The following is a 121101-nucleotide window of genomic DNA, read 5'->3' as shown; positions in this document are numbered from 1 at the left end:
GTCCCTCTTTGTGACAGGTGCCAGGGCTCCTGGCCGATCAACAGTCCTTCCACTCTGTGGAGGGAAAAGTGCTAAATTATAGATTTTTTTTTTTCTATTTTCTTCAGCTCAAAATCCTTCAATGACTCCTCCTGGTGGAGGGCAAGCCCCTCCCCCGGGAAGCTGTACCAGATTCCCAAGGTGCAGGATGGAGGAGGGCAGGGCGGGACCCTTTTCAAACCCTACGAGCCCTTCAGAGATTCCGACCTTCTGACTCGATACACTAGTACTAGTTGGAACGGGTCCCATATACATTATAGATATACTCTACAGGGTAACACTCCCAAATTCCTAAGCGTCTTGCTCAAGAATGCGTAAGACTCATCTCGGGCCGGGATGTGGGCTACTCTGTGCACCCCTGCTACCCTGCTCACTGTAGCCTGACACAGGGGACCTTTCCAGCAAATTCTTGCTGACAACATGGAGTAGCTTTGGAAGGGAATCCTAGAAAGGCTGAGTCCTTGGATTCCATTTTTTGGGCACTCAGGGCAGGAGGCTGGGCTGGAGGAAACCAGGGAGCCTCTATCCTCAGAACAGGTTAGGATGGGGTCTGTTGCTTGGGCTAGGGTCTTTGGGGGCAGCTCAGGTGGGGGTGGGGTGGTGCTCAATAGCTAGACCCAGAGCAGCAGCGGCTCTGGGTTCTTGGGGTAGGGGTGGAGGCTGCTGTCTGCTCTGGCCCCCACTCTGATTCCCCCGCTCACAGGTTGCCTGGCAACCATTGTTCATTTCATCGCCATTGACTTTGGAAATAAAAATCAATTTCCTTCATGACGTGAGCCAGAGGGCCATATTAACCCACAAGTTCAAACAGTCCGATTTTATTGCCTGGAGATTTATGAATACAGAATGCACACAGAGCATCATTTATAATAAGAAAAGCGTTTGGGGGGGTTAGCCTCAACGTCTGTCAGAGGGTGTGATTCAATTAAGGCCCCTTCTCACCCCAGAATATTCCTCAGCTAATAAAAAACAGTGACGGGGCTCTTGGTGCACCAACAGGGAAACATTCTCACAATGGAAGGGAGAAACAGTGAGCTGGTTCCAGAATAGTGTGTGGTGCGTTGTCATTTTTATTGAATGAAAAAGTGCATGTGGGCACACACATGTGCCCATCCACGAAAGCATTCTGGAATGAGGCAGAGCAAAATGTACAGGATGATTTTCTCTGGGGAATGGGATTGTAAGTCATTTTAATTTTCTTTTTATCTTTCTATATTATTTGATTTAAAAAATAAAACCAGCGTGGGTTACTTTTTCAATTTGCAAAAACATGGAGATCATTTCCTTTTCCAAATGGAGAATTCCAAGTCTGGGATCTGGGGCCAGGCGGGGGCCCAGAAGGAGAGCAGGAGGAAGGAAGGAGACCTGCATTTCCCTAGGGGCCACGAGAGTCCTCCTGAGTAGTGAGCTCCCCTCTCTGATCTCTGGGGCTGTTCAGGCGGATGCTGGATGCTGAGGAGGGGACCCCTTGTGGGGGGGTGGCTGGACAAGGGGACTTCTAGGTTCTGGGAGGTGGGGAAGATTGTGTCAGCCCACTGTGAAGGAGGGAGAGGCAGAGCATGGAACATCAGGCTGGGACCAGCTGGACCAGGGGCAGGGGCAGCAGAAGGACCCACCTCCTGGGACCCCTCCTCTTTTTCACCCTCCCTCCAGGCTGGTGTCCTCTCAGGCTCTCTCTTAGCGTCACACTCTATACTCTTCTGGATGTTCTCATTTATGCCCATGATTCAGCACCTCCTGGACACAGACCATGCTCTCCTCTGCATACCTGAACCCCTCTTCCAGGCCACCCCTTCCTAAAAGCTATGCTTGATCATGTCACCCTCTTGCCAAAAGCTTTCCCTGGCTTTCTCCCATCTGCAAAGAAGGGATGCAGATCCTATAAACCTGGTTCCAGTCCAAGCTCTCCCCACTCCCATGCATCTTTGCCTTTGCCTGAGATTCCTCCCTCCCTTGCCATGTGCCACTCTTCCTTTGTCTACAAGGCAGACTCCTATTTTTCCTTTAAGACCCATCCCAGATACTGAAGTCCCCTAGGAAGTCTTCCTAGATTCTGTCGGCATTCCATATTGTTTGCTCCCATACTTGTTTGTACATTCCCAGTCACAGCACTCGTTCCACCCCATCATTACTGATATTGACTTGTCTGGGTCCTATTATTAGCTTGTGGGCACTTGAGATCAGATGGCTTTTCTGTTCCAGGTCTCAGCTCTGGGTCAGCTTATGGGGACCCTCAGGAAGTGTTGGTGGGGTAGACAAGTTGGTGCAAGGGTGAAGAGGAGGATGGATGGGTGGACGGACGGATGGATGGATGTATGGATGGATGAATGGATGGATGGATGGTTGGATGGATGGATGAATGGATGGATGGATGGTTGGATGGATGGATGGATGGTTGGATGGATGGATGAATGGATTTAAGGGTGGATGGATGGTTGGGTGGATGAATGGGTAGGTCAGTGGATGGACTGATGGATGAGTGGGTGGCTGGATGGTTGGTGGTGGATGGCTGGGTAATTTCTTCCATCTTGAAAATGAAACCTCAAAAAAAACCCAGACAAAACCCTCCTTAATCCCATTTCTGCCCATCCACCTTGACTTCTTTCTCTCCTCTTCTCTCACCTACATCCAACTTGCTGGAGCCCATTGGCTCTACCTTCAGAATGTATTTGGAATCCAGACACAATGTCTTACCTTCTCCACAGCCACTCTGACTCAAGCCATCCCCGGCCCTGGCCTTGTGACCGTTCCTCGCACTCTAGACCTTAACCCTTCCTGCCTATTCTCAACCCAACAGCCCAAGTGATTCTCTTAAAGCCTAAATCAGATCCTGTCATTTCTCTGTACAAAACCTTCCAGTGACCTCTTACCTCCTTCAAAACTGCGGTCCTCACAATGGCCCTCAAGGCCCCGTGTAATCTGTGCCTTTCCCACCCCATTACATTTCTGACCTCATCATTCTAGATTTTCCTTGCTGCCTCCATACAACTCCCGGGACATGCCAGGTTCACTTCTGATCACAGAATTTACACTTAAACTGTTCCTTCTGCCCGGAATGCCATGTTCCTAGATACCCACCATGCTCATTTCTTCACCTCTTTAGGTCTTGACTCAAATGTCACTTTCTTAGTGAGGTCTTTCCTGGTCACCCTTAAAACTGAAGCTCCAGCCCCACTGACAGCCCTCCCTGCCCCTTCCCTGCATCATTGTTCCCAATAGCACTGACCACAGCTGTCACACTTTATAACTTACTCGTCTGTTGATATATTGTTGTCTCCCTCCATTAGAATACTAACTTCACGATAATAAAAGTTTGGAGTTTTTGTTCCTTTCTGCATCTTCGGTGCCTAGAACTGGACTCCATGCACAGTAGGCTCCTTATAAATGTGATTGAATGAATAGTCTTTTGGATGAGGAAGCAGAAGTACCAAGAGCTCATCAGTGGTCACTCCAGTCCGGCGTGATCGTATGAAATAATGTTTGTGAGTGAATGTTCTCTAAACTATAAATGTTGATGATTGTCATTTTCCCCCTCTCTCTTAAGAATTAATATCCTGGGGCGCCTGGGTGGCTCAGTCATTTAAGTGTCTGACTCTCGATTTTGGCTCAAGTCATGATCTCAGGGTCATGAGATTGAGCCCTGTGTGGGGCTCTGGGTGTGGAGCCTGCTTAGGATTCTTTCTCCCTCTCGCTCTACCCTTCCACACCACCCGCCAGCCCTTTATGATTGCACATGCTCTCTCTTTCTTAAAAAAAAAAAAAAAAAAAAAAAAAAAAAAGAATTAATATCCCAAAGGGCAGGAACTAAAATGAAGATCACTGAGATCAGCTAGTCTAACTCATTGCTTTATAGGTAAAGATAAGAGATACTTATGTTTTAGAATCCCAAGTCACTTCTAGGCTCAAACTGGATGGGCTTGGACAAAACAGTTTGGACCAACCTTTCAGACACTGGCACCTCCCTGGAAGGAGCAGTCAGCAAGGCATCCAGCCGTCTTTCAGTCCCTGCATCCTTCCGCTCCTCCATTCATCCATCCACCCCCCGATCCTCATAACCATCACTCATCCTTCTGTGCATTTATCCTTCCTTCTATCCATCCATCCATTCTTCCTTCCACCCATTCTTCCTTCCAACCAACCTTCACTCATCTTTCTAACCATTATCCACCATCCTTTCATTTTGAATCCGTTTGTCCTTTCTTCTTTCCATCTGCCAGCTCTTCCCTCCTTCTCTGAATCTACTTATCCCCCGTCCTTTTATTCATCCACTTCCCAAATCATTTTTTCCAACTGTTGCCCAACCGTTCATCCTTCTAAACATCCATCATTCTGCACAGATCGTCTCCTGGGGGCCGCTATATTCCAGGCCCTGGGCTTGCAGCTGGGGTCCCAGAGATCAACAAGACATCTCTTCTCCTGGAGCTGCTGACAGCCTTGAGGAAGGGGGGGCGGGTAGGGAGAGTGTGGGAAAGCATGCAGCGCTTGGTGCACATCAGTACGTAGGATCTGGAGCTCTGTCGATGAATATCTCGCTAGAGCCCTCTCACTGGTAAATGGGGGAGCTGGCTGCAGGACCCAAGATTTGAGTGACTGTTCTTTTCACGACCCCAATGCTGTCTCTTTCCTGAGACTAGACGGACCATCGTCCACTGTAGAGAGAAAATGCCAAGGGGGAATGCCAGGGCCAGGACCTCATGCAGTGAGGACATCACGCTGGCCATCTTCATGGAGACCTGTGACCCCAGTGACCTCCGCCCAAGGAAGAGTCAGGGGGCAGGACAGCAGGCTGGGGGCCAGGAAGCAAGGGGCTCCACAGAGGGAGGAAACAGATAATTTATTAGTCATACAGACCAGCCAAGCTTTTCACATTAAGCCCCTTTATCTCCCTGCAATTGCATCCAATCAAGCAATAGAAAGCAATTTGCTTAAGTGGTGGATTTAATCACGCTGCAGCCATTCAGAAACCACTTAACGCCTTCGCCTGCAACCCGCTCTGCTTACTTGGAAAGCACACTTCTTCAGATGCATGGCTTTCCAGCTCTCCGCGCCCGGGTCTGTAGGGTGACATGAACTGCAGAATGTCCCTCGCGCTGAAAGGCAGCCCTGAAAATCTCCCTGGGTCGGCCCTTTCATCTTAAAGAGAAGAGAGAGTGGAAACTTGGGCAAGTCTTGTTCCTAATCTCTTCCTCCCAAGGGTCTCGTGGGTCCAGGCACACCTCATCCCACAGACGCTGAACTCACCCCCCAGACAGGTGGACTCCCTCACCGGGGTTCAAGTCCTAAACTTGAATCATTTCTTCATAATCGTTATCTTCGCAGATTGCTTTGGTGAATTAAAAATTTTTCCATTAGAGTACTCAGCCTCCTGAGTGTTTTTCTATTTTATCTTCTAATCTCTGCCGCTGGCTCCCCCCACCACCCCCGACCCCACAGCCACTAAGTTCAAGCCCGCATAAGTCCGTGCCCGGATCACTGCGGCCCTGTCCCACCCCTATGATCGCTCAGTCCCCAATCTTGATGTCCTCTATTTCACCGTCACATCACTGCCCGAGAAGTCTTTCTAGAGAACCCATCTGGCCAAATCTCTTCTCTGCTTGAAAAGCACAATGGCTCCCATCAGCCAGCGCAGTCCTGGAGCCCTTTCCCGGGGCTTCGGATGGTGGAGAAGCGTCAGGGACCAGGGAGGCACCAAATCTGTCTTTCTGCCAGATTTACTCTAGAACTCACCTCCTTGGTTCACAGCCTAGCGCACAGCCCTCACCCTGCCTCTCCTCTGCACAGTCTTTCCTCGCCACACTCTCTCCGCAGCATTGATAGAAGGACATTGATAGAACATTCAAAACCCTTTCCTGTTCCATCCTGCCTTGTTTTCCTTCCCATCTGAAAGACCCGCTCACCATTTCCCAAACAAAATATGCACTTTCAAACGTCTTTCTACCTCAGGGCCTTTGCCTATGCTCTTCTTCCCTCTTCCCCCAAACTGAGCCCCTTGCCCAGGCCCTCTCTCTAGCTCTTCTCATAACTGGCCACTTCTCCCATTTTAGGTGTCAGCTTCAGGATTATCCCCTCATAGAGGCTGTCCTAGGTCAGCTTCATGCAAAGCCAAACCCTGAGTGGGGAGACACGGGTGAGGGATTGATTAAGGAAGTGCTGGCCTGGGGAAACAAGGCTGAAGGGAGTCAGGAAAGCAGGCCAGGCCGAGGGGGCGGGCTCTGGTCTGATCCCCCTAACCTCTCAGCCGGGGGTCCTGGAGAGTAAATTGCAGCTTGGAGTTTACTTTGACTCCAAGCAAGGGGTCTGGCTTTTGTACCCCTGCACTTCAGTCAGTGGCCAGGATCCCCCAGCCCCTGGGTGGTGGGGGGGGGTCTAAAACCCAGACACTTCCTACTGCAGTGGCCCAAGGGAAGTTTCTCTAGAAACTTCTGGGAAGGGCTGTGTGCGTGAAGCCTGAGAAGGAGAGCAGAGTTGGAGGACCGACCACAGAACCACATAGTGGGAGCTGAGGGCATCTGGGCACAACGTCTGCCCCAGAAGCCACCCTCAACCAGCCATCGGAGGGAGTCTCTCCCCATCTCCACAGTCTCAGCTCTTCTGTCTTTCCTCCCTACAGAACACCGCCTGCGTCTCATTTTCTTGTTTCTTTGCTCGTTTGCAGTCTCTCTCCTCCTGGAGGATGGGAGGGCCTGGAAGACAGGGACTGTCTGATTTGCCCACCGTTTTATCTCCAGGGCTCAGCGCAGTGATTGGCATTAGTTCGTGGTAACAGGCAGTTTGGGAGTGGATGGATGAGTAATGGATGAATGAATGAACAGACACAGCCAGGAAGTGACAAAACCCAAGTTCAGGGCTCTAAGCCCAACACTTTCTTCCTTCCTTTCTTTCTTTCTTTCAATTTCTTCCTTTCTTCCTTTCCTTTTTTCTTTTGAATATTTTATTTATTTATTTGACAGACAGAGATCAAAGGGAGGCAGAGAGGCAGGCAGAGAGAGGGGGGGAGGCAGGCTCCCTGCTGAGTAGAGAACCCGATGTGGGGCCTGATACCAGGACCCTGGGATCATGACCTGAGCCGAAGGCAGAGGCTTCAACCCACTGAGCCACCCAGGCGCCCCAGCCCAACTCTTTCCACTCAAGAAATCAAAGACCGAGTGAACCGATGGCCAAGAAAGGAACTGGCAAAGATAACAGAAAGGTTTTCATCTCAGAGGTTTTTATGGATGAATTCTTTCAAGCTGTCAAAGGGCGAATAATCCCAAGAACATATATATTCTTCTGGGGGTCATAGAAAAATGTAGAAAGCTACCTAATTTATTTTACAAAGCCAACAAAATCCTGGATAACATCTGAGGTAGAGAAAAATCTATAGACAGCTCATGAATACAGAGAGCTGTACTCATGCATGGTCCCTCCCTTTGTAATAGAGACCTGATTTTGAGTTCCAGACATCCATGTCTGGAATAAATCTCTACCTTTCTCAGCAGTTAGGACTCAACTGAATATTAAGAGAGTAATCTGACATAACCAAGTGGGATTTATCCTAATGATGGAAGTGTTCCAATAAAGTTAGCAAGCATTATATAAATCATGTGAGCAAAAGCATACAATTGTCTCAGGAGATACTCCAAAAGCCTTCAGTGAAATTCAAACCTTTGTTTTAGGACGATAAGGAGATTGCCTTAACACGACAGGAGTAGGTGTCTCAGCTTCTATGCTCGTATCACATTTTATGATGGAACACGAAAGGAATTCCCATGAAAATCAAGATTAAAATGAAGTGATCTCGGGGCGCCTGGGTGGCTCAGTGGTTAAGCCGCTGCCTTCGGCTCAGGTCATGATCTCGGTGTCCTGGGATCGAGCCCCGCATCGGGCTCTCTGCTCAGCAGGGAGCCTGCTTCCTCCTCTCTCTCTCTCTGCCTCTCTGCCTACTTGTGATCTCTGTCTGTCAAATAAATAAATAAAATCTTAAAAAAAAAAAATGAAGTGATCTCTGTCGCTGTATCAAGTATGAAGCTTACGAATTAAAGTGGGTGGAAAAATAATGTCTTAAATGAGAGAGAAATTTCCCTCTCAGGCAATAAAAATCTGGACATAGGGAATTCAGAGGAACCCCCTTGTCATCAGGGCACAGAATTTCTTCTTTTTTCCCCTACCATCGCTGTGTTTCCCCTCCATCCTAGGTCTGTATTATTTTCCTCTTGCGGCTATAACAGATCGGCACAAGCTTCATGGCTCCAGTCAACGAGAAGGTATTATCGGACCAGCTGGGGGGTCAGGAGTACTCGGGAGTTTCACTGGGCTAAAATCAAGGCGTCTGCTGATCTGGGGCCGTGTTCTCGTGTTTCTCTCCTGCCCTTTCCTGCGTCCAGAAGCCGCCCGGGTTCCTTGGCTCTTGGCCGCATCATTCCCATCGGTGTGTTCACATCGCTTTTCTCACCCTGACTCCCTGGCCTTCTTCTTCCCCTTCTAAGGACATGGGGATTATACTGGGCCCATCCCAATAACCCCAGTTGATCTCCCCATCTCAGAATCTTCAGTTTCATCATATCCGCAAAATGCATTTTTCCATAAAACCAGTACTCTCAGGGCGCCTGGGTGGCTCAGTGGGTTAAAGCCTCTGCTTTCAGCTCAGTCATGATCTCAGGGTCCTGCATCGGGCTCTCTGCTCAGCGGGGAGCCTGCTTCTTCCTCTCTCTCTGCCTGCCTCTCTGCCTACTTGTGATCTCTCTCTCTCTGTCAAATAAAGGAATAAAATCTTTAAAAAAAAAACCCAAAACCAGTACTCTCCACAGTCATTTCCAAGGGTGAGTTATTTGTTTGCACGTGACCGTGTTTACCAATTTATCTGATGAAGGTTTCTTCTGCAACCTCTCAGCCCTGAGAGGAGATAGCGCAGGTTCCTGGGCCGAACTCTTATTGATAAATAATAATCCCATCGAGTGCTTACTATGCACTGGGCTCTGCGCTAAGCGCACTATCTTACTTAAGCCTGCAGGTAGGGACTGTCTGTGTAGTTCTGCTGGGGAGGGAAGCTCCCAGAGGGAGGGGAATTTGCTCCTTTCCCCAAAACTAAGAGCCAGGGTGGGGATTCAGGACCACGCGCAGAGAAGGAGCTAGGTCTGCAGCCGGTGGTGGCTGAGCAGAGCTCGAACCCAGACCTCTGGAGCCCCGGCTGTGTTTAAGGCTCTGCCATAACCCAGCCCTTCCCTAAGGGCCTGGTGGGGCGGCTCTCCCCGGTGCTGGCCGTCTGGCAGCTTCTGTTAAAGAGCAGCTCCCTCTAGTGCACTGAGATCGGGTATTGCGCTAGGCTGATTATTAAGGAGGAGGGGGCAAAGAACAAAGAGAGCCGGGAGGAGGCAGGCAGACAGAAGAAAGGAATAAAACCATTATCAGTCTAAGGAGGAGCCAGGAACGTGCAGGAGGAGATCCGCTGACATCGATCCGCTGGCATCATCTCTGAAGTCATCAAAGCAAGCAGCCAGCGTGCCCCGGGGGGGCCTTGGGAGCAAACGTTCCAGCTGAGGTCACCCCAAGGCAGGCGGATCTCATCACTGTTGGAAATCTGCAAACTGAACCGGCCAGCTGCCCGGCCCCCACCCCTGGGAGTCCCGTGCAGGGTCTGACAGCGCTGCTTGGGGAGCAGGGGTGTCCCAGTACCAGGGGAACCAGCTGCCTTCAGTTCCCAGGTCAGAGAAAGGGCCGAGCTCCTCACTGCCAACCAGAGATGCCCCCTCGAGGCCTGATTCCAGAAAGTCAGCACCACAGAGAAGGCCTGAGATCCTAGGTCGGGCTCCCCTACTGAAGCCCAGAGAGGTCCGGGTTCCACCCCAGACTGCTTACCTGGCGGCAGCCGGTCAGGCACAGAGTTGGGGCTGTATTGTCCCAATCCCTTTCATCATTTCTAACCCTTTCTAAACCCTCTTTAGGGCAATTCATAGGGACTGAGAGAGGCATCTTGGAAACAGCCTTTGATTGTCAAACACCTTTCTGTCTAACCACCAGGTTGCTGGAAACACAGAGGATGGAGGAACACAAGAAGACAGACCAAAAATGCCGTCAGATGCATAACGCAGAAGCTCTGCAGGACATGACCCAATTTCTTCCCCAAATGAATTGCAGGGGGAGAAAGACGGACACCTAATGCAGGGATTTAAAGACACAACAACCTGGGATGCCTGGGTGGCTCAGTAGTTAAGCGTCTGCCTTTGGCTCAGGTCATGATCTCAGGGTCCTGAGATCGAGCCCCGCACTGGGCTCCTTACTTGGCAGGAAGCCTGCTTCTCCCTCTCCCCCTCCCCCTGCTTGTGTTCCCTCTCTTGCTGTCTCTCTCTCTCTGTCAAATAAATAAAATCTTAAAAACAAAAAACCCACAAACACATTGACCAAAGTGTCCCCCACCACCTTTGGGTCCTGATGTGAACCAGCCAGCTATAGAAAAAAAGAGATCATTGTTATCTTTTAGGTGTGATATTAAGACGATGTGAAAAACAAAGGGACCTGTCTTCTGCAGACACAGACTGACGTGTTTACAGAAGAAACTGTAGGATGCCTGAAGTCTCTACTAATCCGGGAGGGGTGTGGGGAGCCCAGACACGACAATAACTACGCAGGGATTCATTATCCTATTTCCTCTAACTTTATGTATTTCAATTTTCCCTCATTAGGAAAAATTAAGACCCGAGAGAAGAAAAAAAAATGTGATTTAGAGGCAGACCTTGAATATTGAAGAAGAATATTTCTTTTTCCTACAGTTTCGTTTTTATGAGTGCACAGAAGAGTGAGGACTGATGGATAAAATCCACACACAAAATGACACGAGGGGTCAATGCCGCGGGGGCATTGGCTGTGGTTTCCTCGGTGGCTCTGAGACTCGTTAGTTGCTGGCTCTCCGGCGTGGAAACAGTCTTGGCTGTGGCCTGGGGGCTCGTCAGGTTAGCTGGGAGAAGCCCAGTGTGGGTCCGACCCAGCAGCATGCCCTGGGGGCTTTCCATTGTGGCCACCCCCACTCCCCGGGTTCTCTGGGGACAAAGACTGGCCTTGGATGGCAGGAACCCACCGCAGCAGGCACTGGTCAACAGCCCCCGTGGGGCCACTGACACTCAGCAGGTGGCCTCTCGGAAACAGAGCCGGAGCTGGCTGGGGGTCAGATCCCGCAGGAAATGTCAGACTGAAACTCAAACAGGAATCACGTTCGTTCTCCCCAGACTTTGAAAGGATGGATGGGTGTCCTCGCTCGGATCAGACAGCTGCACTATTTCAAAACCCTGGCCAAAAGGCTGATCGGAGGCACGGGGGAGACGGGGTCCGGGAGGAGCCAGGAGGCAGCGGGTCACCCCTTTTCCAGGCCAGGGTCTGCTTGTGAAAGATCAGGCCTCCCCTGTGGGGCAGGAGAGGGTGTGTGTGTGTGGTGTGTAGCACAGAGTGATGGGGTCAGCGCCCTTCCATGTCTGCTGTGGACCCTGGGGAGATGAAGATTATTGCCCCCTTGAAGATGCGGAGCCTGAGGTCCAGAAGCTTGAGTCCGAGGTGCAGGGGGGCTGGCTTTCATTGCACCTGCGCCTACCCCACGGTGCCTGACAGCCAGGAACGCTCCTGGGCCCTGCTCTCACCCTGCCTACTGGACCTGCCCTGGGGGGAAAGCAAGACTCTCTAGCGTTCCCTGTCCCCGAGCATCCCTAGAGAGAGCTGACCGCCCCCCGCAGAAGGATACACGTCTGCTCTGAACTGGCCGAGGCTTGTCACCTCTGCACCAAAGCATGAGTCAGAGCTGACCTCTCCCCCAGCGCGAGAGCCTGCCCAGATCTGCTGCGAAGACACACAGCCCGTGGACTTTGCAGCTCTCAAGATGATTGTTGATCAACCCCAGGCTCTGGTTTTCATGAAAAGCAAAGTGAGGCCTTTTTAAAAAATGAATTAACACTTCATTCTTTAGAGCCGTTTTAATTAGTAGAGAACTGAGCAGACCGAACAGGGGCTCCCACCCTCCCCCAGAGCCTCTCCTGGTAACATCTCACATCAGGGCGGCCCATTTGGTACGGTCCATGAGCCACTGTTGGGACCTTATTTGTACCCGAAGCCCACAGTTTATAGTTTCTTCTCTGGTCGTGGTGGTAAAACACACGTCACCTAGAATTTACCATTTTAACCATTTTCAAATGCACAGCGAAGGAGCGTAAAGGACTTCTCACGCTGCTGCCGTGCCCCTGACCACCACCATCATCTCCCAGGCTGAAACTCTGTGCCCACCGAGCAGTGGCCGCTCCCTCCATCCCCGGCCCCCAGAGGGCTTGAGTCTGCTGGTGAATGCTTCCTGGGGTTCACACGCATCCCGTGCGTTTGGACAAACGTGGAAAGACCTGTCTCCACCGTGACCCGTCACAGAGTAGAGTTTCCCCACCCTAAACCTCGCCTGGGCCTCACCTGGTCATCCCCCTAATCTCCCCTAATCCCTGGCAACGGAGGGTCTTTTTACCATCCCTAGAATTTTGCCTTTTCCAGAATAGCCTGTAGTCACCATCACACAGTGCGTCACTTTTCCAGGGTGACTTCCGGCACTCAGCTCACGCATTTAAGGGATCTGGTGGCTCGACAGCTCATTTGTCTTCAGCCTCGAATTCTATTCTGTTGTCTGGATGCGCCCCAGTCTGTTCATCCCCAAATGAGGACTTTTTCATGATTAAAAAAAAAAAAATTGTATGCTGACTTTTAGAAATGGGGACAAACCAAGAGAGGAGGAAGACCAACGATCCCCAGGTCATCCTGTGCCTGGAAACCACGCAGTTCGCATTCCTCTGTCCGTGCACGTGCGTGTGTGCGCGTGTGTGCGGACGTGCTTTGGGGTTTAAGATAGCGTGGTACGTAGCATTTTTCTTCTTTTCTCTCGTTACTTATAACTTAGCTCTCTTCATGTTGCAAGCTGTCTATAAGCGTCTTTTCTTGGGCATGGTTTGAAGTGACTCCAGTATTTTCCCTCGACTGGGGATGCCCCCGTTTCTTAATCATGCCTCTGTTTCTCAACCCTGGGAGAGTTTTCAACTGTAGGCTGATGTTAATAAGTATATCTTGAGCTGTTGGTGCTTAAATAATTGTATAGGTACCCCCGCCGCTTGCTAAGAAGTGGAGTTGCTAAGTCAGAGAGTTCAAATATCTTAAAGACATCCCAGAGATTTCCTTCTTTATTTTTTTAAAGATTTGATTTATTTATTTGACAGAGAAAGCGAGAGAGCACAAGGAGGCAGAGCAGCAGAGGGAGAGGAAGAAGCAGGCTCCCCACTGAGCAGGGAGCCCAAGGCTTAACTGAGCCACCCAGGCATCCTGATTTCCTTCTTTTTTTAAAATGTATTTTAATTGTGATTAAAAAACACATAAGGGACCCCTGGGTGGCTCAGTGGGTTAGAAAACACATAAAATTTGGGGCACCTGGGGCGCCTGGGTGACTCCGTTGGCTCAGGGCATGATCCCAGGGTCCTGGGATCAAGCCCTGCATAGGGCTCCCTGCTCGGCGCAAAGCCTGCTTCTCCCTCTCCCACTGCCCCTGCTTGTGTTCCCTCTCTCTCTATCTCTCTCTGTCAAATAAATAAAGAAAATCTTTTTAAAAAATTGGGGGACACCTGGTTGGCTCCATCCTGGAGTGTGTGATTCCTGAAATCGAGGTTGAAAGTTCAAGCCCCATGTTGGGTGTAGAGATTACTTAAAAATAAAATCTTAAAAAAAAATTATCATCTTGATTTTTAAGCATACGGCTTGATAATGTTAAGTATATGTTCAATGCTGTGAGATAATCTCCAGATTTTCCTCTTGCAGATCTTTTCCTCTTGGGGATCTAGAATTCTACCGCTGAAACCCGTTCCCCATTCCCCGTTCCTCCTACCCCCCAGCCCCCCGCAGCTGCCACGTGTCTGCGAGTTTGATTACCTTAGACGCCACATAGAAGTGGAATCACAGTATTTGTCATTTTGTGCCTGGCTCATTTCGCTAAGCCTCATGTCCTCAAGGTTCATTCATGTTGTTCCTTTTTTTTTTTTTTTTTTTTAAGATTTTATTTATTTATTTAACAGACAGAGATCACAAGCAGGCAGAGAGGCAGGCAGAGAGAGAGGAAGGGAAGCAGGCTCCGTGCTGAGCAGAGGGCCCGATGCGGGGCTCGAGCCCAGGACCCTGGGATCATGACCCGAATCGAAAGCAGAGCTACCACTGAGCTACCCAGGCGCCCCCATGTTGTTCCTTTTTAAGGCTGGATGATATTCCCTTGTACAGAGACACCGTGTTTCGTTTGTCCATTCATTTGACGATGTACATTTGGGTTGCCTCCACCTTTTAGCTGTTGTGAATAATGCTGCTAGGAATATAGAGCAATGAGTATGTGAACAATTTCTGTCTCAGTCCCTGCTTTGACTTCTTCTGGGACCATGCCTCGAGGAGGGGCTGCTGGATCATATTTTTAATTTCTGGCGGAAACTCCATCCCGTTTGCCATAGTTTTCACACCGGTGACATTTCTATGAACTGTGTTATTGATTGTCCTGATTTCTCCACATCCTCGTCAACACTTGCTTTTTTCTGTTTTCATCTTAAATTTCTTTTAAGAGCTCAGAGGGATCATCTGGTCAGTGGTTCCCAAAGGTCACAACTTTTTCTTTTTTTTTCAATTTTATTTATTTATTTATTTGTCAGAGAGAAAGAGAGAGCGCACAAGCACAAGCAGGGGGAGCAGCAGGCAGAGGGAGAAGCAGGCTCCCCGCTGAGCAAGGAGCCTAACACAGGACTCCATTCCAGGACCCTGGGATCATGACCTGAGCCGCAGGCAGCTGCCTAATCGACTGAGCCACCCATGCGTCCCAGGTCAGACCTTCATTTGAGCTCACGATTCAAGAAATGTTTGTCTCTCAAACACACTTTACCAAGAATTCACTCTTTTCTCATCTCTACCCAGGTCTGGAGGTTTCCCTGGGAACCGACTGCCGGCTGTCTTCCCAGTTCCGTGCCCTCTTCTTCCTGTGTACGCTTCCTGCTAGATACGTTTCCCGCAGCCAGCGGGCACCATGACTCCAATCCCAAATGAATAAATAAAAATTTAAAAAGAAAAAGTAAGAAAACAAAACAAACAAAACCACACCTGACTACTGGTAGCGTACTGTTAACCAGAATCTTACTGACGACGAATAGTCGATGAACACATATTTCGGATGACCCATGGGTCATCTACTGTATTCTTATAATGAAGTAAGCTAGAGGAAAAAATGTTTAGAAAATCATAAAACACATTCGCAGCGCTGTACTTACTGAAAAAATGCCACATATGAGTGGCCCCGCACCGTTTGAATCCATGTTGCTCAAAGGTCAACATGTATGTGTTAACGATTGTGTCATTTATTTATTTATTTATTTAAAGTGGGAGACAGAGTGTGTGTTTGGATTTGCTTGCATGTGCAGAACACAGCTTCTGGAAGGGACCCACAGAAGCCGGTATTAGCAGTTCCCTGGCTCACCCTTGGTGGGGGGGGCGGGGACAGGTCGGGGACTGGGCAGAAGGGAGTGAGGCAGGGGGAGGCAGGGGAAGGAAGACTTCCAGTTCGTCTTTTCATGCATTTTGCTGGTAGGACCACATGAATGTATTCCCTATTTAGAATTTAAATAAATACAACGTAAAAATTGTAATAGTCTGCTTTTCCATTTTATTGTAATTCGAAGTTCAAATATGCCCCATCCAGGCGTCAGATGTTGACTCTCTGAGCCGGAAGGTGCCGGCTGCAGGCGGAGCTGCTCAGGGCTCGAGTGGCCCAGTGGCCTCCACACTCCCAGGGCAGCTGGGCCACCCCCTCGCAGGACTCCTGTCCCTGTCTGGCCTACATCCGGCCCACGACGCCCGGGCAAGCTCCAGCCCTCCATCTGCTGCCCAAGCAGGCAAGCCGCTCACCCACTTCCTGCCAACTGAGCATCCTAATTACACGTTAATACTAATTGCCCATGACTAGAATCTTCCACAGTCATAGACATTAACCAAAGTCACGCCTAACGAGCCTCACCGTTAATTATCAGTGCTCGCTGCTCCAGGATTTAATTAAGCCTTGGCAGGGAACAGCAATCCACACAGGATGAGCAGGGAAAGGAGCTCGCAGAGATGCCCTCTTCCCCTCAGGTGGCCTGGCAACGCTGCTCCGAGTCTTCCTTCCACACCTCCGGGATTTTCCCAGTGAACAGTCAGAGACCGAGAAGGGGAGCTCACATTTACCCGGTGCTGGCTGCACGCCAGGCCGAACCAGACGCTGATGCGCGCCCATCGCATCTGATCCCTGCCGTCACCGTGGAAGCTGGGCTCCACTTGATGGATGAGGAGACAGAGGTTCAGAGAGGCCCAGGGACTTGCCGGGCAATTGGCAGAGCCAGGTCTGAGTTGCAGGCTCATCCATTTCCACGACTCGCTGGAGGAATGGTCTTGATCATATTTTATTCTAACCTTGAACTTGTCTCGTGTTTTTTCTTTCTCCGAAGTAATCCCAAGCATGATTTCATCTCAGTTCACATTTGAAAGAAAACAAAAGGTGGGGGGCGCCTGGGCAGCTCAGTGGGTTAAGAGTCTGCCTTTGGCTCAGGTCATGATCTCAGGGTCCTGGGGTCGAGCCCAGCTTAGGGCTCCCTGCTCCGTGGGAGGCCTGCTTCTGCCTCTCCCTCTCCCCTCCCTCTGTTCGTATGCTCTCCCTCACAGTCTCTCTCTTTCTCATATACTCAAAGATCTTTTTAAAAAATAAACAAAACATGGATGGAACTAGAGCGTATCATGCTTAGCGAAATAAGTCAAGCAGAGAAAGACAACTGTCCTATGATCTCCCTGATATGAGGAAGTGGTGATGCAACATGGGGGCTTAAGTGGGTACGAGAAGAATAAATGAAAGAAAATGGGATTGGGAGGGAGACAAACCATAAGTGACTCTTAATCTCACAAAACAAACTGAGGGTTGCTGGGGGGAGGGGGTTTGGGAGAAGGGGGTGGGATTATGGACATTGGGGAGGGTATGTGCTTTGGTAAGTGCTGTGAAGTATGTAAACCTGGTGATTCACAGACCTGTACCCCTGGGGATAAAAATATATGTTTACAAAAAATAAAAAAATTATATAAAAAAATAAACAAAACAAAAAGCCAAAGCACCTGAAACCCACAGAAAGTGTCACAGCAGGAAGGCAATGGAGTGGTGGGTGACAGGGTCGCCCTGGTTCTGGTCCCAGCTCCGTTACTAGCACTCTGAGACCTTGGTCAGGTTAACCGTTGGGTGGTTCTAAGGACCAAATGATACTCACATACATCCCTTAGCACAGAGCATGTTGCCTGGGAGCTGTCACTGTGTCCTCAGCCTTCTGTTAGAGCCACACTTCACTAGCTCGTCGCTTTTCCTTCAAAGCCACTTTGATTGTAAAAACTCGGCGCAGGGATTCGTGATTCCCTTCCCTGCCTTTTGCACTGTGACAGGAACATCCACAGTGATGCCTTAGTTCCTCTTGTGCAGAGTCTTCCTGCTAACATGACCTGATTTTAGAAAACACAAATAATAAATAAGAAAAGTGTTCTGACTATCCTCAAACTGACCAATAATCGAAGAAACGAATGCTCCACCAATGAGACACCATGCTCTCTGCTGGACTTCTAGAACTGTTCTCTCTTTTTTTAAAAGATTTGTTTTTATTTGGTGTTGGGGCAGGGGAAGAGCAGAGGGAGAGGGACAAGCAGACTCCGCACTGAGTGGAGAGAGCCTGACACGGGGCTTGATCCCAGGACCCTGAGATCATGACCTGAGCCAAAACCAAGAGTTGAATGCTTAGCCGACTGAACCATTCGGGTGACTCATCTGTCTTTTTAATTCTAACACTGCTGGTGAGAGTGCACCAGGAACTGAACTCACTTTTGGTGGGTGGGTAAGCTGGCACTGTCTGGAGGGCAATCAGCCAGTTTGCAGCGGGAGTCTGAAAAGTGTCTCTACCCTTTTACCTAGTAATATATCCTGAGGATATATTCTCAGGCATATATCTATATCTATATCTATATATATGCATATATATAGATATAGACTATATCTATATCTATATATATGCATATATATAGATATAGATATATCTATATCTATCTATATCTATGTCTATATCTATATCTATCCATTTGAGTTGGAACACACACACACACACACACACACACACCTTTCCATTGCTGCATTATTTTGAATGGTGAAAAGATTGTCTCCAAAATACCCAGAATGAACAGAATGGTTAAGTTGTAGTCCAACCACCCAGTGGACACATTATGAAGCAATTTAAGATGGTGGTTAGCAATTTTTTAAAATTGTTATGAGATATTCTAACGTGGAGATTGTTGTTTCTAAATACTATCTATTGAAAAGAGACCAAGGGGCTTTTTGTAGAAATGGCGGAGTCCAGATCCAGGGCAGGGAAAATGCCAGGTTAGACTGGCATATCGTGGTGTGCCAGAAAGCAAAGAAGTGCTCCAGAATTACAGGGGCTCCCACTAGCCAAATCTGGGACAATTTAAATATCAACAGGTATAGTGATGAGAATGAATTTTAGCACATTGAATGAAAAACAAAAAGAATTTAAGTACATAGTGATCAAGTTAAAAAAGAGGAGTGGAGAGGGGAAAATGGTAGAAAAAAGGATGATTGAGAAACGTCACTATTTTGCAATTATTGATATAAAAATTCAGGCAAGGATTGTCAGAGCATTTAAAAACCACTGTTGGGGAACAGGACATTTCCATGGTCTCAAGGTACCCCCCCACAGAACGTTTATTCACAAAAAAAGGGGGAAATATGCCTTTATGATGGAGAGAAACTGTTTTAACCAAGTGATAAAATAGAGCATTATTGACATTGCATGTCTCCTGAATGACCTAACACCACCTGCAGAGTATTCGTCCCCAAAATATTAAACTTGAATCCAATCATGAGGACAGACAAATGCATATTAAAGGTAGCTGGCCCATACTCTTCAAAATATCAGGGTGCGCACGCACACACACACACACACACACACACACACACACACATCAGTGCACAAAGGACAAATGAAGGGAAAGGGAGAGCTATTTTAGAATAAAGAGATTGAAGAGAGAGGTTAATCCAGTGCGATCTTGGATTAGATCCCGGATCAAAAAAAACTTACAAAATAGCATACAAAGAACATTTTTTGGACTCTGAGAAAAATGTGAACAGGAACTTGGGATACTAGGGAATGACCTTGCACAATGTTAAGTTTCTTGGATGTGTTAATGGTATTGTTAAATAGGACACTTTCTTCCCAGATCCCAGCTGAGATATCCCGGAATGAAGAGTCATGAGGTCTGCAATTTACTTTGTCATTCAGAACAAAAACAGAAAACAGGTGGGGCAAAATGTTAACAGTGAGGGGATCTCGTGACAGGCATGTGGCTTTCATTGTGTTATTTCTTCAACTTACCTATGAATTTAACATTTTTTGTGCTGATTTTTTATCAACATTGGCAAAAATTGCACAGGAGGCATTTATGACAATATTGGTAGATCCTGTTGTGTCATCTAAGTATTGCATAGACACGTGCGTATACAAATATGCAGGTACCCATGCTGGCTGGTTGTTACTTTTTTTTTAAATATTTTATTTATTTATTTGACAGAAAGATAAAGAGAGAGAGAGCGCAAGTAGGCAGAGCAGCCAGCAAAGGATGAGGGAGAAGCAGGCTCTCCTACCAAACAAGGAGCCTGATGCGGGGCTCAATCCCAAGACCCCGGGATTATGACCTGAGCCAAAGGCAGCCGACCAACTGACTGAGCCACCCAGGCACCCCTGGTCATTACTTCACTCATTCAGCTTCTATCCCACCTGCTTGGACCTCATTCACTTTTGGAGCCCACTCCTTGTCTTGGTTCATGAGGTCTGGATGTGGGTATATGAACCACATCCATCTGTCCCTGGGGATCAGTGGCCACATGTCTTCAGTTAGTCCAACCAGAACCATGGATATCAACCCCAGGGCTTTTGCTGGACCTACGGGGTAAAAGGAGTACTCTTTTTCATGGAGGCTGTCCAGCTGATGGGATATGAACTGAAGCAGTATAGTCATCTTTGGGGAATAGCTTCTTATGAATCAAGCTGACACTGAAGGAGAACTAAGAAGGAAGGAAAAAGATACCAGTATACAGTGTCTGAGTACCTGGATTTAAATGTGCCTGAAGTCAGGAGAACCTGCCAATTTCCTTGTTGCTTCTACCAGTTTGAGCTGGTGTTTGTTGCTTGTACCCAAGGCGCCCAACCACTACAGTATGGAAATGCGTAGAAAAGTGTACTAGCTTTCTATCACAATATAACCAATTACCACAAGTCTAGTGGCTCAAAACAACACACACTCATTATCTCACAATTTCTGTGGGTTAGGAGTCTGGGTACAGTTTAGTGGGGTGCTCTGTTCTGGGTCTTACAAAGTTACAGTGAAGATGTTGGCCAGGGCTGTGGTCTCATCTGGAGGCTTGCCTGGGGGAAGAATTTACTTGTTGTCAGAATTCATTTCCTTGTGGTTGTATGACTGAGGGCCCGGGGTTTCTGCTGGCTGTTAGCTGGACACTGCCCACAGTCCCTTGACATGGGGGCTTCCTCAACACGGCCACTCATTCCATCACCAACAAGGAGAATCCAGTCTGCTATGACAGCATCTTATATAATGTAAAGTAATCATAAGGCTGACACCCTACTGCCTTTGCCATGTAATGTAACCAAATCAAGAGAGTGACATCCCATCACCTTTGCCATATTCTCTTGGTCAGAAGCAAGTCATGGGTCCCACCTGCACTCGTGAGGAAGGGATTACCCAAAATCAGAGACGGCAGGAGGTGAGAAATCACCGGAGGTCAGCTTACAGTCTGTCTGCCCCAAAGGAGATGAGGAGAATTCACTTAACAAGTGCCATACACCACTAAACACTTATTTATTTTAGCACTAAAGCATCATGTGTATTAACCCATCTCTTCCTAATTCTATGGTGGTTGTCACTGGAAAGGGGCTGGATGAGGAGGTGCTGAAAGGACACTAGAATGTTCTGTATACATTGGTGTTTGGATTTTTTGCAATGAGCATGGATTCATTGAAAACTATGATTTCAACAATACCTGCTCTTTCTCCATTTCTAGATCTTTCTGCATATACACAAAGAGGGGAAAAAGACTGGTAGAAAACAGGCCAAAACGTGAAGATTCACTAATTTGGAGTGGTGGGCCGATGCATGAGGGATACTTTCTTCTTTATACTTCTCTATTTCTTACAATTAAAGGATATTATTCTAACAACCAGGGGAAAAAGCCCAAGTGATCTGGATGTTTTTTTAGGTCCAATTTTACAGTTAAAAATAATGCAAACCTTCTTTGTTTACCTTCTGCAGAAAGGCAATTTCCTGCTTGGGTGGCTGATGGAGTGTCTGCTCCTAGAGCTCGGAGAAATAAATCAGATGGCAGCAGGGAACACACACCTGCTTCCTCTCATGCTGATAAAAAACAATTAACTCTCATCAGAACATATCTGGCTTTGCCCCAGGACTAAGTGTTATTTGAAAAAATATAGCAGGTTTTCTCCAGCGACTAAAAGCTCCTGGAAGGTTCTGGTCAAGATGGGAAGTGGAAGACTCGGTACCAGACAGTTTTGGTAAGGGGACATGTTCAGCGACCAAGGAGTTTAAGCTCATGACTATAAGAAAACAAACAAGCAAAAGATCTATTTGAGCTCGTGTTTGTAACCAGTTGGAGGACCTTGATGGGTCTCTGAACTCATCTGCTTGCAGGCAGAATGAGGAAACTGACTATGGAGGACCTCCTGTCAGAGCCCACTGACCAGACCACCGCTGTGGTCAAAACCAATAAAACACAAACACCCAACGTCCGGGCTATGCTTGCTGCAGCAAGGGAGAATGTGGGTCCGGAGCACGTCCATAGTGGAGATGAGAGGGGCTTCTCAAGGGCCTGGGCTTGTGTGGGATGATGGTGAGGGCATGAAAGAATCGGAGAAGTTCTGGGTTGGGCGGTTTCAAGAAGCAGGGGCAATTCTGTGACTGAGTATCTCAGCAGTAAGTGTCTAGAAGGGGAGTTAAAATGGGGTTTTATCCTCCGAGGTACAGCAGCAATGGCTCAGAGAGCAGCAGTGCTTGTCAGAGGAGGGGAGGTGTAGTCATTTTTGAGCTGGCCTTGTCACCATCTTGCTCTAGGGAACATGGACAACTGGTTGTCTGTAAGGTTCTTTTCCACTTTCTTGGTCCACTCCAACGTTAAAATAAACACACTACCCAACAACAACAAAACCTAACATTTGAATACATCTTCAACTTAGAAAATGCTCTTTTTACCTATGGGGGAATTCTTTGTCATTCTTTCCCGTTTCTCCATTCTTCAAGATGAGGGAACAGAAGTAGAGATGTTTAGGGGCTTGGCCGTAGCTAGGGAAGCCAGCTGGAAAGTAGCAGCAGCCAGTTCTCAGCTTCATATCTCTTCGTTGTCACACACCACTATTCCTCCTTTGTCCTAGTTTCTGGAGTTGCACTCATTCTGGAAATCGGCCATGCGCCCTCCTCGGCTCCGAGGACAGCACGGAGACAGACGGGTGCGTCAAGCGTGGAGTCCAGCTGGACTGATGGAAAGAGAAGAGGCAGCTCCGTGATGCATAGGGCCTGTGGTGTGCGTCGGGAGCTCATAACCAGGGAGGGACACTATGGGTGTCTGCTGCCACTGTAACAAATTACCACACAGTGGCTTAAGACGATACAAATGACTTTTTACAGTTCTGGAGATCAGAAGTCTGAACTGGGTCTCACTGGGCTCGTATCAAGGCCTTGGCAGAGCCGTGTTGCTCTGCGGAGGCCGAGGGGACACTCGGTTTTCCTTGCTGTCTCCGGCTTGGAGGGGTCGCTTGCCTTCCTCAGCTCACAGCCCCTTCCCTATCTGCAAAGGCAGCAACTGAACCCCTCTGACTTCCGCTTCTGCCACCACATCTCCTTCTGGCTCTTCTGCCTTCTGCTTCCATCTTCTGAGGACCAATGTAGGACTACTGGATAATTTAGGATAACCTCCCTGCGTCACGATCCTTAACTTGTTTGCGTGTGCGGTGTCCCTTTTGCCACAACGTATTCACAGGTTCCGGAGACTAGCACATGGACATCTTTGGAGGGCCATTAGCCTGCCCACTATCGGCACCCAGCCTAGCATCTCTTCTCTTTTTTTGGAGCGGTGAGGAAGGAGGTGTTTTGACTTTGTAGAGAAAGTGGCATTTAAGCTGATGGCAGGCGGGGAGAGTTGTAAGCAGAGGGGAGGTCTGGAGGCGGAGAGGAAGTAATCAGGCACTGGGGGGCGCATTAGTCAGCCATCACTAGGTTACATTCCCCAACAACCAACCTCCCAAGTCTCAGAGTCCCACAGAAGCCAAGAGTTAACTGCTCATTTAAGCTACACGTCCACTGCGAACATGCCCCATGTTCTGACTGTGTCCCACGTCAGCCTTCCAGGACCGAGGCTGAAAGAGCAGCACCTCTCTGGGCCATGCTGGGCTCACGGCAGAGGAACAAGCTCCTGTTTGGGGATGACACATATCCCCTCCACTCGTATTTCACTAGCCAAAGAAGTCAGTTTATAAGGCCAAGGTGGACAGGATGTGAAATGCTTCCACAGGAAGAGGCCGTGAGTAATTGGGGAGGGTAGGACTGGAACGACCCAAGAGACCAGAGAGCAGACTGAGATGTGTGAGGGGGTTGGAAGCTCAGAGGCGGTGAGGACCAGACCATGCCTGGCTCCGATGTGCATCAGTTTCCCTTGTTGGGGTGCAGGTTCCATAAGGGCGGGAGCTGGGTCTCTGCCTTACAGTCTAGCCCAGTGTCGCCCAGCCTTTTCAGTCACTGCCACGAAATCTGTGCCAGGTTGCCTGGTACACATGGCACGCACACCTGGGCTTTATATAGACAAACAGTACTTCTGCCCTCCCGAAAACCAATTTTTACCCTCTTGCTGTGACATCAGCCCATTAGAAAGCATGTTCTAGACAGGATTCCATTTAAGGTTTTAATTGATTCTTGAATTCAATTGACTTACAGCGTATTTGTGAGTTCAAGCAAATTGCTAGTGGCTGAAAAGTGTGCACATGCAAATCTTACTACTTTATGTAAACTCCGCTTAAGCAGCCCTCCTATAGGGGGGAGGTCCAGCGGGGAAGAGAGGGAAATTTGGTATGAGGAAAGAACCTAATTATATGCAGGCGTTGCTTTGCAGAACTTCTAAAAATTGAACCTGAGTATCTTTCTGCTTTCAGGAATCTTCTCCACTGTCTTTTGGGAAAAGTCCATTAAGCACGACTGAACTTCCCCGATGAGTAAAGCTCTTGTTTGTGCGCAGCCAGGACCGGCAGGATCCTCGGGCCACCTTTTCGTTTTGTATTTTAGATACTTACGGCCTTTCTCTTTCTGGGGAGATTCTGGCAAGCAGCCCAGTCGGAGTCCTCAGCACTGTCAACGTACCTGGCCAGGTGGCTGCTCTTCTTTGGCCTGGTCTTAGGAACCAGACGTGCTGCACGAACGGACAGATGCTGAGCGACGGAATCAGAGCACAGAGGGACTGTGCCGCTTGGTACTCTGCCTGGTGCAGCCGGCGAAGTTCGGGGAGCAGCAGTGGAAGGCCCGTCGCGGGCCAGGCATTGGTCTGGGCACCGAGGATACAACAGTGGAAAAAGAAGGATGGTCCTCACCTCTGGGGATCAGAGATGTCCCAATATGTTGGGGTTTCTGAGGTCCCATGGCGTGCGACAGCGGTGGTGGTAGGCCGTGAGTCATGCCATGCTTGGACAAACACGGGACATGTTGGTCTTCAGCTGTCCTCTTGGATTTCATTTCATTTTTGTTTGCTCTTCACTTGAACAAACAGGAAGAGTTAACAGTGAATGTGGAGACCAAGAAGTTATGGCGGAACATGCAAGCGCATTGACGCGCTGCCCTGCAGCTACACAGGGAAACACAAGTCGCCGGCTGTGGGTTCGGCCTGTCTTCACGGCAACAACGAGAAATCGACACTATGCATCATTGGCATCTGGAGCCATTGTAGCCTGGGGTTTCTGAAGTACAGGTTTTTAAGTTTTAAAATTCAGAAAAGCAATTTAAAGGAATTGGTGGTTCAAGGTCGGAGGAGGTTACTAAGGAGAAAAGAAAAAGGATTTCACATTCCAAGTCCTCCCCTCGGGCTAGAGGTCGCTACCACGCTGCCCACCGCTCTGTCTTTCCTCACGGAGCCTGCTCCCATTCCAGACGCTTTGGCCTCCTGTCAGCTCCTGCCCAGGAAGCCGGCCGGGTTTTGCACGGCCTACCCCAGGGCTCAGGCCCCGTGCCAGGGTCATTTCTGCAGAGGACCCCCCCCCCCCCACTTCTCTCTTCCTTCACATTGATCTTCCCAGCATTTAATACCAAGCTCACGTTCTGCACGTTTCGTCTGCCCTCCCACTTAAACATTAAGCCCCACCAGCACAGAGACTTCCGCTCCCTGCTACTCCCAGTTCGTAGAAGGGACCAGCACGCAGGGCATTCACACATTGAATGACTTTGGAGCCTTATTAGAGCTTGAAATAAAACTTGACCACTCGCTTTTTTCTTTGAGGCATCTTCTAAGAATAAGGCTTTGAACTTGAGGTTCTAATGTTCCTTTAAAAGAGAAACTCTTATCTTGAGGTGTATGTTTGAGTCTTAGAAGCATGAACTTCTGTGTTCTTCTCACTCAGGAAAGGGTTCATAGGAACACTAGTTAAACATGTTCCGCATGACCACTAAGACTTTTTTTTTCTCAATCATTTCTTTCTTCTGACCAGTCTCAGCCGGAAGAGCTGCCTTAGGCTGTCAGTCCCTGACTATGCTCTTTAACAATTCTTTCCTTCTACTTCCATCCTACCAAGATGCCCATACGGCCTTTTCCAATACAGGGCCTTTTCCAATATGGCCTCTTGCCATAGAGAGTGAGCACCCAGTGAGGCATATCTGAGTAGTCGGGGTTTTTGCCCCCACAGGGGGAGTTGGATTCTTCAGGCTTCTCAAACTGAGGCTGGACAGCCCAGGCCCAGAGAGCCAATCCCTTCCTCCCCAAACAGACAGGCTGGTAAACATGTGTTTACAAACCCACGCTTTTCCTTCGATGGTTTTGTTCTGTAGCAACAGAAATGGTAGCCTCTGATATGCACAAAGTTTACATAAAGAGAAATAATCTTCTAATAGTAAAACAATCTTATTTTCCAATTGATAGCTATAAATAGAAAGCAGTACAGAGTTCTGAGATTATCTGTATACATACATATCTGTAACGTATATGTATTATACAGACTCTACGTATGTATAATGTCTTTAAATGAATACACTGGATAAAAAGGAAAACAACTGGCTCTCATGCAATCCTTTTAATTAGGTCAAGGTTTCGTGCTATCTGAGGATAAATGAAAGGGAACACTTTAAAAAAATTCCCCAGTTGTTAGTGGCTAAGAATATTGAAACTGAAACTCAATTAAAACTAAAAAAAAAAAAAAAAAAAAAAAAAATCTTGGAAACACTTTGTCAAACTATTTCCAAAGCCAAGAAAGTACAAAGACTGAAGGAAGATTTAGAGGCAGGAGGACGCATGGAGACGGGAAGTCTGGCAGGACACGACAGGGAAGCATGTGCTGTTTTCCATTTAAGTTATGTAACCTGATTTTAATCATTTTTCAGAAATTTTTCCAAATTAGAAGAGAGGAAAAACCACCTTTCGAAGAGAGCAGCAAGATTCACACTTGTCCTTTATCCCATGTGAGCTCAAAGCCGGCCTCCCAGCTCCACGCCGACAGCACCCCCACCCGCAGTCTCCACCCTGCATCTCTCATCTCCGCTTTCAGCTGATGCGGCGCTTCTGCCTTCTTCATTCACGCTAAGCTGAGAAAAAGCTCAAGCATGCATCAGATAACCTTCAAAACTTCATTTTCTCATGAAAAATAAGAAACATTTCCTAGGGTATCAAAACTTCGGGAGAATTAATAGCCAATTAAAATCATGGTACAGATGTCATTAACAGAAACCGGTCAGGTTTTCAGTTGGCACCAGCAGGCGTCTTCAACAACATTCCTGACAGGAAGAACTGCCCCCCATCCTGCCCCAGATCTACATGTATTAATCACACGTGAAGACAGACCACCAGGGACCAGAAGACTTAGGAATTCAGACATGTGGAGGGAAAGGAAAGCCAAGAGAGACAATGAACTTAAGGTAAAAGAAATGTCTCTTTTCAGAAACGCTGTAACATTTTTGCATTGGAGTGTTTTAAAAGTACAAAGGTTGATGAAACAGATTTCATTCCTAAAAGCTAAGAGCAGGGATTTCCTGAGCTAACCCAGGGCCCAGGCTCGAGAAAAGGGAGAGAGGAGGACAGTGACTGAGTGCGTGACAAGCAGAGGCGGCCGGCACGGTGGGGACAGGAGGGAGAGGTGCGCACGGCGGCGCGGGGGCAAAGCACCAGGAATCACCCACGGGGAGACGCTGCTGCTGCTTTCTGCTCTCCTCACGCCGGCTGGTTTGGGAAGGTCCTATTCAATGGGGATGAGAAACTATTATTTTAAAAAAGAAAAACGCACAGTAAATTTTATTTATGTGTTTATACAAAAACTTACACCAATCCAGTCTTTAGCATGTAAGAAGCAAATCCATATTTGCAAAGCTAAATATACGAAAATACAAAAGCAGACGGAATTATCAAAAAGAAAACATTTTATTTGTATCACTAAATACAATTAGTCTCCCTGATTATAACCCATAATGCGTGTCACCTAAAATAGGATGGTCCGTACGGAGGCGAACAAACCCAGCCGGTCTCTGTGTATATGATTATACAGTGAACCTCTGACTTCAGAAAAAGCAGAGCTGAGCTTATTAAATTACTGTCTGCCTGTTTTAGAAACTCTTACCATTTGAAGGAAATGAGAGGAAGATTTAGGTAGCAGAGCACTTGTATAATAACTTAACGAGTTAAAAGCCTGTAGTGATGAAATAACCTTGTGCACCTTTCTCAGCGGTTTTAGGCGACTGGTCCTTCTGCAGATCCCAAGTCCAAAAAAAGACAACCAATCACTGAGGTGACTGGGCTCAGTTCATTTGCCATGGGGTTGGTCATGGTGCATTTCTGGTGTGTAAGTCAACAGAACAATCATGACCCAGAGGTGAAGCAAAGCCTGAAGAAAGAGCAGACAATTTATAGATTAACCAATACATCAATCTTCACCAAAGGCTCGCTGTGTCTACCCTGAGGGCGGGAACCACGTCTTATCTTTGCAGTCCTGAGGCTAGCACTGGGTCTGCAACCTTGCAAGTGCCTGGCTACCTGTTTACTGAATAAGTAATGAAGAAATAAACATGCAAACAGACGGGTGAAGTGCAAGGGAGGGGAACGGTTTTGAAACCTACACAATCCTCGGTTGAGAATGATCAGAGTTGTTAGCGCTCTCATAACACACACGGGTACACATAAATAACCCATCAGGGGATTATAACTCGGAGTAGAGGCCAGGATTGAAACTGCTAGATGCACATGAAGTTGCTTGCAAAAGCTTTTTAGAACAGAGTCATGGTTGTATGGTTGGCGTTTTGCAAAAGGGGTGAGCCGTGATTTGGTGAAGAGGAGACGGGAAGACATTCCTGATGGGAATAATGTGTCAGGCTTCAGAGGCTGATTTAAGGTCTAACACAGGACCTACAGGGAGGACTTCCCCCAGCTCCCTCCTGGCAGCGCTGACAGCAGGACAGACACCTGGCGCAGGTGTTCCTTATCAGCCCCGACACCGGAATCCACCTGTGTGCTCCTATTCTAAATCCTTCTTGATGCTGTTCAATTTTTTTCTTTTTTTCTCTCCATCCCACAGTTTCTTAAAAACTTTTTATTCAAAGGAGTAATTCTTCCCTCTAGTGGATCACAGAGAAATTTCTACGTAAGCTTTTTCTTTTTCAGGAAGACTGCTTGTCTTAATTGAACTCAACTAGATGTCCTCACTCGGAACAGTTAGAGGGCTTTTTACGGTCAAAGGACACATGAAACAGTATTGCAAACCCTGGCGACCATTGTATTAGGGCTAAGAAACATGGAAGGATGAAAATCAACCTTGAGGTCCTTTCAGAATGCAAAGCTAAACACAGGAAAATAATCAAAGAAACTTTACATCAACATAAAAATGAAATCAACTGTTTTGCACCCCATTTTTGTCACTAGAGGGGCTCAGAAGTGGAGGTAACGAACTGCATTATAGGTCGTTTTACTGTAGGACAAGGCTTTGAGCAATTTATGTTTTAGACAAAGTGAACTGTAACTCTACTTGCATCCTTGAGAAAAAAAGTTTTCATGGCCAACAATGAGTTCTATTTTCTTTCAAAACTAATTGTTGGACTTTTACCCAAAATGATCAGCAACTAAAAAAAACTGCTAAAAATCAAGTGTAGCGTTATTTTTTCAAATAAGTTTTTCAAATATACTTACCATATATATAATTACAAACACTCGTGCTATGGGGTATCTTCGGAGAAAAATTCCCAGGCGGATGCTGTGCCAACGGGGGGAGGGAGAGGACACAGTTACACTCAAAGCACAAATTCCTGGGGCAACAGCTAATGATGCTTTTTAGGATTTCTTGGATAAATTATTAAGGTGACCACCGTAAAAGAAAAATCATTTTATGGTAGACTTAAGTGATTACTTGAAATAACCATACAGAATCATCACAGTAAACAAATACTTTCTCTATTCTTTGTGGCTTGATTTAAATACAGTCTAGTTTTCTTAAGTCTTTAGCTACAACTATAGGGGAAAACTCTCTAAATAATTCTTCTTTTAGAGACCAAAGAAGTTACATGGAAGAGACAAGGCGAGCATCAACACATGCACAGGAGAAAGAGTCCGGCCGGCGAACACCTGCACAGCTAACCCGAAGTTGGCCCACGGACACATGCTCCTTCCTTCCCTCCTTCCTCACTTCTTTCTTCCTTTCCTCTTTTCTCCTTTTTCTTTTTTTTTCCTTATTTATTTAAATTATTTTTATTAGCATATAATGCATTATTTGCCCCAGGGGTGCAGATCTGTGAATCATCAGGCTTACACATTGCACAGCACTCACCATAGCACATACCCTCCCCCAACACATGCTTCTAAAAGGCTTAGAACTACAGAAAGGCAACTAACCAATTAACTAAAGGAAATATGGGAAGAATATGAAGCCCAGATCTTACTACTCCCACCTCTTTGCAACATTTTTCCCTGTCAAGATGGATACACCTACAAGGCAAATACACCCTTCTTCTAGGCCTTTCTGCTTCTTTCACTGCCATCAGCATGGTGCCTCGTATCTAATTTGTCTAAAAATTATTACATATGTTGAATAAATAAAGAATTGAAATAAATGTGCTTAATAATCTGAATGTAACGACTATGGCATTGTTGGCCCCATGGCCTCGAGACCCTTAGCAAATCATTCTCTTGATTTTAAACACCACAGCTCTATTCTTACACAAAAATGTAAGAGATTGCTCTATTTTGCAATAAGTCATTATAATTGTGTTTAATTATAAACACCAAGAGGCCAAAGAGTTTAATGGATTATTTAAACATGACATTTATCAAGGCAAACATACACCGTTAAAACATTTTCTTTATAAGGTACATGTTTGCTAGTATAAAGAAGTTACAAATATACAAAAACATGTATACAGATGATATGTTGCTGATGTAATATATGTAAAGTATATGTTAACATGAATACTGTTCACTTAAACATAGTGGCATCTTTTATTCTCATCATATGATAAAGTAATGAAAAAAACATTTCAAAAGATGCATTTACATGACATGAACATTTTCTCAATGAACTTTAATATGAGTTTACTACAGAAAGAAGAGAAATGATCAGGGTTAATCATCTTCAGTAAAACACAGGCACTGGCCCACCACATGAAGCCATCTCATGAGATCAAAATACCGTGACAGGAAGCAGGGAAATACTGCTCTAAATTACCAGCTCTGCCTGAGGGGACTCACTGTGACTGAAGCCACCAGAAAAGGATACAAGAGCAGCTGACAATCCATCACTCAATCATTACTGCCCTTGCTTACCTAAACTGGTCAATTGAACTAGCAGCTTTTCGGACTTTTCCGTACATTCCTGCCAGATTTGTTTCTGTATCATTAAAAAGAACAGGAACATTTCGGAGCCGTGTGCCTGTTTAAGCAAGAAAATAGTGAATCAGTGTACAAATACCAAAAGCAATGTCCTAACAAAATTATAGTTGAATATATTACTGTATTAGAAATGAAAGAAATTCTCAAAGGCCAACTTTCTAAGCATTACACAAAGAAGGTGAAACCATAAAGACAGATAAATTTGGTCATATAAAATATTTAAATTTCTATATCCATAAAAATAAAAATGTAAAAACTAAAACAATTATTTCCTCATGAAATTAGTAAAAACTGAAGTTTACAAATACCAAATGTTGCCAGGAGTCAATATTAATGAGCACTTTCTTCCTACGCTAGCAAGAGTGAGGCCAGACACCCTTTCTACAATGCTGATGACTCCCAGATTGGTATCCTCAGCCTGGACCACCAACTCCAGACTCATCTACTCATCTGTTTTGTTTCCATCTGGATGTCGAACAGCATCTCAAGCTCAGCATGGCCAAAACCACGATTCTGACTTTCTGCCCTCCCTGCCAACCTACTCACCCTGCCATTTTCCCCATCTGAGTACATCACACCACTGTGCCATCATCTCAGGCCAAAACCCTGGACTCCCTTCTCTTGAACTCCACATCTCTTGAACTCCACATCCAACCTGCCCACGATAACCCCCTCAAGATCTCACTCTGGTTTGAACTGCCACCCTCCCTCACACAGATTAATGTGATGGTTCCTCTCTGGTCCCCCGCCTCCACTCAGCTCTCTGTAATCTACTCTGGACATAGCTGCCAGAGGCATCTTGCCAAAATGCAGTCAGTCACCCCTCTCAAGATTCTTCAAAGTTCTCTGAATTCCCCTTTGACTACTCTCCCCCCTCACTCAGTCTTCTCCAGCTGCACTGGCCTCCTTTCTGTTCCTACAACATGCCGGCACTGCTCCTACTTCTGGGCCTTTGCACCTGCTCTTCTCTTTGCCTGGAAACTCTTCCTGCAGACCTCCCTTGAGTCTACCATCACCTTACCTCCTTTGGGACTTCAATAAAGTGCTTTAATTTGCCTTCTTTGGTATGTGTAATTACTAGTGAGACTGAACACTTTTCTAACCAAAAATACCATAATTTTCTTCTAGTTTTTCCAGGTTTTAATACTTGATTCTTCACTCTAACAGGGATTAATTTTGTGTGCAAATGAAATGAAGATTTAACTTTAAACAAATTCCCCCCAGCTCACCAGCTAGTCCAGAACCACAATTCTGACAGATTATATTTAATTCTTATGTATTAATTAGGATCTTCTCCTGGGCTATTTTGTCACAGATTAGAATTTTTTTGTTTTTGTTTTTTAAAGTAAGCTCTAGGGGCCCCTGGGTGGCTCAGTCAGTTAAGTGTGTGACTCTTGATTTCAGCTCAGGTCATGATCTCATGGTTAGATCAAGCCGTGCATCGGGCTCCACGCTCAGCAGGGAGCCTGCTGGAAATTCCTTCTTTCCCTCCCTCCCTCTTTCTCTCTCCCTCTAATAAATAAGTAAATCTTAAAAATAAATTGATTTATATGAAAAAGTTAAAAACCAATAAAATAGATAATATAAACATATACAGCAAAAAAAATCTGGAAGGAGATATTCCAAAATGTTATCTGAGGGGAATGGATTATTTGGATGATTTTAATATCCTTTTTTTGGAGATTTCTTTTCATAGCAACCATGTTATTAAAAAACAAACATGTAAAACAAGTTCCATATACATTATGGAGTATTATGCCTCCATCAGAAAGGACGAATACCCAACTTTTGTAGCAACATGGACAGGACTGGAAGAGATTATGCTGAGTGAAATAAGTCAAGCAGAGACAGTCAATTATCATATGGTTTCACTTGTTTGTGGAGCATAACAAATAGCATGGAGGATAAGGGGTGTTAGAGAGGAGAAGGAAGTTGGGGGAAATTGGAGGGGGAGGTGAACCATGAGAGACTATGGACTCTGAAAAGCAATCTGAGGGTTTCGAAGAGGGGGTGGGTGGGAGGTTGGGGGAACCAGGTGGTGGGTATTATAGAGGGCAGATTGCATGGAGCACTGGGTGTGGTGCAAAAACAATGAATACTGTTACGCTGAAAAAAAAAAACTTAAAAAAACTTTTATTTACTTTTTAAAAGGATTTTATTTATCTGACACAGAGAGAGAGTGCACAAGTAGGGGGAATGGCAGAGGGAGAGGGAGAAGCAGGCTTCCTGCTAAGAAGGGAGCCCAATGTGGGGTTTGATCCCAGGACTCTGGATCATGACCTGAGCTAAAGGCAGATGCTTAGCTGACTGAGCCACCCAGGCGCCCCTTAAAAAAATTTTAGTTGAAAGCCTAAGAACTGAGAAATTTACTGAATGACTACTTTGTAGGCTTTATGAAGCTCTAAGATTAAAAACTAGATCTGCTGAAGCTCATACTGAAATCTTTAACATTCTTCTTGATTATTACTTTGGGAATCTACAGATTTCTCAATTGAAATTATAGAGCATGGATATACTTACAGGACTATTAACTTTAATATTCATAATTACAGACTGGAAGATTTTTACAGCAAATCTTCAAGTTTCCTGAAAACCCCTTACTGCCAAATTATCTACCTTGTCATCAATATCTTGTAGAATGTCCTATGTATTTCAACATGATCACCGTTCCTCAAGTCTCCCTTCTCCAAGTCTCATACTAAGGAGCGGCATATTCATAGCCCACTGTCCTGTTTGCTAAAGATCATGTCAAACAGTGCACGGCTCAGGCCTCACATCAGGAGAAAAGCAGTGCTTTGCTGGATGGACCTTCTTGTAAAAAAAAAAAAAAAAGGTCTTTCTGTAACTTCTCAAAGTCACGCCTCAATTAGCAAGGCTGGAAATAAAGGCAATGCAATGTTCTTTTGAAATTCCTTTTTTGTTACCTTCGCCATTGTCAACTCCAGACATATTAATAGAAGACCCACTGTTGCTACTTCCACTGGCGGAGTTCACCTGCTGCTCAAGGCGCTCCAGCTGGAAGACCAGAGAGTTCTTCTCTGTGCTAAGACTCTCCAGCATCGTCTGCTTCTGGATGAGAGTCTCTGTCAGCTGATGGAGTCGGTTTTCTAACTCAGACTGACTGCTGTTGCTCAAAGTTTTATTAGTAAGCTGAAAGGCAAAGTGTTCATAAAATTAGTACATAAAGTAAGTCTTACAACACAGAACCTACATTCCCACATGTAAAGTGTAGCATTATTCAATTTCTCAAAACTCACTATCTATGAAAGAGATTTTCAAATTGTATTAATGGGCTACAAAACCAATTTGGTGGGTCACAACCAGATTTTAAAATAGTAATGGCCAAGAATGGGACAGAGAGTACACAGCACATAGTATATGAGAGCATTGTTTTGTGAAACTTCTGTTTTAGTATTATACTTCTAAGTACATCTGAGTTATTGGGACACAAGGTATACTTTACTTCTCACTGTGGTGTCGTGATCAAAGACATCTGAAAGCATTGATCCAAAGGACAGTCTGAACTTCTTGGCCAGGATTCAAAACCCTCCATAACTCAGCAGTTGTGGTGCAGTGCAAAGACCGCAAACTGAGGTTTTAGGTTTTCACCTCTGCTCTGCAATTTTCTAGCTGTCTGACATTAGACAAATTGCTACATCTCTCTGTACATGATATTTAGGGATACTATATCATTCTAGCGAGTATCAGTGTAGTGGTACAGCCCACTACACTTTTAATGTGCACTCCCCTGATGACGGATGGTTTTGAGCACTTACTTATGTGCGTATTTGGTCACTCGTTTATGGGTTGTTGGTTTGTTTGTTTGGACAATATATGAAGATGCTGATCTCTTTTTAAAATTGTAAAAATCAACTTCCTGTTATGAGACAAAGAATTTCCTCTGTTCTACTTAGATCAAAAAAAAACTTTACGAGCTAACCCCCTAAGATTAATTCTTAATTAACAAAAACAGGACAGAATCTTAGGCTTAGGAAGCACTCAAAAAACATTTAATAAATACAGGAATGTTTAAGGATTAAACCAATTGGTGGTTTATGGTCCTTTCTTTTGACTTTCTGCTAACAAGTCATGTTACCACTTGTAAGCACTTCACAAAAGTAGGTGAGGGAAGTATGGAACACTGAAATCAGATGCTCCTCTTAGAAAAACTAGAATATTTTAAAATAGTTTAAATCATGGACTGTTACAAAGTCTGACAACTTAAAAACTGAAATTATTTGCCTTTTTAATGTTCAAACTACATCATCAGCTAACTAAAAAGAGAAGAATCAATCTTTATGTAAATTATTTAAATGATCAATGACCTCATTATTTATTAAGTCAATAAATATAAGGGATAAAAAACAAAATGAACATAAGGGAGAAAAGGAAACAGCAGAGTTACAGGATAAGTGGATGCATGATTTTGTCACAGTTAATGATAAGTGCTGGTAAATGTGGGCGGTGGGCACATGTTATTTCCTAAATTTTACATTTTCAGAGTTTAAAAGAAGTCTTGGTGACTTTACAAAAGACCTATCAGTTGTTAACAGGAAGGTATCACTGGATTTTTCGCAGGAAAGAGAAACAGTAATTATTAAACTGGCAGTCAGCACAACCACCACTGAAGTTACAAGATACGAAATTTGGGGGTAAGTCCCGTGTCCTCGGATGGCTGTGGCTACAAGACACTTCCAGATGAAGAAGTCACAGAATACAGCAAACACAGATTAAAATGGCTTTAGATGAAAATTCTGTATCAGACTGAAAAAAACACCTCATTGTTCCAACAGCAGAACGCTGCTGAAAATATGAAAAAAGAAGGTCTCTCTATATCCCTTGAAAAAAAAAATTAGTTTTGCGATGTTATCTTTTCCCAAGAAGTGAACACTCATTCATACCTGATTCCTAAGTTTTTGAATTTCTTCTTCTCGATCTTTAATCCTGCTTTGCAAGGTGTTCTTTGTTCGATACAGATCTTCTTCTATGTAGTGGAATTCCTACAAAGTGAGACATGAATACACAGAAGCGAAATCAGTGCTCCCGATGTCATCCCCAGTATCTGAAACATTCCTGACACACAGGAGGCACTCAGCCAACGTGTGCCACGTCTATGCAGAATGAACAAATGAGGGCCGTTGGAAGGGTCTGATGAACACGACTCCAGCAGGATGTATCAAGTCTTTCCATGGTCAGGTCTCCACTTTTCTTGGGTAGATATGTAGGGACAGCCCCGCTGGATCACATAAGTGTTATGTCTAACTTACAGGGAAAGAACTCACCCAACTGTTTTCTGAACTGGTTTCAAAATCCATGCGGCATTTTGCAGCCCCACGGCAATATGGGAGAGGCCCAGTTCTTCCACATCCTTCCCAACATTTGGTATTGTCAGTCTTGGTTAAGTGTAACTATTCACTAGGGACAACCTAGTATTGTGCTGTGGTTCCAGTGTGCATTTCTCTAACACTTAACGGTGCTGAGCAGCTCTTCATGTGCTTATTTCTATCACGCAGTGTTAGAACCTGTTTTGTTCTATCATGGATAAACAAGGAAAAAATAAAGACCTCTGATTCACTAACAACTACACAAATGCGCTGCTGGTTTGTACAATGGATATGATGAATCGGTGTCAGTTGGAATTTAAGAGCACAGTGCATGTCAGGGAAGAAAGAACAATTAGCTAAGAATCTTCAAAAGCATTATGCTTAACTGCAGACGAAGTAAGTAAAGGGAGCCGTATGAAGAAGTAGAGACAAGACAGGATCAAACTGCTAGACTCCTTGAGAACATCTAGTTCAACCTGCTCACTTCCCAGATGAAAGAAACTGAGATAAGTGAGAGCAGAGAAGATGAGGCAGTGATTAGGAAATGAGAACTGCAATTTATAGGAAGGTCTGCATGATTTCATTTAAAGCTCTAGGCTAGCACAAAATTTAAGGTTGAAATTACTTAAAATTAATAAAGAGCGCTAGAGGACTATCTAATCCCAAGATTAAGCACTTGCACCTAGAACATCTGATGATTAAATAAATAGCCTAGAGCTACATTCAGCTGCACTCGCTTCTGCTGGACTCTATCATTTTAAAAACAGGCCCCGGCAGTACATGTGGGAAGACCATCTGCCATAATAAAATGAAAATTATCTCACTAACCATCAAGAACATCAAATTTTTGCCTTTCAATATATAATAGCTCCTTGAATAAATTAAAATGCAATTTCTGAAAGGACAATTTTATAACTAAATTATCTAGGGCAGCCTATGATGTACTCTGCAGGTGGCTACTCGGTCATTTTTCTTACCACTCAGGAAACAGATACAAGTGGGACCTTTGTAATAAAAACAAACATTTCTCATAATAGAACCCGTTTCAGAAATGATAAATCCTAATAAAAAAGATCTAAAGAATATAAACACACAAAGCTGAAAATGTTGTTTAAGGGAGGCACTGATCATTTTAACAATAGTTTTCTGCAAAATGAAGAGAAAACAGATTTTATTGTGAGGGTAAAATAAGATCATGTATACTAAGTGTCTTACAGTGTGGTTATTCAGTAAGTTATAAATGTTACTAACATTAGATATAACATCTTGATCTGAAAATGTGGATGTAAGCATATTTAACTGTTTTAATAAGGAAACTATTATGTAAGTATACTAAGAAAAATAAGTTGGGGAGCAGACAACTGCTAACTGAACAAAGAAATGGAATTTTAAACATGATTTGTGAGAACAGTCTATACATATTTCTTCTCAATAGAAAGATCAAATTACCACACTAATGTTGTATTTATATTTCTATTAGATAATATTACTGTTGTTCTTAGAAAGTACAAATGTAGTAAAATGTGAAAATCAACAGATGTTTTTAAGTCTTCCATACATATACACTGTGACAAGGAGATATAATAAAACACAGACAAGGTAGCAGCAAGAAGTCTGGGACAGGCCTTCCGGGTTCTAGTCTATTCTCTGGTTTACTGTGTGAGATTAGGCAAGTCCCATAACCATTCTGTGGGTCTTTTTCTTCCCTGTGAATTAAACAGTGAGGGAGTGGGTGGTAACAAGACAGTAGAGGTCTAGAAGGTCCCCTTTACCATCGCCACTCCATACCCGTTCTGCAAGAACTTCAGTAAGTTGCTTCACCGGAGTCTCCTCAGAGAACCCCCAGCAAAGCATCTTCCTTGGTAACTGTCCAACTAAAATCCTTACCTGCAGGGCGCCTGGGTGGCTCAGTCGGTTAAGCATCTGATCATGGTCCCCGCGTCCTGAGATGGAACCCCACGCTGGGCTCCCTGCTCAGTGGGGAGTCTGCTTCTCCCTCGGCCCCTCTCCCCACTCACGCTCTCTCACTGGGGTGCATGCTCGCTCTCTCGCAAGTAAATAAATAAAACCTTTAAAAACAAACAAACAAACAGACAAACAGGATCGCTACCTGCTTCTGTCGCTCTAGTTCGGCCTCCAGCTCCTGTTTCGAGGCTTTCTGCCCAGCTATTTGGTCTTGCAGCTCCTGTAACTGTTCTCTTGCTGATTCTGCTTCGCTAACCTGCTGTGCCTCCACATCCTGAAACGACGAGCCGCACATGTGAGAGCAGTAATCAACTGTTCATTTCGACATCTTTCAAGTACTCCCGCTGTGCCATGAACTGGGCTCAGGAGGCACTAGAGGGATGGGGACAAGTGAGACATGGTCTCCGCCCGAAGGGGGTACACAGGCAGACACATCACTGTATGCCACAGCCCACAGTGAGAGCAACGGACGGACCCTAGAGCCGCCACAGCGCGGGAAGCCCAGGGCTGGATGAGGAGGTCAGCAGCCGCTGGACAGTACAGCTCTCACCAAAAGCTAACAATTTCCAAAGGAACAGAAACATAACATCCGTAAGATGCCCCTGGACTTGCAGGTTATAGTTTGTACACGTGGGCGTCCAGTAGCAATGGAACTTCTCTCTCATCTCGCCTGAGGTTAGCCTCTTTTTTCATTGTTTAGCTTTATTACCATTATCTGTTCTTTCATCTTTCTCTATTTCTTACTTCTTCACTTAGCGTCATTATTCTCTCTTCTTCAAACTCAAAAACCACCTTCTAGATTTCCTGTGGAATCTACTAGTGGCAAAGAACATGACTCTAGGTTTCTATAGTTACCCCCTGTACAGGTTAACCAAGCGTCTGTCCATACAGTGCTATAAGAGATTAAAATCAGCATCTTAATTTGCTTGTTATCTTTTGGCACAGTCTTTTTATATTCATCTATGCAAACTCTGGCACTTCAGGTACTGTTTGAAAGAACAGGGGATTAATGACACACCCAGATAAGAACACCAGCGTGCCTCGTGGATTTAGAGGAAAGCAGCAAGAAGTACAATTATTTCCCCCTCTCCTTGAGTTTTTGGGGTTAGTAGCAGGTACTCTAATCTTTGTCATCAAGTTGACTTAAACAGATGAACTCTGAGAGGCAGATAGTATGAGCAGTGGGTAGTAACACATATTCTGGAAAATACAAAACAAAACACGTGTTCTGGAATCAGACAGACTATGGTTCTAATCCTGTTACTTTACTAGTTATAGGAAGCGACTTTCCTTCTCTGTGACTGAATTTCTTCAAACTGTAAAATGAAAATATACCATCTCCCTTGGGGGATTACAGGAGGGAATCAATGGACAGCAGACGCTGAGAGGTTAGTGCAATGCCTGTCCAGAAAGTTCTTAGCTATTACAGGCAATAACAATTCTCCCATTTTGCTAGATATACCATAATCCTTACTGTAGATTTTATCAACTTCTTGAGAAATGCTCAATGTCCTCAACGACGCTGGGGTAAGGATATTAAATAAAACGAGTCATATTTATAATCTCACCCAAATACGAATATAATAAATAAGACAAGATACAAACAGGATTAGCATGTACTCAGTTTCTAGGTTCACAGGACTGAAGTCTTTGGAATTCAAAATTAATTAAGGGAAAAAAAAATCCAGCCATACAGACTATAAGGATAAGCCTTGATCAGCTCTTGTACTCTGCCAATAAGAAGTCCAGAAGGGACACTAGCTGCTATTTGTTGAGGGCCTGATGCGTGTCAGGAACAATGCTTGGCCCTCTGACACGTACCTTTATCCACAGGAGAACCTGTGTTTATCTCCACTTTATGGATGAGAAAACTAAGGCTCGTCTCGTGCACGTAACAGATCTACTAAGTGCCAAAGACGGGACACCTCTATCCAAATCTGGTATTCAAGCCCACACTCTAGGTAAGAAACCCTGGCCTTACAACGTCCACACTTTCCTCTTGTAGGTCCCGCCCATCTTATGAACCAATAATTTGTTGAGTTAATGCGTGGATGAATATTCTTCGCAAAATGTTTTTCTTTTGAAGAAGGCTTATCAGCCTACACCTTGTCCTCCCTCCTCAGAGGCTCCTCCTATAATATTTATGTCAGAGGCTCCATGTTTAATCTAAACAAAAGGTCCAACTTACTTTTGGATTAAAAACAGCAATTATCCATAAACTACAAATCATAAAATTTCTCGTGAAACTATAATTAAGGGACTGTCCCTGTGTCCATTCCAGTATCAGAAAATGTCCCAGTTTTATAGACAAGCCCAGATCTCAATTGTTTTTTAACCACTAGATTGTCAGATCGATAAATCTGAAGACTCTGTCTGGATCCTTGTTGTAACCCCGAGCCCACAAGATGCCTGGCATACGGTGCACATAAGGTTAGAATCTAACGATCTCATCTCGTTACCTCTGTGTGTTATTCCCAGACCTCACTGTCCCTCGATGGACAGGAAACCGATCGCCTTAGATGCATTACTACGCGGCGACCACTATTCCCACACCAGTTCCACACACCCTCTCACTAACACACTTCTCCCAAAACACAGACCACCGCCGCTCACCTGCAGATCGCTGGGGTCAGCGGCTGTCCGTGCCGCGGAGCCGTACTCGATCTTACCTGCAATTCGGCTCTCAGCTGATGTATCTGGCCCATCAGCTTCTGTATTTCCTCCTTCTGCATCTCCTTTTCGTGCCGAAGTTCTTCCAGCTCCATGCTGTTAGCAGTACTGCTGTCGAGGCCTTCAAATCCAGATCCTTCCTTTAAGCTGTTAATCAATTTTTCTTTAGACTATTATAAAAAAAGAAGTATCTTTAAGCAAAACAGACATTAGCTTGTATACGGAATACCACCAATATTACACCAACTAAGCCAGTACGGAAATAGTCCAATTACCTTCTCCATCAAAGAAAGCCCACATTGAGATAAGAACTCAGCAGGGCCTTCCTGTACACTGTCCTTGGCCAGGACCATGCTACTGTTGAAAACTTGTCATTAACAAGATTTCCCTCGTACTTTCTTCTCATCCCTTCTTGTGCTTTTTATCTCCATCACATGCTACTCAGCAAATATTTACAGAGCACCTACAATGGGTCTGGCACTCTGCTCAGAGTCCCATGCAATGCAGAGGTATCTCATTTGGGATGGTACCCTCTGCCTTACAAACTAAAAGGAAGTTACAAGTGTCCAGTAGAAGGCAATAAAAAGTTGAGAGGTGTATCTGTTAAGAGTACTTGCAGGGTTCCAAGGAGAAACCACTTACTGGGGAAGAGAAGGCTTTACTTGAAAACAGCAGTTACGCTGATCCTGAAAAATGGCTAGGATTTTATTTTTTTATTACCTTTTTTAAAAAAGATTTTATTTATTTATTTGACAGAGAGAGATCACAAATAGGCACAGAGGCAGGTACAGAGAGAGGGGGAAGCAGGCTCCCCGCCGAGCAGAGAGCCCGGTGCGGGGCTCGATGCCAGGACCCTGGAATCATGACCCGAGCTGAAGGCAGAGGCCTTAACCCACTGAGCCACCCAGGCACCCCAATGGCTAGGATTTTAACAGGTGTGGAGAGAACAGGACAAAGCATAATAATGCAAAAGCATTAGGGCGTACAAGAAAGTATTGTTGAGATGCGCTCGGATAGAACGTTAGGGTCAACCTGGGGGGCTCCAGATGCCAGGCTGAAATGTTTGCCTTTTATCTGGTGGGCTAAAACAAACAACTAAAAAGTAGACAGGGAAGTGACATGACCAGAGATCATTTTAGGAGGGTTACTTTGGCAGTGGTATTAAGCAGGGGTTCACAAACTATGGCTGATGGGCTAGATCTGGCCTGTGGCCTGTGTACAGCCCACCAGCTAAGCATGATTTTTACATGTTTAGAGGAGGATTAAAAAAAAAAAAAAAGACAAAGAGTATACAATGAAGACCACATAGAACCTGCAAAGCCTATAACATATACTATTTGGCCCTTTACAGAAAAAGTTTGCTGAGCACTGGTAGAAAGGATGAGTTAGAAGAAAAGATTCGATGTGGAGGACCAGTTTAAGAAGCGCTGTAATTACAATTCTAGGCCAGCAGGAAGGGCCATCAGCTCTTCCGCCTTCAACATGACGACCTGAGGCGCTCTCCTCCATCAAAAATAGTTTTTCTTTTCATGTGGTATAATTGTGGGTGACTTCTTCAAAATTCTCTGTATTTTTCATATTTTCTATAACACACATAATTTTCTCTCTCTGCCCCCTAATATAGTAAAGGCCCAGACCCCTGTGATGAGCTTCAGGCCTTTACTTCTGATTGCCTTCCTGAAACTTCCACCTCGGTGTTACATCCTGCAAAGTGCACAGTCCTGCAAACTCATTGTCACTTGTCCTAACGCTCATCGGCACGAGCCTGTTCATCTTCCTGGTCTCTGCTGCACCACGTGGGGCGTATCGCTCCTGTGCTTGGGAACTGAGTCCTCCTAAGGTCTCCTTTCCCTTCCTCCACTTGCAGTTCCCCTTCCTCCAGGTGAATCCCGAAGTCGCACACACCCCTCCTCCGACCTATCCCATCTGCCACCCTCACGACCACAAACTAGACCCTGTCCTTGTCACTTCTCACCATTAATTCCGATAGGCTCCTCTGTACCATGCCCCTCTCACCACTCCATCCCCACCCGACAATGTCCATAGAGACTTACCAGCACCTCCCGAGGGCCCCGCCCAGTGCCAACTCTCCCCCTGCTCAGTCTCTCTCCTCTCCCCTCTACCGCTGCCTAGGAGATAAAAATCTCCTCTGCACAGGATGTGAGGCCCTCCATGGTCTGGCTTCTGCCCCTCACTGCGTTTTCTACCACCACCGCCCCCCTCCCCCCGGCCCCCACTTGATCCCTAAGCCTGCACGCTCCAGCAGAGGAGCCAGCTGGCGTCCAGTAAAGAAGTCATGCTCCCTCAGACACCCCTTGCTCTGGGACAGCCGTTCTGTCTGAAGTCTCTTCCCTACCACGAGCCTTCTCACCCATGCTTCAAGTTCCTTTTGACACCGCGTCATCCGGTCATCTCTGACGTCCCCTCGCAGATTTTAAGGGCTTACTGCATCAAGAACTTTGTCACATCGAGTACCTCAGTGTCCCTCTGCTAACTGAACGCTCCTTACAGAAAGAAAACACACCCCCAGCATCTATCATAATGCCTCGTGGATAGTTAGGTGCTCGATGATAAATCAGAGTGACACGGCAGAAGCAATCGGAAAGAACAGTCTGGAGGAATGGACGTGCTGGCTCATGGATGTGGAATCGAAACGGTATCACGGCTCGAGCTCTACTGCCTGGGAAGAAGGAGTCATATTTACGGAAACTGGAGAATGAACGAGAAGCTGGGGGGAGAGGGGCGCATCCCACACAGAGAAGCCTGGTAGGCATTCAGAAACCAGGGTCAGGAAGTGAGGCTGGGAGACACACTTAAGTGACATCGAGGTGACAGACAGAAACAGAGTGAGTACAGGATAACATCACCTAAGAAGCAGTGAGGGGGGTGGGGCCTGATTTTGAAAGGACTCTTTGGTCTCTGGAGACTCGGGAGCAGGGAGAGAAGGCAGCTCGAGTGGGACCAGAGGCAGGAGTTTAAGAAGGCAGGACTAACGGTGTCCAGTGCTCTATCCCAATCAAAGTGGATGGAAATTAAGAAAAGAAAGAAAATATGTATTCAGGTCATTGAAGATATCTGGGAAGACAGTTTCAGAAATGTATCAGGGACAGAAATTACACGAAGGAGTTAGAGTTAACAGCTCTAAAATAAAGACGGCATATTTACAGAAATTCTAGTAAATCTGATACTGAAGAAAACAACAGGGAAATGGATCCAAGCAGTCAAAAAAGACAAAGGGTTGTTTTCTCCTTAAGCAGGAGTTCCAGGACCTAGTCTTTGATCTTCTACCAAGCAACCGTATGCTCTTGAGTAAGCTGAGCCAGAAAATGGTGGCAGAAAAGAAGAAACGGAGACAGGACAGACTTAGGAGGAGAGCTTCCATACAGCAGAATAGGAACCAGCGCACAGGCTAGAAAACCCTCCTAGAGAAAGATGAATGGATACCTTCCCCTCAGGAGGCAAAGGACGGAGAAGCCAAGGACTACAGGAGGTGACACGGGGGAAGCTGCGTGAGGCCAAGACCACTAGCTCTGAAAAACTCAATGGGGGATCCGCCAGGAAGAGTAAAATGGCTGCCTAATGACAAACATCGATATTGCCATGTTTAAGGTGACAGGTGAAGACCTGCGCCAGGCCGTGGCAGAATGAATTGTCAATAAAAAGAAAGAAAGGCAGTAGGAACAAGGGCCATTTTGGTGCAGGAAGTCAGCTGAAGTGAGCCAACCCGGGCAAACACGAATGAATCCTCTCACAGATCTAGATGGAGTCCGAAAGCGTCACCAACTTGGCAGATCTTAACATCCAAGACATTTCCTGCCTACCTGGAGGATTCTAGTAGCTTTTTGCTTGTAGTCAGTCAGCTCCTGCTTGGAGGACTCCAAGCCGGCCTTGCACACTTTGACTTGCTGCTGCAGCTCCTCAACCCTCTTCTTCTCCTCCGCGCATTTTCTTTCTGCCAGAGTGACTGCTTCGGCCAAATTCTGACGTTCCACTTCCATCTTATTTAGGCGCGCTGCAAACTCACTCTGTGACAAATTTTTATATCATCTTTAGATCATGTCCTCTGAAATATATCTTACCAACCATCCAATCAGATGTCTTATAGGATTTTTTTTTTCTTTTTTTTTTTAGTTCAGCCCAACAACATAACAGGGAGGTTAAAAAATAAAACAAAACACCTCATTTTTTAGGAACTGAAGACTAGGGACTCGAAGGCTGTTGGCTCCCAAACACGGCAATGCATCAGAATCGATTAGAAATTTATTTTTTTCTTTTTTTAAAAGATTTTATTTATTTATTTTGAGTGACAGCACAGAGGGAGATGGAGAAGGAAAAGCAGACTCCCTGCTGAGCAGGGAGCCTAATGTAGGGCTTGATCCCAGGACCCTGGGAGCATGACCTGAGCCAAAGGCAGACAATTCACTGACTGAGCCAGGTAGATGCCCCAATTAAGGAGTTTTAAACAAATAACCACCACCCAAAGCCTTCCCTAGGCTTACTGACTTGGAATTTCCAAGATGATGCTTAGAAATGGAAATCTGTTTAAGATATTTCCAAGGTGAATCTGGTGAGCCTGATACAAGCTGATCAATCAATAAAATAGAAAGTCTATCAGAAAGCAAATGAAGGGGCACCTGGATGGCTCAGTCAGTTAAGCATCTGATTCGTGGTTTCAGCTCAGGTCACAATCTCAGGGTCAAGAGTTCAAGCCCCATATCAGGCACTGCGCTCAGCTCGCAGTCTGCTTAAGTCTCTCACGCTCAAATAAATAGAATAAATCTTAAAAAAAAAAAAACAAACCGAAGAGTTAAGTAAACAGCTACATCTTTTTAAATAGCATGTTAACATTTTCCTTCTATTTCAAATTTTCTAATTAACTATTAAATATAATTATTTTAGCTTAAGAAACTTCCAAAGCACATTCTAGAAAAACACATGCCTATCACTTACTAGCCTATCTAGTTCTGAGATTTTATTTTACTTTTGTTCTCCAAAGTTCTCATCACCAGAACACTCAGGTGAGGCAGAAGTCTGAAAGCATTTACAGTTCACACAACATTAGCTAAAGCCACAAACCTTTGATCCAATATTAACTCCTGTTTTAAATAAATACAGCAAGAGGACTACGCTAATCTCTACTAAACACGTGAAATGTGCTTAATGCAACTAAGAATGGAATTTTTGTTTATTAACTTTAATTTTTGTTAATTCACTTTAATTAAACATAAAAAAACTTAGTTCAATTAATAATACGTTCATTGGGATATAATTCACACCCCATAGAATTCACCCTTCTACAGTGTACAGTTCAGTGGTTTGCTTGTATTCAGAGTTAATTGTACACCCATTACCACTACCTAATATCAGTACATTTTCACCCCAAAGGGAGATCCTCTAACCACTTCTCCGTTCCTTCTAGCCCCTGGCAATGATGAATCTATTTTCTCTGTAGATCTATTACGGACACTTCATATAAGTGAAATCATCTAATACGTGGCCTTCGGTGTCTGCCTTCTTTCACTTAACGTCTTACAGGTTCGTCCATGTTGTAGCATGAATCAGGACTTCTTTCCTTTTTATGGCTGAATGGTATCTCCTTGTATGCATATAGTACACTTTGTTTACCCATTCAGCAACTGAAGGATATGTGTAATATTTCCAGTCTGGGGCTATTGTGAATAATGCTGCTGTGAATATCTGTGTACAATTTTCTGTGTGGACAGATATTTTCAATTCTCTTGGGTACACACTTAGAACAGAACTGCTACACCATATGGTGTACTCTATGCCTAAATTCTGAGGCACTGTTAGTGGAAAACACTTCTGTTTAGAACAATTGGGCATGGGAATTACTTTTTTACCTATCAAATTTATGAAATCTAAATATAGACCAAGTATTATGTAAGAAAATTTATGACTGGGCGCCTGGGTGGCTCAGTTGTTAAGTGGCTGCCTTCGGCACAGGTCATGATCCCAGAGTTGAGGCTCATATTGGGCTCCCTGCTTGACAGGAAGCCTGCTTCTCCCTCTCCTCCTGCTCCCCCTGTGTTCCCTCTCATCGCTGCTTTGCCTACTTGTGATCTCTGTCTCTGTCAAATAAATAAATAAAATCTTGAAAAAAAAAAAAAAGAGGGCCCAAATCAGCTTTTTTTTTTTTTTAAAGATTTTATTTCTTTATCTGACAGCAAGAGAGCGATCACAAATAGTCAGAGAGGCAGACAGAGAGAGAGGAGGAAGCAGGCTCCCTGCTGGGCAGAGAGCCCGATGAGGGGCTCCATCCCAGGACCCTGAGATCATGACCTGAGCCAAAGGCAGAGGCTTAACCCACTGAGCCACCCAGGTGCCCCCCAAATCAGCTTCTCATCAAATAATGGTAATGTTGGCTGCACAACAAAATGAAGTGAAAAAAATCTATCTCTACTGAATATAAACTATTTTAAGTGTATTCCTTTCTTAAAGGGGTGCTGAGGGGCTGCTCTAGGACCACTGCCCAACCTGTGCACCACCCCGTCAAAAACTGTCTCAGAAGAAAAGTGCCCACGCTTCCTGTCAATGCCTTGTTGATGGATCATAGAGGATGTTGAAATTTATTTTCACTGTAATCTAATACATAAGGTTAAGTAAATTTAGCAAATTACTAGGCTAACTTTTCAAATACTTAGTTGTTGTCACAGAAACAGATTTTTCTGAGAACGCGCCGCAGGATTTTATCACAGCCTGTGTCCTAAGACAGCAGAAAGGCATCGCTCCTTTCTAACCTGCATCTGTTTGCAGCTCTCCTGCTCTCTCTTCCGGGCAGCGTCCGCCTCGTGCAGTCTCTCCTGAAGGGTCTGCAGGGCTTGGTTCTGCAGGCTGCTGCCTTCGCTGTGATCCTGCATTATTCTACAAGAAAAGGCATCACTTGAAAGGATTTATTGCCACCGTGCCCAAGTGAGAAGATGCAATAACTTTCAAGGCATCAGCTTGATGGCACAAACGAGATGATTTGACTGGGGCGACGAGGTGGCGTGGTGGGCTGGGCATCTGACTCCTGGTTTCGGCTCAGGTCACGATCTCAGGGTCATGATACTGAGCCTCGTGTTGGGCTCCATGTTCAGCATGGAGTCTGCTTGAGATTCTCTCTCCCCATCTCCCTCTGCTGCCCCTTCCCCCACCCCTCTCTCCCTAAAATTAAAAAAAAAAAAAAAATTAAAAAAAAAGATGATTTGACTAAAATATTCTTAAAGAAATCTTTTTGCCTTTTAATGGAATGTAACCTATATTTTTAGGCATCCAAATAGAAGTACAGACCACATATCATTATATGCCAAAAAAAGTTAAGGACACTATATTCTTCAAATATTTTTAAATTCAGAATTTGCTAACAATGCATCTCAATTGCAAGTAATAAAGTAATAAATCAACTTGTAATCACGCACATTTACAACATTACCAAAAGCTAAATTATCCCTCCCTAAATTTCGAAAGCTAAGTTTTCATAAAACAATCTACACTACAGTGTTCATCATTACTTGCATGGGGAAAAATCTTTCTATTCCCTTTGTCACTATCACCAGGATGAGCTACCGTGATTTCTCCATCTGTAAGGCTTCCAGGGCTTCGGAGCGCGTGGCCAGGAGCTGGTCGGCCTCCTGCAGCCTCACTTTCAGCACGGCCAGCTGCGAGTCCTTGGCAGCCACGGCTTCAGTCAGGTCATCGACCTGGGCGCGGAGCTCTCGGGTTATTCGATCACTCTTTGAATGGTCATCATTCCACTTCTCAACTCTTGCTCTTGCTTTGGTTAATTCTTTAAAAAAAAAAAAAATAGTAATAATAATGAAAGAGATTTCTCTCTTCAAGCAGACACACTTTTCTCAGAGCACACAGATTCTCCTCTGTGTCCCTGTAGTGCTTACTACCAAAATCAAGAGCTTACAAGTGTCTTCAAATTATTTGCTTCAAATGGGATACCCACTTCTCAAGGCCAATGTTCCCACCTGTATCACAGTTAATAGGTTGGAAAGGGCACAACAGTAGCTGCTTTTCTACAAAACCAATCTTTCTGAGACATATCCTAAAGCATTTGGGAATCCAAACCAGTATACGGCAGCATTCAGAAGAGCAGCCCAGTCGGTGAATTTGCTGAGTTCTGCTAGTGACAGGAAGAATGCAAATACAAATCAAGGGCACAGTAAGACCAAAACAAACAAAATCAAAACCTGAAGATAAAAGACAGGAGAGAATGTTTTTCTCTTGATTACTGTAGCAAAAAGACGGTATTTTAAAAAAAATATCTAGGACACTGGTGCCAGAAGAGCAATGTGGTGCAGATTTCCACACTCACACATTTATAATACCAGTTTGCAAGCAAAAAAAAATATTTTTTATATTGAAGCAAACTCTACAGGGTCTCAGGAAAAGCTCTATTTCTAGGTCTTTACTAGTCTGGTAAAGTGAAGCTTTTTCTGAAGTCAGTCCAACAAGCCCTAAACTTTCTGGGCCTCCATCCATGTCTTGGCAAAACTTTTCCTACTGTCCCCACACTCCTTTCTAATTGCTGCCAGGAACAAAGGCAGAGACCTCTTCGCTTCTCCCTTTTGTTTTCCCTCAGCCACACTTGTATTAAGACTAACACAGTCCACCCCCGTCACCTCATTCATGAGATTATTTACTTTTAAATTACCCATTTCTGAGGAATCCAAGAGTTTTCTACTCTAGGGCCACTTCACTGCGTATTTCCAGAGGGTATCATTCAAACTGAATTCCATGCCCACTTTATATCCCCCAGAGCAGTACAATACTGTGACCTTGTCTACTGGTATCCACTCCTGTGTTTAATCCCACCTCTGGTTCATCAACGGCTCCCCTGAAGGTTCAGAAGAGATCAAATGAACCAGATAATTATTAACCGCCCCAGTTCTTAAATTTCATGACTCCCAAGGAATGGCCACACAAAGGCAACATTCTGTTTCAGATTAGTAGGAGGATGACTGGTTCTATTTCTAAATCTGGGCCCTATATTTCTATGAAAACTGGGTTTTGTAAGTCTAATGTGAAATATTGCTGAGTTTCGATGTAATCAGGTTTTCAGTTTATTTTTGAAATGTTAAATTCCTAACCCTCCACAATTTAAATAAGGCTCTACCTTCTTGAGTTTCCTTGGATCTTTGAAGTAATGAGGCCATTTCTTGATTTAAAGACTGAACTTCATTCCTCAACAGCTGATTCTCCAATCGAAGATTAGAGAGTTCATGTGATTTGCCATCGTGACTAGGTGCTGGGCTGTGGTCAGCAGGGACAGCACCTGATGATACATTTTCCTTTGAAGAATCCTCTTGAACTTCATGGCCAGACTCTGAATTATTAGAGGTTACTGAAAAAAAAAAAGAAAAAAAGAATCCACTTTTATTATATTGGAACACTCACCACATACACATTAGTAGCTTACTTTGGTAGAATGCCTTTTGGCTCAAGCTGACTGCTGTAGCTAAAATTAAAAAAAAAAAAAAAAAAGAAAAAAGAAAAAATATTCTTTTTTTTTTCAAACTTATATTCTCAAAAGATTTCCTTCTGATGAAATTTCATTCACCTCCATGGAGGCTATAGATCTCTAAGGATCTCAAATTTTGGATATACTGAATAAATGGTGATAAACAACAGACACAAGAATATAGTTCTGGAAAGAAGAAAATCAAGAGATCATCTAAACGGTTGGGATTAGGAAAAAAGGGTTTCAGTCTCCCTCCATCTCTAAAGCATTTTCTAAAACAAGAGGAAGGTCTCAATAATGAAAATACTAGAAAAGCACAAAAGAAGAGCTGTGGGTTTCAAGGCAAAAGACAGTAATCATAGGTCAGAGCCAATTTGTTACATACCAAACTGGAATCTAAAGGGCCTTATACAAAGAGACAGAGACTCATAAATTCAGATTCATCTTGTTTTGGACTAAACGTGATCCAAATGCATTTTTAAGATGATTTTATTTATTCACTTGGCAGAGAGCGAGCACCCGAGAGCGCACAAGCAGGGGGAGCAGCAGGCAGAGGGAAGGGGGAAAAGCAGGCTCCTGCTGAGCAGAGAGCCCGACCTGATGACCTGATGAGCTGAAGGCAGACACTTAACCAACTGAGCCACCCAGGTGTCTGTCCAAATGCATTTTTACGCACTCTAAAAAAAATTATATTTGTGCTAAAAAGTGAACTGTATCTCGATAAAATGGACTAAATAACTATGGACAAAAGAGGTGACACTTCACAAAAGAAGATAAACAAATGATCAATAATCTTATGAAAAAGCTCTCAACACCTTCAGTGATCAAGGAAATGCAAATTAAAACCACAGTGAGAACCAGTACACACCTGCTAGAAGGGCTAAAATTAAAAAGACAACACCAAACGTTGACAAAGACGTGGAGCAGCCAGAACTCAGATTATTGGTGGGAGTACGAAATGGTATAAACCACTGTGGGAAAAGGTTTTGCAGTTTCTTATGAAATTAAATACTCCGGGTGACATTTTGCCCAGTGACTCCCCTGCCAGGCTTGAAAATGAAAACATTTTCCCACAAATAGACAAATACAAAAATGTTCATAGCAGTTTTATTCACAATAACCCCAAACTGGAAACAATCCATTGTACATAAAAGAGAAGAGATAAACTATGGTATATCTCCAGCAGAATACTACAAAATAAAAAAGAACAAACTATTGATATACCCAATAACACGGATGAATCTTACTAACATGATGAGCAAAAGAAGTCAGAGAAGAGGGTGTATATCCTACATGATTCCATTTATATGAAACTTTAGGACAAAAACTAAGGTTAAAAAAATCAGATCAGTGGTAGTTGGGGAAGTGGGATGAAAAGATTAACTGAAAGGAACATGAGGGAAGGGGGCAAAGAAGCGTTATCACAAAAGTGTGGGTTACATAGGTATAGCCGTTTCTCTGGATAGATAAGATCTGTGCATTTCAACATAGAGAAAAAATTATGAGGAATGGAAATTTAAATAATGACTAGGCACTAGATCATATCAAGGAATTATTACATTTTGAGGGTGATGATGGTGTGGATGTTTGTTTCTAAAGTTTGCATTCTGGGTCACCTGGGTGGCTTAGTGGGTTAAGCATCTGACTTTGGCTCAGGTCATGATCTCAGGCTCCTGGGATCAAGCTTGGACTCCCTGCTTAGCGGGGGGTCTGCTAGTCCCTCTCCCTCTACTCCTTCCCTTGCTTGTACGCTCCCTGTCTTTCAAATAAATAAAATCTTAAAAAAAAAATAAAGTTAGCATTTTTTAGGGTAATAAAACGAATTATTTCTAGATGAAATGATATGAGATCTGTAATTTGCTGCAAAATAATTCTGTGGACAGTAGAGGTAAAAAGCGATGGAAAGTGGGAGGTATAAATAGAACAAGAAGGGCCATGTTGATTAATATAGCCAGACAATACGTAATATTGGAGGGAGTCATCAAAATCTACTTTGGTATGTTTGAAATTTCCAAAATAAAAATTTTTCGAAAGAAATAAAGTTGTATATCCGAACTTATGGGATACATCCAAAGTAGTATTTAAAAGGACATCTAGGGGCGCCTGGGTGGCTCAGTGGGTTTAAAGCCTCTGCCTTCGGCTCAGGTCATGATCCTAGTGTCCTGGGATCGAGCTCCACATCGGGCTGTCTGCTCTGCAGAGAGCCTGCTTCCTCCTCTCTCTCTCTCTGCCTGCCTCTCTGCCTACTTGTGATCTCTGTCTGTCAAATAAATAAATAAAATCTTAAAAAAAAAATAAAAAAAAATAAAAGGACATCTATAGTTTTTAATATTTACATTAAAAATGAAAAGAAAGAAAATCAATGAGTTTTCTATCCACCTTAAAGGCTATAATAACAGCAGAATAAACCTCAAAGCAGAAATTAACAATAAAGACCAGAAACTAATAAAATAGAAAAGAAACTTGCTAGAGAGAATTAAAATGGTCTTCTGAGGGATATATCATAAACAATATGCCAATAAATTTTTAAATGTATACTATGTTGAAACCTACCAAATTATATAAATTATAAATTATACACTATAAATTATAAATTATATACTTAAGTATGTATAATTTATTATCTGTCAGTTACACTTCATTAACACTATTTGAAAAAAAGGCATTTAGCACAGTGCCAGCTATTATTTTTCTGTGAGTATCTGTGATCAAGCTTTGGTTTCTGCAGGGTTAATATGAATAATTAATGTACAAATGGGTTTTTTTTGGCTGTGATACTTTCATTATTTTCCTGAAATTAAAATAAATATAATCCCCCTAAATGTATATAAAATAGACAAATTCTTAGGAAAAGATGTAACTCACCAAAAACAGAGGAAATGGAAAGCCAATGCAATCAGTAGTTAAAATCTTCCATTAAAAATACCCCAGGGGCCCTGGGGTGGCTCGGTCAGTCGGGCATTTGCCTTCAGCTCAGCTCATGATCCCAGAGTCCTGGCATCTAGCCCCACTTTGGACTCCCTGCTCAGCGGGGATTCTGCCTGTCCCTTTCCCTCTGCCTCTCCCCTTCTCCCCACCCTCTTCCCCGTTGGTGCTCTCTCTTGCTCATGCTCTCTCAAATAAATAAATAAAATCTTAAAAAAAAAAAAAAAAAAAAGAATAGCCCAGGCCCTGATGGTTTTACCACTGAGTTCTAGCAAACAATCAGGGAATAAATAATCTTACATCAAATAATTAGGACAACAGAAAAGGAGAGAGCACTTTGCAAATCATTTTATAAGGCTAACATAAGCAGAATACCAAAACCTAACAATACTACCAGTCAATTTTGCTTATGAAATAAATGCAGAAATCCTAACCACAGTATTAGCAAACTGAAAGTTAAGTTTGGTTTTAAGTTATAAAAAATCAATTGATTTGTATACCATATCAATATTAAAGAACAAAAGTTTTTAAAAAATCATAGTTACCTCATTATATCCAGGAAAAAAAAGTTACTAAAATTTAACAGAAAAACTCAAACTAGATATATAGAAACATTCTTCACTGATAAAAAGTACCTATGGAAAAAAAAAAAAAAAGTACCTATGAAAAACCTTACACAAACATTATATTTGGTGAAACAGCCAAAGCCTTGTGTTGACGACAAAGATAAAAAACTGGTTTTCATAAGCCAATGCAGTGAGGCAAGGAAAAGATTTTTAAGATAAACAGGTTAAGAAACCAAACTGTCATTATTCAGATACTGTACTGCTGAAAATCTAAATGAATGTACAGAAAAATATGAAGATTAAGAGCTGTGTAGGTTACTGTGTGTCAAAGGCACACAAAAAGCAAAAATTTTAAAAAGATATCACCTAAAAGTTTCAAAGACTAAATTCGACAAAAAGTATGCAAGACCCTCACGGAGAAAACAATAAAATCTTAGTGAAAGACACTTAAGAACAGAATTGAGATTATATCACGTTATAATGGGTGAAAAACCTCAGTACTGTAAAGACACTGATTCTTCCTCAACTAACCGTCCACATAGAAGCAATGGACTCCCAATAAAAAGACCAACAGAAGTTTTGTGAAACTTGGCAAATTCAAAAATGAATATGGATGTACAAAAAAAATCCAAGAATAGCCAAAACATTCTTGAAGGACCCGGTGGGAGAAATTCCTCTAGGAGGTATCAAAACACTATAAAACTGCATTAAGTAAGATAGTGTGGCATGGGTCGGGGCGCCTCGGTGGCTCAGTTGATGTCTGGCTGCCTTCGGCTCAGGTCATGATCCCAGGGTCCTGGGACTGAGCCCTAGATCGGGCTCCCTGCTTAGCAGGAAGCCTGCTTCTTCCTCTTCCACTCCGCCCGCTTATGGCCCGCTTGTGTTCTCTCTCTCGCTGTCTCTTTCTCTGTGTCAAATAAATAAATAAACTCTTAAAAAAAAAAAAAAAAAAAGATAGCGTGGCATTGGCACAAAAACAGACAACCCAATGAAACAGAATTAAGTGCCCAGAAACAGAGTGATGTATAGATGGATGCTTGATAATATGCCTGGGGTGATATTGCAGATTGAAAGGGAAAGGAAATATTTTCAATGAATGATGCTAGATGCCGAGATAACAGATTTCCAACCCCTCTTCTTTTCAGCTGAAAAATTTCTACTCATTCTTCAAGACCCAGCTCAAATTATAGGCCTCTGTGAATCCTTCCCTAAATACCTCGGACGATTAGCTACTTTCCTTAGTGCCTCCACAATACTCTACCGTATCACAGCCGCTATCCTTACTATCCTAGACACTAATATATATGTAAATTATCTGTTTGCATGTCTGTCCAACCCATCAGACCCTGCTGGGAGAAATTTAGCCGTGTGGGTGCACATAATTAGTCAACAGCTACTGCCTGATCTGGTCTTGAATGCCTTGAACACTTGCCTCTTCACCACTTTAACCTCAAAGATACAAGACCTATTTTTATTCACCAGCAGCCTAGACTGTGGGAGACATTGTAACATTTAAGAAAATAGCAAGCTTCCATTCATCACTTTATACAAAGAATCTCTGCAAAAACTGGTCATGTACATGGCTATTTTTAAATGGGAAGGGGATGCCTAGGTGGCTCAGTTGGTTAAGTGTCTGCCTTCAGCCCAGGTCACGATCCTAGGGTCCTGGGATCAAGTCCTGCATCAGGCTCCTTACTCAGCAGGGAGCCTGCTTCTTCATCTGCCTGCGGCTCCCCCTGCTCATGCTCTCTCTCTCTCTCTGACCAACAAATAAATAAAACCTTTAAAATGGTTAGTAGGTACTTGAATTAGCCACATTACCATGTTAACCCCATTTCTGCAGGTGAGAAGATACACGCATAGAGTAATTTCACAGCAACTTAAACAACTGAATACCAGAAGTCTAAACTGTTACTTCACTACCAGGTCAATGCCTTCACCCCTTCAACTTGAAGTTCAGCCTCTCAGCTTTACGCTCAGGGATGCAAGGGGGAAAGAAAAACACACAAAAAAAATTCTCACAATCCAGAATATATGTGAAGTACAGCCTCCTCTTTTATAATCCCAGAAAGAAATGATATGAGACCGTCCCAAATCCAAAATGATGTTTTCTTTCATATTTTAAAACTGTTCTTTCTGTGTTTCAAAATATCTTGGAAAATCATTCTGGACAGAAATTCTTGTAAAGTTACCCAACAGCATTTAAAGGTCCCTATTATACAGGTCGTGACCTGACCTGTGCTGACTAGTAGCACGCCAAGTGGTCTCCCTAGTTTATAGCATGCTTCAGAGACTGCCTTTACACCAGTAGGGAAAGGTAACAAAACAGCGGATGAGAAACACTACCAAAACGTCTTAGACTAGGGTGACACATCCAATTTGCTTAACTCTAAAAGAAACAGAGGGCCAATTAACTACCATCGCTTTGGCTCCCAGAAGGATTTTCCTCCGTGGCTTTAACGGCGGTTATGCTGGTGGTCACAGAGCTGGCGCTCGCTGTCCGAGAACTCGGAGGAACAGGTGTCCGGCTCCTTTCTTTTTTGATTTCCACCCTCCCAGCAGGCTCCTTCTGTGAACTATTAAGAAAGTCAAACAGCAGCTCATCATCGGGTTCTGACTTTTTTCTTCGAACGAACTGGGATGAAGGCCTAGGAAGAGATGCGTTTTCAACAGGATGGGAAGCCTCCGTGGATGTCCTCGATCCGACTTTTACATTCGCAGTGCCAGCTAAAAGAGTGGCTTTCTGATTTCTAATGTTATCAGCTGCTGAGGAAATATATGCAGCTTTGGGTCCAGTCTGGTAAGTCAAATCCGTATTCTGCGGAAGTTCAGGATAGTCAGCATTTTTGTTGTAGGTGCTGTTGCCACTGTTCTCTTTTCTGCTGAGAGCTGTGGCGGCCCCCTGGTCAACCCGATTTAAAAGATCTTCTGCCTTTCCAGCAAGATCCGCAAACCAAGACATGATGGGAGCAGAAAAATCCTACTGGTGAACCTATAAAGAGGACATAATGGCATCAGTGTGGCCTAAGAGCAGAGCACAGCAGTTAAGAAGACCAGACTCTCGAGTCACACAGTCGTGTGGACGGAAAGGCGAACCCTGCCTCTTACTATGTAACCTTGAGCAAATGACTTCACTGAAAGTGAGCTGCTTTATATAGAAAACGAGGAAACTAAATGTACTTACATTATAGGACAGTTTTAAGATGAAATTATGTAAAAAAACAAACAAAAACAACTTTGCAAAACGCCTGACACATGGCAGACATCATTTTAGAAGTTGCTCTTCTATCATAATCATTACACCTATCACTACCATTACAACTCCTATTTCAACAAAAGGCAAATGTTAATATAGCAAAAAGCATTCAAATAGAAAATCATGAATATGGCAAAATGGCAGTACAGCCAAATAAAAACAATTCCCTTTAGTTTGCTTTAAGGTGCTAAAACCTAAAGAAACTCCTGATACTAAATCCATCTTCATGTTAAAATGCAGCACTATTACGGATAATTTAGGTGTACATAACCTGTGTAAACTGCACCTACAATAATTTAAATACTCAGTACTCACTATGTGCACACTGGCTAAGTTCAGAAGTTAAAAAAAAAAAAAAAAAAAGGCTGCATAGCCATTTATTTGATAAATAGACCTGAGAGCTTATGGTGTGCCAGAATGAATCAGAACGATAAAGTAATTAGTCCTTGTAGACACAGAAGTGTACTATATAAAAAAATCAACATCCATTTCTTGAATGTGCACATTGTTTCTTTTGCCTGGAATGCTTTTTCATTGTTAACTCTTTCTTGTTCTTAGTCTCCCCTTGAAAGTCTTCGGCTCCAAAACACAGCTCTTTTCTTTCCTTCCATCTAGATTAGGTCGTATCATTCTCTGTTCATATGCTACGCTTTTCCCTTCATGGTTTATTGATATTCTCTTGTCACATTATCTTCATCACACATCATTTTCACAACCACATTATGTGGTCGGTAACAACATCCTTTTTTCCACAAATGGGGAGTAGATGGCAGCTGGGGAACTCAAATCTAAGTCAGCCAAAGCCACTTTTTTTGAACTCCTGCCTCTCAGGATCTGAATAACCTCAAGAAGAAATTAACTTTCTAAACCTGCTATGTACAAAAGGGGACGATTACATGCCTGCGTATTTCCGTTTATGTGTCATCAAATGGAGGTATGTAAAACTCCCTACAGATGTAAAGTATTACTCTCAAGTAGACAGTGGTGGTGACTGGGCAACAAGCGGTCCTTACTAATGAGGCAATTAAACACTCTTATTATTAATTCTTATTAATATCTCGCCTCCCATTTTAAAGTTAATAGGGCTTTAAAACAAAAACCCGTGGCTTAATATTGATTACCCAACTTAAATACAAACATGGGCCCCAGGCGCTTGCCCCAGTGACAAACAAACCACAGCGGACTTTAGAGGTGCAGTGCCCTCAAGTAATTTCTCAACACTGCCCCCAAGAAATGGCCCACACGGAGGCGAAGAGCGGGTGACCGTGGTGGCATGGGGAGGGGTCCACGGACAGCAGTGGCAGGACTTGCTTCGAAGACCAGATGTCAACACAGAGGAAGGGAGGTTGGGGTCAGCCGGTGCGTCCTAGGGATTTGTCATCAGTGGACCCTAACTAGAGGAGTTACAGACCTCCACTTCGCTCCCCACCCCGCTCGCAGAGCCCCTGGAGCGGGAGCAGCGGTCCAACCAGGCTGGGGCGGGGGAGGAAGAAGAGGGGAGGGCACTAAACCACCCGAGCTGGGGCCCCAGGGGGTTCTCCTGTCCCCTCTCTTAACCCCCCTCAAAGCGGGGAGACCAGAGTCTCCGCTGAGGGGAGGCCAGCCCCGCGCCTAAGGCCGTTAACGCCTCAGGCGGACCCGTCCGGCCAGCAGGGCTCACGCTGCCGCCTCACCTGAGTACCGCGGAGGGGGTGCACGCTGCCTCGTCGCCCTCCCGGGCCGCCCCCCAACTCAGGAGCGGGCGGCAAGAGGGCCCGGCAGAGTAAACCTGGTCCCGGCCAAGCGGCGGCCCGGCTACTCTTCCGGGAGACGTGGAAGGGCGGCGAGGACCCCAAAACAGAGTGACTTCCGAGCTGCCTGAGCGGCCCCGGCCGACAGCAGCCACCTGAAAGCGACTCAGGCGGCGGCGCCGGCGGCTGCGGGGTCCTCGCTCCTGGCCACGCCCTTCTTCCGCCTGGAGCGTGTGACGTAGCTCTCTTCCCGTGGAGACGGCCCGCACGCGGCTGGCAAAACATTGTCGGCCACGCCCACCATGGGGGCGGGACCGCTGCCGCGCGCGGGGGTGACCCACGCGGTGCCCCGCCCGCAAAGAATTTGAGGCCTGAGTTGGGCGGGCGGGGAGACCCAGGTGGGCGAGACAGCCTTCTCCTTTGCCTGCGGGTTTTACGGAGGAGGATGCTGAGGACCCAGGGGAGGAGATGAGAATACAGAAGTTTCCCTGGTTTCACGGAGCTTCCTTTTTAGTGGCAGAGACAGATATTAAATAAACCAATGATGGAACGAGACGATTTTAAGCGGTCGGGAAACACTTTAAATGGTGTGATCAGAGCAAGTCTCTCCGAAGAGGTGACATTTGAGCCGAGACCCAAAAGATGGAAAAGACCTGCAAAGGGTCTTTCTGTCTAGCCATGTTGTAGTTATGTTATGCATACAGTTGATTGAGCATTTGAAATTAGCCTAAAAATCCACATTCAGTAATTAAATACTCAGCTCCCACTATAGTGCTCAGGCTTAGGCTAATTTGCCCCTAATGACAAGCCCACAATATAGTCCCAGGGATCCCCATGTTCAGATTGATGAAATTAAGGCTCGGGGAGAGTAAAGTAACTTGTCTAAGATCATGAGGAGTCCACATTACTCCAAAGCCTGTGCCTTTAGACTCAGTGTTTTATTTTCTCCAATTGAATATTGGGAGTGATTACAACTCTCTTTTCTCTTCTCAAGTCGGCTTAGCCCCGTCTAGTGAATGGGAAAACTTAGCAGCAGCAGGAATAATAATACTATATAGCAGTTCTTGAGCTCTTATTAAGTGCAGAACACTGTCCCACAATGGACGTGCTTCAGCTCATTTCATTCTCACAACCACTATAAAGGAGATGCTGTTATTATCCTGTGATAGGTGGCCTTTCCCCCCAACTATTGAATAGCTCTTCCTATTAAGGATTATACATCACTACTTGTTGCCAGAGGATCGCAATGCCTCCTATTAGAGTGACCTCACCAGCCTCACTGATGTCAAGCTTGATCATGTGACTTGCTTTGGCCAGTGGAATGGGAACAGAAGGCCTTCTGCCACATCTGAGCCAAAGTATTAAGAGCCATTCTGTATTTCCATCAGCTCTATTGATTTTCTTTCTCTCTCATGAGAATGGCTAGTTCAGATAGAGCTGCTACCACCCACTGGGTCCTGGAAGGAAAAAGACACGCTAAAGCAGCCCACTTCTAACAGGTCATAGGAGTGAAAAATAAACCTTTGCTTTTTAGATGCCACTGGAATTTGGGGCTGTATCCTACACAGACTTACCGAATGAAATATGATTAATACATAGTCCCATTTCACAGATGAAGACGCTAAGATTCAGAGAGGTTTAGTTCCTTTCCCATGGTCACTGTATGGTACATGTGGGATAGCTAGGTGGTGCAAACATACTCTGAATGTCCATGTTAATCACTATCTTGAAAATGTGGAGATCTTGTCCTCTGTCTATATTCCTGTCAAGGAGAATGTGCAGCAGAATGTCAAGGTCGGGGCTCTGGGGTGGCCAACCCAGAGTGTCTCCCTTGCAACGAAGAGTGTCCAGCTGGCAGGCCTTGATCACCTCAGAAACGCTGGCCATGCAAAGAAGGGAAGGCCCCTGATAATTGCTAAGTTAAGTTGCTTTAATATAAAACTTGCTGCATGTAGATCCCAGCAGCGGATAGTTTGTCCAGTTGGCTGCTCCTGGACTCCCCGTGAGTTACCCCAGTAAACCTACGTCTCAATCACTGTCTCTGGCTCTTTGACCTCACCAGACTATCAGCCACCCTCGCTGACTCTAAGCTAGGGTGCAGCTGCTCAGGCATGCAGCATGTGAGTCATGCATCTGGGATTCAAACCAGCTTAGTGTGGCTGCAGACGATGCTCTTATCCATTGAAAGGGTGAGGATGAAAGAAGTTGAAGCAGAGTCAAATCTCCACGTCAAATGTATTAGCAGTGGTAAATATATCAGCAGTCATATATAATATAATTGGCAGGAATTAGCATATTCCACCATTCTGGAAAACTCCGAAAGAATGTTTCCAGAATTTTTACATGTACTTCCTAAGACAGTCAGCATATAGAAATCTGCCACTCTGAAGTCATTGGGGCCAGACTGGCTTAGCCACAGGAACAGCACAACTAAGAGAAAGAGGTTACAACTTTTTCCAGTAGGTAAGAAAATTGGCTTTTTTCTTTTCCCGCCCTCCCTGTCCTCATGGACCAGAGGAGCTAACTCCTTGAAAAAGAGAGGTGACAAGGTATGTGAAGACCAGATGGAGACCCCAGCTTCTGCTTTAAATCTCTAGTGCAGTCAAGCTGGTCTGCTCCAGGGACCAGGGAGGATAAATTTGAATAGAGCTTAAGAATAAAATTTTAGGGATGCCTGGGTGACTCAGTCAGTTAAGCATCTGCTTCCGGCTCAGGTAATGAACCCAGGGAGCCTGCTTCTTCCCTCTGCTTGCCACTCCCCATGCTTGTGTGCTCTCTCTCTCTCAATCTGACAAATAAATAAAATCTTTTTTAAAAAAAGAATAAAATTATAAACAAATTATATTGTGACTTTTGGAATGGCGGAGTGAAGAACTCACCAAATTCTCTCTCCAAATAGCAATGATGGGACTGGACAAAACTGCGATTAAAAAAAAAAAAATTTCAACTCCCTGAAAATCAATCCCAGGCATAGCACAAATTAAGGAACATTTATTCAAGTAAAGCTACTAAACTTTGGGTAGGAAGAGTGAGAGTGTATGACATTTTAGCCCAGAGCAATTCCCAGTCTTGCCCTCCAGTTCGATGGAGATTGTCCTTCAAAGGCTGGGAAACTAGGGAAACGAGCAGCTTTGCAGCCGAAGAAGGCAGCTTGATTTGGAGTGGAGCCAGAAAAGCCTCATGACAAAGGGGAAGCCTCTGTTTGGAATGCCAGCATTGCAACTGCCTGCCGTTGCCATATTGTTTGGTCCAACAACCAACAAGAAGGCTTCCTAGAAGTTTAGCAGTTTAGTATAACCAGAGATGGTTATAATGGACTTTATAAGCTCCCACATGCACTGGCAGTCTGGGAGGCTGTGTGCAAGGCTGTGTAAGCTCAGAAGACTCTTGAGATGGCCCTAGTTTTCTACTCACCCTTCCTCAGCATGAAGCCTTACATAGATATGGAGGAGACACTAGAAAACCCAGCAGAATAAAAGGCAGGGCAGTCTTGTAAACAGCCTGACTTTCAAATGACTCATCACATACACAGCACAAGAATAAAAGCTGATGTCATATCAGGAGCAATGGAGAAGTCAGTGGAAGAGAGAAGGCAGTGGAATGGCATGTTGAAAGCGCTGAGGGAGAAAAAAGCTGTCAGACAAGAATTCTCTAATAGAATGATCCTTCAAAAACAAAGTCAAGATGGGGCACCTGGGTGGCTCAGTGGGTTAAGCCGCTGCCTTCAGCTCAGGTCATGATATCAGGGTCCTGGGATCGAGTCCCGCATCGGGCTCTCTGCTCAGCGGGGAGCCTGCTTCCTCCTCTCTCTCTCTGCCTGCCTCTCTGCCTACTTGTGATCTCTCTGTCAAATAAATAAATTTAAAAAAAATAAATTAAAAAAAAAAAAACAAAGTCAAGATAAAGACACTCCCACACAAACAAACACTGAGAGAATTTGTGGCTAAAAGATCTGCCTTATGAGAAATAAATAGTAATAGTAATATAATCATATGAATAATATATAATAAGTAAATAATATATAATAAAAAAACGGTAATGTATAATAAATACTAAAGGAAATCTTGCAACCCGAAGGGAATGACCTGGCAATTGCACTACTGGGTATTTACCCCAAAGATACAGATGCAGTGAAAAGAAGGGCTATATGGACCCCAATGTTCATAGCAGCAATGTCCACAATAGCCAAACAGCAGAAAGAGCTGAGATGCCCTTCAACAGACGAATGGATAAAGATGTGGTCCATATATACAATGGACTATTATTACTCAGCCATCAGAAAGGATGAACACCCAATTTTTGCATCAACGTGGATGAGACTGGAAGAGATTATGCTGAGTGAAATAAGCCAAGGAAAGGAAGTCAATTTTCATATGGTTTCACTAACTTGCAGAACGTAAGGAATAACATGGAGGACATTAGGAGAAGGAAAGGAAGAGTGAATTGGGGGATTTCAGCGAGGGGGAGATGAACCATGAGAGACTGTGGACTCTGAGAAACAAACTGAGGGTTCTGGAAGGGAGAGGGTGCAGGGATGGGTGAACCTGGTGGTGAGTATTAAGGAGGGCACAGATTGCATGGAGCACTGGGTGTTGTACATAAACAATGAATCTTGGAACACTGCATCAAAAACTAATGATGTGGGGAGCCTGGGTGGCTCACTGGGTTAAAGCCTCTACCTTCAGCCCAGGTCATGATCCCAGGGCCCTGGGGCTGAGCCCCGCATCGGGCTCTCTGCTCAGCAGGGAGCCTGCTTCCCTTCCTCTCTCTCTGTCTGCCTCTCTGTCTACTAGTGAGCTCTGTCTAATACAAACAAACAAACAAAAAACCAACAAAAAATTAATGATGTATTTTATGGTGACTAACATAACACAATAAAAATCTTTTAAAAATAAATTGGGGGGAGAGGGTGGGATTATGGACATTGGGGAGGGTATGTGCTTTGGTGAGTGCTGTGAAGTGTGTAAACCTGGTGATTCACAGACCTGTACCCCTGGGGATAAAAATATATGTTTATGAAACATAAAAAATAAAAAAAAATTAAAAAAAAATAAATTGAAATTAAAAAAGAAAGAAAAATCCGGGTATAGTCAACCAATGGAATGTTATACAGTTGTTTAAAAACACCACAGAAGCGCTAACGTAGAGATAGGAAATGAGCTCCAAGATCTGAACAATGTATGTTAAGCTAAAAAATTAAATAAATAAATAAAAAGGGGAAAAAACTGTGTTCATATATGCTATCATATGTGTAAAACATCTTTTATGGGTGGGGTTTATCTCTCGAGGAGCACTTTCTTTGTCTCTTGGGAGGAAAGTTGATTGGGTGTCAGGGATGAGAAGAAGGTTTATTCTTCAATGAATTGTGCCCTTTGCCCTCTGTACCATGAGAATCGATTCCATTTTGAAAATAAATAACATTCATTATTTTTTAACTTTGAATACCCAAGGAAGCTAAATGTATTCCCCATGTCCTGTGGTCTTGCCTCTTGGGATCAAATGATATTCCTCATTTCCATTACCTGTCCCGCGGGTGCAGGCATCCCTTAGGGATTTTGTGACCCTCATTTGAAGATTCCATGTTCCTTCAGCTCCTGGGTTCTGTGGTTATACTTCCTGGTTAAACAGATCTGAAGAATGAAACTTGTGCATTTTTATCTTCCAGCATTAGGAGGCACTGAGTACTTACAATATACATATGTATGTTTGTCTGTGTGTATATTCTATCTGGCTTGACAGGCAAAAGGGGTGCTGCTGTATCCTTTCATTTATAGAGCACAGCATGTAATCTTTCCATGAGCTGACCCTGAATGATGAACAGAAACTTCATAATCCCGTACTTGTCTGGAAGTTCCTCCAGATGGGGCAGGCCAATTCTGTGTTTTCCATGTCATCCGAATGCTTAGCTGCCCTGAGCCCCTGATGAAACCTCCTAGGCCCCCATCTATGCCACTTCTTAGACTGCCTTTGTTCCTGCTGAGAGGTCCCCAACCCCCATAATGTCCTATATTAGCAGCAAGGCTGGGTGGAGAAGAGGCTATGTGTTGTCCTGGAAACAGCCCATGCCTGGGCATCAACAAGCAGTGTTTTGTGCCGTGCTTTGGCATTGTGGACAGCTCCCTTGAACTCTCAGGACTTCCTCAGTTTCCTCATCTGCAGTGATCGTTATGCATAAAACTCTTTAAAGGAAATCCTAGGTCTATGCCCCATATATAAAATGTGTCACAGTGGAGCAGTCCTGATTGAGGAGTGTGAAGAGGGTAAGCAGAGCCTCACCCGGTCATCCCCCATGCCCCATCAAGAGAGAGCTCAGAGGAATCCCGAAGGAATTAGATGTGTTAAATGTGTCCTTGGTCCCTTCCAGCTCTGAGACGCTGGGATTCGGTGCGCTCAGGAGAAACTTTCTTCCCTCCCTTAGTTAAATAGAAGAATCTAAATTAAAGGCCTTTGCAAGAATAAGGGTGATTGCCAGAGATATATGTTCTTGGGGTGACCTATGGTAGGGCAAACATCTAGTTACCTAACATCTGCTTTTTTACTGCCTCGTGAGGTGCGTTCCTTCCCTTGAAGCCCCAGACCCCTGCCTCTTCTCCCTCCTTCAGGCTGGACGTAGGTACCTCATTTTGCCTGACCATCTTTGGAATTCCCATGTCTGTGTGGCTTTCCCCATACATATGAAATTAAATTTGGTTTCTCTGGTCCATTTCTCATGTCCAGTGGATTCTTAGCCTAGTTAGAAGGACCCTGTAGGAGGCAAGAATTCTTGCTCCCCGACAGGACGGAATCATGTGCCCCCCATGAGTTCATATATTGCAGCCCCGACCTCCGATGTGACCGTATTTGGAGACCAACAGAGCCTGGAGGAAGGTAGTTAAGTGAAGTCATAAGAGTGGGGCCCTGTTAAATAGGATTAGTCCCCTTTTAGGAAAAGTTTCCAGAGAGCTCTCCCCTTCCCGCCGGGTGGGAACACAATGAGAAGCCCGCCATCCCTCTTTCTCTTCCAAGGTTCACCCTCTGAATTTAGCATCCATTGATGTTTTGTGCCCGAATCAATGACTGCCAAATGATGGTTTTACAGTCCCACCACTCCTCCCACACTTATTAGGTAACACTCCACTGCAGGAAGTGCTTCTCTTCTCTTCTCTCTTTTTTTTTTTTTTTTTAATTTTATTTGTTTATTGGACAGAGAGAGAGAGAGATCACAAGTAGGCAGAGAGGCAGGCAGAGAGAGAGGGGGGAAGCAGGCTCCCCGTTGAGCAGAGAGCCCGATGCGGGACTCGATCCCAGGACCCTGAGATCATGACCTGAGCCGAAGACAGAGGTTTTAACCCACTGAGCCACCCAGGCGCCCTAGGAAGTGCTTTTTCTTCTCTTCACTCATCCGTTCATTTGCGGACATCAGTGTATAGATTCATGGATTCCTGTGTCATTCAACGGAGCACCACCTGTCTCTCCCGCTGTGGTGATGTTCAAAGTGTCCTAGAATCTGGCTTCTTTGTCCTGTTGGCAGGTCGCTTTCATGAGAGCACCTCCTTGCTTTCTGATACCAGCATGTTTCAGGTTTATTGTATACTTCCTGTGCCCCACTCCCAGAATCAGTAACTTCTCTAAGTGTCCCTTGTTCATTTGGCTAGGGGAAAAAAATGGCATTTAGAATCCAAGATCTGAGTGCTGTCATTGTTCCTTGCCGTCTATTTCCATAGCTATCTTTTATTTTGAGGAACTGATTTCAGCAATACCTCCAACGCCAATCCAACACCAAAGGTTTGTTCTAGATTTCTCCTTTATAAGATCTGGAGCTCTCAGGTACCTGGGTGGCTCTGCTGGTTAAGTGTCTGCTTTCTGCTCGGGTCACGATCCCCGCTCCTCAGGGAGCTTGCTTTTCCCTCTCCCTCTGCCCACTGCTCCCCCTGCTTGTGCTCAATCTCTCTCTCTCTCTCTCTCTGTCTAATAAATAAATAAAATCTTAAAAAATAAAAGATTTGGAACTCTCCCTCCTGACATTGAGAAACCTGCCTCCCATTACCCATTATCCTCAAAATAGTTTTGTATTTGCTCAATCCGCCTTCATGTAACTAACCTCCCAGCTCGGCTGTGTCACTGGCCAACTTGGCCACCTACCTTTCTGAGGCCCCAACTGCCAGGTCGCTGACCTGCTGAGTACCTCCAGACCGGTTTGTCTTTCTTGTCTGGACCTGCCCAATCACTTTTCAGCTGGATTATTAGGGAATGGAGCAGAGAAGGAACACGGGGAGCCCGTACAAATATCTCACATAAACATAAGACAAATTAAATTTAAAAAAGAAATCCTTTAAGTCAAAATAAAAAATAAAATAACATCTGTGTATTGAGCTGTGGCATGACCACAGAAACAGAAACTATTTCAAGTGACTTTAAGACAAGATAATTTGACTGCACCTTCTCATAGATATGTATCCTAAGAACAAAAAGAGCTGCAAGAAAACTTAAACAGATTTAAGTAATGACCCAGAAATTCTACTCCTTAGTGCGTACACAAGAATTCTGATAAAATATGTCCACACAAGAATTTGTACACAACTGTTTACGGCAGCACTTCATAAAAAACAAGGAGAAACAACCAGAATATCCATCGACTTTTGAATGGATTAAAAATGTGGCATATCGGGGCACCTGGGTGGCTTGGTTGGTTAAGTATCTGCCTTTGGCTCAGGTCATGATCCCAGGGTCCTGGGATTGAGTCCCGGGTTGGGCTCTTGGCTCATTGGGGAGCCTGCGCTCCCTCTCCTGCTCCTCCTGCTTGTGCTCTCTCCCCCTGTTTCTCTGTGCCAAATAAATAAATAAATAAATAAATAAACAGACACTTAAAATGTGGCCTACCCATACAATGGAATATTATTCAGCGATAACAAGGAAAGAAGTATTGATACCAGCTACAATGCAGATGAACCTTGAAAACATTCCGCTAAGTACTTAAAAAATCCAGACACAAGGGGCACCTGGTGGCTTAGTTGGTTGGGCATCTGACTCTTGGTTTCAGCGCAGATCGTGATCTTGGGGTTGTGGGATTGAGCCCTGTATTGGGCTCCACGCTCAGCATGAAGTCTGCTTCTCCCTCTCTCTCTGCTCCTCCTCCTGCTGTCACTCTCTCTCTCTCAAATAAATCAGTAATTTTTTAAAAAATCCAGACACAAAGGAACACATACTACATGATTCCCTTAGAGCTGAGCCTTGATCCCCACAGGTTTGACTGGCGAAGGTCCACTGATACAGATAGATATATATATATATATATATATATATATATATATATATATATTCCTATAAATATATTTTCTCTGCCGTGTATTTTCTTCATAACATTTTCCTTTTTTCTAGCTTTATTATAAGAATATAACACATAATACATGTAACATACAAAATATTGATTTGACTCTGTTATCAGTGAGGAATTCCAGTCCATAGAAGGCTATTAGTAGTTATGTTTGGGGGGAGTTACAACTTATACACGGAGTTTCTACTGCATGGGGGGGTCAGCACTGCTAACCTCTGCATTATTCAAGGGTCACCCATATTTGAAACACACAGAGTAGGCAAACATAGTGACAGGAAGTAGTAGATTAGTGTTAGCAGGGGTGGAGGCGGAGGGATGGGGAGTGACTGCCAAGGGGTCTGGGATTTCTTTCTGGGGTGGTGGAATTTTATCTAATTCCAGAATTAAATAGTGGAGTGTTGGCCACACAACTCTGTGAATATGAATTGTTACATTTCAAAGAGTGAATTTATTGTATGTGAATTGTATTTCAGTAAAGCTGTTACTTAAAAAAGAGAGAGAGAGAGGTAACTAGGCACGGGGTGCTTCCTGAAGAAACATTCTCATCAAAAACTGAGAATCTGAATGTTATTAAGCCTTCAGGGAGGAACATGTCAACACCATGAAGATATTATCAGAAAATCCAAAATGAGAGAAACTCTACAGGGCAAATTGCTTTCCTCAAAGAACACATTTGAAAATAAAAGCCAGAAGCTAGAGAAAGAGAAAAGAGACAGAGAGACCTATAGATTCATATGGGTCTATGTATGGATCTTACTTGGATATTTCTTTTTTAAGATTTTATTTATTTATTTGACAGAGAGAGAGAGCGCGCAAGCACAAACAGGCAAAGCAGGCAAAGCAGCAGGCAGAAGGAGAGGAAGACACAGGATCCCCACTAGTGGAGAGCCTGATGCAGGGCTTAACCCCAGGACCCGGGGTTTGTGACCTGAGCCCAAGGCAGACGCTTAACCGTCTGAGCCATCCAGGTACCCACTGGATATTGTTTCAAACAAATGTAAACAAAAAGAAATAATTGGAAATTTGAACAATGGCTGGATTTGGTGATAGTGAGGAATGATTTATTTAGGGTGAGAATAGTACTCAGATTATGCTTTCAATTTTTTCTTTAGAGAGAGAGAGTGTGTGAGTGGGGGTCGGGGAGGGGCAGCTAAGGAAAGGAGAAGAGAGAGCCAACCTTCAGCAGGCTGCACACTCAGCCCTCTGTGTGGAGCCTGACGTGGGGCTGGATCCCACAGCCCTGAGATCAGGACCTGAGCCAAAACCAAGAATTAATACTCAACCGACTAAGCCACCTTGGCGCCTGAAGATTAAGTTTTCAAAAGAGTTTTTTTGTGTTGATGAGATAGTTCTGTATCTTGACATCTATTTTTTTTTTTTTTTTTTTTTAGATTTTATTTATTAGAGAGAGAGAGAACATAGAGGGAAAATGAGAGGGAGAAGCAGATTCCCTGCTGAGCAGAGAGCCTGATGCGGGGCTCGAACCCTGTGTTAGGGTTCTGGCCTAGGGGCATGGCAGGCCCCACCTGCCCCGGCCTGGGCACAGGAGACTCCCCTGAAGGCCTCTGCTGCCGGAAGCGAGTTCATCTGGGCTTTCTGGCCAGTTCTCACGAGCTTTCTGCCCAAATCGACATCAATTCCAGATGAGTCTGATTCAGCCCTCAGCAATGTTATGCAGCACCTGGCTCCCTGGACCCTGTGTGGCACTGGCATGGGCCTGGCCTAGGCCACTTGTGCCGTCATGATGGAGAAGCCTAGCTTTTTCCATCTTCCTCTACCTTCTGTCAGCATTTGGGTTTCCCACCAACCATGACTTTGCAGACAAACTCTGAGACGGCCCATGGCTTGGGACTCCACTGACATCCCAGAGTCTCATTATAACCAGTGTCAGAGGTTTCTGGGGCCCTGCCGTGACCTTTTGTTCCCAGAATATGCCCCAGGTAGTGTCTCAGGAGAGTCTGGGAGCCCAGGAAAAATACATGGGTGGTTTCGGCTCTAGATAAAGCCACTCTGGGATATCCTGCTGGAGGCCATCTCCCATCTCTGTCTGGCTCTTCCGCTGATTTCTAAGATGACCTAGGAGAGTCCCTTCATTGGAGCTTAAGACTCATGCTTTCTAAGGGGAGGAAATGGTTTCAGCTGAATTGATTCTTGCAAGACGGTGGAATGAAGTCCTGGAAAGTTCCGGGCAGTCTCCGGGATGGATTCTATCTCAGGAGTTCAGACTCCCATTGACCGGCTCCTATGGGGTCCCCTATAGGACACAAAGGCTCTTCCACGGAGATTCCCCAGGGCAACAGTGGACTAGCCCGTGACTTCAGGGTGTGCCCCCAGACCACCTGATGTGGCTGAGGGGCACATGAGCCATCCTGAACCCAAACCAAGGTTTTGGCTGTGCTGCCTGACTTGCACAAAAATAGCAGTGCCTGGGGCAGGTCTTCACTGCAACTGCTGAGCTGGCTTAGTGAGGACCTTGCCCAGGACTCTAGCCCCATGACACTGTGAGGGCACAGAGAAGTCAAGCAATGCGACAAGGGATTCTACATCAGGGTAGATGATGCAAGATATCGTTTCAGAGCAAACATGACAAAAAACATGTAAATGACAGAACAGTAAGTAGTTCAACGTACTCTGTATGATGGCAGGGATGGGAAAAGGGAACAATGGGGTCCGAAAGGGATTGGGAGTTCCAAGAAGCAGGCTGGAGTCGTGAGGGGGTAGGGGCTGTCTCGTGGAGGAAGAGGCTGGTCACAGGCTCCAACAGGGCAGCCTCAGGGTGTGAGCTCTGCCTGACCCATGCCCCCCGGGGGCACTGGGGGCCTTCTAGCTCCAGAGCATCTCCAGAAATGCAAATTGGCCTGAGCAGACCCTTCGTGGTAGGTCTTTTTGTTCCTGGGGGTGGCTCTTTCTCTGCTTCTGGAGGCTGTTGATTCTCCTTTTATTTCTTCTAAGCTGCACCATTTTGCACTGTTTTATTGGTGTGGATTCAGTGCTGTTAGTTGACACGGATTCTTCCCGGAAGGGAGTGGAATAGAAGCCTTCCTTGTTTCCCAAGTAGACCTGAACAGATTCCATGGTCATAGCCCTTTTCCAGGGTCCTGGGCCTTCACGTGCTCTCCAGCTCCAAGATTTTAGAAAACATCTTCTATGCTTAACAGGTTGAAAGAATTAGTTTGGTTTTTTAAAAATTCAACAGCGTCACATTTCTCATCATCTGTACAATAACCTGTAAACATTGAATGAACTAGGCTTGACAGATGAAAGAAGAATGGGCTTTGCAGTGGTCTTTGGGGCACATTGACTCACTGTTGCCCCCGTGTGGTCACTCTCCAGATAGCACGTAGCTGAATGTGTTCCCATTTACCGGATTTAAGGGAGAAGAAGACCGAAGAAGGTTGGTCCCTGGATTCCTTAGCTCCTAAAAACCATCCTCTAATTACAAGCAATATTCTAAATCGAGTATATCTTAACTATATATGAGGGTTAGGGTCAGGCTCAAGTTACATATATTAACTATGGACAGCTTTGTGTATGTCAGTTTTCCCTGCCTAAGGTGTTTTTAAAAAATGCAAAGGGAGGGGATAGAGTCACCAAAGCACTGAGCACATGCCCTGCCCCCAGAAATAGGTCACTACACAGACTGATTGTTTTATCTTAGCTGAGGACCGAGAGCTGGTCCTATAGGTACTTGACAGGTAGCATCTGTGGCCAGCTGGCCACCTCCCCCGATGCTCAAGGGCAGCAAATGGACAGACCCGGTGCAGGTGGGACTCTCTCCTGTCAGGCATGGCTCACTTCCGACAGGTAGAGAAGTGGGCCAGCTCACATGCACATGACGTGTGCCTTTGGTTCCTTGCTATTGGCCTCCCCTTCCTGTCACCCTGGTCCTGAACCTTTAGCTCCTGTGAGAATTTGGGCTTGCAGATTTCTGTGGACATACTGATTTGGGCAGAAAGCTCATGAGAATTGGTCTGTGTTGGGCAGTGATTCGGGCTGCGCCCAGCCCCGTGCTGAGAGCGCTTTCTTGCTAGGTGCATGCTGTGGCCATAGGAGACCACAGGCCAGGCTACAGGGCTCCCGGAGGCCTCCCATGGAGGCGAGCTTCTGGGGGCAGAGTTGAGTTAGGGTGTGAGCCTGAACCTCAGGCTCCAGCTTCTTTTGGCAGAAGGGGGCACCGAAGGTGAAGGCGGCCTGAGGGGGGTGTGCAAGTTTCTCCTGCTCTGTTTCCCACAGCTCCCAACAGCACGGTTTCCTCCTGGGTGGCAGGCAGAGGTCTACAGTATGGCTCATGGGTCCCCAATCTGTAGGGGTTGAGGGCCAGGCCTCTGTGGATGGAAGCCTGAGAACCCAACCCAGGGTTAGGGTTCGGGCCTAGGGGCATGGAAGACCCCAGCTGCCAGTGCAGAGGCGGGTTGGGGGGGTGGCTGACTAGAGGGCAGGTTGTCCGGCATTCGGAGGAGATCAGTGCTGCACATGAACCCACCCTTTAAGCACTTTCCCATAGACTTCAGACTACCACACTGGACTCTGGGCCGAGCCCAGGAGGCTCCCTCGAAGGCTCCCAACTTTGTCTGTCTCGCCGTCCAACTCTCTCTGTCTCTCTCTCTCAAATAAATATATAAAATCTTTAAGAAAAATGTTCCCTTTATTTGAGATAGTCGACACACTGGGTTACATTACTTTAAGGTGTACAATACGGTGATTCAACTTCTCTGCATGTCCTGCTGTGCTCACCACAAGCGAAGCTGTCATCTGTCACCATACAGTGCTATTTCAACATCATTGACAAGATTCCCTACGCTGTGCCTTTTATTTCCATGATTTATTCATCGGTGGGTAGTAGATATGGGTGCTGAGTGTAGATGCAGGAATACACGTTTGATAAGGGCATAGTGAACAGGGGCTCAGATCTGTCTTGGATGGAGATCCAGACCACTCCACCACGTATGCCCCTTGGACAAGAAGGTAAGAGAGCTCTAGAAAAGGTGGACAGGTTTCGATGGCACAGAATAGCACCCCTGTTGAGTCTGTCTTGCTGGATACTTCCCCGACCCTTCGGCGCTATTCTCACCCGGATTGTGTATTTTCTGAAAGAATCTGGATCTGAGGCCTGAGGCATTTACATAGCACAAAGATAACACATGCCCCTTATGAGACCCTCGTCTTCTCTTGCATGATCTCTGAAGCGACTGCTTCCTGTTTCCTTTTGTGTGAGTTTGTTCTCTGTACATGTGTCAGACAGCCAGTTCTACCCTGTGCTTTACACACAGGCTGTGCTCAGGCAATTCCCAAGAATTTAAATGTGAGTTGCTATGACTTTAATGACCAGAGGCCTTAAGCAGTGATCTCTCAGTCAGTGATCAATGGCTCCTCCTGTGGGTTTTATTTCTAATAAAGATGCCAAGCCAAACCCATAATCCTGGAATACCTCAGGTTGAGCATAGCCCAAGAGTAAGAATGAGAGTAATGGCACATAGTCACTGCTTCCCATGTTCCAGGCCCTTCTTGGGTGCTTTCTTTTGATCATTACAAAATCCTGGCCCAGTGCATTTCAACTCTCAATGTAACATGGACCTTGAAACTCCCATGGCCTAAGACTTCATCCAAGAGCTCATGCTTGGTGGGTGGTAGATCTTTTGGCAACCCTGTGCCTTGAGGAAAAAGGTCTTACCGTCCTACTGTATTTTCCAACTGTCACTCTGAATGTTATTTGTTTAACAGAAGCCATAAAATGAACAAAGAACAGAAATCTAGTATATAACCGATTGGGAAATGGTCCCCTTGTCAAAACCAAGTGCGTCCCAGTGCAAACAAGATTTGCTCCACGAGCATCTGTGAAACACCAGAATCCACATCTTAATGTATTTAAGAGTCTCTACTGTCTTAAAGCAATCAGAAGACTAGGACTAGACAGGAGATGGTACTAAATTTAACTGTGTAGACCTCATGTTAAGTTGGCAAGTCATTTTATTTTAAGATGACAACCTCCGAGTAGCTATAGGATTCTGTAATCATCAGAGTGATTCTCGTCATTTCTCTTAGTCCCTGCCAAGATGATTTTCTCCACCTGGCGCATTCCGGTCACTATTGACTTCTGTGTAGGCAATTCTGCTTCTTATCCTCTTCTTACGTCATCTCTTCTAAATGATGAAAGGCACCAATGATGCCTGAAATCAGTAAAATAATCAAGCGAATTATCAGTAGAAGTAATTTCTGGTTTACATTAAAAATGATATTGGCTCGAAGACTAAATTCTCTGTCAGGTGGAGGGCCGCTGTCTATACTACCACCTACTCCCCTCTCTTCACAAGTTGGGGGTTTCCAACCTCTCATACAGTGACAATGCTTCATGTTATTGCACACCCCTCGGAAATTGCATGTCTTGACATCACAGTCAAACCCCAAGTCTTGAATAAAAGTGCAGTTCTGTTGGAAACAGTACCTTCCTGGGCCACACATTGCCCCATCCACGACAAGCCCCATTTCTGGCAGATTCATCCCATGGTGTGCATCGTATCCAAAGCATAACTCTTCCTTGACATCACGTACTATTATGTGACGAAATACAGTGTGCTCACCTCCACCAGGAATTTCTTTGACATCACGACAGTGCAGTAGTCCACAAAAAACATTACGCTCTTCACACTTCACTGGTTTTCCTCCTCCTCGTATCCTCTTCACCCCACAGTTCCCAAATCGGTCACCTAAGACATTTAATTTTTGATAGCATGCTGGTGCACCGTCTTTTATTTGGTGGCCGAAGAGGGACTGGCATTGCAGGTCACGATCGCTGCAGTTTCCTCTCACACAGACAGCCAATGGTGAACATGGAGTTCCATCTTGGGTGTAAAAGTCATTAGGACAATTATGCGACCTCCCATCACAGTATTCTGGGAGATCACAAATACCAAGCCTATCTCTACAAAGCCATCCAGGTAGAGCATATTTGCAGTCGACACAGCAGGTTCCTCCATTGCAATCACTGCCAGGGGTGAGGATACAATCGCTCTTGCAACACTTATTAGTAGAACACTGTTTTAAGGAGCCACAGTCACATTCTTCCCCCTGATCCACGAACAGGTCACCACAACGAGCAGCTATGTAAGGAAAATTGGTGTACCGTACATTTGGTCTGCTCAAACAAGGATCCCATATAGTGACCTTGTGATGTATTTTTTCGTAAGTACAGTTGCTCATCATATCCAACAAACCAGGCTCAGGAGCCATGACGCAGTGCTTTCTTCGAAAGCATTGACAACCTGGTGTATCATGATCAACGCCCAAATTATGACCTAGGGTATGTGCTGCAACAGCCGCAGCCAAAAATACATGGTATCTTGTCATATATACATATGCCACGCCCCACTTAGGGTTGCACACTCCATTGGGTTGGCCATAGTATGAGGCCCCACCAATTCTATCCCCTGTAAGAAGCATTGAAGTATCATGAGGAATATCGTTATACCAACCCCAGTATTTCCACAAAGCAAAATCAGTCATGATATTTTGAATATCTTGCTCTTCATATAAATCTACCTTATCCCTTTTATCCCATATGCACAAAACACGTATGTAGACATCTAGGAGAGTTGGTTTGTAGATGGTATGTAATATGTTGTTCAAAATCATCACACTCTCTATTACATGTGTGAGATTAGTGTCCAATTCAATTAATGACTTAGAAGTTGTGTAGTGGATTTTAAAGTATTTCTTATGTGGCCACCACAAATACACGGGGGTGGCTCTAGGAGTTCCAGCAAGAATTGTCTCTTCGTATTCTTGATCTGTATTGTGCTCTTCAATCTTACACCTTTCAAGCCCCGATAATCTTCTTTGTGACACGAGCAGAGAAACCACATGCTCAAATTTGGAAGAAGTTTCCAGCGGTTTTATTTCATAAGTGAAATCATCCACCTGCAGCATGCCATGCAGACCCCCGTAGCAGGTGTCCAGTGTGCCCATGGAGCCAGGAACCCCTTCCAGGTAGCAGTAGTAGTAGCAGTCTCGGGGGACAAAGGGGTAGTCCTCCTGCATGGCGCCCTGATCGTTATCGGTGATAACAGGAAACTGCCTGGGCAGCAAGTTCTTCTTGATTTTCATGTGAACCACATGTCTTTGGCCCCTGAAGTAAATCTTGTAGGAGAGTTGGCCTTGTCTCTCAGTTCCACCCACCCTGTGGGACACCTTCCTGGGGATCACAACTTCAGAGAAAGTGAAGCGCCATCCTGGGAGGGCATGAGAACAGCAGACTGCAGACAGGAGTAGCCAGAGGAGAGGCAGCCAGAGGACACCTGTTGAGTGGGCCCGGGCCCAGGCAGGCCCCATGGTTGAAGGAGCCTGTGACCACAGAAGATTCAGTCGGGTGGGAGGTAGGCAAGATGATCACCCATACAGCAACTTTTCTAGTAGGGGAGTCTGGAGGAGAGCAGAGAGGGACTGGGGGCACGGGCTCCCCAAGAAGGAGGTGGGGAGCTATTATGTAATAATGGTGTGCTCATCAGGGGAGGCTGTGCTCAGTGAGCTGGGCATCCTAGCCCAGGGGACTTAGAGAAGAGAAGAAAATAGGAGGAGCTGGGAACAGTAGTTCCCATGGGCTGAAAGGTCCCATGGTCTCTTGGAGAAGTCGCAGGGGAAAAATAAGCGCATTTGGTAGCATTTTCAGTGAGGGAAGGGCTTTTCTTTCTCAAACCTAAATGGCATAAGGGATCAACAAGTAATTAAAACAGAGGATGGAGAGGAGATTGGAAGTTTCTTCAAAGGATTCTTTGAAGAATTCAAAGAATGAGGAGAATTAGGTCTCATACTTTACAACAATTGAGTGCACTTGGGATGATTGGTGTAAAGAAAGAGTAAATAGAGTTCATGTGTAGAACAATTAGAATCTGTAACAACCATTTCTTATAAAATCAAACTTGTATCTACCCTACGTCCCAGTGATCCTGGCCTGAGGAGATTACCCACAAAGACTAGAATATGAATGTCCACATCAGCTGGATTCATGAACTTACTCTACAAACTGGGAAAAAACAACCAGCACTTAACAGATGAATGAATAAACAAACTGGCATATTCGTCTATTGGAATAATCCCTATTAAATCAGAACTAAATTCTGATCCATGTAAGAACATGGATTTCTCTTACAGTATGATGATAACAGAAGGAATCAGACCAAAGGAACTTAATATAGGATTTAATTTGAATCAATTCTGGAATAGTCTAGAATAGGCTTAATTTATGAGACTAGAATTTTTTAAAAAGATTTTTAAATTTATTTTTTGAAAGACAGAGCAGAGCATGCTGGAGAGAAACACGAGTGGGGAGGAGGGGCAGAGGGAGAGGAAGAAGGTTTGATCCCTTGACCCTGAGATCATGACCTGAGCCAAAGGCAGATGCTTAATAGACTGAGCCACCCAGGCGCCCCTGAGACTAGAATTTAAATCAGTAGTTTCCCGCTGTGGCAATGGAAGAATGGAGGAAACTTTCCTGAGTGACAGGAAACTTGTGTATCTTGATGGGGATGTGCTGTGGATTGAATGTTTGTGTCCCTGCAAAATTCATGGGTTGAAATCCTAGACTCCAGCATGATGGTGGTAGGAGGTGGGGCCTGTGGAAGGTGATTAGGTCATGAGGGTAGAATCATCAGAAATGGGATTAGATCTTTATAAAAAAGAGGCTCCAGAGAGATCTCTCACCTCTTCTACGCATGGCTTTACAGCAAGAGGAACCATCTTTGAAGCAAGAAGCGCCCTCACAAGACAATGAATCTGCTGGTGACTTGATTTTGGATTTCCTCTCTTCACAACTGTGAACAAGAAGCCATCCAGTCATTACTATTTTGTTATACTGGCCAAAAGAAGCTAAAATGTGTTTACAAATCAAACAAATCAAAACTCCCCAAGGTCCACCTTAAAATCTACTTATTTTATTGTATGCTAAGTATACCTCAAAAAAATTACATTTTCTATTGCGGAATAATGGACATACAATATTACATTAGTTTCAGGTGTACAACACAGTGACTTGACAATTATATACATTGCATAATTGTCACCACAACAAGCCTAGTTACCATCTGTCACTTTTCAAAATTAATTCAATATTATTGACAATATTTCTTGTTCTCTATATTACATCTCTATGATTTACTTTATAATGGATGTTTGTACTTCTTAATCCTCTTCACTCATTCTTCCTTGCCCCCGTTTTGCAACAACTAATCTGTTCTCTGTATCTAGGAGTCTGGGTTTTGTTTTCTTTTGTTTGTTTGTTTTTGAGATTCCACATATAACTAATCATGTAATCATGCAGAATTTGTCTCTGTCTGACTTATTTCACTTAGCCTCATGTCTATCCATGCTGTTGCAAAATTTCATTTTTTTTAATGGCTGAGTAGCTTTCCACTTTATATACATGTCACATCTTCTTTATCCATTCACCTATGGATGGACTTTAAAATTGTTTTCATATCTTGGCTATTGTAAATAATGCTGCAACAAACATAAGGGTGCACATATCTTTTCAAAGTGTGACTTTGTTTGCTTTGGATGAACACCAAGAAGAGGGATTGCTGATCATATGATAGCCCTATTTTTAAGTTTTTTAAAAGATTTTATTTATTTATTTATTCATTTGAGAGAAAGAGTGCTCAAGTGGGTGGAGGGAGAGGGAGGGAATCTCCAGCAGACTCCAGGTGACTGTAGAACCTGATGTGTGGCTTGATCCCATGACCCTCAGAATGGGATCTGAGCCCATACTAAGAGTCAGTTATTCCAAGTGAGTCACCTAGGCACCCCAGTATTTTTATTTTTTGAGGATCCTCCACACTGTTTCCCATAATGATAGTATCAATTTATATACCCACCTACAGTGTGCAAGAGTTCCCTTCTCTGCACATACTTGTCAAGACCTGTTATTTGCTGTCTTTTTCATAATAACCAGTATGACACGGGTAAGGTGTTATCCCACTGTGGTTTTGATTTGCATTTTCCTGATGTTTAGTGATATTGAGCATTTTTCCAGTGCCTGTAGGCTATCTGAATGTCTTCTTTAAAAAAAAATGTCTATTCACATCCTTTGCCTATTTTTAATGACTGTTTATTTTGTTTGTTATTAGATTGTATGAGTTCTGTGTATATTTTGGATTTTAACTCCTTATTGAATGTATGATTTGCAAATATCTTCTTCCATTCTGTAGTTTGTTGTTTCATTTTTTGATGGTCTTCTTTCCTGTACAGAAGCTGTTTAATTGGAAATATTCCCATATGTTTAATTTTGCTTTTGTTTCCCTTGTCTTTGGAGTCACAGAAAAAAAATTTGCTAAGACCAATGTCGGGCGCCTGGGTGGCTCAGTGGGTTAAGCCGCTGCCTTCGGCTCAGGTCATGATCTCAGGGTCCTGGGATCGAGTCCCGCATCGGGCTCTCTGCTCAGCAGGGAGCCTGCTTCCTTCTCTCTCTCTCTGCCTGCCTCTCAATGTACTTGTAATTTCTCTCTGTCAGATAAATAAATAAAATCTTTAAAAAAAAAAAAAAAAGACCAATGTCAAGAAGCTTACCACCTATGTTTTTTCCTAGCATTTTATGATTTCAAGTATTAAATTCAAGTCTTTAATCTATTTTGAGTTGATTGTTTTAAAGATTTATTTATTTATTTATTTGACAGAGATAGAGAGTGAAAGCAGGTGGAGCACCAGGCAGAGCGAGAGGGAGAAGCAGGCTTCCTGCTGAGGAAGGAGCCCAACACAAGTCTCAATCCCAGAACCCTGGGATCATGACCTGAGCTAAAAGTGGGTGCTCAACAAACTGAGACACTCAGGTGCCCCTGATTTTTTTTTTTTGAGAGAGAGAGAGAGAATGTGAATGGGTGAGGGGAGAGGTCGAAGGAGAGAAGGAATGTTTCTCTTTTAAGATTTTATTCATTTATTTATTTAAAGAGAGAGCACACACATGTGAGGCAGAGGCGGGGCAAAGGAGAGGAAGGGAATATCAAGCAGACTCCCCACTGATCAGGGAGCCTGATACAGTGCTTGATCTCTTAGTCATGACCCTGAGGATCATGACCAGAGCTGAATTCATGAGTGAGACAATTAACTAATGGAGCCACACTGGCACCCCTATTTTGAGTTGAATTTTACATACAGTGTAAGATAGTGGTCCAGTTTCATGGTTTTGAATGCAGCTATCCAGTTTTCTCAACATCATGTACTGAAGACATTGTTCTTTCTCTATTGTACATTCTTGCCTCCTTGTGCAAGTAAACTCCATATGCATGGGTTTACTTCTGGGCTCTATTCTGATCTTTAGATTTATGTGTCTATTTTTATGCCATTACCACACTATTTTATTACTATAAACTTGTAATATAGTTTGAAATCAGGGGATATGATACCTCTGGCTTTGTCTCTCTCAAGATTGTTTTGGCTATTTGGGGTCTTTTGTGATTCCATAGAAATTAGATATTATTTTTTTCAAGTTATGTGAAAAATGTCCTTAAATTTTGATAGGGATTGCATTGAAACTGTAGATTGCTTTGGGTAGTATGGACTTTTTAATATTGATTCTTCCAATCCATGGGCACAGAATAGAATATCTTTCCAATTATTGGTGTCATCAATTTTTTTCACAAGTGTTTTATACTATTTAGAATACAGACCTTTCATTTCCCTGGTTAAATTATTCCTAGGTATTCTATTCTTTTTAAAAAATTTATCTCCTATTATATTCAGTTGGCCAACATATTAGTTTTTTATGTAGTGTTCAATGATTTAACAGTTGCGTATAACACCTAGTGCTCATCACAACATGTGCCCTCCTTAATACCCATCACCTGGCTACCCCATCCAGTCACCCCCTCCCTTCTGAAACTCTCAGTTTGTTTTCCTAGAGTTGAGAGTCTCTCCTGGTTTGTTTCCCTCTCTGATTCCACCCCTTCAGTTTTCCCTCCCTTCCTCTGTGGTCTTCTCGCTATTCCTTATGTTCTTAGCATAACCCCTCCAGTTCCATCCCTGTCGATATAACTGGTGGGCGTTCATCCATTCTGATGGCTAATTAATATTCCATTGTATATATCACCCCATCTTCTTTATCCATGCATCTGTTTAAGTGGACCTCAGCTCCTTCCTCAGTTTGGCTATTGTGGACATTGGTGCTATGAACATTGGGGTGCATGTGCCCATATATTTGGGGTAAATATCCAGTAGTGCAATTGCTGGGTCATAGGGTAGCTCTACTTCTAACATCTTGAGGAACCATCATAATGTTTTCCAAAGTGGCTGTACCAACTTGCATTCCCACTAACAATGCAAGAGGGTTCCCCTTTCTCCACAGCCTTGCCAACATTTATTGTTTCCTGCCTTGTTAATTTTTGCCATTCGAACTGGTGTAAGGTGGTATCTCATTGTGGTTTTGACTTGAATTTCTCTGATGGCTAGTGTTGTTGAACATTTTTTCATGTGTCTGTTAGCCATTTGTATGTCTTCTTTGGAGAAGTACCTGTTCATGTCTTCTGCCCATTGTCTGACGGGATTATTTGTTTTTTGAGTGTTGAGTTTGAGAAGTTCTTTATAGATCTTAGATACTGGCCTTTTATCTGTAATGTCATTTGCAAACATCTTCTCCCATTCTGTAGGTTGCCTCTTAGTTTTGTGGGCTGTTTCCTTTGCTGTGCAGGAGGTTTTTATCTTGAGGAAGTGCCAAAAGTTAATTTTTGCTTTTGTTTCCCTTGCCTTTGGAGATGTGTCTTGAAAGAAATTGCTGTGGCCGATGTTGAAGAGGTTACTGCCCATATTTCCCTCTGAGATTTTGATGGATTTCTGTCTCACATTGAGCTCTTTCATCCATTTGGACTTCACCTTTGTGTATGGTATAAGAGAATGGTCCAGGTTCATTCTTCTGCATGTGGCTGTCCAATTTTCCCAACACCATTTATTGAAGAGACTTTTTTCCGTTGGATATTGTTTTCCTGATTTATCACAGATTAGTTGGCTGTAGAGTTGAGGATCCATTTCTGGAGTCTCTATTCTGTTCCTTTGACCTATGTGTCTTTTTTTTATTATTTATTTTTTATTTATTTTCAGCATAACAGTATTCATTATTATGTGTCTGTTTTTGTGCCAATACCATGATGTCCTGATGATCATAGTTTTGTAACATAGCTTGAAATCAGGCAATGTGATGGCTCCAGCTTTGTTCTTATTTTTCAACATTCCTTTGGTGATGCAAGGTCTTTTCTGGTTCCAGACAAATTTTAGGATTGTTTGTTCCAGCTCTGTGAAAAATGTCAAAGGTATTTTTATAGAGATGGCATTGAAAGTATAGATTGGTGTGGGCAGGACAGACATTTTAACAATGTTTATTCTTCCAATCCATGAGCATGGAATGCTTTTCCATCTCTTTGTGTCTTCCTCAATTTCTTTCATAAGTGTTCTGTAGTTTCTAGGTATAGATACTCTACCCTTTTAGTTAGATTTATTCCTAAGTATCTTATGGTTTTGGGTGCTACTGTAAATGGATTCAATTCCCTAATTTCTTGTTTTATAATTACATTGTTTGTGTATAGAAAAGCAACTGATTTCTGTGCATTGATTTTGTACCCTACCACATCACTGAATTGCTTAATGAGTTCTAGTAAGGGGTGGAGTCTTTTGGGTTTTCTTTTGGGTTTTCCACATAAAATATCATGTCATCTGTGAAGAGAGAGTTTGACTTCTTTCTTGCCAATTTGAATAACTTTTATTTCTTTTTGTTGTCTGATTATTGATGCTAGGACTTCTAGTATCATGTTGAATAATAGTGGTGAGAGTGGGAATCTTTATCATGTTCCTGATCTTAAAGGAAAGGTTCTCAACTTTTCCCCATTGAGAATGATATTCACTGTGGGCTCTTCATAGATGGTTTTTATGAAATTGAGGAATGTTCCCTCTATCCCTATACTCTGGAGAGTTTTAATCAGGACAGGATGTTGTATTTTGTCACGTGCTTTTTCTGCATCAATTGAGAGGACCATGTGGTTCTTCTCTCTTCTTTTATTGATTTGTTCTATTGCACTGATTAATTTGCAAATGTTGAGCCATGCTTGCCTTCCAGGAATAAATCCCACCTGGTCGTGATGGATAATCCTTTTAATGTGCTTTTGGATCCTATTGGCTAGGATCTTTTTAAAAATTTTATTTATTTATTTATTTATTTGTCAGAGAGATCACAAGTACACGGGGGGGGGGGCGCGGGGGGAGGCTCCCTGCTAAGCAGAGAGCCTGATGTGCGGCTTGATCCTGAGATCCAGGGCCCTGAGATCATGACCTGAACTGAAAGCAGAGACTTAACCCACTGAGTCACCCAAGCACCCCGGCTAAGATCTTGTTGAGAATTTTGGCATCCATATTCCTCAGGGACATTGGTCTGTAATTCTCCTTTTTGATGGGTCTTTGTCTGGTTTTGGGATCAAGGTAATGCTGGCCTCATAAAAGGAGTTTGGAAGTTTTCCTTCTTTTTGTTTGTTTGTTTGTATTGTTTTTATTTTTGTTTTTAAAACAGCTTCAGCAGAATAGGTATTATTTCTTCTTTAAATGTTTGGTAGAATTCCCCTGGGAATCCATCAGGTCCTTGACTCCTGTTTTTTGGGAATTTATCATTATTGCTTCAATTTTGTTACAGGTTTTTGGTTTATTCAGATTGTCAATTTCTTCCTGTTTCAGTGTTGGTAGTTTATAGGTTTCCCAGGAAGGCATCTGTTTCTTCCAGTTTGTTGAATTTATTGGTATATAGTTGTGGGTAATACTTTCTAATAACTATTTCTATATCCTTGGTATTAGTCATGATCTGTCCCCCTTTCAGTTATAATTTTATTAATTTGGGTCTTTTCTCTTTTCTTTAGGATAAGTCTGGCCAGTGGTTTATTGATCTTATTAATTCTTTCAAAGAATCAGCTTCTAGTTTTGTTGATCTGTTCTACTGTTTTTCCAGCTCCTAATTCACTGTTCTCTGCTCTAATCCTTATTATTTCTCTTCTCCTTCTTGGTTTAGGTTTTATTTGTTTTTCTTTCTCCAGTCCCTTTAGGTGTAAGTTTAGCTTGTGTATTCAGGATTTTACTACTTTTTTGGTGACAGGGGCTTGGATGGCTATGTATTTCCCCCTTTGGACCACATCTGCACTATCCCATAGCTTTTGGACTGATGTGTTTTCATTCTCATTGGTTTCAGTGAATTGTTTTAAGTTCTTCTTAACTTCCTGATTGACCCAATCATTCTTTAGCAGGATTCTCTTTACCCTGCAAGTGTTTGAGTTCCTCCCAAATTTCTCCTTGTGATTGAGTTTCAGTTTCAAAGCATTGTGGTCTGAAAATATGCAGGGAATAATCTCAATCTTTGGATATCAGTTGAAACCTGATTTGTGACCCAATATGTGGTCTATTCAGGTCTTCCTGTGTGTGCACAGAGGAAGAATGAGTATTCTGGTGTTTTAGGGTGGAATGTTCTGTATTTATCTATGACATCCATCTGGTCAAGTGTGTCATCCAAAGCTCTTGTTTCTTTGATCTTATGCTTAGATGATCTGTCCATTGCTGAGAGTGGAGTGTTGAGGTCTCCTACCTTTAAAGTGTTATTATCAAAAAGTTTATTTATTTTGGTTAACAGCTGGCTTATGTAGTTGGCGGCTCCCATGTTGAGGGCATAGATATTTATAATTGTTAGATCTTCTTGTTGAAAAGATCCTTTAAGAATAATATAGTGTCTGTCTGTGTCTCTTACTACAGTCTTTAGCTTAAAATCTAATTTGTCTGATATGAGAATTGCTACCCCAGCTTTCTTTTGTGGTCCAATAGTGTGGTGAATGGTTCTCCATCCATTGACTTTCAGCCTGGATGTATAGGTTCAAAATGAGTCCCTTGTAGACAGCATATGGATAGGTCATGTATTTATGTCTTTTTATCCAATCTGCAACCCTGTGCCATTTCATGGAAGCATTCAGGCCATTCATGTTGAGAGCGATTATTAAAAGATGTGATTTTATTGCCATCATTTTGCCTGTGAAGTCCTTGTTTCTATAGATTGTCTCTGTAAATTTCTGTTCTATATCACTCTTGGGGTCTTTCTCCTTTTATAACCCCCCCCCTCCTTAATATTTCTTGCAGGCCCAGCTTGGTGGTCACATGTTCTTTCAGTTTCTGCCAGTCTTGGGAGCATCTTGTTTCTCCATTCATTCTGAATGACAGTCTTGCTGGATAAAGTATCCTTGGCTGCATGTTCTTTTCATTTAGTATCTTGAGCATGTCTTGTCATCCCTTTCTGGCTTGCCAGGTCTCTGTGGACAGGTCAGATGTTATTCTGATGTTTCTCCCTCTGTAAACATAAGAAATCTCTTCCCCCTAGCTGCTTTCAGGTTTGTTTCCTTGGACTTAAGATTTGCTAGTTTTAGGGCACCTGGGTGGCTCAGTGGTTAAGCCTCTGCCTTCAGCTCAGGTCATGATCCCAGGGTCCTGGGATCAAGCCCCGCATCAGGCTTTCTGCTCAATGGGGAGCCTGCTTCCCTCTCTCTCTGCCTGCCTCTCTGCCTACTTGTGATCTCTGTCAAATAAATAAATAAAATCTTTAAAAAAAAAAGATTTGCTAGTTTTACTACTATATGTCAAAGCATTGATCTGTTCTCTTTGATCTTGGGAGGGGTCCTCTCTGTCTCTTGGACATGAATGCTTGTTTCCTTCTCCAGATTAGGGAAGTTCTCAGCCACAATTTGCTCAAATATATCTTCTAGACCTCTCTCTCTCTCTCTCTCTCCACCCCCTCAGAGATCCCCATATTTCACATTGGAACATTTCATGTCACCATTAATCTCTCTCAGTCTGATCTCTTGGGCTTTAATCTGTTTTTCCCAGGCCTCCTTGGTTTCCTTCTTTTCTATCATCTTATCTTCTAGCTCACAATTTGTTCTTCTGCCTTGTTAACCCTGGAAGTCAGAGTATCCAGTTTAGACTGCCTTTCATTCATAGCATTTTTACGTTTGGCCTGATTAGATCTCATTTCTGCCCTTGGAGATTCTATATTGTTGCTAACATTTTTCTCAAGCCTAGATCTCAACTTTGTAATTGTTACTCTGAAGTCTTTCTGATATCTTGCTTATATCCATATCCATTAAGTCTGTGGCAGAGGCCACAGTCTCTGATTTTTTTTCTTTGTTAGGGTTTCCTCCACTTAGTCATTCTGTTGTGGGGGGAGAGGGTTGACTGAATGTACTGAGTCCAAAGTATTAACCATGACCCAAGCAAGGTGCACCTGTTTTTATAGGGACTCTAGGTTTGTTGTCCTCTTGTTTTCCAGCCTATCTTCTGGGGAGGAGCCTGCTGTACTGTTACTCAGGCAACCCTGCTTGGGCAGATTTGCCCTGTCTCCTCTCAAGGGCATGGAGTTGGGCTCATTGAGAACCAGTTTTTTGGTCTTTTGTTCTCTTATGGCTTTCCCCGATGGCTCTCTGCATCCCTTCTGAGAGTCAGAGCAGAAATGACCACATTCAAACCTCTGTCTCAGAACAGAAAAATCAAAGTCTGCTCTTCACTGAGCTCTCCAGGAAATACAGTCTCCGTTTCTGTCTATGCTGTTGAAAGCCACAGCTTCCCCAGTCTCAGGCCCCACAGCAAGACTCCTAAAAGTTGACCCCAGGGTTGGCTCATCTCTATTATTTGTGCTTTTAAAACCAGGAGCCGCCCCTGGTTCATGCACACACAACACAACTCCTGAATCCTGTCTGGGGGCTGGACTAAAGTCCTTTCCCCAGTGCTTCTTTAAGTAAGCCTATATTGCTGTGAACTTTCCTCTTAGAAACACTTTTGCTGCATCCCATAGATTTTGGGATGCTGTATTTCTGTTTTCTTTTGCCTTTATTTTTTTTAAATTTCTCCTTTGCTTTCTTCTATAAGCCAGCCCTTTCTTAGTAATATGTTATTTAATCTCCACATATTTATAACTTGTCGTGTTTTCTTTTTAAAATTGATTTCTTGTTTAATACCATTGTTGCCAGAAAAAAAATGCTTTGTATGATTGCAATCCTCTTGAATTCATTGAGACTTGTTTTTTGGCTTAACATGTATTCTATCATGAAAAATGTTCCACTGCACTGGAGAAGAATGTGTATCCTGTTACTTTTGGATGTAATTTCTGTATCTAGCTGGCCTAATGCATCATTGAAGGTGAGTGTTTCTATACTGATTTTGTGTCTGGATGATCTCCCCACTGATATCATTGGAGTGCTAAAATTCTCCACTATTATTGCATTACTCTCAATTTCTCTGTTTAGGTCTGTTAATATTTTCTTTATATATTTTGGTGCTCTTATATGTGGTGTATATATATATATATATATTTATAAATGTTATATTCTCTTGCTAGATTGACCATTTTATCTTTATTTGGTACCCCTCTTTGTCTTTTATTACAGTCTCTACTTTAAAGTGTATTTTGTTTGAGTATAGCTACAGCTTTCTTTTCTTTTCCATTTTAATGGAATATATTTTTCCATCCCTACATTTTCAGTCTGTGAATGTCTTACTTCTGAAGTGAGCCTCTTAAAGGCAGTGTATAGATGTCCTTGTTTTTTTTAGTCTTACAGCCACTCTGTGAATCTTAATTTAGGAATTTTGTCCCCCTACATTTTTTTTTGGTATTACTTACTCATTTATTTATTCAGAATAGTTGTGTTAATCCAGAGTTTCCTCTGAGGGAGAATTTGAAATTATAGATGTTTCTCTCATAATTATAGAAATATAAGATTTCAAATTTTCTTTTTTTTAAATTTTTATTAATTTTTAAATTTCTTTTCAGTGTTCCAGAATTCATTGTTTATGCACCACACCCAGTGCTCCATGCAACATGTATGTTAATGTATGTTAATGTATGCAGGTGTTGGAAAGTGGAGGAAGGATAGTAAAAAAAAATCCTCTAGGAAAAAAAAAAAACTGAGGCTTGCTGGAGGAGAGATGGGTAGGGCGATGGGGTAACTGGGTGATAAGCATTAAGAAGGGCACTTGATATAATGAACACTTGGTGTTATATGCAAATGAGGGATCACTAAATTCTACTCCTGACACTAATAATACACTGTATGTTACCCAAATTTAATTTTAATAAAGAATTAAAACAAAAACAAAAACGGTGAACGATCCTGACATTGTGCAGCCACTCTCCACAAAGTCAGGACCTTAACCCACAGATTTTATAGAGAAAAGGGCAGTTATCTAAAATGGCACCATCTGTGCACCAGAAGAAAGATCAGAAGGCTTCCCATTTTCTGGTCAGGGCATACATTAACCTACACAAGACCTGGAACAAGGGTGGTCATTGCAGGGACATGAACAAGATAAGGGCCAAAGGTGGAGTCAGTATTGTCAGCACTCCTGCAGCAGATTTCTGAGAAATCCAACATGAATAGAAGAAATTTTTCTGAGAGGAAATAGAAAAGGACTGTCATTAAAAATGCTTCTACTTGATAATTATAGAGCTCTGAATCTATTAGTTAAATTAGCAGGTAGCAAGAGTCATTGGCCAAGAATCCATTTAAAATAGAATCTACTCAAGAGTTAGCAGTAATATTATTATTCTATGTAATATTTATATAATTGGAATCATCTTATAGATTATATATTTTGCCAAATACTGTGTTATAAATTCTCTAGCAAATGATTTTGAGCATATTTTTCTCAAAAACATAACAGGAGATACAATTTTTAAGACTTAAGATTATAAAAAAAAAAAGACTTAAGATTATAAACTATAATAAAAATTATTGAATATGGCAATTATAAAGGGAATTATAGTATATCAATGTTGTCTAGATTATTTAGAAAATATTTGATACTAAATGTAGAATTTGATCTTGACCTACAAAGTGACCATATAATTTAGTTCTGTTGTGAAAAGTGATTTACACAGTCTAGGCCAACACAGTAGCATGAGCAAAATTATGAAGCAGAAATGAAGCTACACTGTAGGAGGACACAGAATGGAGCTGAGGAGGCTATCCAATTCCAATTATATTGAAGTTGTATAGAAATAGTGGAGCCAGAGCAAAATATCTTTGACAGCCAGTTGTTTCTGAAGTGAAAGATCCTTGTTGCCAAGCAACTAAATCTAGAACTTTGTCACCTCAGAGATGAAAGGCGGAGGTTTCCCTTTGTTTTCCTTTGTTATGTGAGGTCAGCTACAAATCTTTGCTCATTCGTAGGTGTGGAGCCAACCATCAAGAAAGAAAAAGCCATGAAAACAATTGTTTCTTCTGTCGGTAAGTCATCTGTCAAATTTGGGTCTCTGCACAAGTTGATAACCAGAGTAGTACCTTGGATAATGTGAAGTTTCTTAATTTTTGCATTGTCTTCCTTTTTGAGCATGGGTCAGGGGTAAGGTGCTGTAGATAAAGTGACCAATTGTTTCGGTTTGCCTTGGAGTGAGGGAATTGCTGGGATGTGGGGCTTTCCATTTTAAGACCAGGGATGTGGGACTTTCCGTTTTAAGACCAGGACAGTCCTGGGTAAACTAGAACAAGTTGGTTACTCTGACTGCCAATAACGGACAGATGAAATAGAGTTGAAAGTAGGGAACATTAATAGAATCAGTCCACATGTAGTTAAAAGATGTGCTATGGAACTGAATCTGGAGAAGGATTCTTCTGGGACTGGGACATGGAGTGGGTTAGGAGAGAGGTAGAAATGGTTGTGGGTTCAGATAGGTGGGTAATGAGAAAGCATTTGTCTTTAGATTTGCCACCACTACAGATATATATTTTTTTATTGTGTTGAAGAATAAGAAATCCATTTTATATTGTGATCCAGTGACCACACATACAAAAACACCTCCAAATTTTGGCACCATATGTATGAGTTGCTAAGGAATTTCTAAGAATGTCCTCTGATGTTTTTATTCAATTTTGTTAAAGAAAAAGCTGCAGGTCAGGGCCCATTAAATTGATTTCATGACTCTCTAACACGCCAGCCATTGACAGACAGATGGGAAAACAGTGCATATAACATGGTGGGGTAAGAGGGGAGATGCATAGGTAGAGGTCTTTAGGAACCTGAAATAGCTGTAGGGAAAGGAAGAGTTGATAAACCATATAGAGGAAGGCTGTTGTCTATTTTGGGATTCCAATAATGTTAGAGAATATGGATTTTTAAGGACATTACTTCACAGTATTAATGGAGGGTGATGTTCCTTTAGGAGTTTGGGTCTTTGAGGTCCTGGGAATAATATAATGGGAACAGTGAATATGGATCAAAGATTCTTTGAAGAATTCTTCTGTTGTTGTCTGTTCTCAAGATGAAGTCTAAGGTGTTTAAACCTGGCGATTCAGACCTCTACCTCTGGAACTAATAATACATTATATGTTAATAAAAAATAAAAAAGCTAATAATAAAAAAAATTACCAGCATACTACTGAAGGTATTTTTTGTAAGACATTGAGTTTGCTCACTTTAGTAAAAAAAAATGAGGTCCGAGAAAAAAAATTAATTATAGAACACGGTTTATAGAGCTTAGCAGCCTTCGCTATAACACTCTTGTTTCTATTGGCTTGTCTCATTCTCCAGCCTCCCATGCACAACAATTTCCACTCTGTAATAAATAACAAACACATAAAGGAAGATACAAAGAGAAAATTTTAAGTTAAGATCTCACCCAACTCAGAAATCTTTGTCCTTGTAAGTTTTCATATAGTTGAATTTGTCTATGAACTTTGCTGTTCCCTTAGGAGCTACTTGCACCTTGGAATAAAGTGCCTGTCCATTCACCTGATTCAAGGCAGGTTAATGCTAAGGATATTGTTCAGGTCAATAGGTCCTCCCTATCTACCAGCATAGCAAATCTAGAGTAAATAATAAACTTACATAATGTCTATTAAAAAGGAAAAGAGGAAGCCTACTTAGTTAACTATTTAAATCTGTGATTGAAAGGCAATCAGAAGGAAAAATCAGAGAGGGAGAGAAACCACGAAAGACTATGGACTCCAGGAAGCAAACTGAGGGTTTCAGAAGAGGGGAAAATGGGTCAGCCTGGTGATGGGTATTGAGAAGGACACATGTTGTGATGAGCACTGGGTGTTATACACAACTAACGAGTCACTGAACACTGCATCAAAGACTAATGATGAACTACACAGTGGCTAACTGAATATAATTAAAAAATGTGCTCCTTTAGGAGAAAAAAAATAAAAACAAATAAAAAGTGAAAAAATAGAAAGGCAATCAGAATGTATTTTCAGCTGACACTAAACATAAATGAGGAAACTCAGAATATTAGGGATGTGTAAATGCAGCATTGGGGAGAATGAAGAAAAGAACAATAAAGCCTAGGAGGGTCTGAAATATCAGCTGACTTCTGGTCTCCATTTCTTAGAGTGGGGAGCCAAGACAAACCATTCCAGTTCTGATTGTTCATTTTTAAGATTTTCACTCACATTGTTTTGAGATTTTTTTATCCCCCTGCAGTAGTAGTGTATGGTAATTTTGATATAGAATTGGAAAAAGTATGTGACAGAGTTAATCCAGGTTTTGTTCTGTTTGAAAAAATTCAACCTCACAACTTGTTATTGGTAATAAAATAATTACATAAGTAATTAAATTTCAGAAAACCTTTATCAAGCCTTTTATATAGGAGGTATAGTATTTCAGGGCATTCCAAATTTTCCTGTGTAGTGGCTAATTTGAACACTCTTACCTTGATGACTTTCATAAATTGCATTGCTAAAACCTCCCAGGAGTTTATGGAGGCCTATATACTAAGAGTCCTTAAATCATAACCGTTACTAGCCTTAGATTAATCTGGTTCAGATCATATTATAATGGTCTGATTGAGTGTCTGTTTTTCTACAAACTCAGTGCTTCTTAGCCCCATTTTTGTCACTCAGTTGAGACTAGATGGAGTCTACAGATACTCTCCTCAGCAAAAGGATACAAAACATTTAAAAATAGTAAGTAAAACTTACAGGCCCTTTAAGCTCATTCTTGCTTATGCCACAAGTTTCTGAATTTTTTTCAACCAAAAATTAAACTGATAATTTATTTAATGCTCTCTATTTTTATTTTAGATCCCTAGTATCTAGCCCAATATCCTGTATGCTTGAAACACCCAAATACTTGTTTAATACATATAGAAATGGGTGAGTGTTGCTAGACATAGTGAATGCCAGGTACAGAAAATACCCACTGTCAAAAGTTGTTGGTAAATCTGAGCCAACATCAGGGATTTTCCCTGGCAATCCTAAAATTCCAGACACTCTGTGACTCTGTCCCAAGAAGACAGAGTTCTTCTTCCCAAGCCTTTAAACTGTATGGATTCTCATCTTCTCTTCATAAGGTATTTTCTTTTGTCCGATATTCTTTTACAGATAAGTGTTGTTCTCCCCATTCTTTTAAAAGATGTCTGCTTTCTGTGAATCTTTTTCCTCTTCTAAAAATAATAATTAAATGAAGTACATTTTAAGTATCATTCATCTATAATCCAAGTACTCCAGTACTTTCCACATTTTTTTTTCATTTTTCATTGTATAAAGAACTATACTATGCATGATAGGGGGTACTAAAATGAGTTAAAATCATAAACTCTGCACTCAGTGACCTTGTAGTCCAGTAGAGTTATGAAGGCAAATACAATCAGGAGACAAGAAAACAACTTGTGGTAAAGAAAGATTAAAGCAAATAATAAGACCAATGCAAACTGACATAACCGTGATTGTTTTTGATCTCTACAGTTTTGATAGTCTAAAGGGGCAAGAGTCAATAGTTATGTGGGGCAATAGGCATAAACCAACATGGTCTTGGACAAATTGAGATAGAGAGGCCCCCTACTCTGAAGCCTACTTAGTTTTGCTTTAACTTTTTTTTTTTTTTTTAAGATTTTATCTATTCATTCGACAGACAGAGATCACAAGTAGACAGAGAGACAGGAAGAGAGAGAGGAGGAAGCAGGCTCCCCACTGAGCAGAGAGCCCGATGCGGGGCTTGATCCCAGGACCCCAGGACCATGACCCGAGCCGAAGGCAGAGGCCTCAAACCACTAAGCCACCCAGGCGCCCCTGCTTTAACTTTTTTGGTGGAGATTTTCATACCCCACCCCCACATGGATTGAGATAATTGTATAATGAAAACCCAAGTACCTATCATCTGACTTTCACAATTATCAACATATGGCCAATATTGTCTTATTTGTACCCCTCTAAATTCCTATCTCCACTTATTGAAAGAAAATCCAAAGCATTTTCTTTTTTTTCCCCTTAATTCATTAATTGCTTTTTTTTTTTTTTTTTGCCATTTGATTCTTTCCCACTTTGCTTAACCAATTCCCACCCTTTTATTTTCACTTCCAGCACTGCAGCTCTGATGGTCAACTCCACCAGGACACACATACTTAAAGGTCAGCTCTATGCAATGACCAGTTTGGAGCAACCAGACCAGCAGTGCCTCATGCTTTTTCTCTGGACAGATGGCTCTGTAATGGCAGCTCCATAATGGTGGTTGGTGAGGCTGAGGTGCTCCTGAGAGTTGTTCTCCTGCTGTTCTGGGTTGGAATGTCTCTATTCCCTTCTGGCTTCTCTCAGTCTGGGCCCTCCCAATACCTCAGGTCCCCAGAAGTGGTGACCCCCATGAAGGTGACTGATAGGGGCAGAAGTGCAAAAACTCCAGGCTGGCTCTCCTACAGCCTGCAGTTTGGGGGCTGGAGACATGTTGTCCACATGAAGGTCAAGAAGCTCTTGGTTTCCAAACACTTCCCAGTATTCACCTACATGGACCAGCATGCCCTCCTCCAGGATCAGCCTTTTGTTCCTGATGACTGCTACTATCATGGTTATGTGGAAGGAGTCCCTAAGTCCCTGGTTGCCCTCAGTACCTGTTCTGGAGGTTTTCGAGGAATGCTGCAGATTAATGACCTTGCTTATGAAATTGAGCCCATCAGGCATTCTACCAAATTTGAACACTTGGTTTATGAGGTAAACACTAATGAGACAAAATTCCCACCTATGAGATGTGGCTTAACAAAGGAGATAGCACTCCAACAGTTGAAATTTGAAGAGGCTAAGAAGTCAACTTTGAAACAAAATTCTAATGATAAATGGTGGACCCACTCATGGTTTCTGGAGCTGGTTGTGGTGGTAGATCACAATTTCTTAATTTTTTCTCAAAACAACTTCTCAGTGGTGCAGGAGGATGTATTCCTTGTTGTTAACATAGTGGATTCCATTTATCAGCAGTTGGGTACTTACGTGATTTTGATTGGGATTGAGATTTGGAATCAAGGAAATGTTTTCCCAATGATAAGCATAGAACAGGTTTTGGAGGATTTCTCTCAGTGGAAACAAATCAGTCTTTCCCAGCTACAGTATGATGTTGCACATTTTTTCATACAAAATTCATTTATAAGTGTACTTGGCATAGCCTATATTGCAGGAATATGTCGTCCTCCTATTGATTGTGGGGTTAATAATTTCCAAAGAGACTCCTGGTCTCTTTTTGCCCTCACTGTGGCCCATGAGTTAGGACATACTTTGGGTATGCAGCATGATGAAGAATTCTGTTTATGTGAGGAAAGTGATTGCATCATGAATGCTATCAGAGGACCAGGAAAGAAATTCACCAATTGTAGTTATATGGCTTTTACAAAAACCACTTTAAACCAAGGATCATGTCTGCACAACATTCCACGTCCGGAAGATGTTTTCATGTTGAAGCACTGTGGGAACAATATAGTTGAAGGAGAAGAGGAATGTGACTGTGGATCTATAAGGCAGTGTGAACAAGATCCCTGTTGTCTGTTGAACTGTACGCTGAGGCCTGGGGCTGCTTGTGCTTTTGGGCTTTGTTGCAAGGACTGTAAATTCATGCCATCAGGGGAGCTCTGTAGACATCGTGTCAATAAATGTGACCTTCCAGAGTGGTGCAATGGGACATCCCATCAGTGCCCAGAAGATGGATACGTGCAGGATGGCATTCCCTGCGGTGACGATGCCTACTGCTACCAAAAGAGATGTAATAACCATGACGACCAGTGCAGGAAGATTTTTGGTGAAGGAGCAAAGAGTGCACCTGAGAGTTGCTATAAAGAGATCAACTCCCTGGGAAACCAGTTCGGCCACTGTGGTATAAATGGCACGACATACCTGAAATGCAATACCTCAGATATCTTTTGTGGGAGAGTTCAGTGTGAGAATGTGAGAGCTATTCCCCATCTGAGAGATCACTCGATTTTGCAGCAAACTCACATCAACGGTGTCACCTGCTGGAGCATTGACTATCACTTAGGAATGGATACGCCCGATGTGGGTGAAGTAAAAGATGGCACCGTGTGTGGTCCAGGAAAGATCTGCATACACAGGAAGTGTGTCAGTTTGTCTCTCTTGTCACAAGCCTGCCTGGCTGAGACCTGCAACCTGAGGGGGGTCTGCAATAATAAGCATCACTGCCACTGTGGCTATGGGTGGTCCCCACCATATTGCCTGCACAGAGGCTACGGAGGTAGTGTTGACAGTGGCCCAGCATCTGCCAAAAAAGTTTTCTTGCTACTAGTTGTGAGTCTTATTTTGTCTGTTTTGTTTTTACTGTCAGCTGCTGTATTTATGTACCTTAGAAAACATTGTGGTCCCATGGAGACTAAGACTCAGTCCTCAGGTTAGGAAAATGCCTCTGATTTAATATCCTATGCATAAGTTTTAGTCTCTTGGCAGTGGAAATGTTCTTACATGCCTGAAACTCAGCACATTTCTGACAGTGTACAGAGAAATGCAGGGACCTTCCCTTGTCAATATCAGAAACATCAGAAACATTGCCATTAAGCAAAGGTAATTCCTAACACCTTTCTTTCTACTGGTCATTGTTTTAAGCAGCAAATAAAGCTCCATTTCTTCCAAGTTAGTCCTCTTTGTGTTTTTGTTGTTGGTGTTTTTGTTTTGTTTTGTTTTTGAGCACAAATACGACTTCATCAAAAAGGCTGGAGACAGGCATGTGAGGATTCAGACTTCATTTACTCCCAAAATAACCTCTCAAAGATGCAGAGAATGTATTTCTTGTTGCTGACCAGAACTTGCTCTTCCAGGATTGCCTGGGTGGCTCAGTCAATTAAGAACTTGCTGTTCCATTTATCAGCCGTTGGGTACTTACGTGATTTTGACTGGGATTGGGATTTGGAATCATAGAAATGTTTTCCCAATGATAAGCACAGAACAAACAGACTGCCAGATTCATGTCATCAGGGGAACTCTGAGACATCAGGTCAATAACTGTGCTCTTCCAGAGTGGTGCCATGGGGTATCCCATCAGTGCCCAGAAGATGGCTATGTGCAGGATGGGTTTCCCTATAGCAACAGTGCCTACTGCTATTAAAAGATGTAAAAAAGGAGAAGAAATTATTCAAATGTTTCTAACTTTCTACTCCAGAATCTGAAAGGGATAATGATAATAATGTTTATCCCACCCAACCTCTTGGCTTTATTTGATAACCAAAAGAGAGAAAGAAATGAAATTTTGTTAAAGTGTAAACAAATTATTTGTTTCATAAAAACTCCTGACCCTGTTCCTTCTGTGCTTCCTAGCCCGTCTTGTCTGCCCTCTTTGCTTTGATTTGACATTTGGGTATGCTTGTGAAGTATTTACTTTGAGTATCAGAATGTAATCTCTGAGGTCAAGGTTGTTTTTATCTGTTTTGTTGTTGTATCCTAATATCTAGAACAATGTCCAATACAGAATAAATATTTGAATAAAATAATTAATGTGAATGGATTAATTGTATTAAATTGATCAGGAAAAGCAAAAATAATACTTAAGTCCTCTTTTTAAATTAATTAATTAATTAACTTTAATCCAATTAGCCAAGGTAGGGTACATCATTAGTTTTTGATATGATGTTCCATGATTCATTAGTTGAATATAACACCCAGTGCTCACCGCACCATGCCCTCTTTAATTCCCATGACCCAGTACCTCCTCCCCACATCAATCTCCCTTTCTGCAACCCTCAGTTTGTTTCCCAGAATCAAGAGTCTCATACAGTGTGTCTCCCTCTCTGATTTCTTCCCATTCAGACAAATTGGGGACGAAAACTGGGCAGTACCAATGGGAGCTTATAAATGCACATATTTTAAATATTCAAAGCAGTTCTTGCTCAAAATTCAACTTTGAATATTTAAAATATGTGTATTTATAATGCTCCCTTTGGTACTGCCCAGTTTTGGTCCCCAATTTGTCTTCTTCTCAGTTTATTTTCAGTGTTTTTGGAAATCCTGTCTCTTGCAAACACATGTCTAATCAGACACCTTCCGTATATGGTCCAGATAACTTTCTTTTTTTTTTTTTTTTTTTGCGTTCAGTGAGAGGTTGTTTTTTTTTTTTTTTTTTTTTTTTTTGCGTTCAGTCCAGATAACTTTCAAATGTCACTCTTTGTAAACTGAGTCAAACAATATTTCTTTTTTTTTTTTAAATAGGTATAAAGAATATAGGTTTTTGTTTTTGTTTTATTTTCAGCATAACAGTATTCCAATATTTCTGATACCATTTTCCATTATGCTTTGCACATGTTGCATCCTCTGGCTATTTTCTTTCTTTTTAAAAAATTAATTAATTTATTTATTTATTTATTTTCAGCATAACAGTATTCATTGTTTTTGCACCACACCCAGTGCTCCGTGCAATCCGTGCCCTCTCTAATACCCACCACCTGGCACCCCGACCCCCCACCCCCCACCCCTTCAAAGCCCTCAGATTGTTTTTCAGAGTCCATAGTCTCTCATGGTTCACCTCCCCTTCCAATTTCCCCCAACTCCCTTCTCCTAACTCCCCTTGTCCTCCATGCTATTTGTTAAGCACATCACATAGACTAAGATACTAGAATAGTAAATGTTAGCTACGTAAACACTAATTGTAAAAAAGTAGAATTGCTAAACTGACATCAGAGAAAGTTGACTGAAGACAAAAAAATGCTGTTAGAGATAAAGAGAGACATTTCATAATGATAAAAAAAAAGGGTCACTTTGTCAAGAAAACATAACAATCCTAACTACATAGGCAAATGATAATAAAAATACAATAAACACAAGGTAAAAAAAAAAAAAAAACCTGGCAGTTAAAAGGAGAAATATGTAAATCTATTATCTGTGGATTTTTTTTTTTTTTTTTTTTTTTTTTTTTTTTTTTTTTTTAGATTTTTTATTTATTTATTTGACAGAGAGAAATCACAAGTAGATGGAGAGGCAGGCAGAGAGAGAGAGAGAGGGAAACAGGCTCCCTGCTGAGCAGAGAGCCCGATGTGGGACTCGATCCCAGGACCCTGAGATCATGACCTGAGCCGAAGGCAGCGGCTTAACCCACTGAGCCACCCAGGCGCCCTATCTGTGGATTATTTTAACACTCCTCTCTCACTAATTGATGGAACAAGTAGATAGAAAATCAGTAAAGATATAGAAGCCTTGAGTTGTAATATCAACCAACTTGAGTTGTAGTATCACAACTTTATGTGACATTTAGAAAACATTACACCCAAAAGTAGCAGAATACTTTTTTAAAAATTTTATTTTTTTAGAGAGAGTGAGCATGTGCACACAAGCAGGGGGTGGGGGAGGAGGAGAGGGAGAGGGAATCTTAAGGAGGCTCCACATTTAGCATAGAGCCTGAGAGAGGGCTTGATCTCACGGCCCTGAGATCGCGTCCTGAGCCAAAATCAATAGTCTCTTAATTGGCCGCTTAACTGACTGATCCACCCAGGTACCCCAGCATACACATTCTTTTTTTTTTTTTTTTTAAGATTTTTATTTATTTATTTGACAGACAGATCACAGGTAGGCAGAGAGGCAGGCAGAGAGAGAGAGAGAGGAGGAAGCAGGCTCCCCACCGAGCAGAGAGCGCAATGCAGGGCTCAATCCCAGGACCCTGGGATCATGACCCGAGCTGAAGGCAGAGGCTTTAACCCACTGAGCCACCCAGGTGCCCCATATGCATTCTTTTCCAGTGCACATGGAAAATTCACTCTGTTGGTCTATGAAGCAAGTCTCTAGAAATTTAAGAGGTTTAAAATGATACAAGAAAAGTTCTCTGAACAAAATGTAAGTAAATTAGAGAACAATAATGAAAAAATATTGGCAGAAACGCATCCAAATGTATGGCTATTAATCAACACACCTCCATAAACCAGGTACCAGAAAGTGATAAGCAGCAGAGAGCAAAATTGGCACCTTGAGATATCTACTCCAGGGAGGGACTTCCCTGCCTGAAAGGCACTCAGGTGATAAGCACTGCAGAATCACAGGCGGGACAGCATGGTTTCAGAACCCCAGGGGTCACAGAAAGATTGGGGGTGCCTGAGGGCAGCAGAGTTCCCAGGCATTGGAGCAGGGAAACCGGCTACAAACAGCGAGCCCAGGTATGAGCTATCTGCTTGGTGTTGCCATAAACCATGAACCGCAGCCTGGTTGGGTGACTGCTCTCCGAAAAGGGGCCCAGCAAGAGGCAGAACTGCAGTGAAGTCCTCCTTCCTTGGGAGGGATGGCACGGGTGCCTGCTGCAGGAGTCTGCAAAGCTTGGAGACTCGAAACAGGGTCTCATGCCTGAGATAAAAATGCCTGGTCACAGGCTGGGTGAACAGAGTGTGGATGGAAACCAGGGACACAAGAGTGACTGACTACCTTTCTGTGAGAGTGCACTGAAGATTAGGGGGTAGCGAACACTGAGCTCTGGGGTTCAAGATCAACAAGCAGCCATTCTTATCCCTAAAAGCGATGCTGAAAGCCTTCAGGGAACAAAAGCCACATAAAGCAATCAGAAGGCATTTACTTACCAGGCGCCTGGCAACAGTGGTGCGGTTGTGCTGGTACAGATACCTGAGAATCAAAGTAACAGGCCCCTCCCCTAGACCACCAGCAAGAACATCCAGCTAATGCCAAGTTTACTGATTACACAGAACTGCAAATCTCCAGTGCTAGGGGAAAATAGTATATAGAATTTGTGTTTTTTTTCTCATGATTCTCTAGTCTATCAGTTTATTTCCCCCTCCCCAGGCCAACTGGGTGGCTCAGTCAGTTAAGCATCTGCCTTTGGATCAGGTCATGATCTCAGGGTTCTGGGATGGAGTCCTGCATCTGGCTCCCTGCTCCGCGGGAAGCCTGCTTCTCCCTCTGCCCTTTACCCTGTTCATGCTCTCTCTCAAATAAATACGTAAAATTTTTGATAAAATTTTTTTCCTTTTCAGCTAATTTCTTGTTTTATCAACTCTTTAAGTCTTCTTTAATTTTCATTTTTACATTTATGTTTTATACATTTTTAAAAAGATTTTATTTATTTGACACAGAGATAGAAAGCACAACTAGGCAGAGTGGCAGGCAGAGGGAGAGGGAGAAACAGGGTCCCCACTAAGCAGGCAGCCCAATGCAGGGCTTGATCCCAGGATCCTGGGATCATGACCTGAGCCAAAGGCAGCTGCTTAACCAACTGAGCCACCCAGGCGCCCCTATGTTTTATATCTATTTTTTCATTTTTGTCTTCCTTTAATTGTATTCAATTTTATTTTTGTGTAACCAGCAATCACAGTAATCTGACTCATGCATGCACACCTAAGGTGTTGGCTAGTTAATCATAATGTTCCTAGAAATGAAATAGAAATTCTTATTTGATGTATCTAAGCAAAAATTTCTATGTCAAGTCTTCAGAAAGTCTAACTCAAATCATAAACGCAATGAATCACAGTCCTTCAATCAATTCCCAAGTTGAATCAGTTTAGAGATGAAGAACTTCTTCAATGAATGGGAGGTCAGGTACCCTTTAGAAAGGGTACCCTTTAGAAAGGGTACCTGATACAGCAATGAAAATTTATATGATTAACCTTTCTCCCAGCCTTCCCCCAGAGGGACCTGTGCCTTTTAACAGGGTTGTACGTTGGGGCAAAGAAAATAATCATAATTTTCAGAGACTGCTGGGCACAGGCTCAGAACTGACACCAATTCCAGGTCTCATAACGATACTGTGGCCCTCCAGGCAGAGTAGAAGAGCTTGTGGACATCAGTGATCAGTGGCTTTTTAGCTCAGGTCTGTCTCAGTTTTAGCTCAGGTCAGTGATTCCCTGAACCCATCCTGTGGTTATATGCCCAGTTATATGCCCATACTTTAAAATGTATAATTGGAACAGACATACTTAGCAGCTGGCAAACTCCTTACATTGGTTCCTTGACCTGTAGAGTATGGGCTATTATGGTGGAAAAGGCCAAGTGGAAGCCATTTAGTACCACATCCCTAGAAGGATTGCAGAAATTAGTGCCACCATTTGAAAGATGCCAGTGTAGTGATTCCTATGACATTCCCATTCAACTCTCCTATTTGGACTGTTCAGGAAACAGATGAATCTTAGAGAACGACAGCAGATTATTTTATTGTAAGTTTGATCAGGTAGTGACTCCAGTTGTAGCTGCCGTACCTGAAGGGGTTTCACTGCTTGAACAAATTAACATACCCCCACTACCTGGTGTGTAGCTATCGATCTAGCATATGCATTTTTCTTCCACACCTGTCCATAAAGCCCACCAGAAGCAGTTTGCTTTCAGCTGGTGAGGCCAATAATACAAAAATGTATATCTCTTTAGGGTTATAGCAACTCTCCATCCCTAGGTCATAATTTAGTTTGCAGGGATCTTTTTTTTTTTAAGATTTTATTTATTTATTTGACAGAGAGAGAGATAGATCACAAGTAGGCAGAGAGGCAGGAAGAGAGAGAGAGGGAATTAGGCTCCCTGCTGAGCAGAGAGCCCGATGCAGGGCTCGATTCCAGGACACCAAGGTCATGACCTGAGCTGAAGGCAGAGGCTTAACCCACTGAGCCACCCAGGCATCCCAGTTTGGAGGGATCTTGATTGTTTTTCCCTTCCACAAGATGTCACAGTGGTCCATTGCATTGATGATTATGCTGATTAGACATAGTGACTGAGAAGTAGCAACTACTCTAGGCTTATTGGTAAGACACTTGTACATTAGGGTGAGAAATAAATCTAAAATTCACTTTTACTTCAGAATGTGTAGGGGTCTTGTCATGTAGGACATATCACTTAGAAGTTATCACTTCTAAGATGAAGAATAAGTTGTATCTGGCTCTCCTATAACCAAGAAAGAGGCACAATAACTCTTTAATTTTATTTTTTTAAAATTTTATTGTTTTATGTTAGTCACCATAAAATACATCCTAAGTTTTTGATGCAGTGTTCCAAGATTCATTGTTTATGTACAACACCCAGTGCTCCATGCAATAGATGCCCTCCTTAATACCCACCACCAGGCTCAACCATCCACCCACCCCCTCCCTTCTAAAACCCTCAGTTTGTTTCTTGGAGTCCAGAGTCTCTCATGGTTTGTTCCCCATGAGGCAACCCATGGAATGGGAGAAGATATTTGCAAATGCCACTATAGACAAAGGGCTGATATCTAAGATGTATAAAGAACTTCTCAAACTCAACACACACAAAACAGATCATCACGTCAAAAAAGTGGGCAGAAGGCCTCTTTGGATTTTAGAGGCAACATATTCCTCATTCGCGTGTTACTCTAGTCCATTTACCAAGTGACCTGAGAAGCTGCTAGTTTGAAGTGGGGCCCAGAAGAAAAGCCTCTGCCATAGGTCCAGGCTACTATGCAAGTTGCTCTGTAACTTGGGCTTATGATCCAGCAGATCTGATGGTGCTTGAGGTGTCAGTGTCAGATGAAGATGCTGTTTGGAGCCTTTGACAGGCCCCTAGAGATGAATTGCAAGGCAGGTTTTTAAGATCTGGGGGCAAGGCTCTGCCTTCACCTTCAGATAACTACTTTCCCTTTTAGAAACAGCTCAGCTCTTGGCCTGTTACTGGGCCTGAGTAGAGACTGAATGCTTACTTGTGGGCCACCAAATTACCACGTGACCTGAGCTAACTGTCATAACTGGGTGATCTCTGACCCACCAACCCACAACGTGGGCTTGCACACTGACAGTCCATCAAATGGAAATGATATATACAAGATCAGACCTGAGCCGGCCCTGAAGTAAGTTACATGAAGAAGTGGCCCAATGTCCAAAGTCCCACTCTTGCTCTACTGTCTTCTCTTTCTCCCACCTGCATATATAGCTTCATGGGGAATTCCCTGTGATCAGGTGACAGGGGAAGAGAAGACTCAGGCCTGGTTTCCAGATGGTTCTGCATGACATGCAGGCAAAGCTGATGTGGTCGGCTGTGGCACAGCAGCCCCTCTCTGGGACAGCCCTGAAGGCAGTGGTGAAGAGAAATCCTACCAGTGGGCAGGACTTTGGGATGTGCACCTGGTTTTTCACTTTGCTTGTAAGGAGAAATGGCCAAATGAGGAATTTCATAACAATTCATGGGCTGTGGCTGCATGGTCAGGGACTTAGAAGGAACGTGATTCAAAAATTAGTGACCTCTTTGGGAAAGAGGTATGTGGATAGACCTCTCTGAAGGAAACATGAACATATTTGTGTCCCATGTGAATGCTCCAAGGTAGCCAAAAGGTTACCTCAGAAGAGGATTTTAATAAGCAGATAGAATATGTACAACTGAATATTACTAAGCCATCAGAAAGAATGAAATCTTGCCATTTGCAATGATGTGGATGGAACTAGAGGGTGTTCAGCTAAGTGACATGAGTCAGTCACAGAAAGACAAATACCATATGATTTCACTCAGATGTGGAATTTAAGAAACAGAACAGATGAACATAGGGGAAGGGAACGAAAAATAAAATAAGACAAAAACTGAGAAGGAGGCAAACCATAAGAGGCTCCTAACTCTTGGAAACAAACTGAGGGTTGCTGGAGAGGAGGTGGGTGGGGCATGGAGTAATTGGGCAATGGACACTAAGGAGGCCACTTGATGTAATGAACACTGGGTGTTATATGTAATTATCTCTGAAACTAATAATACAGTATATGTTAAATAAATTGAATTTAAATTTTTAAAAAAGTGGATAAAATGACCCATTCTGTAGATGCCAGTCAGCCTCTTTCCCCAACCACCAATCATGACCCAAAGAGTTCATCAACAAAGTAGCTATGGTTAGAGGGTGGCAGTTACACTTGGGCCCAGCAACACGGACTTCTACTCACCAAGGATGACCAGGCTACAGCAACCACTAATTTCCCTGTGTGCAGTGGCAGAGACCAACACCAAATCATCAGGATGACACCATTCTCTGAGGTAATCAGCCAACTATCTTCATGTTAGAAGGTGATTCATTACATTGGACTGTTTCCGTCATGGAAGGGGCAACATTTTATCCTTACTGGAGTAGACAATGTGGATACAGATTTTCCTTCCTTCTACACAGCAACTCCTGCCATCAGGTACTTACAGAATTCCTTATTCACCATCACTGTAGTCCACACAACACTGCTTCTGATCAAGGAACTCACTGCACAGCAAAAGAAGTGCGGTCATGGAATTCACTAGTGTTTTCATGCTCCCCACCATTTTGAAGCTGCTGTCTTAATAGAATGGGGGAGCAGCCTTCTCAAGACTGTTACAGTGCCAGCTAGGTAGCAATACCTTGCAGGGCTGGGCAAAGGCCCTCCAGAAGGCTGTACATGCCCAGAATTGGTGTCCAATACATGATGCTGTTTTTCCCACAGATGAGATTCATGGATCCAGGAATCAAGAGGTGGAAATGGGAGTGGCATCACTCACTACTAACCGTAATGATGCACTAGCAAAATTTTTGCTTCCTGTTCCTATGACTTCATGATTTGCTGCCCCAGAGGTCTTAGTCCTAGAGGAAGGAATACTTCTGCCAAGAAACAAACAATGATTCTATTGACTGGAAGCTAATATTGCCACCTGGCCACTTTGGGCTCCTCACACCTCTGAACTCACACACCTCCTCATACTTCTGAAATGATAATTGAAGGAGTTACTATGATGGCTGGGGTGATTGATCCTGATCACTAAAGGGAAACTGAACTACTGCTTCACAGCAAGGAAGGCAGAGTAAAAAGGTAGAGAAGAGTGTCTGGAATGTAGGCGATCCCTTAGTGTGTCTCTCTGTACTACCATGTTCTCTGACTAAGGTGAGTGGAAAACTAACAACCCAACACAGACAGGACTACTGATGGCCCAGAAGCTTTAGGAAGAAGATTTTGGGTCACACCACCAGATAAAGAACTATGATCAGATGAAGTACTTGCTGAAGGCAAAGGGAATAGAGTGGATAGTAGTAGATGGTTACAGACACCAGCTACAATACAAGCTATAGATAGATACAAGAGCTGCAAGTATCATGGCTATTTCCTCTCTATTTCATTATTAATACATTTGTATTCATATTTCGTATTGTCTTCTTTCCATTTTCCACTTTCTTTATTCCCTAATCATGTGGCATGGGATAATTGAATTTGCATCATAGTATTTGGGCATTGTTAATTTCACATCATAGTATTTAAGTTATAGGATATCAAGAAGAGTAAAAAACTCAAGGGATTTACCTATTCTTCTGGGGAAGGGGTAAATATGTAAATGCTATATCTTCTTGGTTCTGTTTCTCTGGGGAACCCTAATACAGATACCATTCTGGGATGGATTGCATGCACTGAACCAGAGATTTTTTCTTGAGTCTAGGAACAAGGACTGGAAGCCAGAGTAGCATCACATACCATTATTCCCTATGACCCTGGGGTGGTCTGTGCTTCCTGTCCCCTTCAACTCTGCAGGTTCTGGCCCCCAAGGGGTCACATTTTCACCAGGGGACAGAGCTAGACTCCCCATGGAATTATAAGCTAAAGATGTCAGATGGACATTTTGGGTTCGTATGTCCCTTCATCAACAGCAAGAAGAGGTGTCACAGTCTTGGCAGGTATAACTGAGTCTAATCATTGAGAAGAGGTAGGGCTGCTTTTATATCATGGAGATGCAGGGAATATGTGTGGATCTCCTTCAGTGTTTCTTGGTATTCTCTAGCCCCGTTTGAACTGTAAATAGATAGAATCAGCAATCCCAGCCTGAGAATTGTGACTAAACACTCAAGTGCATTGGAGACAAGGACCTGAGTAATGTCACAGGGTTATCATGCAAAGTCAGCAGAATGCTATCTAAAGATGAGGGATACTACAATGGATAATGGATAAGAGAGACAATAAGTATCAATTTCAGCCCCAATGCTAAACACAGTAGTAGGAACTGTGCTTCAGCTCACTAACCTCCCTCTTATAAGGTACCCTACAGGCAGAGATGCTTTTTAGAATCCTGGATAAGCCGTTCCCAGAACAAAAATGGAAAAGCGGATCAGAGCAGTGCAAAGACTAGACTGTGGAATATCCAAATAGGTCACTTTGATTCTTCTTCAAGGCAAGTTTGCTGAGCAGCTCTAAGGATTCGAATCAGCAGAGAGCCTCCAGATGTCAGCTCTTTGAGATAGACTTAGTTACAGAGAAGTGTGGCCATTCCCAGGGCACACCAGATACAGAGAAGGGGCAAGGGAAAGCGTGAAGACCAGGCCATTTTGGCCCAATTCAAGACAAATCTTTCAGGCAATATTCATTCCAGAGCTCTCTGCTAGGTTGGACAAGGCTGCAATGCAGTACCATTTCTTACCTACACAACTGACTTCCTCACCTTTTCACAGTGGTTGGTCCCTACCAAAATCTTATACTTTAAACTCTAACTCAGTGTCTGCTTCTGGAGAACTCACACTATCACAATGAAATAACTACTGGAAGCACTTGATAGCCCTAGGGCAAGGGGAACACAGGAAAGAAGGTGTGTTGATCAGAGCGCTGGTGATTCAAGCAGTAGAGACCAAGACTTATAAGAAGCACAAGGGACCAGCTGCTGGACAGAACTCAGAGGAGGGACCTGTTAACCTCAGAGCTATAAGCGAGACCTCTGAGAGTGTCAGTGACCGATCAGTGCTGGTACTCAGGTAGAATGAAGGGGCTTCTAAAAGGCCAACAGGATTGGAGTCCAAATCCAACCACGGCTACGAGGGTGCATGGCCCCAGCCAAAATGACAGTGAGAGTTACTTTTAGAGCACAGGAAAGTAAACTCCCTTCTCCCCTCATCCATCATGCTAGGTTACTTCTCTTGTCCCCTTTAGGCACAGTTACCCTGAAGAGAACAGGAAAACAGAAATGGGGTCAGCAGCAGCACATCCTGGAGTACAAAGGTGGGAGGAGCTTTAGAACCAATAGATATCAGCTTTAGGAAAAAAAAAAAGTCTCTCTGCTGTACTTTGCCCAGAAAATAAAGAGACAAACTCCAGGAAAAAAAAAAATGAAGTTTTAATATGGCTTATAACAATGAAGAGTAAGAAAGTACAAGCTAGAAATCCCTTGGTGTGGTCTTAATGCTTATGATCCTGATATGAAGAATCCTTAAATTTTTCCTTAAACAGTCAGACAGACATGCCCTAATATTTCATTACCATTAAAACAACTAGGGATTTGTTTAATGAGGCAGGGGACTTAGCGTTCCTCTTCTTTCCCCCACTCTCTTTTTTTCTTCCTTACAAAGTACAAGAAAGCAAAATAAAACGAAAGCAGTAAAAGGGATAAGCCACAATGATGACAGGTAACCCAACCTTGCCTTTGCTTCTGGCAATACCATGTGCTTCCCAGGAGGTGGCCCGCTGTCAAGACTGCCTCCATGGCCTGCGTACTTGCAGTAGGGAGGCGCCCATCCAAGGTGGCAGTGGCAATGGTCTTTATTATTGCAGACCCCATGCATGTGGCACGTCTCATTGGTCTGACAGTCTCGTGATGGATGGGTCATGTTGACACACTTCTTGCGGATGCATATCTTTTCTGGACCACACACTGTGCCATCTTTCACTTGGCCAATATCAGGTATGGACATCCCTAAGTGATAATCAGTGCCCCAGCAAGTCGTGTCGTTGAAGTGAAGCTGATGCACTGTAGAATGTTGTACCAGGTTAGGAATCACTCGCACGTTTTCACACTGCACTCTTCCACAAAGAATATCAGGGGCCTCACATTTTACGTATATTAGGTCTGTGATACCACAGTGACCAAATCGATTTCCTTGGGTGTTGATTTCTTTGTAGCAACTCTGAGATGCACCCCTTGCATCTTTGCCAAAAATCTCTCTGCACTGGTCGTCATGGTTATTACATCTCCCGTTATAGCAGTAGGCATCGTTGCCACAGGGAATCCCGTCCTGCAAATATACATCTTCTGGGCATTGATGGAATGTCCCATTGCACCACTCTGGAAGGTCACATTCACTGATCTGATGTCTGCACGAAGTCCCTGATGGCATGAACTTGCAGTCTTTGCAACAAATTCCAAAAGTACAAGTAGCTCCAGGCTTCAGAGTGCAGTTTAACAGACAGCAGGGATCATTTACACACTGGCGTATGGTCCCACAATCACACTCTTCTTCTTCTTCGATCACCAGGTTCCCACAGTACTGTACCCTAAAGATATTCCCAGGATATGGAGGTGACTGAATACATAATCCATGAGTGAGAGTATTGTCCCAATACTGGGCATAACTACAATTGCTGAACCGAGTTGTCATCTTCTGGCTGGGATACATGATGCACCACTGAAGCCCACACACGCATTCTTCAGTATCATGATACATTCCCAGATTATGACCAAGTTCATGGGTTACAGTAAGTGCAAAATAATACAGACTGTTTCCTAAAAAAACATCAACTCCACTGTTAAAAGGACGGAGGCATATTCCTCCGACGTAGGAAACTCCAAGCTTTATGCCAAAATATTTTTTTATGAAAAGATGGGCAGTATCGTAGTGTAGTCGGGCATCAAGATTGAAATACTTCCAAATAGAAAAGTCTTCCACAAGCTGATCAAGGTTATTGGTGACAACTAGGTTTCTTCCGGTCCAGATTTCAATCCCGGTCAAAATTACATCAACCTCCAAAGGGTAATAAAAGGTACCTATTATATTGACAATATCAAATACTTCATGCTGTACTACTGTCACGTTACTTCTGTAGTAAAGGAATAGAAGATGATCCACAACTACTACCAGCTCAAGAAACCGCAAATGGGTCCACCAGCCTATATAAGAACTTTGCATCAGAGTAGAATTAGATGATGCCCTCAACTGCAAATGGCGTGCTACTTCCTCTTCTGTTAACCCACATCTCATAGGTGGGAACTGTGTATCATTACTGTCCATCTTATACACCAGGTGTTCAAATGTGGCAGATAGCCTCATTGGTTTAATTTCATAAGCAAGGTCATTAATCTGTAGCATTCCTCGAAAACCTCCAGAACAGGTACTGAGGGCAACCAGGGACTCAGGGATTCCTTCCACATAACCATGATAGTAGCAGTCATCAGGAACAAAAGGCTGTTCCTGGAGGAGGGCATGCTGGTCCGTGTAGGTGAATACTGGGAAGTGTTTGGAAACCAAGAGCTTCTTGACCCTCATGTGGACAATGTATCTCTGGCCCCCAAACTGCAGGCTGTAGGAGAGCCAGCCTGGTCCTTTTATACCTCTGCCCCTGCCGGTCACCTTCAAGGGGATCACCAATTCTGGGGACAAGGGCTGGGAGGTCCTCTCCTGAGAGTGGCCAGAAATGAACAGAGGCACTCCTCCCCAGAGTAGCAGAAGAGTGACTCTGATGTACACCAGGGCCTCACCCACTGCCATTATGGAGCTGTCATTATGGAGCCATCTTTCCGGGGCAGAAGAGGGCAGGGTGTGAAGCACTGCTGGTCCGGCTCCTCCCTCTGAGATGCTTCGTGTGCAGAGCTGACTTTTATGGATCTGTGTCCTGGAAGAGGTGGGCCATCAGAGCTGCAGTGTGAAAGGGAAAATTTTAAAAAAGTTAGGGTGGAGTTGGTGGGGTAGGGAGAGTAGGAGAATGACAAGAAGGTGAGCTAAAAGTGGTTCTTCAATTGGAATGTGGCTGGAATTAATAAAATGCCTGAGACTGTCATATAAATATACATATATATTTACACACACACACACACACACACACACACACACACACACATATATATATATATATATATATATATATATATATATATATATATATATATATAGGCAGGGGGTGGGGGAAGCACAGATTTCCAGAGGAAGAGATGAAGGAGGTTAGTCATAGATGGATAATGGTTGAAACTAGTTGATGAATACAAAAAAATATATTACATACTGTTTTCTAAACATGTAAACTGGCATGACATTTTCCCATATTAAAAAGACTGACATCTGACTCCCAAATTTCTCTTCCTCCCAAAGGTTTAACAGTACCCTGCTGTCTTCACCAAGCATGTGGACAACTCACCCCAAACCCACCATTTTTTTGCCCCTTTATTCAGTTTATTCCACCTCCCCTTTTCTGACCCTTTCCCGTGCAGACATCCTATCCAGGCCCCATGCTTTCTGAGGTTAGGAGTTAAAGTAAGCCTTACTTAAGGGACTTGTTAATTTGGGGAGACCCCTTCCAAACAAGCCAAATTTGTATTTTATAACGCATTCTTATCTGTAGAACAACTCTGGACATCCAAAGAAAGGCAGTCATACTGATGGGAAAACAGGGGAAGGCAAATAGCCCACCTGCCCCCCAGCACAGCATGCAGGCAGCAGCCTACTCCCCACCCAGCCCAGCTGCACCATTTTCAATCATAAGAGACTCATCTTAGATGTGTAAATACGGATACTAGTTTATATTTTTTCATGGCTGGTGAGTTAGTTGAATTCTCTAGAGACGGCAGAATTGAGGAGGGTCGGTTCATTAAAATGTTCAAAAGCCACAGTTCAAGGGGACTTACGCCATTCCTGTTGAAGACATAAATTTTAGCTCAGGTAAAAGTTAATTTTGCTTATTCACTGACTTTCAGTTAAAAGTATCAATGATTTAATATTTGAAGGCAAAAATTAAAACAAAGTTAGAGACACATCTGAAGGCACACTGGTGACATGAGTATTCTACATAAGGACACAAATGGGATCCGTAGTGCCGTGTGTCAGACATATCTTCAGTGTCGTAATGTTGAGAACACCTGTATATGTCTGGATACTTCTTTTTAGAACTAATGGATGGCTACTGGAAGCCAAGAATACTAGATAAATCCTCTTAGGGAAAGTATCTCTGGTGGAGTTAAAATCTTAATTACTCAATTTCCTCTCCATTTCTCTCTTCATGAGATCCTTGGTGCAAGCTACAAATCTGGGAATATTAAAATGAGAGCGTGTGATTTGAAAGATGACTATTAAAGCATTATAAAGAGAAAAAAACCTGTAATAAGCTTTGTCAGAAATATGATGTGGTAATAATAGATAAATTCATTGCTGAGAAACTTTGAGACATGCGATCTGTCATCATGGGGTGGCTCGAAAGAAAGCCCTGAAGGAACAGTGCCTGACCATGAATTATGCAAACTGCCATCTCTCCAAAGCCCTTCCTTCCTACCATGACCAGCACTTCAAGCAGTGTGAGAGTTTCCTCTGTATGAATCCTTAGCTCTTCTATTTCCAGCAGCTATTTTAGATTTCTCGAAGCCCCTATCTTGCAGAGTCTCCTCTCTCGCTCCGTCACAGCCTCCATTTCACTGTTTCTCAAACTTGGGTCACAAATCAAACAGGGTCACAAAATCAGTTTAGGGAACCACAACTAACTGAAACAATATTAAATGTCAGGGTACAATGGTACTACATGTCAGAGAGCTTCCCACAGATCAGTGGAACCTGCGATTACCTATCACCATAGAAGCTCTAGCAGCATTCTACTGGTACTTCTTATGCTGATTATCCATCATTTCCTAAACTCCAAAACTAAAATTTATAGTTTGTCTACGAAGCTGGAGATGGGAATCTGCACATTATATTTCCAATGTTATTTGGGTTCCTTAAGTTTTATCCACAAGGACACAAAAGAGAGAATAAAAGGCAAAAAAAAAAATAATAATAATAATAAGGACAAGGGACTTGTAATTGCCTATTTGCCAGCTGTTACTTTCTATGAATCCCAGCTCTGGTGCCTTGCTCTGGTTGTGAGAGTTGGTTAGCACATTCCCAGAAACGAGTCCCACCAGGCCCCAACAAAGGTACAGTGCCTTATGAACAGTGTGCCCTCCTCAGAAGTCTGAGTACCTGATGTCCAGAGCCATTCTCCAGTACCTTGGGAAACCCACCCAGCTACCCAATGTCCCTTTTTCAGATGTTCCAGGCATACCACAAAGAACCCTGATACAAGCTTCATGTGTGTAGCGCTTGTCTCTCTGAGATCCGAGTCACAATTTTGGAGGAGCTTCTTCCAAGTTCCTGAGGAACAGATACCATGGTGCTCCTTACAAAAAGTACAGCTTTTAGCTCTACAGAATCCCTTTTCTGATTTCCTGTCACCAACATGCCTGAGAAGTGCTCTGTCTTCTACAGTCCAGATCTATGAGGCCCATTATGAAAGTATCTAGTTAGACAACCCCAACCTCTTCCCTTCCCCCCGTCCCCAATCTTAGGAGTAGGGCTTTTTCTCGCATCTCATACCTCCATGTACCTCAGTGTTCTCTTTTCATCTTTTTGGTCCTCTAAAATCTTTTCAAGGATTTCTGTATATTAACTACTCTTGGTGGGTTTCTTTTCTGGACTAGACCTTGAAAGATACAGGATTTAGTACCAAGAGTGCTGTCAAGAGAGACAGACAAAATGGGACTCCAAGACTGGTATGGGCAGGTCCATTGCTTTACACACTGCTAAACTCCTGTCCAATGGGGAATAGGCATGCAGTGGCATCACAATGAATTAAATTAACACTCAGTGTTTATTATGATGAAGTGCATTATTGAAGCAAATGTGTGGAGGACCAAGGGTGATGATGACAGTTAAGTACCCCGAGTACTGTTCTACCAGAGAATTTGCACAGTGAAGGTCAAGGCTCTAAACTCACAGCTCGGAGAGCTGATAATGGTAGACCTAAAAGAATCCCTCATTTGTTTTAGCCACAGAGTCACTCTTACCAAACACACACACACACACACACACACACACACACACACACACCAAAAACAAACAAACAAACAAACAAACAAAACAAATTTTAATTGTGGAGTTACAGAATCACAGTGTATGTTGACTACATAGATTTTCCAAGATTCTAGTGGGAAAGTTAGGACATTGACTGAGAAGGAAAAAAACCTTGACACTTGCAAAGAAAAATTCTAGGTATGACTTAATGGATTCTGAGTATCTCAATCCTCCCAAATCCCTGAGTCTCCTTTACCCAGGGGAGAAGCCAGACTTCTGTCTGAAAAGCCTACTCACCTCAAGCTAGAGACCCCCTAATTATCTCTTCTGGGAAAGTTACCTTGTAAGGAAGATACCTAGTCTCCTCAAGAAATAGTTCTACCATCTTTTATTGGCTCTAGATGCAAATCAGAATCTAATTCAACATGCTCCAAAGAAAGAAACAAACAAATTCTGAATTGAGAGGAAGGAACTTCTACTCCAAAATATATTGGTAAAAGAGGGGGTGGAACAAAAGATATTAAGAGCAGAAAAGATAAAGTAGTTATAGAGATAAAGATATATTTAATGTAAGGTCCTGGTTGGCCAGAGGGAGTCATTTTGTGTTTATGCAGTAAACTTAGATTGACCCTGCTCCTCTCAGAGGAACTTACTTACAAAGCCTAGATACAAGGGCAGGTCAGGCCAGGTGAAGACATCCAATCAGTGGGGTGTGCATATATCTACTAGGGTAAATTGAAATTCAATTGGCCACCCGTGTTTTACCTAGCAGTTTTTCCTGTGTGTGGCAGACTTAGCATGACTGTGCAGTTTTCTCTGTGTATTGCAATCTCATTGGCCACCTGTGTATAGCCCGGCTAAACTACCTCTATAAAAGTTAGTCTGTAAGGCTGGGAGGGGTTGCCTCTTTGCAAGAGACGGCCCTGATGGGTCAGTTTGATTCTTGATGCTTGGTGTGAAATAAAGCTTTGCTTGACCTTCATTTTGTATCAGTCTTACTCCTTTGATTACGAACCCTAACATTTATTATGACAAAATTCAACAGAGATGGGGCACTTGAGTGGCTCAGTCAGTTAAGCATCTGCCTTTGGCTCAGGTCATGATCCTGGGATCAAGCCCCAAGTTGGGCTTCCTGCTAAGCAGGAAGTCTACTTCTCTGTCTTCCTCTCCCTCTGCCCCTCCTCTGGACTGCACCCACACCCCCCCCCCCTGTTCATGCTCTCTCTCTCAAATAGATAAATAAAATCTTAAAAAAAAAATTCAACAGGGATTTGTATTATTAAATAGCTTCAAAATATATAAAGAAGTCATTGAGAAATCAAAAAAGGATAAATGGAAAAAATCCAAAATCTACTTGCAGATACTAACATACTTCTCTCAGTGACTGAGGAAAAAAATAGGACAAAAAAATTAAGGAAATATAGATTTAAGCAAGGTTAATTAAATTAACCTGACACATATGAAACAGCATATTCAACAACTGTGGAACACCTATTAAGTTCAACTGCACATGAGATATTTAGCAAAATTGATGATATCCATGGTCATAAACGAAGTCTCAACAAATGGAAAAATAAAAATTGCATAATATATATTCCTTAACTATAGAACTTTTAAAAATTATATAGGAAAAAGTTAGAAAGTAGCAATTTGGTTCAAAATTAAAGAACAGCCTTCTAAATAAGCCATGGTCCAATTATGACCAATATGCATAATTAAAAATATTTTGGTCTGAATGAAAATAGAACATATTAAACTTGTAGAGTGCAGTTAAAGCAACACTTACGTGGAAATTTCTGGATTTCAAGGTGTATATTAGAAAAGGAGAGACTGAAAATATTTTATATAACTAGAAAGATAACAGCTAATTAAGCCTTAATAGTAAAGTTTAAAAATAAAGATGACAGTACAAAATAATATACAAATGGCTATCAGACACGTGAAAAAATGTTCACCATCACTAGCCATCAGGGAGATTCAAATTAAAACCACATTGAAATATCACCTTACACCAGTTAGAATGGCCAAAATTAAAACAGGAAACAACATGTGTTGGAGGGGATGTGAAGAAAGGGGAACCCTCTTCCACTGTTGGTGGGAATGCAAGTTAGTGCAACCACTTTGTAGAACAGTGTGGAGATTCCTCAAGAATTTAAAAATAGAGCTTCCCTAGGACCCTGCCATTGCACTCCTGGGCATTTGCCCCAAAGATACAGATGTAGTCCATATATACAATGGAATATTAGTCATCAGAAAGGATGAATACTCACCAATTGCATCAACTTGGATGGGACTAGAGGGTATTATGCTAAGTGAAATAGGTCAAACAGAGAAAGACAATTATCATATAGTTTCATATGATAGTGATTACACTATCATATGGTTTCATACCATCATATGTGGAAGCTAAGGAATAGCATGGAGGACATTAGGCAAAGGAAGGGAAAACTAAAGGTGGGTAGGAATAAGAGGAGGAGATGAACCATGAGAGACTATGGACTCCAGGAAACAAATTGAGGATTTCAGAGGGGGGGGGATGTATGGGTTAGCCCAGAGATGGGTATTAAGGAGGGCACGTATTGTAATGAGCACTGGGTGTTACATGCAAATAATGAATCATGGAACACTACATCAAAAATTAATAACGTACTGTATGGTGACTAACATAACATAATTTTTAAAAAGAAAGAAAAGGAGACACAGAGCAATACAGTAATAGTGGAGTACTTCAATACCCCACTTCCATCAATGGATAGATTATTAAGACAGAAAATCAGTAAAGAAACACTGGGCTGAAACTACCCATTAGACCAGAAGAGTTTAACAGACAGTAACAGAACGTTCCTCCAAAATTTACAAAAATACACATTCTTCTCAGAGCACATGTAACATTCTCCAGGATAAATCATATGGTAGGCACAAAATCAGTAATTTTAATTAATTTAAGATTTAATGCATATCAAGCATCTTTTTCCTTTTCCACAGCTGTATGAAAGCGGAAATAAATTACAAGAAGAAAAGTGGAAAAATCACAACTCTGTGGAGATGAAACAACATGCTACTGAACAACCAAACTGTGGAAAGAACCAAGATGCCCTTCAATGGACGAATAGTTAAGGAAGATGTGGTCCATATACACTATGGAGTATTATGCCTCCATCAGAAAGGACCGAATACCCAACTTTTGTAGCAACATGGACGGGACTGGAAGAGATTATGCTGAGTGAAATAAGTCAAGCAGAGAGAGTCAATTATCATATGGTTTCACTTATTTGTGGAGCATAACAAATAGCATGGAGGACATGGGGAGTTAGAGAGGAGAAGGGAGTTGGGGGAAATTGGAAGGGGAGGTGAACCATGAGAGACTATGGACTCTGAAAAACAATCTGAGGGTTTTGAAGGGGTGGAGGGTGGGAGGTGGGGGTACCAGGTGGTGGGTATTATAGAGGGCACAGATTGCATGGAGCACTGGGTATAGTGCAAAAATAATGAATAGTGTTATGCTGAAAATAAAAAATAAATTAAAAAAAAGAAAATAATAAAGATTGGAATCTAAATCAATGAAACAGAAAACAAACAAAAAAATTAGGGGAAAACCAAAGCTGACTTTTTGAGAAAAGCAATGGTATTCATCCACCTCCCATCATACTGATCAGGGGGAAAAAAAAGACAAAAATGACCAATATGAAGAATGTTTGAGGGGAAATGCCACAGATTCTATAGTTACTGAAAGGACAAGAAGTGGTTATTATAAAATAAGTTTACGTCTGTTTAAAAAAATTATTTATTATTTTAGAGAGAGAGAGGGCAGGAAAGGGTGGAGGGTGAGGGAGAGAGAATCTCGGGCAGATTCCCCACCAAGTGTAGAGCATGACAGGGGCTCAATCCCATGACCTTGAGATCATGATCTGAGCCAAAATCAAGAGTCCTAAGCTCAAGAAAGTCTCCCAGGAGCCCCAAACAACTTTATGTCTATAAATTAAACAACTTAGGGATGAAATGGGCACAGTCCTTGAAAGACACAAACTATCAGAGTTTATGCAAGAAGAAATTAAATAGACTAAATAGCCCTGTATCTTTTAAAGAAATTCAATTTATAATTTAAAACTTTCCCACAAAGAAAACTCAAGGGATACACTGATTTCACTTCTGAATACTACCAAAAGCATGAGGAAGAAAAGATAATCCTATGCAAACTCTCCAAGAAAGCTTAAGAGGAGGGAATATGTCCCAAGTTGTTCTTCATAGCCAGCATTACTCTGACATGAAAACTAGATAAAAATATTACTAGAAAAAAATTTCAGACCCATGTCCCTCATGAACATACATGGCAAAATCCTAACAAAAGTTTAGCAATTGAATTCAAGTGTAATATATATCACGACCAAATGAAGTTTTTCCTATGAGTACAGGTTTGGTTTGAAATTCAATCAATGTAAGTTTCATGTTAACAAACCAAAAACTAAACATCATATGATCACATCAAAAGATCAGGAAAAGTCACCTGACAAAATCCAACATCCATTCCTAATAACCCTCAGAAAACTGGCAATAGAAGGAACTTTTCTTTTTTTTTTAATTTTTATTTATTTTTAAAATTTCTTTTCAGTATTCCAGAACTCATTGTTTATGCACTACACCCACTGCTCCATGCAATACATGCCCTCCATAATACCCACCACCAGGCTCATCCAACCTTCCACTCAGTGCCCCTCCCAAACCCTCAGATTGTTTTTCTGAGTCCACAATCTCTTATGGTTCATATCCCCCTCCAAATTCCTCCAACTACCTTCTCCTCTCCATCTCCCCATGTCCTCTGTGTTATTTCTTATGCTCCACAAATAAATGAAACCATATGATAATTGACTCTCTCTGCTTGACTTATTTCACTCAGCATAATCTTTTCCAATCCGTGTTGATACAAAAGTTGGGTATTCATCATTTCTGGTGGAGGCATAATACTCCATAGTATATATGGACCACATCTTCCTTATCCATTTGTCCGTTGAAGGGCATCTTGGTTCTTTCCACAGTTTGGCGACCGTGGCCATTGCTGCTATAAACATTGGGGTGCAGATGGCCCTTCTTTTCACGACATCTGTATCTTTGGGGTAAATACCCAGGAGTGCAATGGCAGGGTCATAGGGAAGTTCTATTTTTAATTTCTTGAGGAATCTCCACACTGTTCTCCAAAGTGGCTGCACCAACTTGCATTCCCACCAACAGTGGAAGAGGGTTCCCCTTTCTCCACATCCCCTTCAACACATGTTGCTTCCTGTCTTGTTAATTTTGGCCATTCTAACTGGTGTAAGGTGAGATCTCAATGTGGTTTTAATTCGAATCTCCCTGATGGCTAGGGATGATGAACATTTTTTCATGTGTCTGATAGCCATTTGTATGTCTTCATTGGGGAAGTATCTGTTCATGTCTTCTGCCCATTTTTTGACATGATTATCTGTTTTTCATGTGTTGAGTTTGAGGAGTTCTTTATAGATCCCAGATATCAGCCCTTTGTTTGTATTGTCATTTGTGAATATCTTCTCCATTCTTTGGGTTGCCTCTTTGTTTTGTTGACTGTTTCCTTTGCTGTGCAGAAGATTTTTATCTTGATGAAGTCCCAAAAGTTCATCTTCGCTTTAGTTTCCTTTGCCTTTGGAGACATATCTTGAAAGAAGTTGCTGTGGCCAATGTCAAAGAGTTTACTGCCTATGCTCTCCTCTAGGATTCTGATGGATTCCTGCCCCAAGTTGAGGTCTTTTATCAATTTTGAGTTTATCTTTGTGTATGGTGTAAGAGAATGGTCAAGTTTCATTCTTCTACACATAGTTGTCCAATTTTCCCAGCACCATTTATTGAAGAGACTGTCTTTATTCCAATGTGTATTTTTTCCTGATTTGTCGAAGATTATTTGACCATAGAGTTGAGGGTCCATATCTGGGCTCTCTACTCTGTTGCACTGGTCTATGTGTCTGTTCTTATACCAGTACCATGCTGTCTTGGTGATCACAGCTTTGTAATAAAGCTTGAAATTGGGCAACGTGATGCCCCCAGTTTTGTTTTTCTTTTTCAACATTTCCTTAGCAATTCGGGGTCTCTTCTGGTTCCACACAAATTTTAGGATTGTTTGCTCCAGCTCTTTGGAAAATGCCGATGGAATTTTGATCAGAATGGTATTGAAAGTATAGATTGTTCCAGGCAGTATAGATTTTTTAACAATGTTTATTCTTCCGATCCAAGAGCATGGAATGGTTTTCCATCTTTTTGTGTCTTTTTCAATGTCTTCCATGAGTGTTCTGTAGTTCCTCGAGTACAGATCCTTTACCTCTTTGGTTAGGTTTATTCCCAGGTATCTTATGGTTCTTGGTGCTATAGTAAATGGAATCGATTCTCTAATTTCCCTTTCTGTATTTTCATTATTAGTGTATAAAAAAGCCACTGATTTCTGTACATTGATTTTGTATCCTGCCACACTACTCAATTGCTGTATGAGTTCTATAGTTGGGGGGTGGAGTCTTTGGGGTTTTCCATACATAGTATCATGTCTTCTGTGAAGAGAGAAAGTTTGACTTCTTCACTGCCAATTTGAATACCTTTTATTTCTCTTTGTTGTCTGATTACTGTTGCTAGGAGTTCTAATACTATGTTGAACAAGAGTGGTGAAAGTGAGCATCCTTGTTGTGTTCCTGATCTCAAAGGGAAGGCTGTCAGCCTTTTCCCATTGAGGATGATATTCGCTGTGGGATTTTCATAGATAGATTTTATGAAGTTGAGTAATGTTTCCTCCATCCCTATACTTTGAAGCATTTCAATCAGGAATGGATGCTGGATTTTGTCAAATGCTTTTTCTGCATCAGTTGAGAGGACCATGTGGTTCTTCTCTCTTCCCTTATAGAAGAATCTATAACATTGATTTTCAAATGTTGAACCACCCTTGCAACCCAGGGATCAATCCCACCTGGTCATGGTGGATAATCTTTTTAACATACAGTTGGATCCTATTAGCTAGGATCTTGTTGAGAATCTTAGCATCCATATTCATCAGGGATATTGTTCTGAAATTCTCCATGAAAATTTTCCCAGTCTGGTGAATGGAACCAGCATTTGTGTCCTAGAGGCAGAAAGGTCTCCCTCCAAGATCATAGAATCCAGAAAGACCTCAGGACACCTGATTGTGAAAATGATGAATCATAATTTTAGACAGGAGCTCTTGAAAGCAGCTAGGGGGAAGAGATTCTTTACATACAGAGGAAAGCCCATAAGAATAATGTCAGATCTGTCCACAGACACGTGGCAAGCCAGAAGGGGATGGCAAGATGTATTCAGGGCACTAAATGAGAAGAACATGCAACCAAGAATACTTTATCCAGCAATACTGACATTCAAAATGGATGGAGAGATAAAGAGCTTCCAAGACTGGCAAGGTTTAAAGGAGTATGTGACCACCAAGCTGGCACTACAAGAAATATTAAGGGTGGTTCTATAAAAGAGGAAAAAACCCAAGAATATCAGAAATTTATGAAGACAATAAATGAAGAAATTTATGGAGACAATCTATAGAAATAAAGACTTCACAGGTAACACAATGTCAATAAAAACGCATCTCTCAATAATCACTCTCAACGTGAATGGCCTAAATGTGCCCATAAAATGGCACAGGGTTGCAGATTGGATAAAATGACAGGACCCATTCATATGTTGTCTACAAGAGA

At 43.0% G+C, this 121101-nt stretch overlaps 4 protein-coding genes across 5 annotated transcripts; 1 reads left to right on the top strand and 3 right to left on the bottom strand.

The window, feature by feature from the left end:
• Nucleotides 1-27780: 27780 nt before the first annotated feature.
• GOLGA5 (golgin A5) lies at nt 27781-59339 on the bottom strand. Of its 2 annotated transcripts, XM_059182944.1 has the most exons (13): nt 59095-59339; nt 56584-57157; nt 50330-50557; nt 48772-48991; nt 47964-48087; nt 45027-45230; nt 41205-41375; nt 38681-38809; nt 36148-36246; nt 34171-34396; nt 31181-31286; nt 29555-29618; nt 27781-28259 (listed from the first exon to the last, which is right to left on the bottom strand). In XM_059182944.1, exons 2-13 carry the CDS (start codon nt 57125-57127, stop codon nt 28179-28181), a joined length of 2196 nt encoding a protein of 731 aa, XP_059038927.1. In that variant the 5' UTR covers nt 57128-57157; nt 59095-59339; the 3' UTR covers nt 27781-28178. The 2 variants fall into 2 exon arrangements, with proteins under 2 accessions (XP_059038927.1, XP_059038928.1); XM_059182945.1 differs by lacking the exon at nt 56584-57157 and having other exon boundaries at nt 59095-59335.
• Nucleotides 59340-74590: 15251 nt separating this feature from the next.
• On the bottom strand, nt 74591-76789 carry LOC131837266 (disintegrin and metalloproteinase domain-containing protein 20-like). Its single transcript, XM_059183442.1, has one exon. It carries the CDS (start codon nt 76787-76789, stop codon nt 74591-74593), a length of 2199 nt encoding a protein of 732 aa, XP_059039425.1.
• Nucleotides 76790-89612: 12823 nt separating this feature from the next.
• Nucleotides 89613-96330, top strand: ADAM21 (ADAM metallopeptidase domain 21). The gene is made up of 2 exons (XM_059182943.1): nt 89613-89727; nt 93802-96330. Exon 2 carries the CDS (start codon nt 93943-93945, stop codon nt 96100-96102), a length of 2160 nt encoding a protein of 719 aa, XP_059038926.1. The 5' UTR covers nt 89613-89727; nt 93802-93942; the 3' UTR covers nt 96103-96330.
• Nucleotides 96331-107704: 11374 nt separating this feature from the next.
• Nucleotides 107705-113096, bottom strand: ADAM20 (ADAM metallopeptidase domain 20). The gene is made up of 2 exons (XM_059182942.1): nt 112916-113096; nt 107705-110218 (listed from the first exon to the last, which is right to left on the bottom strand). Exon 2 carries the CDS (start codon nt 110069-110071, stop codon nt 107873-107875), a length of 2199 nt encoding a protein of 732 aa, XP_059038925.1. The 5' UTR covers nt 110072-110218; nt 112916-113096; the 3' UTR covers nt 107705-107872.
• Between the last annotated feature and the right edge of the window lie 8005 nt (nt 113097-121101).

This window comes from Mustela lutreola, chromosome 7, assembly GCF_030435805.1.
Source record: "Mustela lutreola isolate mMusLut2 chromosome 7, mMusLut2.pri, whole genome shotgun sequence".
Taxonomy (NCBI): domain Eukaryota; kingdom Metazoa; phylum Chordata; class Mammalia; order Carnivora; family Mustelidae; genus Mustela; species Mustela lutreola.
The sequence above is the reverse complement of the archived record's forward strand: the minus strand, read 5'-3'. Positions and strand labels throughout refer to the sequence as shown.

Excerpts from the sequence above, each read along its gene's own strand:
- GOLGA5 (XM_059182944.1), bottom strand. The coding sequence starts at position 57,127 with ATGTCTTGGTTTGCGGATCTTGCTGGAAAGGCAGAAGATCTTTTAAAT. Across the intron at positions 38,810-41,204 it reads AGCTGAGAGCCGAATTGCAG|GATGTGGAGGCACAGCAGGT; the intron begins GTAAGATCGAGT and ends TCGTCGTTTCAG. Across the intron at positions 36,247-38,680 it reads AACTAGAGCGACAGAAGCAG|GAATTCCACTACATAGAAGA; the intron begins GTAGCGATCCTG and ends CTCACTTTGTAG.
- LOC131837266 (XM_059183442.1), bottom strand. The coding sequence starts at position 76,789 with ATGGGGCCTGCCTGGGCCCGGGCCCACTCAACAGGTGTCCTCTGGCTG.
- ADAM21 (XM_059182943.1), top strand. The coding sequence starts at position 93,943 with ATGGTGGTTGGTGAGGCTGAGGTGCTCCTGAGAGTTGTTCTCCTGCTG.
- ADAM20 (XM_059182942.1), bottom strand. The coding sequence starts at position 110,071 with ATGGCAGTGGGTGAGGCCCTGGTGTACATCAGAGTCACTCTTCTGCTA.